A 144,179-nucleotide genomic window follows, 5' to 3' on the forward strand; every position below is an offset into this window, starting at 1 on the left:
GGGTGGATATGGCTAGTGGACAGTGGCAGTAGATGAGAGCTCCCATATAGAAGCATTTAATAGCAAAAAGGCAAAAAAAAAGAAAAAATGCAAACAGCCTTCTTCTGTAAGTTCCAGAACTGTGCCATCCAACAGTGTAGCTACTAGCCATATGTGGGAATTAAAATTGAAATTTAATAATTTGGTTCTTCAGTCACACTAGCCCAATTTCAAGTGCTCTGTGACTGCCTGTACTTAGTGGCTAGCTTATCACAGGACAGACAAAACATTTCCATCATTGCAGAAAAGTTATGTTGGACAGAGCTGCCCCCAGAAGGTCCCTATGCTGTGTCCTTTTGTGTATTTGTGTAGCACTCTGAACAAAAAGTTTCATCAGAGGCAGATAGATGGGACAATATCCTACCATCAGGATTTGGCTAACTTTCTTGTCAGGATCAGGTGACAATATTTCCTCCAAAGCATCTAGAAATAGGACTGCTGGCACTCTTCAGCTAAGGGCACCGTTTTGAGAGGTTTAGACAACTGGATTGGATAGATTCTTATTCCCACTTCAACATAAACAGAATCTATCTGTACAATACTTATAGCCCACCATGAACAGTATTTGATTGATGAAAAATCATTTATGGCAACCATTATACTAAATAACAACCCTCTGGTATACAGCAGATAATTAACTAGTGAGCTTTTTTTGTTTTTTTTTTTTTTAATTTTTCTCTTAAGGGGAGGGATAGAGAGGTAAGGGGTAGGAGGAGGAGCAGAGAGAGAATCCTAAGCAGGCTTCACACCCAGCATAGAGCCTGACGTGGGGCTCAGTTTCATGACCCTGAGTTCATGACTTGAGCCAAAATCCAGAGTCGGATGCTTAACTGACTGAGCCACCCAGGCGCTCGCTCCTACATGAGCTTTTGATTAGTGATTCAAATGGCAATTGCTCCAGAGTATAGGTTAAAAATAATAATCTCCTTTGTGTCTCAAGTGTCTAGGTTGAAGTATTGTGAAAAATAGCAGGCACTGTAATAGCCTGTGTATATTCTATCTCATTCAGTCCTTACAACAGCCCTTTTCATAGGCATTGCTAATAATTAACCTCATTTTGGGCTGACTTTAATTCCCCAGGGGCTTGTGGCCAGACTTTTGCATGATGGAAATGGTTGCTTCTTTATTTGAGAACTAAATGCAAATTATTTATACAGTTGCCAAACAGGCATATAACCTTTCCTGTTTTATTTCCTAATGTCAAGGCTTATTCCTACATTAGGCCAAGATTGGTGGTTCCTTACACAACACCAAATGTGGGGAACCTGTAATCTCCTAACTCTCTGTTAAAATACTTCATGTACTTTTGCCTTTTTTTTTTTTTTTAATTAACAACTATATGCCTACTAGTTGAGTGCCTATCAAGTTCCAGGCCACTTCTAGCAATAGCAAATCCATTGTTAACTTGGCCCTGCTTCATCTGTGAAATAGAGATAATAATGCTTTTCTTGTAGAGTTTTGGTAATGATTAGAGATCATATAAGTGGAATACATGGTAAATGGTTTATTTTCATTCCATAGTTAAGGACATTGAAACTGCTTCCTCTTTCGTTGACCACTACCCTGCTGGAGAAAATGTTTTTATTTAAAATTTCAAACATAAGGGTGCCTAGGTGGCACAGTTGGTTAAGTGTCTGCCTCTTGTTTTCGGCTCAGGTTATAATCCCAGGATCCTGGAGACTGGGGCTCCTTGACTGGCTCCTCGCTCAGCAAGGAGTGCGCTTGTCCCTCTCTCTCCCCTGCTCTGTCCCTAACCCTCACTGCTCATGCACACGATTCTCTTAAGGAAATAAATCTTTAAAAAAAAAAATTGCAAACAGATTTTTTCCCCACTCTGATTATGTATCAGAATCATGTGTGCATTCTATAATTATACTTGTGTTTGTGTGATTATCTATGTTCTTCACCTGGGCTGGAGCCTTCACAAGAGAAAGGCAGATCCATGTGGTTGTCAGGCAAGGCAGTTTCTACATCTACCAGCTTGGTGCCTGGTCTGTGAGCCCCTCCAGGATTCTGGCAGTCATCAGGAACCACCAGAGTTATCATGCTGTCTCAGTGTTGCACTTGGGAACTGCACTGGAGTTCCATCTCTAGTACATTCTCCAATAGGCATGGGAATGCCTGGAAAGGGATCATTTTGGGGCTAACCAGAGGTCTGGTGAAATGAATCCCATCCAATCTGGGCATTTAGTTCTTCCTTTGCTGTTATTCTGAATTGGGTAGACAGTCCTCTTAGTGGAGAGTTTTAGTTATCTCTGAGGAAACAAGAAACCACAGAGCCTAGCTGGCATTTTCCTACCTTTCCTTAAAGGACTAGCAATAAAATGTTCAAAATACAAAGGTTTTGTTCTAGTTCTCTAGGGCATTGCAAATGAAGGGGGGGTGCGGTGGAAATGAGGTCTAGAAATCTAACGAGATGTGCTCAAGGTTGATTATCCAGGAAGATCCCAAGAGTTTGTAGGTAGAAAGACTAGCATGCAGCTCCCAAACTAATGCAATGGGAGAAAATATGGGTAGGAGGTCACCTACACTGTTCTCCTTAAATTTTGGGAAATCATAAAGATGGTATGCAGGATCTGGAGAATGAATAAAGAGTGAATGTGAATAGAAACAGAAAGGGTGAATACCTGTTATAAATAATAATTAACTTCACTTTAATTAGAAGGGAATTAGAAGAAAAGCAGAATGGTACCTCAACTTTATGGTCAACTAATATTTGATAAAGGAGGAAAGACTATCCACCGGAAGAAAGACAGTCTCTTCAATAAATGGTGCTGGGAAAATTGGACATCCACATGCAGAAGAATGAAACTAGACCACTCTCTTGCACCAGACACAAAGATAAACTCAAAATGGATGAAAGATCTAAATGTGAGACAAGATTCCATCAAAATCCTAGAGAACACAGGCAACACCCTTTTTGAACTCGGCCACAGTAACTTCTTGCAAGATACATCCACGAAGGCAAAAGAAACAAAAGCAAAAATGAACTATTGGGACTTCATCAAGAGAAGAAGCTTTTGCACAGCAAAGGATACAGTCAACAAAACTAAAAGACAACCTACAGAATGGGAGAAGATATTTGCAAATGATATATCAGATAAAGGGCTAGTTTCCAAGATCTATAAAGAACTTACTAAACTCAACGGTGAAGAAACAAACAATCCAATCATGAAATGGGCAAAAGACATGAACAGAAATCTCACAGAGGAAGACATAGACATGGCCAACATGCATATGAGAAAATGCTCTGCATCACTTGCCATCAGGGAAATATAAATCAAAACCACAATGAGATACCACCTCACACCAGTGACAATGGGGAAAATTAACAAGGCAGGAAACCACAAATGTTGGAGAGGATGTGGAGAAAAGGGAACCCTCTTACACTGTTGGTGGGAATGTGAACTGGTGTAGCCACTCTGGAAAACTGTGTGGAGGTTCCTCAAAGAGTTAAAAATAGAGCTGCCCTACGACCCAGCAATTGCACTGTTGGGGATTTACCCCAAAGATACAGATGCAATGAAACGCCAGGACACCTGCACCCTGATGTTTATAGCAGCAATGGCCACGATAGCCAAACTGTGGAAGGAGCCTTGGTGTCCATCGAAAGATGAATGGATAAAGAAGATGTGGTTTATGTATACAATGGAATATTACTCAGCCATTAGAAATGACAAATACCCACCATTTGCTTCAACATGGATGGAACTGGAGGGTATTATGCTGAGTGAAGTAAGTCAGTCGGAGAAGGACAAACATTATATGTTCTCATTCAGTTGGAGAATATAAATAATAGTGAAAGGGAATAGAAGGGAAGGGAGAAGAAATGGGTAGGAAATATCAGAAAGGGAGAACATGAAGACTGCTAACTCTGGGAAATGAACTAGGGGTGGTGGAAGGGGAGGAGGGCGGGGGGTGGGGGTCACTGGGTGGCAGGCACTGAGGGGGGCACTTGAAGGGATGAGCACTGGGTGTTATTCTGTATGTTGGCAAATTGAACACCAATAAAAAATAAATTATTAAAAAAAAGAAAAGCAGAATGGGAATAGGTGAGCCCAGGGTGGGGTCCAGGGGGAGATGTGATTTGGATGTCTCTCTATATCTCTGGCCATTATTATCAGCTACTACCATCACAGAGTTCCACCGGAGGGCCAGAGCTTCCTGTCCTTGCTCCCCCTCCCACCCATAAATGCTTTTCACATTTCTGTCCAGCCTCTTCTTAGCACAGATAAAGCTTTCTCTCCACTTCCCTAAAGCTAAATAAAATTAAGCTACAGTAGGTTCCCCACCTCTGGCTCAGTTCTCCCACAGCATCTTTGAATAGAGCTGTTGTGTGTTTGTACAATGGTCTCCATTCAATTATGAGCCACTTGTGCATGCTTCCTTTAGAAGACGGTTGGTTACCCAGAATGCACTTAAGGTGGTCTACCAGCATTGGAACTGGTTAATGAAAACTATAGGAAATGATCAGGCAAGTCTTTTCTAGATCTTTTAAAGTTAAAAAGAACTATTTTTAGAACAACACAAGATGATTATGGAAAATGAGAAGATAGAAGACAAGAAAAGGAAATATTTTTTAGAGACTACCAAAAGAAAAGCTTCAGGGTAAGAAATCAGAACGGTGGGATGCCTGGGTGGCTCAGCGGCTGAGCGCCCACCTTCGGCCCAGGGTGAGATCCTGGGGTCCGGGGATCGGGTCCCGCATCGGGCTCCCTGTGTGAGGCCTGCTTCTCCCTCTGCCTGTGTCTCTGCCTCTCTCTGTGTCTCTCATGAGTAAATAAATCAAATCTTTAAAAAAAAAAAAAAATCAGAACAGTGGTTGTCAGGGGCTGGGGGTAGAGAAAATATCTGCTGCAAAGGGACGAGAAGGAGCTCTTTGGGTGATAGAAATAATCTCTTATAGCACCGTCCAAAAAAATATAGTTTGAGCTACAAATGCAAGTCAGTAACTTAATTTTCTAATAGGTAAACCAAAAAAGGAAAAAGAAACAGGTAAAATTAATTTTCCTGCATTAATATTTAACCCAGTATATGTAGAATATTATAATTTCAACATATATTAATAAGATCCTTTGCTTATTTTTTTTTGATCCTTTGCTTATTAAAAACAATCAAGTCTTTGAAGTCCACTGTGTATTTTATATTTACAGTACCTCTGATTTTTGGATGAGCCACATTTCACATTTCAAGGGCCCAGGAGTCACGTGTGGCAACTCTAATGGGCAGAACAGTTCAACACTTTTGGTGGTGATACACAACTGTGTATACATTTATCAAAAATTATCAAATTGTGTACCTAAAAAGGGTGACTTTTAGTATATATACATTATAACTCAATTAAAAAAAAACATTTTTGTATTGGCCAGAATGAGCCAGTACAGATTCCTTTCATGAGCACGTATTAAAATTTTTCTCTTAAAATGAATCTCAGAAATAGAATTTGGTAATTAAAAAAAAAAAAGTGAAGAGCATACATTAGAAACCACCCAAGGCAAGTACTTCTCATAGATTTCCGATGTGTGTGTGTATGTGCCAATTTTTCCATTACAAAGTTTAGAAAAAGTGAAAATTTAATTAGACAGTGCTGCAATCTTTAAAAACAGATTTGCATGTGTTTGACAAAGATGAGCACAAATTGTTTTGAGAAAGACTGGATGCTAATTCTAGGAAAGAGCTTGTTTTCCCGTCTGTTTCATAGCTCCTTCTCTTGCAGTGGTATTCAAAACTGCTTGTCCTTTCTGCTTCTGTTATATAATGTGCTTTGTAGTGACTATTTTGACTGGGGATCTGTCTGCAGGCATTTTTAGTGTGTGTGTGGGGGGGTGGTTGGAGTGGAGCTCATGTACCCACTTGACAGGAGGAAGTTGGGGGGCAGTGGGTTGTGGGGGAGCAAGTTTAACTTTCATAACTAAAGCCAGGAAATATTTTTGGCTGTGCGACAATGTGTCAGGAGTTATAAATAATTTCATTTGCTGTTTGGCAGCTATATTGGTGTTTTCTTTTTGCACCTAAAATTCCGTTTCATTTTTGTTGAAGCTAATGTAAACATCCACCATTTACAATTAAAGAAGTCTAAGAGAAATAGGTGGAAAGGATACCTTCCAAATGGGTGTGTGTAAAGCTGAAAAGATCTGGGCTGAAAAGAAAAAAGATAAAACTCATTGGGTTTGCAAAGCAAATTCTGTTAAGTATAGGCTGGGAAAGACATACTGATAGGAAATTATCCTGTAGTATATAGAGAGCACAAAGTACAGTGATGTTGCTTTAGAACTTTACAATCTGCAGAATACATTTAAGAAGTAGAGCACAGATCAGGAACCAAATAAGCCCTTCTCATTTTGTTTTGTCTTTGTTCAGGCTTAGGTCAGTGTCCTTTGCTCCATAAGCATTAATTTAAATCTATTATTATCAAGATAGCAGTTCATCTACAGCAGGACTGATCAAACCTCAGCATGCCTTGAAAATGCAGAGCCCTGTCCCCAGAAATTTCTAGTTTAAAAGACTACACATGGGGCTTAGTATCTGCACTCTTACTGTGTACTTGTGTAGACTCCACCTTGAGACACACTGATTAGACTTTTATTAGGTTTTCTCTGTATATTAGATGCTGTTGAATTCAAATAAAAGGCAGATCCCTATTGGGAACGTGCTACAGCTTGCAACGCGAGGCAGTACTCTAAGTGGTGCAGCTGGTATGAAGTGAAGAACTCAGAGCAGGAAGGCAATGCCACCCATTAACTCAGTGATATGGGCCAGATTCAGATTACAGGAGATGAAACTGGGTGTCCAGACATCTTGAAGGAGATAGTGTGGCTATCAAATGAGGAATGAAGTCACCTGGGAAAGGAGCTTTACTTAGAGACTGCAATTTTGGAGTTCCAAGGAAATTTTAACAAGAAAAAAAGATTACAGACATTAGGAAGCAACCATGAAGGAAATGTAATTGATAGTTGTCTGTCGTTCCTAAACTTGGGTGTGCATTAGAATCACCCAGAGGGCTTGTTAAAGCACTGAGTGCAGAGTCCCACCCTCAGAATTTCTGAATCAGAAGGTCTGGGGTAGGGCCTGAGAATTTTAATTTCTAACAGGTTCCCCTGCTCATGCTGCTTCCTCTGGGGACCATGCTCTGAAACTCACTGCTCTTAAATGAATTTGGTAACTTAATCTACCAAAAATTTATAGATGAGGATTAGAACACATTGTGGGAGCAAGATGGAGGACAAGATGCTGTCAGAGTGTTCTGTGACCTAGAACTTCTACTAGGTGGGGTCTCTTCTGAGATTTATTTACTTTCAGAGCAACTGGTCCAACCAGAAATACTCTAAAGTTGGGGAGAGGATTGTGATCATAGTGAATAATATGAGAACTATAGTCCTGTTATGTGTATCTAAAACTCTGATTAAAATTATATTTTTTAGATTTTATTAAAAAAGGATGGTGTATCATACTTTAGCACCAGTGTTTACTAGAAGGCATAGTAATCCATGGTTTTATGGAAGTCTGGATCTCAACACTGAACTCATGAGCTTAATCCCTCAAACTTGCTCCTACTCCAGTGTTCTTTACTAATGACATCATTGTCTGCCTAGTTTTTCATGGCCTGGGCTGGGACTCATCCTGGACATCATTCCTTCTCTTTCTCACTTTCAGCTCTGCATCCAGTCATTCACAAAGTCCTGGTGATTCCATCTCCTAGCATGTCTTGTCTATTCCATTGCCATCACTTTCTCTGTCAACCTGTACCTTCCACATCTTCTCTCGGTCCCTTCTGATGCGTTGTCTACATGGAAGTCAGAGAGAACTTTCTAAAACACAAACCACATCTGATCACCCCTGTGCTTAAGACCCTTCACTGACATCTCTCTGCATTTGGGATAATCTTTAATTTCTCAAAATGGCCCCTGTCAACATCTCCAGCCTTATTTTGAGCCATGCCCTCTTTGTTCTTTAAACTCTAGTCCTACGGACTATTTCACTTTCTGAATTAAACATGTTTAAAAGCATTGCCCTTTGCTGAGGTGATCATGGACCTATATCCCAAGGGTATCCATGGAGAAGAAGGTGAATGTAGTCCTAGTGCTGAGAGAGGTTTTGTACAATTAGAAAATGGTGGCCCTGCAGGCAAGATACAGCCTCTGGGCCAGAACAGACTGGCTGAAATCAATCGCCAACGGTAGGGCACTCCGTGTAGGATACAACCTGCATAGCCAGAATGACCCTGACTCAAGATGTCAGTTGGTTTGCCTCCAAATTAAAATAGGTCTGTTTGTCCTATTTAGAAGCAGAGTACTAGACAACTTCTAGAAGTCCCTTAAAGCCTAGTGGTTTAGTAATGATTGTAAATATGAAAAGGCTTTTATCATGAAGCTACAGAAATTGCGCTTTGCCTGATAACATATATGTGTCTTCCCAAGCCAACATGTCTACATCCGTGCTGCTTGTTCATAGCTGTGTCTCATAGTTGAAGATCAGGAGTTATTTACAATCTAGAATGCCTTATCTGGGAAGCCTAGGTGGCTCAGTGGTTGAGCATCTGCCTTTGGCCCAGGCTGTGATCCTAGAGTCCCGGGATCAAATGCCACATCAGGCTCCCCGCATGGAGTCTGCTTCTCCCTCTCCCTGTATCTCTGCCTCTCTCTCTGTGTCTCTCATGAATAAATAAATAAAAAAAATAAAAAAAATAGAATGCTTTATCTGCTAGCTGGAGAAGCACAACATTCTTTCATATGACATGTTTGCTCTTGTGAAAATGACTTGAAGTATTTGGGACCTGGCAGGAGAAGAAATGGGAGGGGACCTAATTCTTGCTAGGCGTGAGTCATCTTATAAATATCTAAATTGAACATTTTATTAACCAGTTTCATTGTCGGTACAAAACTATTCATCAATCCTAGATTGCTTTGATGTACATGTTATATATCCACATGTCCTCTGCCAGGATTCTAGCATAAATCTCTCTCTGAACAAACACTGGATAAATATCATTATGAAAAATTTGCCTTTGATTTGAGGGCAGTTTTGTTTCTTCTTTTTAAACTCTGCTGAATATTTATTTTTTTGTCTTTTTTTTCTTCCAGAATTATGGAAATGCCTAAGTATTATTGGTATTGGGAGGGCAGTAAAGTATGAAAAACAACCACATATATTCAGTACCTTGTCATTTCAAACATTGATGGGCTCTTTTTGAGAGAGGTCATTCCCAGGTCTCTCAGTAGGAATAGTATTTGAATCTAGGAGCAAATAATTGCTCTGTAAATGTTTGTTATGATATTGAAATTGCAAATATGCTGTATCCAATCGAATTAGCTTATCACATTCATTCCTGGGTCATAAAGGCAGTGGTTGACTGTTGTCACTGAAAAGAATATAATGTGGCCAGTACATTGTTGCCTAGAAAACTCATTCTTCAAGGTAGAGCTGCAGCGGGATTTTTCAGGCCATTTGCACTCTAAACTCCGCCTCATAGGTTGCCCTGTGCCTTTGTGACCCTGGGTCATCTCATCCCTGGCAGTTGGGTCAGTCTGCTGCTGCCACAGCCTAGTGGCTCTCTCTGGGCCTCAGCCTTTGTAATAGCTTGGTAGGGCTGCCAAACGAGGTACCACAAACTAGGTGGCCTAAACAACAGAAATCTATTCTCTCACAGTTCTGGAGGCCAAAAATTCAAAATCAAAGTGTTGGCAAAGTTGGAGCCTCCTGAGGGCTGTGCAGGAAGGAACCAATCCAAGCTTCTCTCCTGGCTGGTAGACAGCCATCTTCTTATGTTTTCCTATCCTCTTATGTCCCTGTGTGTCTGTGTGTTCAAATTTCCAATTTTTATGGGGGTACTAGTCGTATTGGAATAGGACTTGCCTTAATGATCCCATTTCAACTTTACCTTATCTCCAAATGAGGTCACATCCTGTGGTCTTGGGGGTTAGAACCTCAACATAAGAATTAGGGGGAGACACATTTCAACTCATCATGCTGCTTATAGTTGAGCCTCCATATAAATTAGCCTCAGAAATCTAGCTATATGTATTATGGCATCTTCTATAAATCACCAAAAGAAATCTATAAATCAGCTGAATTTGAACTCCTCTTTTTCCAGTCCAGCAGAGTGCCTTACTGTGGGTGGTGCTGGTTTTGCAGTTCACATTGCACTTCCTGTCGTTCATTTCATGAGACTTTAGATCAAAGTGGTGGGTAAAGGAAAACCAGCATGACAGCAGCATCATTAGCAAGAGGCCTTCAGCCACTCCCTTCCTACCAGAGCCGTGATCTATAGAATGTCCAACCCATTCCAAGTTCTGAGGATATAAGGTAGAACATGTTGATGTGTAGTGTGTTTTTGCTTGACACCTGTTTTAATTACATCATTTTTGCAGACCCTTTGTTTTCCACATAAGCTGGTTTGGCTGAGTGGTTTTGATCCTCACAGGTCTCCAATGCTTTAGACTGTTTATTCTGAGAGCTTGCAGCTGAATGTTCTGAAAATCGTTGTGATACAATCCAGTGTTTTCTTCAGAGATGGAGATTTTTGAGCTGAAAGATGTCTTCCTTTTCTCCTCTGGGCCTTTCCCAGTTTCTGGAAGATGGAGGCATTTGCCAGGCCTGTCTCTATAGATTGTCAACCCCTGTCATGCTTGTTTACTCCATCTATATTCCCCATTCCCAAGTGTGTCTTGTTAGTGTGACTGTTAGGTATCTACTTGGACTTTTGGGTGTCAAGTCATAAACCATAATTCATTTCTCCTGGCCTAAGAGACCGGGACGGATGGGAGTTTGTTTCCCCTTCCTACTAAATGAGGTAGATTTTGTCTCTCTGCAAGTCTATTCTAAAATATCAGCAATCTGTTAGTAAAATTACATATCTTGCAGAAAACAGAATTTAGGAGTGGTTGGATACTGCATGGTGTCTTCAATACTCATACTTCTGTAAGCCTGTAGCACTGTAGAAGCCACCAAGGTCAAAGGTCCTTTTGACTCTTTGTGAAAGCTCTGGTAATCTTTACTATTTAGATGAAGTAGAAAATTATTTTTTTAAAGATTGATTGATTTATTGATTTTAGAGAACGTGTGTGTGAACAATCACCTGGTGGTGGTGGTGGAAGGGTGTTGGGGCAGCAAAGGGAGAGAGAGAATCTCCAGCAGAATCCCTGCTGAGCGTGAAGCCTGACACAGGAACACATGGCTCCAGCTCTGTCTCATTACCCTGAGATCATGACCTGAGCCGAAATTAAGAGTCGGATGCTTAACCGACTGTGCCACCCAGGTGCCCCAAAGGTCAAAGTAGAAAAGTATAACATTTTTTTCTAAATACTGATACATCTATTTCCCTGAGATAAAAGGTCAGTTTTCTTTTCCTTCTTTACACAGCCAACGCTCCCTCTCTCCTTCCTGTGCTCCCCCTGTAGTGAATAACTTCTAAACTGGGAATTTCTCACAGGTGAAGGTTCTTGGTCAGCTTAGGGATTGCTCCTCTGCTTTTGCCAAATCTCTTTAGGAAAGGCATCTCTTGGGGAATTCTCATGTAGAATTGAAAAAACGTATGCATCTTTCCTCCACCTGACCTCTTGGTGTTAACAAAAGATCTAATGAATGAAAGTCATTTTCTCTGCCATCCTCATAAGGGATGGGTTGCTTGTCTGAAATAGGCTTTTCTGACGCTTGCTACCCCACCCCCATGCCATGGACCACATGTTTAAACCAAGAAGCAATATGAACCATCACAGCTAGCCTTAACACATTGATTTCTATTCTCGAAGTTTGTCTCTGACTGGTTTCTTTTTCTTCATGGAGCTTGAGCTGATGTCATACCCAGGCAAAGGAAGGCCTGGGACCTTGTCTCTCCAGAGGCAACCATGTAGCTCGAAAGGCAGTCCTAGATTTGGATCAGTCCAGTGCCAACAACCAGAACCTCTTCATGGCTACAATTGGATGCTTCCTGAGTGTGGTGCCTGGCTTCCCATTGGAGGAAATTCCAGAGGACAATAGAAACTCCCCAAGAAGCTCCAGTTTGAGCTCCAGCTCAAACTTTCCAGCATTCACCTGGTAACCTAATGTTTTGGCATTTGACCTCTTCAAAGAAGACAAGCCTAGGGGATACCATGTGAATTCCAGTTTCTCAATTGACTAAAGTATTTTCTCCAGGGAAGAGGATGTTTTAAAATATTTTACCTAGAGATCTGTAGTATCAGGTAGTAGTCCTTTGCCCTTGACATCGGCCCTATGGGCTAGTTTTCCGCTTTGGCTTATGGACTGTCCCTGAGTAGTTTTATCTCCCTCTGACCTCTTCTCTTTTTAGGGAACAGGGCAATGAAACAAACCCTCAGTTGCTTCCGTTGGGTAAATTACTACCCCTTCTTCTTTGCAAGCTTTGTTATAGCTGTTACTCAGACCTTACTTACTCCATAGATCTGAAACATTTCAAGTGGCCACTGAGGTTTCATTTCTCTTTCTATTCCCTGCAGAGATTTGTTTCTGGCATCTAATCTGTTTCCCTCTTGTCACTGTAGGAAGACTTCCTAACCTCTTTTAGCTTTTTTGCCTATACACTGGAGCTTCTAGGAAGTTAAAAACTGAGGAAGCTCCTGAACGGTGACACTCATCAGAGTCCTTGGCCACTAATGCTCCAGTGGTCACATTTGAGCAAGCATATAATAAAAGTTATTTTCTGCTTTCAGTTTTCCTTTTTTCCCCCTATTTTCCTCCTTCCTCTCTCCTTTTCATTCTTCCTTTCCTTTATATACTCTTATCTCCATTGTTTCCAAGTATAATGTGTAGGGTAGGAGATTTTTCATGGAGTGGACCTGTCATGAGAAAATATTAATGGAACCCACGAAGGGTGCTCATCTCTTTATAAAGATCAAGTCAGTAGAAGGGGCATACACAGGAGGTTCTCAGCTGATACCTGGCAGGGGCAGAAATCATAGTTACACATGCACTATTTATTGAATCCTTGAGATGGACTAGGCCCATACACAAGGCACTTCTCAACATCTTTGCAAATCATTTTCTAAACTGTAGAGACAGAGCTGCTGCTTTACACTGAAAAGATTGCAGGCATGTGTCCTGACCAGTGTAGTAGAAATTAAGGGAGGACATGGGACTTCTGTCACCTTTGACAGAAATAGGATTCTTTTATTTCATGAAATATGGTATTATTAGACCACCAGGGCTGGGTTTTTTCCTCCTTAGTTTAGTTGCAATGCACCCATATTCTATGGGATTTCTCTTATACTCTGATAAAGGTGGTTTTCCCCATCTTTGTTTTCAGAACCATTTGTTTTTCAACCTTTTTTTCCTTTTATTGAGGTATAATTGACCACAACATTATATTAGCTTCAGATGTACAACATAATAATTCAATATTTGTATATCTTGTGTGAAGTGATCATCTCTTAGCAACTTTCCAGTATGCAATACAGTATTATTAACTATAGTCACCATCCTGTTCATGAAAATGTAATGGACATTACATTTTCATGACTTACTTATTTCGTAACTGGAAATCTGTACCTTGACCCATTTCACATGCCCCTCAATCCCTTGCCTCTGGCAACCACCAATCTGTTCTCTGTATCTTTGAGCTTGGTTTCATTTTATTTTTTGGCTTTTGGTTTTTTGGGAGGGGTATTTCCACATATATGTGAGGTCATATGATATTTGTTTTACTCTGACTTATTTCACCTAGCATAATTTCCTCAAGGTGTATATACATCATGCTTGCTTTATACATGCATCTGTTAATAGACACTCAGGTAGTTACCCTGTCTTGGCTATTGCAAATAATGCTGCAGTGAACATGGGGGCACATGTGTCTTTTTGACTTAATGTTTTCAGTTTCATTGGATAAATACAGAAGTGGGATTGCTGGATGATATGGTAGTTCTATATTTCATTTTTTGACGAGCCTCCATTCTGTTTTCCATAGTGGCAGCACTAATTTACATTCACACCAAAGGTGTATAAGGGTTCCTTTTTCTCCACATTCTCACCAGAATTTGTTATTTCTTGTCTTTTTGACTCTAGCCATTCTGACAGGTGTAGGGAGGTCTCTCATTGTAGTTGTTTTGATTTGCATTTCCCTGATGATCAGGAATGTTGGGTTTCTTTTCAGGCACCTGTTGGCCATCTGTATGTCTTCTCTGGAAAAATTTCTGCCCATTTTTAAAATCATGTTTTATTTGTGTATGTTTTTTTGTTTTTTTTTTTTTGCTATTCAGCTGTATGACTATATATTTTAGATATTAACCTCTTATCAGATATATGACTTGTGAATATCTTCTCCTATTCCGTAGATTACTTTTTCATTTTGTTGATGATTTCCTTTGCTGTGTGGAAGCTTTTTGGTCTGATGTAGTCCCACTGGTTTAATTTTGCTTGCCTGTGGGATTTTTTTTTTTGAAATTATGAGATGAGTAGATGGCAGGCATCCTGGAGTGGGGAGAGGGTGAAGCAGTATGTGGGGACCATTCATTTCAAGGATGTAATTGTGAAGAGTCAGAGCTAGGTCTGTAACTTATGAAGGGTAAAGGGAAGGATCTGGGCATTTTTTGCTTGTTGGTTTTGTCTGGGATTTTTAAGTCCGGAAGATATTTGACATTTTATTAGTTGAGCAGGAGGGAATAGGTGAATGGAAGACACTGAAGATAGAAAAGAAGGAGGGAGTAGTTGTTTAAAAAGCTGGGATGAGATCAATAAAGGTGGCAAGTTTTCTCCCCTTCCTTTCCCTTTCACTTCCCCTTCCCCTTCCCCTTCCCCTTCCTTTTTTTTTTTTTTTTTTTAAGATTTTATGTATTGACTTGAGAGAGAGCCAGAGAGTGCACAAGCAGGGGAAGGGGAAGAGAAAGAGGTAGAAACAGGCTCCTCACTGAGCAGGGAGGCCAACGGTGCTGGATCCCAGGACCCTGAAATCATGACCAGAGCCAGAGGCAGATGCCTAAGTGACTGAGCCACCCAAGTGCCCCAAGGTGGCAAGTTCTCTTATGACAAAAGGCAGGAACAAGCAAGTAAGTACACACTCAGATAGAGGAAAGCTCCCTGGGATTCTCTGTATGTTAGGGTATGAAGTAATCTAACTGAGATTAAGCATGGGCAGGAATAAGTATAGATTAGGGGAGAATTTTGTAGGGATTCTTAGAGCTAGCCGCCATGAAGAATGCGATAGGGAGGGAACTGATGATGGGTACAAGGATTGCTGAATTAACAATAAGTGCCCAGTCAAGAATAGATACCAGGCATTGGAAGCAGAACCAGCCTGACTTTATCTAGCAGTACTTACTATGGCTGAATCACAACAAAGCCAGGAGTTTCATAAGAAAAAAGACATTCTGATACTATATTACTTTCTAGTAGAAGGTAGGACTTGAAGCATCCTGAGATTAGAATGATTTAAAGACATTCAGTATACATGGAATAAATAGCAAAAATGTAAAAACTGAGTATATTGTTTTTTTTGCCTTGTGTTTAATCTCGAGCAAGCACCATGTTGCCCAGTCATATAGAATGTCAACTTTGGGCTTGCCACTTAAAAATAAGACAGATGCTGTACCTGGCTAGGGAAAAAGGCTATGTCTCTGGCAAGTGGGCTCACTTAACCAGGTCTGTGAGATGGACTTTATTGGATAGCAAATGCAGAAATTGAGGGTGTTCATGTGAATGAAAATTTCTCAGTGCCTGGAACAGTTTCTGGCACATGGCGGGAATGTGATAAATATTCTTCGATTAAACATATATATGTGTGAATGAATATATGCATTTATCCATGTGATTTTTGAAACAGTAGCTCTACCAGATAGAGTAAAATATGAAAAATCCTGATTACATTGGTCATTTGGTAGCCCTGCCCTAGCCATTCAACGTATAGTTATTTCTCTCTTGATAGGTATGAGTTGCCAGAACTTTTATTAAAGTGAAAACAAAATCTAGATTGATGATCTAGGACACAAAAGAACTAAACAAGTTAATTAAGGTACCATTCTTTCCTATTGCAGTACGCTTTATAGCATTTTTGGTGGTGACTCATGAGTAATACTGTGTTGTTGGATATAAATGGTTATTCATTTATTTATCAAATCTTTACATGAGCAGGTGTGTCCTGAGCTAAACTTGGTAGAAATTATTGAGTGGCACCTTAGTTCTTAAAAAGTGCAGTCAAGTAGAGGTAACATTCCATGGACCTAGTTAAGTGAGCCTACCTGCCAAGTACAGCATCTAGTAGAGATAACCAGTGGTTTCCTATGGTAGCTGGTAATAGAGATATTTTTTCTTTAAAAAAAAGATGCTGTGGGAGTGTTTGATGTCATGATCATGAATTTTGCTTGGATAATCTGCCATGACATATAACTTTCATGTACAAGATCTGGGTGTTTCATCAGGCTTTAGTGTAAAGGACAATGAGCGAGAACTCTCCATGGGTGATCATTTTGTAGTTGTTGCTTTCTTCCTTTGGTGGATAGTGGAAATAGTTGTCATCCTTGGGGTTGGGAATGGCAGGATAGACACCTCTAAATGGCCACTCCATCCTTCTACGGAGTAGGCCACAGCCCTTGAGTCCTTTTTCCCAAACACTGTATCAAATTGTAGTAGCTTTTCCATCAAAACATATGCAAGGTGATAAAAGTGTTGATATCTTGTTGGAGGTGTATTACATAGGTGTGTGCATTCATCAGAACTCATCAAATTGTATAGTTAAGACCTATGCATTTTATTCTGTGGAAATTCCCCATCCCCTCCCCGCAATACAGACTACTGCAGCTTTCCCTCTTGGCCTTTGTACTAGTTGTTTGTTTCTACATGGGAGCTCTCCCTATATATCCATGTGACTTTCCTCTCACCTCTTACCAAGCTATGATCAGTATCACTTTATCATTGGGGTCTTCCCTGATTATCATATTAAAATTGTGACTCCCTGCCATTCCCTTCCCTCACAAAGAGCCATCACAATGGATAATTCAGAGCAAGGGCTCTGGCCAGGCTCAATTTTTTTTTTTTTAATTTTTATTTATTTATGATAGTCACAGAGAGAGAGAGAGGCACAGAGACATAGGCAGAGGGAGAAGCAGGCTCCATGCACCGGGAGCCTGATGTGGGATTCGATCCCGGGTCTCCAGGATCGCGCCCTGGGCCAAAGGCAGGCGCCAAACCGCTGCGCCACCCAGGGATCCCTAAATTTGTTTTTTTTTTTTTATTTTTATTTTATGATAGTCACACACAGAGAGAGAGAGAGAGGCTGAGACACAGGCAGAGGGAGAAGGCCAGGCTCAATTTTATCACTTATGAAATAGGGATAAATATTGTGTCAATGGGGTTATTGAGAGGATGCAATAAATTAATAGATGAAGAGCACTTAAAACAGTGCCTGGTGCGTGTGGTAAGTTAAAGTCAACTTAATTCTTCTTCCTATTTAAACTATTTGAAGGGCCCCTGGGTGGCTCAGTTGGTTAAGCATCTGCCTTCAGCTCAGGTCATGATCCTGGGGTCCTGGGATTGAGTCCTGTATTGGGCTCCCTGTTCAGCCATAAGTCTGTTTCTCCCTCTCCCTCAGCCCCTCTGCCTGCTTGTGTTCTCTCTCTCTCTCTCAAATAAATAAGTAAAATCTTAAAAAAACAAAACAAAACAAAAACAAACCTATTACTCTTAAGTTTATTAATAAATTTTTACTCTTTTTTTCTTTTTCCTTACTACTATATCCTCATCACTTATAATTGTACCTATAATTATATAGGTACTTAAATAGTGTTCAGTCAGCAAGTGAATGAGCAAATAGGAGAGGGTTCTGTGGACTTTCAGGAGGCTATGGGATTGGTTGGGGCAGGGGTTGGCAAACTTTTTCTGCAAAGGGCCAGATAGTAAATACTTCAGGCTTTGTGGGTTACAACTACTTAGATCTGCTGCTGAATGTGAAAGCAGCACAGATGATACATAAATGAATGAGTGTGATTCTAATGAAACTTGATTTACAGAAACAGGTAGGGAGCCAGAGTTGGCTTACAGGCTGTAGTTTCCCAGCTCTTGGGTTGGGAAATAATTTTTGGTCTTGCTTTCCTGATTCCATTTACCCTTCCCCTAAGACATCTCCCACTGCAACAGTTAGTGCTGGTCATTAGATCTGAAATGATCTAATGAAATAGAAGTAGTTTGCAAAGCATTGTATTACCTATTAATACTTGGCTCAGTATTCATTTATTGTACAAAATATCCATATGTCTTAAGATTTTTTTTTAAAGATTTTATTTATTTATTCATAGACACAGAGAGAGAGGCAGAGACACAGGCAGAGGGAGAAGCAGGCTCCATGCAGGGAGCCCGATGTGGGACTTGGTTCCGAGTCTCCAGGATCACACTCCAGGCTGCAGGTGGCACCAAACCGCTGCGCCACCGGGGCTGCCCATCTTTTTAAGATTTTATTTTTTTTTTCTTTTTAAGATTTTAATAGCGAATAACAATGTTAATATATTTTGTACTTTCAACTGTGTCATTTCAGGACTCTGGTTGTGATTTTTTTCTCCAACAGCTGAGGATATCTGTACTGCTAATAATGGCCAGAAACATATATGCTATTAATGAAAAAGTTGACATTCTACTTAGTAAACAGCCAACAGTGTAACTCTTAATTGAAATAGAAACCAACAGAAATGATCCACTAGACAGTTTAGTTTTTAAAATTATTATGGAGTCTTATTTCTTTACAAAACTGTTCCCTAGCCCACAATTTTTGCCACTCTTTCCAATCAGTGTGGTATGCTGGCAGGCGTCTACCATTTTTAAATACAGTATATTTTTAGCCATGTTGTATGAGTGACAAACTATGAAATTTTAGCATGAACTGTGTACGCCTTTATTGCTATAATTAAAACAGTGAATCAGAAATTATATGTGTTTGCTGCTATGGTGCATCATAATCAGAAATATAAGTTCAAGTATATGACTGCCATTGATATTACTGTTCTATAACCACAGTGTTTTTTGTTTTACTTCTGAATTTAACCTTATGTCAACATCAGGGCTAACAGCTTTCCACTTGCCATTTAATTATGTTCATCATGTGACATGTGTGCAGAGAGAACCCGAACCGTACTCCCCAGTTGTTAGGGTTCTCTTGCTCCTTGTGTTGTCTGTGCTCTGTGTCCGTGATCCACGGCTGTAGTTTCCAATCAAATTACTGTGTTCACACTCCCAGGATACCTGCTCATTGTGTTCTCCAGAGCAGTGCTTCTCCATCCAACCTTCTCTGGTAAAGGACCAGGTTTTTTCCCTGTATTTCCAATTCATCATGAATTGATTTTTTCTGCATGATTCAATTTTAAAAAATTGGATGGGCCAGCAAAATTATCACATAATGAAATAATCATAATGAGGCCAAGTTGCTATAAAATTTTCTAAATAATTTCAGTACTTAACTCCTAGTTGACCAGTAACAGTGAACCAGCTCACAGACCACATTTTAAATCACATTTATTTATATATATATTTTTTATTTTTAAATATTTATTCATGAGAGACACAGAGAGAAAGAGAGAGGCAGACACACAGGCAGAGAGAGAGAAGCAGGCTCCATGCAGGGAGCCCGATGTGGGACTCAATCCCAGGTCTCCAGAATCAGGCCCTGGTTCGAAGGCAGGTGCTAAACCACTGAGCCACCCAGGCTGCCCAATCACACTACTTTAGAGCAGTCTTTCTCAAAGGGTTTTGAACCAGTGTAAGATACACTTTCTTACATCAAGATACTATACATGTGCATGCCTGCCCCCTGCCAGCCCCCCTCCCCACCACACTGAAACCACAGGAATGTCAGAATGTCAGCTACCTAAAGGTTGAGGTATTTTTCTTTTTTTGCTTGTCTTTTTTACTGTTCTGTCTCCAGTGCCTGGCACATGGTTGGCCTTCAATCAGTATTTATTGCATGCAGATGTGTATAAATACAACTGAATCAAAAGTTTCACAGAACAATCCTTAACCTTTTCTTCTTATGAGACACTCTGATGTTTTCTATTTTGTTCAAATAAATGTTGATTGCAATCTGCTAAATTTATTTCATCACAGGGGTCAGGACCTACAGTTTATAAAACACTCCTTTGGAGGGTACTTGTATTAGACAATGTGTCCTTCCCTCCCTCTTAGAGCTTTGAGTAGCTATTACCCACCCCACACTCTGTAGGTGAGAGTCTGAGTCTGTCATATCCCAGAACTGCTCACTCAAAGCTAAAAGCTAGGTTGGTAGACCTGGAAGGGACCTAGGAGACAGATGAGTCCCCTAAGTTTGGGACCTAAGTTTGCAAACTCTTATAAATAACACCATCACAAAGGATTTGGTTTATCTGCATTTTGAGGAGTGTGAAAATTCATTTTGTAAGATTATAGGTGATAGCAACAATCAGTTTTATCCAAATTTATCTTAAAAGTCAGGGTGAGGAGACAGGTTCTTGACATATGCAGCTCAGAAGGTCACATTATTCTCTGAAACACATAGGAGAAAATGTTTACATATTCTATATTTAAACAATATATATAAGAATCTAGGAGCTAGAATTGTTCTGACAGAAGTGTGCCTGTTCGAGGAGCCACTAAAACACAGCTCCATGTTGCAAACATGCTGTCTACCACATGAGACACTGAGAATGCAGGCATCAGAAGTAGTCTCTGTTCTCCTGGAGCTCACAGCTTAGTCAAGGAGACGTATTACAAAATTAGGGCTCATGGACTCATGCCCAGGATGCTCTGAGAGGAGCACCAAGGCCTTGGCAGCAAAAATGCCTGAGCTGAGTCTTGAAAGTAAGTGTCCTGGGTAGGAGGAAGGGAAACTGGGTGATGTGTCAAGGAAGGCATGTGATGGAATGAGCATGGGTGTTAATATGCAACTTTTAAATCACTGAACTCTGCCTCTGAAACTAATGATATATACTATATGTTAATTAATTGAATTAAAATAAAATTATTTAAAAAAAGAAAAGAAAGTAAATGTCCCAGCGAGGGTGGTCCCAGCAGGGAAGCAGCAGCTTTCATGACCACACAGAGATAAGAGAGCAGGTGTATGTTCAGGTATGTTGTGCAGCATGACAGGAGCAAGTATGGGTGCCTTGGAGGTAGTATGTAATTTGGGTTAGAAGCTCATGAGAAGAGTCAAAGTTGGTAATCCTAGTCAGGGCTGACTGGCTATTTGAGTTATGGGCTCCAATCTTCTTGAGTGACAGAGGACAAATTCATAACTTCGTCTTGTAGTCATAATAGCTAATAATAGTAGATAAGGAGAAATAGGGCATTCTTTCACTTTCTCACAAGATCTTCAGATTTACTGATACTTAATATAATCAGTTTTTCAAATAGCAGCATTCCTTTATTGAAGAAGTGAAGGATCTTGGCTTATCCTATGCATGTTTTTATCAATTCCCTTGCAGTCATCATTCCTTAATATTAATAGCATTGAGCTGAGAAACTCATTTCCATTTATCTTGTCCTGTTTTTCCTTGCTGTTTCATTTCTCTGAATACTTACCAACTTTGCCCCATCACCTTTTGTGGCTCTTCATTTTAGTGAGCAAGAGAATTAATTTTCACTAAGGTACAGTCATTAATACTTCCTCTTTCATGCTCTGTTTTACAAATTCTCTGTGAGAGGCCATTCCATTTTCTGAGAGTGTGTTTTTGTTTATGCAGGTGCTTAAAATAAGTATTTTCTTATTTGCTTTGTAAATATTTGATGAGCCCTTGGTGTGCTTGAGGTCAGGATAGAAAAATAAAATATTTAAGACAATGTATCATGTTCAAGGGTGCTTGAAAATCCTATTGTCGGGCAGCCCCGGTGGCTCGGCGGTTTAGCGCTGCCTTTGGTCTAGGGCGTGATCCTGGAGACTCAGGATCGAGTCCCACGTCGGGCTCCCTGCGTGGAGCCTGCTTCTCCCTCTGCCTGTGTCTTTGCCTCTCAGACTCTCTGTCTCTCATGAATAAATAATTAAAATCTTAAAAAAAAAAAAAAAAAGAAAATCCTATTGTCTAAATATATGGATGAAAAACATATTTTATTATGGAAAATCTCAAATACATAAAAGTATACAAAGAATATTATAATGTTACCCCATGTACTTATCACCCACCTTCAACAATTATCAAATCATGGTTACTCTTGTTTCATCTATATCTTTACCCTTATTCCCTTCCCCTTTATTATTTTAAAGAAAATTCAAGATGTATCATTTTACCAGGTAATGTTTTGCTAATAATCTCTAAAATATTAAGAACTCTTACAAAATAACTCTTAAAATTTAAAAATTAAAATAATTCTCTAATATCATCAAATAGTGTTAAAACTGGGCAGCCCCGGTGGCGCAGTGGTTTAGGGCCGCCTGCAGCCCGGGGTTTGATCCTGGGGACCCTGGATCAAGTCCCACTTCTGGGCTCCCTGCATGGAGCCTGCTTTTCCCTCTGCCTGTGCCTCTGCCCCCCCCCCCCCCAGGTCTCTCTGAATAAATAAATAAAATCTTTAAAAAAATAGTGTTAAAACTTTCAATTATATCATCAATATTATACTTTACAGTTTGACAAATTTTAGTATGTATTTTGTAACAGTAGATATCACGCCTGCTGCCAACATCCCCAGTCTCTTGTTTTCAACAGTTCTCGTGACTTTGACCTCCAGTTCTTACCATGTTGCCTTTTCAAGTGATTCTGAATTAATTTTCTATGGATGCTAGAGCAGATTGGAGGTGAAAAGGATTTGAACTAATATAGTAGAGAGGAGAGAAAGTATGTGATGACAGCTACATAACAGAGAACCAGAAACTAAGGAGGATTGCATAAGAATCATAAAATGTTGCAGACATAAGGACTTAGTAGTTGAAGTTTAAAGGGAAGAGAGTTTTTGGGTTGAAACCTGAATTGCTTATTCAGAGCTGTTATTTTTGGATCAAAAGAAGCAGTGACTGGGGAGAGGCATTCTACCCTTGTTTACCTTGGTAGCCAGTTCCAACCTCATCTTGGGTGGAGCTTGTTCTAAAAGGAAAGATGGCCTCTTATGCTCTAGCACAGTGATTGAGTGTGCACCATGATTACCTGGACAGCTTGTAAAAACTCAGCTTGCTGGGCCCTGCCCCTAGAGTTTCTCATTCAGTAGATTTTGGGTGGGGCTCAAGGATTTGCATGTTAACTAGCTCCCAGGTGATGGTGCTGCTGGTCCAGGAACCATACCAAGAGAACCACTAATTAATTGTCCTAACTTCTCTCTTCTGGTCTTTCCATTTTTAAAAACATGTTATCTTTGCTAAGACTGTATTGCTGCATATATTGGGAATCATTGTATAATTGATTGATGTCCCTAGTGAGCATCTTGCAGGGAAAATTGATGAGAAATCTGTGGGTAATGTATGTGAAAATACATTGTTTTCATAATGGCCACATAATAATATGGCACTCTACCAGCCTAGTGGAATATTTTTAAACATTCTCTCGGTAAAGAGATTTCTTCTTCTAACTGCCTTCATCTCAGTGAGTTGTATCTGCCTGTGGGCAAGAAATTAGAAGTTCTCTTTCAAACCTAAACATTTTTAGCTAAGGAAAGCTGAGAAAGCTAGGACAATTGTCATTTTTTTTTACCCAAGTTTAGAACAAACTTAATAATTTTCTTAGTCTTTTTTCTTTTTTTAATTCACAGAGAGACTGGGCAGCTAGCCCGCCCTAAAGCATCAGTCAGTTAGCAACCCAGCAAAAAGTGTGATTTTTGGCCAACTCTTCAGCCACCACGCCCATTGCTAGAACTTTCCTTAATATTTTATCCCATTCAAATCTGCTCTAAATGGGTCCTGACCAAGCTGGAAATATACACAAAACATGCTTCTATTGGGTCGTCTTTTTTTGTCCTCTACTATAATACATAATACATGAATGTCATCCCCAGGAGATTGCTTTTCTAAGACTTCTCTCAACTTATTGTTATTGAGTCATTGAAATAGGAAACCACTAGACTGAGGACTCCTGCAAACAGAACTGATCTCTGTTTAAATTACCCAACAAATAGGGCTTTAAGTTTGAGCTATGACCTTAAACCCAAAACCCACTCCTTTGTTGTGGTAGTTGTATTTTCTGGTACTTTTTCCCCTTCAGTCATTCAAAGAAGTATATTATTGGCTATTTAGAATTCAGAAATGAATTTGCTATTGTATGAGAATTATTGGATGTTGAAGGTTTAATTTAAACCCAGAACCCACTCTTTTGTTGTGGTAGTTGTATTTTCTGGTACTTTTTCCCCTTCAGTCATTCAAAGAAGTATATTATTGGCTATTTAGAATTCAGAAATGAATTTGCTATTGTATGAGAATTATTGGATGTTGAAGGTTTAATTTTCTAAATGGTTTTGTGCCCACTTGTGCCCAGCAGGTTTCTGGGTAAGTGAAGACTTGGAGCAAAGGGAGTTGGATATTCTGAGTCTTTTATTTTGGACCTCAAGTATCTAATTGGATTATTCATTATCCTTGTTTTATGACCTCATTATAAGTCTATGCATTTCCTACTTAAATTAATCCATTTATTTAGCTCATTTGAAGACTACAATTTCACTTTTAGCTAATAACAATCTTTATTCCTAGTTTTTAAAATTTGAGATGAAATTTACATACAGTGAAATGCACACTTCTTAAGTGTACGGTTTGACGAGTTTTGACACATGTATAAAGTTGTGTAACCAACTATTTAGTCCGTTTATTGAACAGGAATTGCCTCAGGATCATTTGCCACTTCCTGCAAGTAACTATTTTACTATTTTCTATCATTATAGATTGCCTGTTCTGGATTCATATAGAAGGAATCAGTATAGTTGTTTATGTCTGGTTTCTTTTGCTTAGCATAATGTTGCATGTGTCAGTAGTACAGTCTTCTTTATTGTGGAGTAATGTTCCACTATATTTGGAATAATATTGTATTAAGTATGTAAGGATATCCAGGGAAATCTTCCTCTCAGAAATTTTTTTGGAGATATAGGAAATTCTTTTTAGAGCATAGGATTTTTCTGAAGCCTTTCCATTTAGCCTTTCTATTTTTAAAAATACTTTGACCCAGCCATGAAAGTTGACATAGTTTTATCAACACAGATGCTCATTACATTAGACTGCCTCTAAAATAAACTCAAGCCACCGGCAAGTCAGAATTTTAATAAATCTGGAAATTGTATTTTAATATTAGTACTTTACCACTTCAATTTGCTGTTCTTATTTTCTGCATAGTCCTTTGAAGTCCATTTGGAATATATTGTCCTTGCATATATGGACTATCCTGATGAATATAACACGTGGACTTGAAAAGAATATATATTCTGTATTTGGATGTTTTCTTATATAAATCAAATTGGGTCAGGATGGTTGATGATATTGTTCAAATCTTCTGTTATTAAGGGATTTTTTTCCTACCTTGTACCTACCTTTGCCATTCCAAAAGAGGATTGAAAATGATAGATGGGACAAAACAAAAAGGACAGGACCATATGCTTAAATTTAACCATATCAAAAATTACATCAAATATAGTGACTTAATTAATGTAATTCTCTTTTAATTGTGTTGGGTTTTGCCTTATATATTTGAAAGCTCTGTTATTAGTTGCCAAAATGTTTACATTTTTTATGACTTCCTGATTAACTGACTCATCATAAAATATCTTTCTTTCTAGTAATACTTCTCAATTGAAAACCATTTTTCTTACAAATATAGCCACTCTTGCTTTCTTAGGCTTTCTATATTATATGGTATTTCATTTTGCATCCTTTTTCTTTATGTTTAAAGCATATCTCTATTAACAGGGTATAGTTAGGTCTGTTTTTTTTTTTTTTTTTTTTTTTAAGCTAGTCTGACAATCTCTGGCTTTTAATGGTGTTTATTCTGTTTGTTTTTAATGTAATTATTTGTATGATTGAATTTAAATGTACCATCTTGCCATTTGATTTCTGTTTCTACCACCTGTCCATTGCTCCATTATTGCCCTCTTTTGGATTGAGGATTTTATTAGTATTCCATTTCATTAACCTAACTGATTTTTTACTGATCTTTTTGTCATTTTGGTGGATTACATTGTATATTCTTAACTTACCAGAGTCTACCGTGAATTAGTATTAAAAAACATTTTTGTGCATAAGGTAAGAAACTTACCGCCTCTCCTCTTTAAGCCAATAAAATTTTGATATTTCATGATCCTTGCTACTCTCCATACAATAGGTTAGGGAGTGCCCACGGGTAAAAAGATGTATAAACATGAATCAGACTACCCTATTGAATTTGCAAACCCTTCCAAACTTTTGACCCTCTCTTCCTGCTTCATTTTTCTTCCTTAGCACCTACCACTTTTGTGATTTTAAATACAGTTTTATTGACTGTTTTGCTGTCTGTCTTCCCCTTTCTGTTACATGCAGGCTGCTACGTGATAAGTACAGAGATTGAGATAAACATTTATAAACACTTATTGCAATTTAATATTCTAATTTATTAAATGAAGAATTGGAAATTAAAAAACAACTGGTTCTTCACCACTTTGAAAACCATGGTCTAGGTTCTCATGCTTCTATGTCATAGCATTTGAAAGGCTAACAGAGAAGAAATACATAACTACCTATCACACATGAAAAAGTGTTTCTGCTGTACACAAATACAATTGCTAACAAAGATGAATATTTATTTTTCTAATTTAATGAGGTGAGAATTTTTCTAATATGAGCATTATTTTGTTTTATTAGCCATCTTTATAGCTGAGCCTGGTTTGTATCTCTTTGTGTTATTTATATATTTATCATCATATCTAGAGCTCTTTGAAGTGCTACTTTTGAAATGAAAGGGAATGCAAGCCACTTAATTATATGAAATTCAGGGACTGCATGGCCTTTGGCTTAAGCCCTTATGTTCTCAGTTGTCACTGAGTTTTGAGTTTTCATCTTGAAATGTGACTATTAAATTTTCTCTGCACACCTCTCTGGACTGTGCAAGTAAATACTTGAGAACTACCTAAGTTCATAACCTTTTTTATTAACTCCCTAATTTCTCAGTGACTGTAAACACTTGCCTTGAGTATTTTTGTTCTGTAGTTTTCCCACTAAAATGGTTGTGATGTTTTACAACTTCTGAAGTTAAGTTCTGGGAAATCTTAGACAAAATCTCTAAAAACTACAAAATCAAAGTATTATATGGCATTTCATTAGAATGAATTTAGAGTAGAGAACTGATGCAAGAAGCTGTTTATCAGAACTGTAAATATATTTATAAAAGTAAAGTGGTGAGACCTGGCTGCTTGGAAACAGTGGGCAAAGTTTTCTTTTAAACAGCATACCCTTAATTTCCCAGATATTTGCTACACCACAGTATCTGCAAAGTATCTAGGGCCTTATTCTCCTTTTTGGGAAGAATTTACAGGGGTGCTTAGTCTGGTACTTGAAGCGCCTTAATTAATAGTCTTGACTTTTTTTTGTTCATAATTAAATATGAAGAATAATTTCAATACATTTTTTGATAAGTAAAAGAATGAGTAGATTATGTCATAATTTCAGCATAAACCTATTTTTCAGATAAGATCAGATAAACAAATTTAATGTGTATTATAGTAGAAGTCAAACAGACACAGGTTAAAACCTGATATTTGCTATTTATTTGCTGGGTTTCCATGTAAAAACCAACAAACATCTTTGACATCATCTATGTAATGAAGACAAATTTATTCACTTTATTGGGTTGTTGTCATGATTAGGGATTATGAATATTTATGTAAATGTATGGAGACCACTGTAGGCACTTGTACATGGTAGCTGTTGTTATATTATGAAATACCACTGGTTGTGTGTGTATGTGTTTAGTGTATATGCTAGTAAACTCTTTTCTTAGACAAGTCTTATGGTAAATTTTTTATACAGAAAAAAACTAAAAGCAAACTTGAAAGAACAGAAATTGGGTGGGTGCAGGAAGAAAAAAATCTCATCTACTGAGCATTCCTAATTTAGCTCTACTACTTCAGAAAGTCTCTATCCATATCTGACATCTAGGTGGGGTTGTAATTTAAAGTTGAGTTATCACACTTGTCAGGAAGCATGTGTGATTTAAAGGATATAATAGTAACATCATTGTTTTTTCAGATCTAGGTTGGAATTTACCCTTGACAAATAACAAAATGATGAGTGATGCAAGTGACATGTTGGCTGCGGCGTTGGAGCAGATGGATGGGATTATAGCAGGTAATCTGTGTCCTCTGAAAGATGGAACCATGATATTTACTCTGTGTTCTTGGCTTTTTCATTCCAACTCTTCATAAAAGAGTTACCCTTCCACTTTTTTATTTTCATTTATTGGCTGCTTCTAGATCCCCCATGGTTTCATCTTGGTCCCTCTTCATTTAAAAAAAAAAAAAATATATATATATATATATATATTTTTTTTTATTCATGAGAGACGGGGGCCAGAGGGAGAAGCAGACTCCATGCAGGAAGCCTGATGCGGGACTCAATCCCAGGACTCCAGGATCACGCCCGGGGCCGAAGGCAGGCGCCAAACCACTCAGCCACTGAGGGATCCCACTTCTTCTCCATTTTATACCAGTATTACTTACTCTCAAGCTTTATTTTAAAATGTCAAATTCCATTTCCACCCTAGGGTTCTGATTCAAGGATAAAGAAATTGCATCTCATGTGATTTAGGTGCAGCTAGTTTGCGGGCCACACTTTGAGGGATACTGCTGTACCCAGTAGCCACAGATGTTCTGATTTGTTCCCTTGAATTCAACATTCATGTTCCCACCAACCACTCTTACCTCTGTTTACCCTCTCAATTCTCTGCTAAGCTTTTGGTCCCTAATTGCCAATCATATATCTCCTTTGAAATAGTCTATATGCACATCCATGTCATCACATAAAGCTTTGAGCTCATTTTCTTTACTCAGAAGCCTCTCCTACTAGTCTTGTCTAATTTCATAACCTTCCATCCACGCAGTTTCTTAAATAGAAATTTAAGTCACTCTAAACCTTTGTCCCTCATAGTCCTGCTTAATCAAGTTCTATCACTTTTATGTCCCTTTAAATTCTACCATTCCCTTTTATCCCCTCTAAAATCTGTCCTTACCTCTGCCTCACTTTGTTCCAGTAACCCTCTCCCTTGGTGTTCTTGACAGTCTTGCTTTCCCACTCTAGTCCATCATTCTCTAGACCACCAGGATTTCCTTTCTAAAACACAGATTTGGTCGTATTACTCCCTTGTTAAGAATCTTGAGCAATTCTCTGTTATGGAAGTGGAGCAAAGAGATAGTATAGACCATGACCTCCTTTTTTCTCCTCATGACCAAAGGGACTGACCCATAGGTGAACTTTTCAGGTCCTTTTGGTTTCCCAAGGTCAGTGGCTGCCTAAGTTCTCCTAAGGTCTCATGTTATATTCTGTGTTTTGTCACAGGAGAAGTACCTTTATGTATTTAGAAACCCATAGTAATGAAGAGAGGATTGAATGGGCTAGTGGGTGAGGTTGTCATCCACTGGCTGGTCAGGGTCAAGATGCCCTTGGCCTCTACTGCTCCTCAATTCTAGCTCTCTTGGTCCCTGTTGCTTATCTCTTCTGGTCATAAATTTGGCCATACTCTGTCTTAGTGGTTCAAAGAAGCCACAGGTGTTTTCTTTGTCAGAGGTTCTTCTGTTGAGGGTTATGGCACGTCATAGTTTGGCCTCCTTTGTTACGCTTTATACCTCGAGACCAGATTTTAATTTGACCTCCTTCGTAGATTAGACATCTTGCATACTGTATTTAGTTCTTGGAATATCAGTTTTGAAGAAGTTATTGGCAAAACTTACCTAGAGGAGGTGAACACGAAGGCAGAGAGTTTAACAGCCACATCTGGTGAGGAAGGAACTGGTTAAGCTTAACCTGGAAAAGTATATTCTTGCTCAGGGCATGATAGATACTTTCACACAGTCTTAGGACTATTATATGGAAAACAGATTGGACTTACTGTGTTGCAGTTTTGGAAAATATAACTAAAGCCAGATCTAGGCTTTTATTAGATGTTATAACCTTAAATTCTTGGTGAAACTCTAGTCAAGAGAAGTATTTCTGGACAGTAGTTGAGGATTTACATTTTATAGACTCTGCTAGAGGAGTGTATTTGTTCTTTAGCCCTGGCAGTCAGGGCCAACATTAGAGTTATTTAGAAAACCAAGATTTCCCACCTCACGCTGAGTCGGTTGGTAGCTTTGTAGGTTGGACCCAGGTTTATGTTCTCCTATTAATATCAGTAGTTCTCCACTTAAGGTAGGAGGGAGATATGACTGGAAATATTTGAGGAGTTTTTCTAAATACTCATCTGTCCCCTCTCCTTCACCTTGTTTTGTGATGGAGACTTAGCGGGATGGAAGGTGACTGTGGACACATCTGTTTTTGTTTTTAAAGATTTTATTTATTTACTTATGAGAGACACAGAGAGAGGCAGAGACGCAGGCAGAAGGAGGAAAAGCAGGCTCCATGCAGGGAACCCAATGAGGGTCTCGATCCCGGGACTCCAGGATCAGGCCCTGAGCAGAAGGCAGACGCTCAACCACTCAGCCTCTCAGGGGTCCCCACATCTGTTTTTAATAGTATTATCAGGTGATCCTAATGCTTAAAATTGCCGGAATAGGACATTATAGGCTGTTTTGTTTTTAATGTTCTTCTGTTCCACCCTTTCCTTTACATAGCCTCCTCAATTTATATTTTTCTGGATTGTCCTCTCAGCGTTACATGGTTCCTGAGGGGATTGATTCAGAGCATTATGTGAAGCATTTAGCATTGGGCATAGCATATTAATGGTTACCATTATTATGGTTTTGCAGATTTTGGTCCAAATAATTTGGTCTAGTGTTAAGGAAGGTCAGTGGAATGGACTAACTGGAAGGAAATTCCTCTACCGATCATTGGAATTGATCAAGCTGTATTGCCAACCGATTTACACATTGGCTTGCAGTTTTCTTCCAGTTATAAGACCCTCAGAATAATGAGGTGATAGCCTCGATATCATAATTATTGACACCTAAATATAAAGTCAGTATGTATAACCAATAGTATGTATATATAACAGACCAGATAATAAAAATCAAAATGATGAAGAGGTATACATGAGTGCTATCAGAATGGGCTATAGATTAGTTACGTGGATTTAAGTTGTAGAATGCTTTCCCTTGTAAGTAATAGGGGAAAAATGGCTGTAAACTGTTTTTTAAAGTTAATATTAGCAAGAACATTTGATGCTAGACTGCAAACAAAATCAAGGGAGAGAATGTTTATATACATGTATACATATAATTCATTGAACTTCTTCAGAGATTAAATTCTGGTAAATTAACTGGGAGTTGGTTCTGTTACCCTTATGCTGAACAAATTTCCACCTCAACCTGAAACTTCTTTGCAGGGAATTTCGAGACTTTATGCTACCTAAATGTTTATTTTTGAGAATACTTGGTTCTGTCCAAACTGACCTGTTCCCTTCTTAGCCCTTATTTCCATGAGGCCAGCACATCCTTCACCAAAGCTCCTTCATTATATTCTTGTTGTACCACACAATTGGTCTCCCAATTGGTAGCCACAATTGGTTAGGTATTTGACAATTGATACTTACCATCAATTATATGGCTTTTATTTTTGCTCCAAATAACTATGACTTGGAGAGATTTCTATGATTGAAATATTTTCTTTTCCTTGTTGCTTGTTTTGAGTATTCCCAAATGAATACTTGGGAATGGTGACTGAACTTGCCACCCTCAACTTTGGTATATTATCTAATATAAATCCTGTTGTGCTCTCTGTGATTTCTATTTTTTTTAAACCTAGGATCTAAGGCCCTGGAATATTCCAATGGGATTTTTGATTGCCAGTCTCCCACCTCCCCATTCATGGGAAGCCTGCGAGCTCTGCACGTTGTAGAAGACCTGCGTGGGTTGTTAGAGATGATGGACACAGAGGAGAAGGAAGGTTTGAGATGCCAGATCCCAGATTCAACAGCAGAAACACTCATCGAATGGCTTCAGAGTCCAATGGTAGATGCCTGCATGTTACAAATCCCATGCTTTGAATCTTTGGTTGCTTGTTTCAAAATTTAAAGCATAGAATAGCTGATTAGCTCAAGGGAAAAAAAAGTACAGGGCAGCAGGTTTGCCTTGATTTTTATCCCTCAGTGGATCCCAATTCTTGTGAAGGAAAATTTTTTTTAAAGTGCTGGTAGTATGCATTTCATGGGTTCCAGCACATCACCTGTTTGTGGCTATAAAAGTGGACTAGTTTTAAAATTTTGCTTGGATGACCTGCTGTGACCCAAAAGCAAATAATCTTGTCAGGGAAAGAACCATGCATGTAATATGCTTTCTCAGTACCATTGGGAAGTTTACTGTAAAAGGACCCAATAACAATTCAAATAGGAAGTACAGTGAATAGATGCTCCCAAAAGCAGTGGAGGTGTACAGCATATTTGATATGAAGTGCCATCTAGTGGCTCGTGGTGATCATTTCAGTTCTAGTGTGCAAGTTAAATTGTAGAATTGTGCTTTAAATGTTCTTATTCATTGAACAATGGGGCCTCTTTCTAGGCATCCTTCTCAAAAATGGATGACATGGCAGATCTTCCTTTTACCTGAACACAATGGTAAATACCATGGGTTTAATATGTGTTGAACAAATAAAATCTAAAGAATACCACTAAAAACATTCAAAGGAGAAGATAGAAAAAGTGATTGTTTTGTAAGTCATGCCACTGAACAATAGACTTAAAAATGGTAAAAATTATCAAATTTGTGTATGTCTTTCACCACAACCAAAAGTAAGAATGTTCGTAGTGTGATAAGATTGGTCAGATTGTATCTTGTCATTAACAATGCAGGTGCTGGAGACAGCCGACCTAACTTTTGATTTTTGGTGCTGGCTCTTAGAAGCTTGTATGATTCAAGGGAAAAATTTTAGGCTGTTTGTCTTAGTTTCCTCATCTGTAAAATGGGGATGATAGTTGTGCCACACAGAATTCTAAGTCCCGTGAGTGGATTTATGAGCGCTTGTCAGTGAGCCTGGTAAATGAGGAGTCAAAAAGGTAATACTGAAGAGTAGATGGTAGAGAGTGGATAGAAAACCATGGGATCCCTTTGCAAAGAGGGAAAGAGAGTGTTGGCTCCAGTTACACATTACTCATACATAGTTCACTTTTTTGACAAGAGTACAGATGTTTTTCAGACTGTGGAGAAGCTTCCACAGTATTTTAGAAAGACATATTACTAGTTGCATAATTAAGATTTTGTTTAATCTATGTTTAATGATAGCCAATTTGGGAGTCCATGTTGCAGTTCTAATTATTATTTTGCCTGGGCCAGGGAGAGCCCCTGGTTTCCTGTAGGATGCCACTTAATCCTTCCTGACTAATTTCTGCTGCCCATTTTATTGTTTCATAGGATCAGAAGCTGGAAGAGAAAAAAAAGTCACACTAGTAGTTTGTTACTAGTGAAGGAATATTAAATCTAAAAGAATCAGTTTGTTTTAATAAGGTAGCTATAATTGTTAGCCTTCTAAACACGAACAAACTTAAGACTTAAGTTCATTTCCTGTGGTAAAAAAAAAATCTATTAAATATGTCATATTTGTTCAATTACTGAGGTGGAATTCTTTGTTTTGATTGTGAAATGTTATCATGTTAATACAAATATTAATGATGGGGAATTACATGCTTTATCAAGCTCCAAGTTTAAGAGAGCAAATAGAAAAATATGTTGAATTGTTTGAGCCAGGCAAGCAGTTTCTGTTTACTTTAGGTCTAACTCAGTGAGTTGCCTAGAACATTCATACAGTGCTTTTCCCAGTAGATGAAGTTGAGGATCATGACCTTGACCAGGTCACGAAATCTCACAAGTGTCCGATTATTTGGAGGTTTTAATCTGAGGCATTTCTCAAAATCAGCAGAAATCACAAAAAAATAGTTTTCAACAAAGTGAGTACAAATGCGACGATGTAAGTCCACTTGACAAGTAAAGTGAAGTGTGCTTCACTGGCTTCTGACCTGACAAATCACCATATAATGCATTTCTGCCTTCTTCCTACATTGAAAAAAACTGGTAATATTAGTTGCAAGTGTATCTTTTTATTTTTATGTTTTAAAGATTTTATTTATTCATGAGAGAGAGAGAGAGAGAGAGAGGGAGAGAGAGAGAGGCAGAGACACAGGCAGAGGTAGAAGCAGGCTCCATGTAGTAAGCCTGACATGGGACTCTAGCCCGGCACTCCAGGATCACGCCCTGGGCCTAAGGCAGGCACCAAACCGCTGAGCCACCCAGGGATCACCCGCAAGTGTATTTTTTAAAAAAGTTTTTAGAACAAGCTTCATAAAAATAAAAACACTCATAATTTAAAGAGTTCAGGTCGGGGGGGCATGTTCTCTCCAGGGCTGCTGGCTATTCTCCTAGGTCCCTGACTCTTAGCCACAGGACCCATTCCAGTCCCACCATCCTCAAACCAACCCCCCAGCACCTCACCCCACTGCTCTCTGACCAGCTTCTCTTTTCATGTGTGCCCCCAGGTAATATTTTTTCAAACCTTGGCAAAACAAGGTACACCTTAAGGTTGTATTCTGTACATGTTCACAATTATCTGAGTTATGCAGTATCTCCCTGAGACATCCTAGCTGAAGTGAAAGCTGCTTTCCCCTTCTGGTACCAGGCTTCTGGTAAACTCCCATGAAAAGTGTCCATATACAGAGGACAACAAATGGATCGAGGCAGCAGAATTCGTGGGTGAAGCTAGTGCAGTGTGATAAGTGAGAGATGTTTTTTTTTTTTTTTTTTGAGAGATGTACTTTTAATGAAATCCCTGGCTGCTGGTGTTTGTTAGGACTGAATGGAAAGAGATTTTGTCTGTTCCTTCATAAAACTGAATGAAGAAGGGATAAGTGGCAAGAAAAATAGGGACAGCATTTTTCCTTGCTCTCGTATTACCCTTCTCAAAGTAGAAGATTCTCTTGCTTTGTCTGCATCCTGTCACATAGCTGGCTTTCAGTAAACATTGCATAAATGAATGAATAATGGATGAGTGTATGAGTGTTGCAAGCTCCTCAAATAGGAGTGGGGTCTTAGCTTCTAAGGCTCTTCTGTTCTTCTTCCGTGTGTAACTCAGAGGGCTATGAAGTCTACCTGTGACCAGGATAATGTAGTCTCAACATGTATGCTTCTTGCCACTGCAGAAGCTTCAGGGAACATAGTGATGTGCATAAAAATAAAGTGAGGAAGGGCCAGAACCTGCCTTCCCCTCCTCAGGTAAGGTGTCTAAAAGAACCTTTCAGGAGACACTAAAGACATCTATCTAACTCACTCTGCTCTGGCCACGGATGCACAGATAAGGATATAATGGGGTGGCCACTGGATCTTGGCCATTGGTATTTTGGCACCAGATGCCCAAATACCTCCAGGGACGCTCCCTCAAGATATTTCTAACGAGACCAGCAGATGAAGCTCTTGGCATCTGCTGCTCTTGGAGACATTTGAGAGGCAGTTCCATTTTGGGAGTAGTGTGTCCTAGAAGGTGGCCTACTACTGTGATCCTTCTCACCCCAGAGCACTTGTTTTTGCTCTAGTTGGCTGTTAAGAAGATGCTTTCTGTTTCTGGAAAACATGCACTGAGAACATTAAAACCCAGAAGTAAAAGCCAAAGCCTGAGTGTGACCACATCTGCAATCTTGACTTGGAAAGTACAGAATAGAATATATTCAGGCTTAATCTGAGCTTTGGTCCTTGATGGACTTTCTGACAGCATTGCATAAACTTTCATCTTTTTTTTTTTTTTTTTTTTTTTTAAGATTTTATTTATTTACTTGAGAGCATGAATGCAAGCTAGAGAGAGCACTAGCAGGGGATGGGGGGGCGGACAGAGGGAGAAGCAGACTCCCCACTGAGCAGGGAGCCTGACGTGGGGCTCAGTCCCAGGACCCCAGGATCAAAGCCCAAGCTGAAGGCAGATGCTTGGCTGACTGAGCCACCTAGATGCCCCTAAACGACATCTTTTCTAGGAGAGGGTCACGATTGGGCTTTTTAGGTGTGATGAAGTATATATATGAGATTGATTTCTCCCTTTGGTTTTCTTTTTGAGCAGATATGATGAGATTTTGGAATAAATGGAGGCTTCATGAAAACATTGTCCTTGTTGCCCTGGTATTATATTTACTTTTTTAGAAATTTCAGAAGTTCATGAATAAATAAAAGCAATCCTAATATATCAAAAAAAATTTTTGGAGGGAAAAATAGATTGAATCAGAGGTGTGAAAGTACACAGGAGTGCCAGCCAACCATAAGGGATGCTCCAGTATCTCCAAATGGCAGTGATGTTGCCCTGAAATAATTATTTACAGCACAAGGATAAAGCCTCACCACCTTAATTCCATCACACTTGCTGAGAGGACTGAGAAGTGGAGTACTGCAGCCTGGTGGCTTGATTGCCAACATTGTTGATAATCACATTCTTTGATTCTTTGGACAATAGCATATGAGATTCCTTCTAGTGTTGTTGGACCCCAGTGAACTGTGACTGTGATGTTCATGGCTTTTGAGTTTTTCTCCATCTCCTCCTGTTGCCGTGTCTGGTAGAGTACAGGCAATAAATGTCTGCATGGAGTGCTAGAGATGTAATGTTGACTAGGATGCAAGAGCCCCTTGCATGAGATATTTCTTTTGGTAGCTGGAGATAACATTTAATTAAAAGAGCTTTAGTAGGCTGCACCTTCCTTTTTCTTTCTTGATATGAAATTTTGAAAAATGTAATCGTGAAATAAAAAACTGGACAGCAGTCTTTAAAACTAATTTTAAAAATAAGTGTATTGACTTCGGTGGATAGTATGTGTGTGGGGGGGTGGGGGATACTGGTATAACACCAGTATATTTCTTAACATTTGTTGTCCATATGAAATTGAACTGATTTTCTTTTACCCATTTTAATTTAGCTACTCACCCTTCTGATTAGGGAATGTTACATTCAAAGTGAGCTCTGTGTTACAACATAAGGAAGTATAATTGTGGCAAATCACTGCCTGTTTGTTGATTTTGGATTTAGGACAACAGAGCTCAGGAAAGAAGAATGAAGCAAAATGAAGGTTGGGGAGAGAGAGGAGACAACTGTAGACCAATGCAAACCAACAAAACTAAGAAAATTAAAGGAAAAGCATGACACTTTAAAAATAACTGGCAAAACGTTCCCTCCTACCTTGAAGTAATAACAGTTGATACTGTGTGATGGGTACATAAGGTCTCTACTTTTATATATAAACAGATAACGTTTATTACATCTTTATACTTGATTGTGTATGTACTTGATAATTAAAGGAAATTAATGTAAATAGAAGAACTTCTCTATTTAGATGACAAGGGGTGGGGTTTATTGTACCTTTGACATATGTAGCATCTGTCATGTGAATTCAGGCAATTCATATTCCCAGTGTGGTTTCTGGCTAAGTTTAGGATTCTATAATTCTGTGAGGACTAGAGCCTTTTTGGACATTTTCCCCTTGTCATGCCAGGAAAATTTGGCCAACACCATGAGTTTCTTAAAGTATCACTGCTACTGTCAAGCTGGATCCCTTGCCCTGCTTTTCCCTCCCTAGGGTCCCATACCCACCCTCCACACACACTGTTAGTTGGATACTGTAGTATTAAAATCCCCAAGTTGATGCCAATCTTGACTTCAACTTTCAGTTGAAACAAATGTGGTCAATAAAGGGTCACCTCATGAGTTAAAGTAAAAAGAGTTATTTTGAATACATCTCTGGAATTTTGATTAATTTGGGCTGGTTTCAGTGCTTTGGATGTCAAATCTCAACAAGAGTTTATACTAAATATGTCTTCAATTATATGCTCACGACTCTTGAGAGAATCAAAAGAAGTATAAGATAGTTTTACCTTGAGGGACCATTAAGAATAAGTGACCAACTCTTGTAAGATTAAGCTACCTATGGCAGAATATGATGAAAAACTAAATTGTGAAGGACAAGACAAGACACAGAAGGGAAGCCAGTATAGAGGGAGAAGAGAATATGGCACAAGGGAAGGCGGAGGAGGTGGGAACTGGCTATGAAAAATAGATCTTTAGAGGCAGAGAGGAATGGGGGGTGAGTATTAGAGGTGGACACAAAGCCTTGGAGCGGATGTTGGAGAGAGGAATGGAAGAAAGTTCATTAGGACGAAGACATTGAGAATGGTAAGGATAGAGGTGATAATTGTAAGTCTCAGGGAAGCAGGAAATCAAGGTCCCAAAGGTTATGTGGAATAATGAACTCTTAGAAGTAGTTAAACTTAGTTCCCCGAAGACTGGCAGGAGGAAAGAAAGGGAAGATGTCAGAGGCAATATATACTATGCTTTAGAGAAGAGAATCCATAAGGGAGTTCATGCAAGGTAGTCTCACTTATACTCCATTAAAAAGGCTCTGAGAACACCTCCTAAACATGATAGAAAGAGGGGAGCACAGGCTTGAAGTTGATGATGGAGTACATGCCAGGTTGTAGGGAAAGACATGAATAAGTCTTGCTGAGAAGCAAGAGGGCCAAGTTAAAACCAAGCAGTCATTCATCTTGCATTCACCCAATGTTTATTAAACACCTATTCTTGCGTATTCAGCAGTCATTTGGTTCAGACTCACTGTGTGTCAGATGCAAAGGCAAACCTACTTAAAAAGAATGTATTTTGTTGGAAGAGAGGAACATGTATATAGCCAAGTCTAACCTGGTCCATTCAGGGTGAGGCCTGCTGTGGTGAGGGTTCATCTGGAATCTGTAACTGGCATATGAGTAATTCAAGGAAGACTTCATAGACCAAGCCCTGATTGAGCTGGACTTTAAGGAATGAGGAAATGATGGGAAATACTGTCCATGCAGAAGAAATAGAATTTATGTGTGAGAGAGCAGGCCATGTTTGGTGAGGTTTTGAGAGGTCTGGTAGGTAAAGCATGATAACTGGAGAAAAACTAGAGGCGGTAGCATATTTGCTTAATACAATTTACCTCTCTCTAACATTTTTTAAGCCAATGGTAACAAAATTGGCATAAATATGTGAATAAATGTGTGACTAGATTAGACCTTTACCTACTTGAATAGGTCAAAACACTACTTTAAAATTATGTAACTACTCCATTGGTGGCCCTTTTGCTTTATTTTGCTATAGTGACTTTTAGTGTTTTTTTTTTTTTTTAAATTACTTAAACATTATGAGCTCTCATAAACATCACTAGTCTTGAGAAGTGTGAGTATGCTCATTGTGAGTCAATTTTTAGTATTTTGATTTCGAGATAGTTTTGTGATACTGATTTTGGAACATCTGATTTCCATATCATATGTAGTAGCTTCGTGAAACACTTCTAGAACTTGCTGTAGGAGCACTTCTAACCTTTCTATAATTTCCTTCAGTTAGAAGAAATAACTTTTGCTTTTTATCCTCAGTGGACAGAAACCTTTTTTTTTTCTTCTACCTAATGAAATGTGTCTGTTTATAAAACTTTGCTCACATGGGGTTTTAAAAGCAGATGTCTGCTATCGTTCATAGTCAGAGTGAAGAATTTAAAACTGTATACGGCTGATCTCAGCGCTTCCTTAGATTGAGAACATGTATTATACATCCTAGCTCATTTCCAAAACACTGTCCTCAAGAAGTTACATAAATTTCATTTTCATGGTTAGTCCCCAGGGTTGGAGGTCTTTTAGGCCACTCCATCCGACTCCTCCTAGTACTTGTAATTTAATTCTGGGTACTTCAGTTTACAATATGAACAGAATTATGCTGTGGTATTGCGCAGGTATGTGGTCAAGCAGCTGATGTTAAAAACTTCATCCACTCTGAATACACATTGCAGGGTTCCTAAATTAGCTTCTGATTCTTTTGTAGTCTCATGGGAAATCTATCTAGTGCATCTAAGTTTTTAGAAGCAACATCTAATTTTCTTTTTTTGTTAAAGCTGTGTGTGTGTGTGTGTGTGTGTGTGTGTGCGCGCGCTTGCTTGCACATACTTGCTTGCACATGCCTTTGTTCTCAGAATTTATATGGGAAACTGCATTATTTGGGAAGATAGAATAATAATATCAGTTACCTCTGGAAAATGATAGGTGTCACATCAGCTGTGTCCTGGGGGGTAATGCTGAGTTTGTGTTTCTCTGGTTTTAAATCTGAAGTTACTGCTTTTTTGATGGCCCCATCTAACCAATTTGAGCTCCACTGGCTTTTATTTCTGTTGTATTTGAATTGAGGAATCAGGAAATTCTATTGGGACTATATATTATATGATTTTGAACTATTTAAATGAGACAGGGGCCATATCACATATACTACTATGTTTCAAAATGGATGTTTTTATGTTGTCTGCTGTGAGCCTTTTCATGTGTCTCCTTAATGACTTTTATGTATGAGGCAACTGAGGAAAAAAAAAAGTGACCGACTTTCCCAATCTGTGCTTCCTTGGGCATTTATACCGTGCATAAACCTACAGGAACCTGATAAAAAGGGTGGGGGCCAGAGGGAGGGGAAGAAAGTGAGCTCTAGTCTGAGCAGAGCACCAGGTCAAGTGCTGTGGTCGCTGGATGATACCTGTTTACAGGCTCCCTGCAGGGCTTGGCATAACATTATACAGTCAAGCAAACTCACAAGAAATTAGTGAATTCAGGATGATTTCCATAAATGGCTCATGGGGACAGCTTGTCAGCGCTGCCAGGGGAAGTCACTGTGGCTGATGCCCAAGCTTTGAGGGGAAGAAAGAAAGGCTTCAGAGACAAAGGGGAGACTTGCCCTATGATTTGGACCTGAGTAGCAGGGAAGAAGCTGGTGCGAGCTGCGCGCCCCCCCCCCGCCCCCGCCTCCCATGTAAAGGCAGGCATTTGTAGTCCTGGTTTTGGACCTTTGGAAGAGAGGGGAGGGACGTAAGGTGTACCAGAACATTACCACCGTCCCCACCCAGAATTAGTAGCACTGAGCATTGCGGGTGGGGTGGGGATTGGGGATTTTGTGCCCGACCATACACTCAGAACTTTGCATAACCTGGGTGTGCATCCACTGCCAATGAATGTTAGTAACCACTCTTCCTTGTAGGTCATGATTTTCTGCTTGATGAGAAGTTGTCTCGTTTGATGATAACATGCCTAAATGCCTAACATGCCTGTTTACCTACTGTGAGGTCAATGAACCAAGTTGCAGTGTTGTGTTTTCTAATAGCTGTAGCAATAGCTGTGCTGAATTCTATGCAGCTTCCTTGGATTGAAAACGTCTGCGATTTTATTTGCCCACAGTAGTTCAGTTTTCGAGAGAGTCAAGCCTTACACATATCACTTCCTTTTTTTTTTTTTTTTTTTTTTTTTTTTCCTTTCAGACAAATGGACACCTGCCTGGGAATGGAGAGGTATATCAAGAAAGGCTAGCACGTTTAGAAAATGATAAAGAATCTCTTGTTCTTCAGGCAAGTGTTTTTAAAATGCTGTTCTTTTTTCATGACATATTTACAAAGACCATTTTAAATTGGGGTGGCATATTCAGATCCTTATAGGAGTTAGACTGCTAATGGAAATAAGTACATTGGCCATCTGCACACAATAGGGAGTGGTGGGGATGGTGGCAGAACAGGGGTATGCTTACCCAGTCTAGAGTGAGCAGCCCTGAATCAGCCTTGTCGCCTCTGATGACAGACTCAGTGTCATCTAAGCTGATTTTCTGATCTGATCTGTCATCTTATTTGATCTGATTTTTTAATATACAGCAGAAATTGCAATTTTATACCATATATATTCATAAATCTGAATATTTCTGAATCTGAATATATTTATTTTTTTAATTTTAAAAATGGTACCATTAGCCAAACAGAACCTAAAGAGAGTAGTGGAGTTTGATTTATTGGCTACAGTTGAGTTTTCTTCTTCTTTATAATGTTTGAAGTGCTTGACAAATATTTTTATTTTGGTATTTTAAACTAACTAAATTGCAGTATATTGACTAGACTGGTAATCATTGGGAAAGACTCATAGTTTTCAATAAGCACCAAAGACAAAAGACTGATCCAGTGTCTCCTTGTGGACCTTTGAGTTACATCCTGGATTTGAACACATTTGTGAACAATGCAATCATGAAAGATGGCATAGAATTTGAATTCTCTGGATCCTTTTCTTTATTCTTCCTGAAGTATCAAGCTTGAATAGTCCTTGACAACTTCTCTTTCAAACATTAACTCCATTTCCTCTCTTAATCTCCAATACTACCTCCCACTCCCCTTCCACCCCCAGCCAAAAAAGATGATGTGTATACATGCCTGTTCACATAAAATGGTTGAATTGATATTAACTATTAACTATAAGGTAATTGCATTTCCCCAATCAGCCCTAACCTCCTTAAAAATTGAAGTGCTCAGATCAACAAGCATCACTTAAATAAGACTGTAAAGGATTGCTGTCTTATTAATTCATAGAATTTTTTTCTTTACAACTCAATGGGTAGTGACATCAATCCAGTTTTTTTGCTATTTAGAGAAATAAAGTTTGCAGTGGGACCCAAATTCTTCCTAATCCATTGCACTATTTTGCTCTAATTTATAGGTAAGTGTGTTAACAGACCAGGTAGAGGCTCAGGGAGAAAAGATCCGAGATTTGGAGTTTTGTCTTGAAGAGCACAGGGAGAAGCTGAACGCCACAGAAGAAATGCTGCAGCAGGTATGTACAGAAGCCAGCACCAAGTTGGAATTTTCTTGCTGAACTCTTTGAAGTGCTACAGTTATATGTTCTGTTCACTCTACTGCAACAGTCAAGTTTATGATTCACCTAGATTGGCATATTTTAAGAAAAACCTAGAGTAGCAGGATCTCAAAACACATGCACACAATAGAAAGTGTTCATGTAATTTGAATCCAGAATAAAATATTGATAGGCTTGTAGGTAATATTAATGTTCTTTTTTATGCTCTCCTAACTCCTAAACATGAGCATATATTTTATGATTAAGAAAAAAGATAAGTGCCATGTGTGATTTTTACTGGAAAACAAAAAACAAAAACCCAAACTTGTAAAACTTGTAACACAAACACACACACACACACACACACACACACACACGTGAGAGGACCTGTAAGATTGTGGATAGGGTATGCACTGGAGGCAACTTTCTTTCTTTTTTTTTTTTTTAAAGATTTTATTTATTTATTCATGAGAGAGAGAGAGAGAGCGCGCATGCTAGGCAGAGACACAGGCAGAGGGAGAAGCAGGCTCCATGCAGGAAGCCTGATGTGGGACTCGATCCCGGGTCTCCAGGATCACACCCTGGGCCGAAGGCGGCGCTAAACCACTGAGCCACCCGGGCTTCCATGGAGGCAACTTTGAATTTGAGTCCTCACTCTGCTATTTCCTTGCTGAATGACTTTTGGCAAAATCCTAAGCTCTCTGTTCACCTTCCTCGTTTGTTGAACAAGGATGATCTTTGGGTTATCTTTAGGAGTTTCTACTTTTTTATAAGGTTGTTTTGAGGATTGAACCACTTAAAACATGTGACAACAGTACCTGGCACATGGTAAACATGTTGTCATCAGTGTTATCATCAGGCTTAGCAGCAATTAAGGTTTATATATATGCATCTATATACTTCTGTCTCCCCAGTAAGCAAGTATAAGTTTATTTCTGCTCAATGAACTAAAGCAAATAACTTTTTCAAAATTCGTCTATTTAGTGATAACTCTTCACCACATTCTCGACTTGATAGTTACTGCTTTGCAGCTGTGAGACACATCCATCTGTAGCTATTTATAATAAAATAACTCTTGAATGTATCTCTTAAATTCTAATAGGAGCTTCTGAGTAGGACATCCTTAGAAACTCAGAAGTTGGATCTGATGGCTGAAATATCTAACTTGAAGCTAAAACTGACAGCTGTAGAAAAGGACAGGTTGGATTATGAAGATAGGTTCAGAGACACAGAGGTAAGTGACACCCTCCCCTTATAAATATATGCATGTGCATGTATATATCTTTTATACGTATTTCCAGAGCAAGTTGAAATTCCTTGTAGGCATGAGGGGGAGGCAGTTAATTACTACATGCTGTCGTTCATCTAGGCTTCTTTTTGAGAATAAACTTTAATTACATTGGCTTTTTTTTTTTACATTGACTCTTTATCACTAAATGTTAATGGCAATATTTATTATGAGACTTTTGAAATATTGATCGTTTTACTAGTCTTTATTTATTTTTTTTAAAGATTTTTTATTTATTCATGAGAGAGGCAGAGGGAGAAGCAGGCTCCATGCAGGGAGCCTGACACGGGACTCGATCCTGGTTTCCAGGATCACGCCCTGGGCTGAAGGTGGTGCTAAACCACCGAGCCACCTGGACTGCTGCCTCTTTTATTAGTCTTTAGAAATACTTTCAACTTTATGACATTTGGAGTTCTGTCCATTCGTTTCTTTCTCCTTCTATCCAACCATATTGGTTTTTCTTCATTGTGGAAATAATGGGTTTAAGTGTATCACTGTACTAATAGTGATTTTTAAGTTATGCTAATTATTTACTATATAGTAGGTTGGTTTTAAAATATGTATAGAGAACATGGTTTCATTATATGATCATAAAAGTCAGATATTTAGAGTATATTTAGTTTGGCCTTCCAGTTTGGTCTATTCTACACTAAATCATTCCAATTAAATAAAGCTCACTATTCTGTGAAATTGGGGATAGATTCTACAACCTGAAGAACCCATTTTTGTGGTTAAACATGCTTTGTTCTTTGTACTTATTGTTAATCCAGGTCTTTTATTTGCCTGTTATTTGTTGTTGGGGAAAGAGAGCATATCCGTTTGAAATCTACTTATTTGGAAAGGAATAGCTGCAGGACTTCCTTATCTCCTAGGGCCATCTCTTCTTTTTTCTCTATTTTGTTTCCTCGGAGTATGGAGAGGTATCATACTAGATTAGAAAATGGGTACCAAGAAAGTAAGTATTAAGTATTTTCCCCCTTCTATTTTCATTTTAAACATTTATTTCAAACCAGCTATATACCATCATAATACAAGGTACAGTACGTGTGCTATCCACTGTGTGCAAGTCCTGCATAGATTGGATCTAGTGAGATTTACTCCGTTGCTATTTTCAAATTTAATTTTTCTGTCAAAGTTGAAACTGTAATGGAAAGTCTTGGCATATATATTACCTCCTCAGCAGCAAAAGGAAATCCCTGACTTAGTTCATGTTTTAATCTTCTAAATCTTCTAAAGCTCTCTGTCAGTCACATATATGAGTGTGTTTCTCACTTGAGTGAAACTGAGATTCTTAAAACAGAACTTGGAAAGTTACTTAATTTCCCTAAAATTGTTGCTTTTGTACTTTCTTTAAAAATCTGTTTGGAGGGATGCCTGGGTGGCTCAGTGGTTGAGTGTCTGCCTTTGGTTCAGGGCATCATCCCAGAGTCCCATATTGGGCTCCCTGCATGGAGCCTGCTTCTCCCTCTGCCTATGTCTCTGTCTCTCTGTCTCTCTCTCTCTGTCTCTCTCTCTCTCTCTCTCATGAATAGATAAATAAAATCTTAAAAAAAAATCTGTTGGATATTTTCCTCTTTTTCCTTTCTATCGCTCCCTGACCCCATGGCCTGCTGCATAAAACATAGAATTCAGTCAGCAGATGGACATCATGCAGTGGAGCTAAGTCTGGTGTGAGGAAAGAAGTTAGAGTATTTGGGGATCTAGAGTTGACCTTTTCCATTGTGTACATTAAGTTTAGGGGGAGTCTTAACCTGCATGACTGGTTAATATGGATCTGAAATGTTAACCAAACATTGGGACTAAATTGAAGTGGATGATGTGTTACGATTTTGTTTTAAGACTCCAGAGCTATTTATATCTCTTGAGTTTATCTCCTTCTTAAAAAAGATTTTATTTATTTATTTATTTATTTATTTGAGAAAGAGCACACGTGTGTGGGGGTGAGTTGGGGGAGGGACAGAGAGAGAGGGAGAGAGAGAATCTCCAGCCGACTTCACACTGAGTGCAGAGCCCAACCTGAGGCTCGATCTTACAACCCTGAGATCATGACCTGAGCCGAAATCAAATCAGATGCTTATCTGTCTGAGCCAACCAGGTGCTGTTGTCTGCATTTTTTTATAAAACTTTTTTTTTCCGGTGCTTCCTTGCTTCACTCATGCATTTTTGATCATAAGCGAAGTGACCTTGTCATCAAACTTGCAGTAACTCAGTCCTTAATAATTTTCTAATAAATGTTCTACACTCTTGGTAAACTATTGTGTGCATACCCAGAGATTATAAATTATAATTCAGTCAATTTTGTTACATATGACAACAAATAAAATAGTCCACAAAATTAAAACTGAATTGAATATGCTCATTTTTATATTATTGTTCCCTTAACAGAAATAAAATGTTCTGGGGCACCTGGCTTGCTCAGTTGGTAGAGCATGTGACTCTTGATCTCAGGGTCCTGAGTTCAAACTCTGTGGTGGATCTGGAGCCTTCTTAAAAAAAAAAAGTTTCCCTGGCTGTTTCATGAATCCACAATTCTTTGTCTTAAAAGTTCAGATTATTTGGAGATTAATTTCTAAGAAAATATTGGAGTGGGGAAGAAGAAATATAGGCAATTCCAAAAGACGAAGGGTTTAAGTCTTGAACCTTGGAATATTGAGGACCTGTTTCCAGAAAGGGCTGATAGAAGATGCTTAGCATTATTCAACAGTGCCCCCTTCTGGTAAGAGTCCAGATGTCAGAAATTGAATTTCTGTGGAGCCTGAAGAGTTTCTCTGAGAGGGAAAAAGGAATAGTAACAGGGATTTTCTTTTTAAAAATAACTGAAATTCTGATGAGAAATTAGTTGGAAATAATTTTAATTCCATTTTTTAAGGTTTTATGTTAAGGAGCTATTTCCAGATTTTTTTTAGCTTGAGTTATGGGGAAATAGGACTTCTTTCAGGTTGGAGATTCACATACATACTTACAGTGTTGCCAGAAAGGATATTTGGGTAGAGTTTTAAAAAAATAGAAAAATTATCTCAATTTATAATTCTAGTTTCTTCAATTCTTTTTCTTTGCTAATTGTCACTATTTCTTTTTTTTTTTTTTTAATTTTTATTTATTTACTTATGATAGAGAGAGAGAGAGAGAGAGGCAGAGACACAGGCAGAGGGAGAAGCAGGCTCCATGCATCGGGAGCCCGATATGGGATTCGATCCCGGGTCTCCAGGATCACGCCCTGGGCCAAAGGCAGGCGCCAAACCGCTGCGCCACCCAGGGATCCCAATTGTCACTATTTCTAAATGAAGTGGTAAAATAAAACAATACCAAATAGGCGTTCAAAGCTATTAAGCATGAGAAAGTGGAGATATATAAAAAAGACCAGACAGATGAAGGAACATCACTAAGAATTTATAGTATGCAAAGATGATTAATAAATGGGAGATAAATAAAAGAGAGAAACTAACTTTTCCCTTAGACTTAAATTCTGAACATGTTAAGGAATCACAACTAAAATGTTATTAAATGATGTCAGACAGTTCCTGACCTCATTCATGAAAGAGAAAATAGATGTCCTCTTACTGAAACATTGTGTTAATAATAATTAAAATAATCACTTCTCAGCCTTTTGGCTAAGATCAAGTGTAATAATAATTATAATAGAGGCTGCCTGGGTAGCCTAGTTGGTTAAGCTTATGACTCTTGATTTCAGCTCAGGTCAGGATCTCATCTAGCCTCCCCTCCTCATCCAGCCTCCCCATGGGGCTCCCTGCAGAGTGGGGAGTCAGGTTTGAAAATTCTCTCCTCTGCCCCTCTCCATGTGTGCATATGCACACACACACGGGTACCAGCTCTTTCTCTTTAGAAAAAAGAAAATAGGGATCCCTGGGTGGTGCAGCGGTTTGGCGCCTGCCATTGGCCCGGGGCGCGATCCTGGAGACCCGGGATCGAATCCCACGTCAGGCTCCCTGCATGGAGCCTGCTTCTCCCTCTGCCTGTGTCTCTGCCTCTCTGTCTCTCTCTGTGTGACTATCATGAATAAATAAATAAAATCTTAAAAAAAAAGAAAATAATAATTATAACGAGTAATTATTGTATAATTCTGCTGAGTAATTATGTAATTGGGAAAGGCTTCTCTTTCCCTATATGTGCATCATGCATAGAAGTTTAGTAAGAAAGTTACATTTCTTGTAAGCATTTATTTCTTAGTTCATTTTTGTATAATTCTGTCATCTGTTACTTTATGGCTCACGAATAAAGGACATGTAAAATGAGAAATAAAAATCTGTTAACCATTGGTGGGGTCTTCATGGCTTGTAGTAAAAAATAAATCCTCTCCACAGTAAATTAAGTTGGTATTGTGTGGCATTCTGATTCCCTTTTCCTACAGTCTGGGCTCTGAACAAAAATATGTCACTATTTCTCAGAACACTTCTGAGGTTTACAAGTAAATTTTTTTGTTTTGTTTCTTTTTCTTTTTTTTAAATTTTTATTTATTTATGATAGTCAGAGAGAGAGAGAGAGAGAGAGAGAGAGAGAGAGAGGCAGAGACACAGGCAGAGAGAGAAGCAGGCTCCATGCACCGGGAGCCCGATGTGGGACTCGATCCCGGGTCTCCAGGATCATGCCCTGGGCCAAAGGCAGGCACCAAACCGCTGCGCCACCCAGGGATCCCTGTTTTGTTTTGTTTTTAAGCAGAAGTAGAAAAAACATCTGACTGTATTTGTATTATGAAAACTTGAGGATTATTTTCTTTTTCCTATTCCAAATATAACATTGTATTATGACAGTATGTTTGTAAATGGCAGAGCCCTCATCCACCCTCAAATTGAGAATCTTTGGTTTAAAAGATTTACATTTCAAAAAGATGAAAAAAAGGATTTAAATTTCATTCCATTCTTCCATGCTCGGTTGATGAACAGTCTGCATTTTGGTAGACAAAGGAAGAAATTATTAAAATGTTTTTATAAGTAATCCACATATCACTGAAAAGGCACTAAAAGTAGATGGTTTGACTAAAGAGAATTTTTCTAGTTAATTTTTAAAGATGAAATCTATATGGTGGTTTTCCATCCAGAAATAGCTGATGATGGATAGTATGTGATTGGCTACCTTTCTTAATCAAAACTAAAAATCACGTTTTATTTCCATAATCCCATCATTGTAGGCCAGAGACATTGAGAATTTATTTTTTTTTAAAATTTTTTTTATTTAATTTATTTATTTATGATAGTCATCAGAGAGCGAGAGAGAGAGAGAGGCAGAGACACAGGCAGAGGGAGAAGCAGGCTCCATGCACCGGGAGCCCGACGTGGGATTCGATCCCGGGTCTCCAGGATCGCGCCCTGGGCCAAAGGCAGGCGCTAAACCGCTGCACCACCCAGGGATCCCGACATTGAGAATTTAAAGTAGTGTTTGAGCTAGAAAGATGCTTTGCTTCTCAGGGAGATACATTTATTTCCATTTGTCTGATCCAGTTCATACAATTTGAACCCAGAGGCTATTGAGTTAAGATTTCTAAGGTGCCATTCTGGTATAGGTAAGTGTGTTGCTGCTTTCCTAATGTATTTCACTGTGCCTTTTTTGACAGGGGCTAATGCAAGAGATCAATGATCTGAGGTTAAGAGTCAGTGAAATGGACAATGAAAGACTTCAGTATGAAAAAAAGCTGAAGTCAACCAAAGTAAGTTTTCCCAAGGGCAAGTCTGTCAACACATGACTCACTATCTATGATCAATAATATAAATGAGTGTTCAGTGAGTGTTCAATTCAGTATATGAGAAAGAAGGCATTTAACCAGTGAATGAAATCCCCCACCCCCCAAGCTGGAGCCCTTCTTGAATTTGAACATCACTATTCTGAATAAAATTGGGGCTTAACTAATCTAGTAAAACATAACCTGTTACTTCTTGTAGTTACCTAACCTTCTTTTATAAACCGATACTGTCTTCTTGGATACTTAGGCTTATCTTTTTCTACCTGTGGTTTCTTTCACACCTCTGTCTCTCTACCAGTCTTTAATGGCCAAACTTTCTAGCATGAAAATCAAGGTGGGTCAGATGCAGTATGAAAAGCAGCGGATGGAGCAAAAATGGGAGTCACTGAAGGTGTAGTAGACTTTGGGTAACGGGGTCTTGGGCCTGTTGCGTTCTGGCTTGTGCTGTTTTGCTGTGATAGTGTTTTTAGCAGCATGTGCATTCATCGTGTGTGTGTCATCTATTTTTTAAAAATATATTTAAAGCCGATGAAAGAAACGATGCGATCCCTAATCTTGTTTTCAGAAACGTATGAAATAGTTAATGAAAAACAATAAATAGGAGTAATAAAAGTATTCACTTACAAATTAAATATCACTGTCTTAGGGTATCTGAGACCCAAGCTTGGAAGAATAGTTGCAAAAATGCACCTGTGGGGGGAAAAATCCATATTTTATCAATTTATCAATAGCAGAGACTGCTTCTTCCTTTGGAACTTTCTTGAAGGTTAACTATATCGTGGCAGTGAGTTGAAATTACTGCTTGAAAGAAGCTTCTTGCCAGTGCTACTGAAAACTTGTATTTGGTGTGTCCACGCCTACCATAAGTAAAAAGTATAGGGCCAACTTCCTCACTTCACTGGAGATCCTCTCATAGTACTAAACATAATAAATACACCTAGAGATTGAAAGTAAAATGTCTATCAAATTTAAAAGTACATTTGTTAGCACTGCCCAGCTTTATTTTCTGTGCTAAATACAACCAGCAAAATTTCTTCTAAATTCTTCTTCTAAAGCTAATTCTTCACCAAAATTAAACTGAAAATTAAAACATCAGTAAATAGACTTTTTTTTGGACTTGGAATATTTAGTAGCTGTGTAGTGAAAAAGAAGGGAAGGATTTAAAAATCTGTTTAAATCTTTTTTCCATTGTTATAGGATAATTCTGTTCTTTAATTTTGGTGATGAGGATGAATTATTTAGTCCCATGATTTGGCTAACATTGTTCATCACCTGCTACCTTACCCATTAAATTAAGCTTTATCTTACCCAGGGAACGTGAGTGCCATTTTGAAATACTAAATAAATCTTAGTTGAGTCTTAATTTATATTTTCCAGTTTGCATTTTATTTTGCTTTTATGACACTAAATATCTAATTTGACACTAATATGACACTAAATATCTAATATCCTCGATTAACTTGGGGAGATTTCTTTCTTTAATGCAAGATTTAACCCTAGGGCTACCCTTGTCCTAATTATACTTTAAAATATTTTGTTTTAATTTGGTCACACAGAAGCTTGAAATACTTATACCAGAATTATTATACATTGACCTCCATTGATTGTCTTGCTTCCTGCTTCCCATTGCCACTGTCTGGTTTCTGAAGTCTACATCTAGATTTCTATCGTTTTTTGTATCATTCACAAAAAAACTAATTATTGATTTGAGAGTTGCCATACTCCCTGATATTCTCTGTTGGTCGTAATCTACTGTTTTAAAATGAACTTAATCATTTGTAGGATGAACTGGCATCTTTAAAAGAACAACTGGAAGAGAAAGAATCTGAAGTAAAGAGGCTACAAGAAAAATTGGTGTGCAAGATGAAAGGAGAAGGGATGGAAATCCTTGATCGAGGTAGATATATACACTTGACATTTGTTTTTTTACTTCGTTACTATCCTCCCCGTGCAACCCTCCCTCCCTCACTACGTCTGTAAAAGGAGCCAATGTTAGTGATGTGTCATTACAGGAAAGGCAAGTGTAGCAGAAACCATGGAAGCCCAGTTCCAGGACAGCAAGGAATCCTCTGAGACTCCTTCTTGTACCTGCAGATCTGTGATCTTCCTCTCCAGAGCAGTTGGAGAAGGGCAGCTCTTTATGTTATTGGGTGTTTATTTTATATTACTAAGTTGTAAATTCTCATGAGAGAGTTCTTGCTCAAATCGTGGTACAAGGTAGTGATAGAAAGCATTCAAAGGAATCATTATTATGTTCCAAGATTATTTCCCTCTGAACCAACTGTGAAACAGCAGAAAGAAATTTAGAAACCTTTCCTGCCCTTTTGAGAGAAGAGAGGAAAAGACTGTGTGTCTTTGGAAAATCAATGAAAATTTCTGATCATGGATTGGACCCTCAACCTGCTAGAGAGCAAAAATAGGCTAATTCTATTTTTGAAAAAATGTGTGAATTTATCAAAAACTTTTATCGTAATTGAGGTTTTTCTCAAATATTGTATGGACTGTAATTTTCAATGTACATTATACTTGATAGAAAATAACTTGGATGAAAGGTGTTTTTTATGTCATGTTTGAAATATAAATGCACGCCACACCTGACGACACTAGGTTTAATTTAATCTTTCTTTGCTATTATAAATGCTTGTGGCACTGCAAGGTACCAAAGCAACTTTGGACTCTTTTGAAACAAAAAATTACATTTAGTGTAGCTTTAGTACATTTTTATTATGTGAACATATGAATACATTTTATGTATTATGTATTGGTAACATCATTGTCTATACAATGAAGGTCTTGAATTAGGTTACATGTCATATCTTTCTTGGCTCTAGAATACCCTGGCTTTATATACCTATAGTTGCAATTCCCTATGGATCAGAAAACTCAATTCATCAAACATTGAGGGAAATGGATTTTTTTTCTCCTTGTATATTTTGGGCATATATAGAATTGTAGTTGTGTAGGGTTGGGTTTTTTATTTTTTAAGGATTTTATCTTTTTATTCATGAGAGACAAAGAGGCAGAGACACAGGCATAGGGAGAAGCAGGCTCCATGCAGGGAGCCTGACGTGGGACTTGATCTCGGATCTCCAGGATCACACCCTGGGCTGAAGGTGGCGCTAAACCGCTGAGCCACCAGGGCTGCCCATGTTTTGTTTTGTTTTTAAGTAAGCTCTACACTCAACGTGGAGCTTGAACTCACCACCCCTGAGATAAAAAATCACATACTGTGCTGACTGAGCCAGTCATGCATCCCTAGAATTTGGTGTTTTTATTTTATTTATTTATTTTTTAATTTTTAAAAAAGATTTTATTTATTTATTCATGAGAGACATAGAGGCAGAGACACAGGCAGAGGAAGAAGCAGGCCCCATGCAGGGAGCCCGACGTGGGACTCGATCCCAGGTCTCTAGGATCCTGCCCTGGGCTGAAGGCGGCGCTAAACCACCGAGCCACTGGGGCCGCCCAAATTTGGTGTTTTTAAAGGACACTCACAGGTCATGCTTTTAGGGTTTTAAAAATAAAATGGAATCATAGGACTTGTGGACTAGAGGATGTGTTAGAGTAGTGGTACCCAAAGACTGATACTGGTTTGCTAACTGCTTGTTACCAGTGCACAGCCAGGTAAATTCAAGGGTTGAGAACAATGTTTAGAAACTTCATGGTAAATAAATAAATAAATAAGTAAATAAGTAAGTAAATAAATAAATAAGAAACTTCATGGCAATCTACATGTTGGCATAACATCTAACTGCATGATGAGTGGACTCATTTCATTGCACAGGAGATAGACCATTTCAGTGTTGTAGAATTCAAGTGGAGGAGGGTTTACTGTGTCACAAGCAATGTACTGGGCACATTCAGGAGGGCCATGCATTGAATTGTAATGGAAATGTAAAAATATCAAAGCATCACTAATGGTTTTTTCACCACATAGAGTGTAAGGAGTGCTTGTATTCCATAGGCCTAATTTTAATACAAGAAAATCAAGGTTCACAAAGATGACGTGACAGATAGAGGAACTCAAATTTAGGTCTTTTGATTAATTATGTTCTCTTTGTAACCTTACACAGAGCATTATGTATTGTAGTACTATTACTAAAGTCACAAAATAGTGTTTAATATTCGGCTTTTATAGGGTTAGAGTCATTTTGTTTTAGGTAATAGGAGACTAAATAATAGTGCTTTTAAAATATTTATTGTTATAATGTATACTAACTTCCAATTCGATGGGTTTTCCTGCACAGATGAAAATTTTAAAAAGAAGCTCAAAGACAAAAGTAAGGTTTTTGGTGTATTTCCATCAGCCTTTACATTCACCAAAAGTACTACTTGGACTGTTCTTTGCATGTTTTTAAAACATTTCTCTCACCAAAGATGTAAAATTGCTTCATCGATAAGCTCTCCATTTCTTCAGAGTGCACAAAGTAGAGAGTAAATAAAAACGCAATAAAAACAAGGAGTAAAAGGTCATTTTGCTGATTTTTTTTTTTTCTGATTCAGCTCCTTTGCTCCACAGGATACAGCAGAGCACCCAGAGTAGTGAAGGTGAGAAAGTATTTTCTTTGTAGTTCAGGAGATACAGGGTTAGTGTTTTGTAGCCTGTTTTTTTTTCACTGAGATCTACATTTGGAGTTAAACATACCCTTTTGGTGCTAGAAAAGAAATTGAACCCAGACTGAGTAACAGAACCCAGATTATATAATGCAGCGTAAAGATAAATCCTTAATTAAAAGGCTTTTTCCTCCAGCTACTGAATTCTTAAGAGAATTTGGCATCAAAAAAACAAAACAAAAACAATTTCTACAGGATATACCTTAATTGAAAATGTTATATCAGCGGTGAATGATGCACCACTATTTAAAGTTTTTTTTTTTTTCTCAGAAGCAGGTAATCTTGGCTCAATTTTTCTTCTGTTTGAATTTTTTAAATTTATTTCATTTTAGGTTAACTTTTCATTTTAAAATATTGTTTCTTTTATTATTAAAGTAACATGCTTTTGTATTTAACTATCAAATTTTAAGGAAAATTGCATTTACCTTACTTTGGCTTTTACATTTTAAAATAGTGTTGGAAATGATGTTTATAGATGAAGCAAAGTACTTATTATCCTTCCATATGGAACCTACAAGCAGCTTCTTAGCATGACTATTCATATAAAAGCCACATTCCATCAGGCTCTTACCATTCATGTCTCCATCTTGGTTAAAACTGAGTATCATTTTCTCTGCTTTTGTCATCATGTACACTGTTCATTGCTTTCACTCACTGCTGTCTAGGTTTCTTTTTTTTGAAAATTCTGTGTTTTCATAGTTACAGCACTGACATTCCACCGTCAGTGTTATCATGAAGACTGTTGGTCTGAGAGAGGGCAGTTAGCTCTCACCTTTATTGTTTGGTTTCTGGAGTGATGACTACTCAGGTGACATAGAAAGTGTTCGTTTTTCAGATTTTCCCCAAAAAGAGGTTTTGGATGGTAACATTTCATTAAAACATTTCAGTCTGAAGAGTCAGCCTCTTGTTATTGTCACACTCGTTAACGAAACTGACTTCTGATGTGATGTTGTGATGTTTTCAGATATTGAAGTGCAAAAAATGAAAAAGGCTGTGGAGTCTTTGATGGCAGCAAATGAAGAAAAGGTATCTAGATGAAATTAAAGTATTTATGTGGGTGTGTACCATCATTTTGATCATTCCATGCATTTTCTTAAGGTATTTCCATTTGAAAAAATATATCCTACATACTACTATGTCGAGGGACGATTGTTCTCTCTGCCCCTGCATGCCTGCTCTCGGTGCTGGCAGTTATAATTGTGGCTGAGTGCGTGGAGTAGTGGCCAGCCAACAGTGGCTTCCCTGAGAATTCCCTCCCCCACCTCCCCATGAATCTGGAAAAATGTTCAAGCTTTCAGATCATTTCTTTATTTTCAGGTGGGAAATGAGAGAAAGGGTAAAGCTCATAATGCATCCTTTCTGTGGTCACTGGAAATTCTGGGCCAACATGAACTCTGGAAGGAGGTGGCCTAGGACAACTTGAGCTTCATGATGAAGTTGATTTTATTCATATTATTTCCTTCACACTCCTGGATTCTTTCACATCAGGAATTGTCTCTATTCTTCTGAGAGTTGAGATAGGAAAAAACAGAGGCAAGGGCACTGTGAAATCAAGCATGGCCCCAGGCACTGTTTTCGTAGTTTCATTGGCCAAATATCCAGATCTCCAGGGGTTCTTTTCTCCCAGTTGCTTCTCTCACTTCATCTTGCTGAAAGCAGAGAAACAGTGACCTCTAAAGCAAGATGTTTCTTCAAGGCCTACCTCAACAGCCATATATCCAGCTGGCAGCAATGGTTGGGTTCAGCTCCTTTCATTGGAACTACTCTTACCTCATCTTCCTGAATGAATAGAACCAAGAACGGAGTTAATTTATTATGTGGAAATAAATTCATTGTCCTATCCACCCACCCATATATAGGTTTCTTTTTGTTAGTCTTTCCCACTATTGAATAAAAAGGAAAGTCATTAGCAAGGTGCCCACGTAGCCTTTACTTTTTAAAAATAATCACTGAAATTCATTTAGTTTTAATTTCTAGCTCTCAAAAAGCATCAATAATAAACAAAACTCCCAATGTTGACTAAGGGCTTACTAGACACTCAAACTGCATTAGGAGCATCAAGGGTGACATAGGTTTTAGAAGTTCCAGAAGGCTTCAAAGAGGCCATGTTTGAGCAAAATCTGAGGAAAAGCAAGAGTTGTTCATCAGGAACTTGAACGCTTCTAGGGAAAGTGTCTGTGAGCCAAAACATGTCTCAAAAGTAAGGCTGGAACAGCTCAGTGCATGTTGAGAAAGTTCAGAATGAGACAAGGTGAGAAGGGGTATTTCAGGCTGTCATTTACACAAGTTGACAAGATTTTTTTTTTTTTTTAATTTTGGATTTGAGAATAAGTTTCTAGTTTGAGTAATGAGGTAAATGATAGGGCCCTCAAAGAGTTAAGGAAATTTAAGCTCAAGTACTAGGGGCAAACAATGAGCTTAATTTTGGAGACCTTCAATTTGATGTGCTCATGGGACATTTAAAAGGAGATTTCCCATAGGAAATTGGAAAGTGAATCTAAATTTTGGGATTAATGTATAATTATACATTGGGTAGGGAATGAACCCCATCAATTTTAGGAGACATACAGAATTGTATATTGTCGGAGACTAAACTATAGTTGATGTATCAGTTAGGTTTTGCTCCATGACAAATCACATTTATTATTTCTCATACTTCTGATGGTTGGCTAGGTGGTTCTTCTGGTCTGGGCTGGCTCTGCTGATGTCTACAGTTAGCTGCTGGGTGGGATGAGGCTGGATGATTAACAGACTTTTGTAGGTAGGTTCCATCTGGGATGTCTCTTCTCCAAATTGTCTGTCATCCTCCAGTAGACTAGCCTGTGCTTCTTCACATAGTACTCACAAGGTTCGCTAGAGTAGAGAGAGGGGGCAAGCCCTAATGTGCAAATACCTTTCAAGACTTTTCTTGCACCACATTTGTTGATATCTCTTTGGCCAAAGCAGGTCACATGGCCAGGCCCAAAATCAGGGAGGAGCTAGGGAACTCATTTTTACAATTTACCAAAGGCAGAGGAAAGGACAAAACCTTTAAAGCACTAACAGTTTATAGTCGGGGCTGGGTAGGTAGTGGGGATAGTAAAAATAGAATATCCATCTGGTCAAGGAATTAAGAAATCAAAATAGAAGAAAAGAAAAAGTGGAGGGAAATGTGAAAGAACTGGAGAGAGTGGGGTCAAGTACCAGAGGTCAAATTAGAAAAAGGATGAAACGTTATTTTTAGTAAACAGAAATTCTCTGCTGACCAGTTGATGCAACTTTGGCTGAGTGTTTTGAGAAGAGAAAAGCCAAATGGTGAATGATGATGGCTGATAAAGATAGCAGGTGTAGATCTTTCTTTCAAATCCTGACCTATAGGTTGGAGAGAATAATTAAAGTTGATTTTTTTCTTTTTCTTTTTTTCTTTTTTTTTGTATCTTATTACCTTGTTTTGTTTTTGTTTTTTAAAGATGGCAGCTGAAGGATAGGATCTCTAAATTTAGAGGTACTTTTTCTCTATCTCTGATGTATGTAGGAAAACCATTCTAGATATTACCAGTTTTACTAAAGTTTAGAAGTATTCTTTGAATAGTGTAAATAATTCATGTCTACGTATTCTTTGTGTCACAAATACTTTTACTATTTAAGGTCATGGCATTAAAGATGACAATTTATTTTATTAATAGGATCGGAAAATAGAAGATCTTCGACAGTGCCTGAACAGGTACAAGAAAATGCAAGATACAGTGGTGTTGGCCCAAGGTAAAAAAGGTAGTGTAGCTCTATAGGTTTTTCTACTTTACTTGATTTTAAGTGGCTACAGATTTTTACATTTGGCTTCATTTTCCTGGAATATCAATTATTCCAAATTGTTCGTTCGTTCATTCATTCATTCATTCATTCATTCATTCATTTCAACAGTATCATTAGGGATCTGTTCTCTATGCTTTCTTGGTATGTAGGCCAATGAGAATACTGTAGCTTGTTCAGTCATGGAGAGCTTCTATGTGGAGTTCATCAGAATTCCAAAGAGAGCACGAGAGAACAACAGCAACAGCGTGCTCAAGAGCCTATGCTGGAAAAAGGGCTTGGTGTATTTAAGGAAAAAAAAAGAAGACCATCATGACTGGAAGGGAGTGAGCAGAGAGAGAATGAGATGAGCTGAGCTGATAGAAGTGAGTGCTGGTCAGGTCAGGCAACACAAGACATTCAGCTCTTTGAGCCCAGAGGGATCCACTGAAGGGTTTTCACAAATCTGCAGCATTTTTGTAACAAATACTGAGAGGAGGGAGCAGTTTTGGAAGGAAGAGAAGCCAGTCAAGAGACCCTCATAGGATTCCAAATGGAAAGATATGATGGTACTGATTGGAAGTATATTTTGCTGTTAAAATCAACACAGTTGTGTGATAAATTAGATGAGAGTGAAGAAGAGGAAAGAATCAAGAAAAATTGATGTTTCTGACTAAAGCAACTACATGGATGATTCCATTTACCAAGATAGATTAGCCTAGTGAGGGAACATTGGAATGGTTAAGGGGGATTGTGTTCAGCTTTGAATGTGTTAAAAAACAAAACAAAACCATAAAACATGTAGGTAAAAATAGTCATGCTTTGATGGGGATTAAGGAGTATACTTGTCAGGATGAACACAAGGTGATGTTTGGAAGTGTTAACTCACTCTATTGTACACTTGAAACTACTATTACACCGTATGTTAACGAGAATTAAAAACTTAAAAAAATACTCATGCTCTTTTTATTGATTTATTCTTGAGAGACACACAGAGAGAGGCAGGGACATTGGCAGAGGGAAAAGCAGGATCCCTGTGGGGAACATTATGCAGGACTTAATCCCAGGACCCCAGGACTACAACCTGAGCCAAAGACAGATTGCTGAACCACTGAGCCACCCAGGCGCCCCTAGTCATGCCTTTTGATGTATTATTCTTTTACTTGTGCACGGTTCAGTTGGCTGTTCTCAAGTGTGGAAAATCTCTGAGGGCGGAGGGGTCATTTAGAACAAAAGTGTGTTAAGAACTTTAAAAGTTTTCTTTTTTTTTTTTTTAATTTTTTTTTAAATATTTATTTATGATAGTCACAGAGAGAGAAAGAGAGAGAGGCAGAGACACAGGCAGAGGGAGAAGGAGGCTCCATGCACCGGAAGCCCGATGTGGGATTCCATCCCGGGTCTCCAGGATCGCGCCCTGGGCCAAAGGCAGGCGCCAAACCCCTGCGCCACCCAGGGATCCCTAAAAGTTTTCTTGTTCATTAACAATGCATAGGTGGGATTATTTGCTCTAAAAGTAAGCACTGGCAGTAAATCCTTTTGAAAGTACTTGGGAAATACTGAGATTTTGGAGTTTCAATTTTGATGAGTTCAAAAAGAAAATCCTACTTTGGAACAGGATTTCTGGAAAAAAAAAAAAAGGGATCTTAATCTTTTTGTCCACATGACTTAGCATATATTTTTACATAGTCATAGCATTTAAAATAGTGTTTGAGGGACGCCTGTGTGGTTCAGTGGCTCATGGTTGAGGGTCTGCCCTCAGCTCAGGACATGATCCCGGGGTCCTGGGATCAAGTCCTGCATCGGCTCCCTAATGGGAGCCATCTTCTACCTCTGCCTGTGTGTCTGCCTCTCTCTCTCTGTGAGAAAAGGGGTAAATATTATTCCTAATCACCCTAGCATGTAAATTTCATGGGGTTTTGTTTTGTTTTTATTTTAAAGTAGACTCCATGCCCAGTGTGGAACTCAACATAGGGCTTGAACTCAAAACCCTGACATCAAGATGTGAGCTGAGATCAAGTCAGATATTTGAGGCACCTGGGTGATTCAGTTGGTTAAGTGTTCAGCTCTTGGTTTGGCTCAGGTCCTGATTTCATGGGTCTCGAGATGGAGCCCTGCCTCAGCTCCTGTGAGAAGTCTACTTGAAGATGCTCTCTCTCTGTCCCTTTTCTGCCCTGTGTACTCTCTCTCTCTCTTCTTTCCTCTCTCTCTCTCTCTCTCAAATAAATAAAGCTTAAAAAAATTTTCATGTGGTTTTTTTCATATTTAAAAAAATGCATATAAAATGTGAAAAGAGGTAGTTTTTAACCACCATTGAAAATTATATCCTATTCTGATGAAGAGTTTATAAACAGTGATTTTTCACTAGAACTTATATTTACTTAGTTAATCCATAGAGAATGCTAATAATACCTACATTAATGAAATTAGAATAAATAATAAAACAATTAAAAAGCTAAGTCTAGTTAATAGCTTTAAATGAGTATATGATTTGTTATTATGTATTCACAGAATAGTGTTTTAAGCATCATTCTTTGGTTTTAAAAAAGAATATTTGGCACAGTTGTTCACCTAATCCTTTTCATCACTGGAGATGTAAAAGAAATTCTCAAAGTTGGCTGCTTGGCTGGATATGTGGTTACATTTGTCCATAAGTCTATTCTTTCTGCATTAAAATAAATGGCACAGAAGGATTCTCTTAAGGAATCAAAAGATTGCCTTTTTTCTGCTTTCTTTTCCCCCCAAGAATACAGTAATGATGAATATTGAATTGTTTCCTGATAACTCTTGCTGTTCAGAATTAGTTTGTTGTACCACTGATAATTCTCCAGCTTGGTTATTTCTGAACTGAAATTTGTAAAACCCCCATTTCTGAAACAAAATTATGGGAGGACTGTTGGACTAAATTAGCCTCTGATTGCCATGCTGTGAGTCCATGATTGTATTAATACTATTCCTGGGCCTTAGGTGCTCATAGTTTAATATGTTTCCTACATGCTATGTTGTTATTTTTCTAAGGATTTCAGGAGAAGCTGACTCTTTGATTTTTGAAGATGAGGGAAAAAAATTTATTTTAAAGATTTTGTTTATTCATGAGAGACAGAGAGGAAGAGACCTAGGCAGAAGGAGAAGCAGGCTACTTGCAGGGAGCCTGATGTGGGACTTGAACCCAGGACTCCGGGATCATGACCTGAGCCAAAGGCAGATGCTCAACCACTGAGCTACCAGATGCCCCGGATGAGAAAAAATGTTTCTATTCAGTTGGTATCCTTCCTCCAAAAGTGAAATGTAAATGAAAAGCTGCTGTTGTCCTCCTTTTGCTTTGTGTTTTCCTAGGCCAAGATGGCGACTTTGAAGATCTGCTCACTTCCAGTTCCATCTCCACTTTGCTGGATGTGCAGGGTTTTAGTGACTTGGAGAAGAGTCTATCGCCTACACCAGTAATGGGATCTCCCAGTCGTGACCCATTTAACACAAGTGTTCCAGAAGAGGTATTTATAGACTGAATATTTTATTTTCTTCACATTGAACAGACTGTGTCACTGAAGGTTAAAATGCTGTTGACAGCATGAAAGACATGAGATCTTTTCTCAGTTCAACTACTGGCGGAGTCTTGGCAATTTTTGTGTCAAGACTCAGTCTCGCAGGACTTAATTTGAAAGGTGTGTTTTTCTCTGTCCCTTTAATAAGTAAATGCCTTGGACAATGTCAGAATTGCTTAAATAATTCAGGAAAAGCATGGGAGAGAGTGTCATCCTATATAGATTACAATCTACTTATTAGAGAATAAATAGGGAATAAATGAAGGCGGATAAAGTGAGATTATATAAAGAAGTTGATTTTAGTCACTTCTGATGGTGCCTCTGAAAAATGCTATACTAAAATTTCCCTTACTTCTTTAGACTTGGAAAAAGCAACTGGACAGGAATACTCAATCTTGAACTCATTACTTCTCTTTTATATCAAACCGGTGCCAAAATCTGTTTCCATTATCTATTGCAAACCACTCCAAAATTGGTGGGTTGAATGACATTTATTTTGCTAACAAATTTGTATATTTGGGCAAGGCTCAGCGGGAACATTTCTTCTTCACTCCACTGAGCATCAGTTGGAATGGCATGAAGGCTGGGGGCTTGAGTCATCTGGAGGCTACCCCTTTTGTATGTTGCATGATTGGGTCTACTGTTGGCCAGAACCTCAACTGAAGCCCTAGCTGGAAATACACATGACTGCTTGACTTTCTTGTAGCATAGTGTTTAGGTCCTACAGATGGGCATCCCAAGAAAAGATCTAGGCAAATTTCTATCACCTTTTATGATAGGACTCAGAAGTCATGTGGCATGGTCACAGGTCCACACACATTCACAGAGAGAAAACATAGACCCCCCCCCCCTCTCTTTTTAAGATTTTTATTTATTTGAGAGAGAGAGACAGAGAGCATAATCAAGGAGAAAAGGGAGAAGCAGGCTCCCTGCTCAGCAGGGGCTGTATCCCAGGACCCTGGGATCATGACCTGAGCCACAGGCAGACACTTAAGCAACCGACCCACCCAGGTGCTCGAACCCTACCTTTTGATGGACAAGTAAAAATATTACATTAGAAGAAGAACATGTGGGATAGCATATATACTGGTGCTACCATCTTTGAATAGTACAATATGTCCCTCTACTCTCTGGCTACATAGTTTACACCCTTCTCTCATGCAAATATATTCATTCCATCTTCAAAGACCTCTTGGTCTCATTCTAGTTAGGCATCAGCATCCCAGGATCTTGTCATTCAGACCAGGTCCACATGTTGTGAAACTCCTCAGGTAGGGGATCCCTGGGTGGCGCAGCGGTTTGGCGCCTGCCTTTGGCCCAGGGTGCGATCCTGGAGACCCGGGATCGAATCCCACATCGGGCTCCCGGTGCATGGAGCCTGCTTCTCCCTCTGCCTGTGTCTCTGCCTCTCTCTCTCTCTCTCTCTCTATCATAAATAAATAAAAATTTAAAAAAAATTAAAAAAAAAAGAAAAAGAAACTCCTCAGGTACAACTTCTTGGGCATGGCTTCTTGAGTACACTCCATTCCATTTAAAGAACCAGGATTGAGGCACAGTCAGTTAAGCGTCTGCCTTCGGCTTGGGTCATGATCCTGGGGTCTTGGGATATAGAGCCCGGTGTCAGGCTCCCTGCTCAGCAGGGAGTCTGCTTTCCCCTCTCCCTCTGCCGCTACCCCCTACCCCCGCTTGTGCTCTCTCTTTCTCTCTGAAGTAAATAAATAAAATCTTTAAAAAAAAACAAAAGAAAACAGGAAATTAAAGGTCAAGCTATCTGTCCCTTATACACCTGACATACGGTGGTGGAGTAGGCGTAACAACTGCTAGGCATTCTCATTAACAAAGGGGAAAATGGAAGACACACGGGTGTCATTAGTCGATAGCAGTTCCAAAATCCAGCCAGGCCCATGTTGCGAGCTCCTTTACAGGGGCCCAGTCCTCTGGGCTTTTGGTCATTCCTTTGGAGTCATCCTTCCATTTCCATGAGAAGGAACTTATAATTGCAGATGAGTTACATTCTGTAAAAGTGTCTGTACAGGTCCAAGGCCTTCTACCTTCTACTGTCTCTGTCCCTCTTGGTCTAATTTGATGTAATAATTTATTCACTTGGAATTTCTTATGAATCAATTTATAAGCCACTCCATCAGGTAAAGCATAACCACAAATATCTTAACAGTAAGCCTTTAAGTTTTCTGTAAGGCTGCTATGGAATATCCCTCTACTTTTAGAGTTTTTGATCTTTGTGAAGGTTTCAGTGAGATAGCCACCACAAGTCTTCCTGAGGTCTTAACAGAGGCACACCTAGGGCTTCTTGACAGCACCTACATCTTTGCCCTGAAACTATTTCTCAATTTTAATGGAATGTGCTGTCTAGAGAAACTAGGAGTAGGAAAGGTTGGGTCTTGTCTTTTTCTTTTTCTTTTTCTTTTTCTTTTTCTTTTTCTTTTTCTTTTTTTTTTCTTTTTCTTTTTCTTTTTCTTTTCTTTTTCTTTTCTTTTCTTTTCTCTTCTCTTCTTTTCTTTTCTTTTCTTCTTTTCTTCTCTAAACAATCTTGGCTCCCTTATGTTTAACAGTTCCTTTTTTTGGTCTTTCCTCTAACATTTGACTGTACATAGTGAGAAGAAACCAAATGGCATCTTTACTTTTCACATCTGTTCTTGCTAATTACATCATGAGAAAACAGTTTGAACTGAATGAAAATGAATTCAAGGAGGAAACAACATTTCTCTCTTCAGTAAGTGAGAGAGGGCTAAAAGGTGTCATTAACAAGGAAGTAATGGTAGGGAAATTGGAGGAAGATGGTCAAAAGGGTACAGACTTCCAGCTATAAGAGAAATGAATACTGGGGGTGTAACGTACAACATGATGACTATTGTTAACGCTGCTGTCTGGTATATTTGAAAGTTGCTTAGAGTAAATCCAAAAAGTTCTCATCACAAAGAAAAAAAGGTTTTCTCTTTTTCTTTATTTAAAAATGTATACAGTACTTTATGTCAGTGATATATCAATAAAATTGGAAAAGAGGCAAGGAATTAGTTAAGGAATAAGACATATATTAGAGGGAAAGAAAATCCCCTAATTGCTGACTATATATTTATCTTGAAGGGAAAAATAACATTTGACAGCCAATGATGTCCTTGCTTTATGAATCAAGCAACATCCAGTTTAGCAGATGGAAAGGAACTCTAAGGATCTGTACAAAATGAAAGGTTTTTTTAGGCAGAAGGAAGCAGGAGCAGGGAGTCATGCGAGGCATTTGCTGGCTGGTTAAAGTAGGAATACTTTCCTTATGTACAGTGAAGGGAAGTCTTGGAGTGGGGCCAGGTACCTTGTATAGAGCAGGCAAGTGCTGATGGGTTGATGTAGTCCTGCCTTTTCTGGAAGCACAATGCATAGTAACTAAGTTTCAATTCGTTGACATGGAGCTTAATACGAGTCCCTGCAACTTGGGCCCAATTCTTTTAACAGACTTCACATGTTATAGCCTCTTACGGTCTCAAGGGATGAGACCACCACTCAATAACTGGAACAAAAAAAAATCTCAAAGCTAAATTTATTTTTTGTTTAGTTGACTAAGTGATCTTTATTGGTCAAGGACAGTCTCTTTGATTATTTATGGGGCTTGGGGGGATGCTTAGAGCTCAGGGATTGATGGACTTTCAGAGACTGGAGTGAGTTGAATATCAGCTGTGCATGTATGGTTACAAAGGTGAGACTGTTTTTGGTTGATTGGTATCTAGAAGGGAGTTCAGTGGTGTGAGTCCCTACCTTCCTGGCTGACTTCAGAAGGGAAGAGCAGCAGTCAGTAATTGGTTGACTGGCAAAGTGAATTCACTGAGGTAAATTTTGTTTACTTTTTTATCACAATATTTTGTTTACTTTTTTATCACAATATTTCATTTATTAGTTTATGATGTGCTCGTAGTGTACTGTTCTATAGTCAGAAATTATTTAAAACTAGAGTGTAAGATTTCTTTCATAGATTCCATCCTTAGGATACACAAAGCATTTGTTGGGGAAAATGTATTAGACATTTTTGTTGTTGCTGCTGTAATATTGTTGCTAAGCAAAGTGGTTTAGTGGTATCCACACATTAACTGGTTTGAACCACATTCTGTGTTAGACTAGTGGTAGAAAATAAAGCGAAGAGGTGCCTGGGTGGCTCATTCGGCTAAGTGTCTGCCTTCAGCTCAGGTCATGATCCCAGGGTCCTGGGATTGAGCCCAGAGTTGGGCTCCCTCTTCAGCAGGGAGTCTACTCCCTCTCTCTCTCTCTGTCTCTTTCTCTGTCTCTCTCTCTCTCTGTGTGTCTTCCCCTGCTTGTGCTCGCTCTCTCTCTCAAATAACTAATTAAATAAATAAATATTTTTAAAAAAAGAAAGTGAAAACAGAGGTGTATTTACAAAGCACTTTATCCAAATCTCCTCTTAAATCATGACAACCCTGTAAAGGTAGGCATTGTCATTCTCATTTTATAGAGGATAAAAACTGATGCCCAGTTAAGTGACTTACCTAAGGTTAGAACCAAGATTTTAACTTGGGCTTAAAGTTGTCAGGATCAACTGTTGACTTACTTGTTGGTATTATGTTTATTGAAAACGAAGTCCCAAAATGACCTTCCTCCAGAATGTTTTCACTGATTAACACTTGTTGATGTTTATATCCTGAGACCATTTTATGAATATAAGAAGTATTTATTCTAAACAGAGTGTATGAAATTTCACTGATAGACCATTTAATTGTCTTTTTTTTTTTCTTTATGACTTATTCCTTGCATGACGGATTTTTGACTTTCTGTAATTACATTGCAGTTCCACAGCAGCATCTTGCAAGTTTCGATCCCATCATTATTGCCAGCAACTAAGAGCTTGGAAACTTCTGAAAAAGCAAAATTGCCTCCTCAACCAGACACATCCTTTGAAGAAAAGTATGTCATTTATGACCTAACATTGCAATATAAATGTTCCACAAAGTAGATCAAGGAAACACAAGGGTCCATTGTGTGTATTTACAGACACAGATTTTACCCAGAAAGGCAAGAAACAGTAAGGCATATGCCAAGGGACCTGCGCTCAGTTCTGTATTATTGAAATAAAAGGTGCGAAGCAAGAAGTCATAGGAGCTGAAGCTGGGGAGGTGTGGTAGTCAGGTTAGAGAAGGATTTTAGGGCACTTGAGTTGTATGTCCTAGATTATAGGGGACCATCAGTGGGTTGCAAGCCCCATAGTGACAGTCATGTACCTGAGGCTATTTGGAAGATGGCTCTGAAGATTCAGAAGAGGGATACAGTAATTTCTCCGTTGACAAGTAGAATTTTGAGGGATCATATTCTCATTACTTATAAACAAGCCAAATAAAAATATATATAATAGAATATTTTGGGATCCCTGGGTGGCGCAGCGGTTTGGCGCCTGCCTTTGGCCCAGGGCGCGATCCGGGAGATCCTGGATTGAATCCCACGTCGGGCTCCCGGTGCATGGAGCCTGCTTCTCCCTCTGCCTGTGTCTCTGCCTCTTTCTCTCTCTCTGTGTGACTATCATAAATAAATAAAAAGTTAAAAAAATAGAATATTTTAAAAGAGAGGAGCTCGTAGGAGGCTCATTCGGTTCAGCAGTTGACTCTTATCTCACCTCAGGTAGTGAGTTCAAGCCCCACACAGGGTGTGGAGCCTACATAAAAATTAAAAAAAAAATGTTTTAAAAGAGAGAGAAATTGCTTCCTTAGCAAAAAAAAATTTTTTTTTTTTGACAATCCTGTTCACTTAGAATCTATATAGTCTTTTATATGGTCTTTTACTTGTGAAGCACATAAATTCCTTTTTTTTTTCTTTTACATTTTAGTGATGGAAAAATAATCCTTAGTGCTGCTGTTGAAACCCAGCCTTGTGAGAGTCTTTCGTAAGTTATATTATTGGATATGAAAAATGTCCTTGATGCCTGGAAGGGAGGAGGCTTCTGTCACACTGATCATAATCACAATGAGAAGCGGGTGACTGAGGCCGGAGTACATTAATGCAGGTGTAATGGTTGGATGTGGGGGAGATGGGATGTTGTAAGTTAACAAAGAAATACTTGCTCACTAACCATTATTTATTATCTCATGCCAAGTTTTCCCACACCTTTACCTTCATCAGTTTTTACGTGAAGTTCAATGCTTTGAATTTCAGGTTTGCACTGGCTTGCATTTTGACACTAGGAGAGAACAGAGGGAATGATAGAATGGCTGGAAAGGCTGCAGTGTGGTTTGGTTTTTGTTTTGTTTTGTTTTGCACTCTGTGTAGTAAAACGGCCCAATATCTATGTTTATCCAAGTTAAAGTATGAATTAGATTAGGAAAATCCATTTTCAGAGCAGTACTCAAAGATGAAATCTTATCTTTTCTCATCATTATCTTTTACTTTATTTGGTAGTCGGAATGTCTAGCAACTTATGTATACAAAACATGAGAGTTGCCTTTTCAAAGTTTGTGTATTTATATTCTACTTCTTAGAGCAAAGATGTTGCTTTTTTCTCTCTCTAAACTGGTCACATATTCCTGCCTTCAGTTTTTGAGACCGGTTCTATATAATTGAAGGATAGTTATGTGAAAGAGAAAATCTATGGATGTTTCAACAGTGTCACTTTGCCTTTACTAGAATAGCAAGTGAATAACTATGGGCAGCAATAGGGATTTTTCTTTTATGCCTTGATCAGAACTATAAGATGAAGTACTTGGCCAGATTCAGAAAATGGATTCCTTTGTGAATTAAAAAATAACACCTTTGTTGTTTATTTTAATTACAAGGATTATATGTAAATAGTATGGGAGTATTTTAGAAGTTCCTGGTATATTAACTAAAATTTAAATAAAAATTAAAATTAAAAAGTTCCTGATCTAAATGTATGCATGAAAGGATGCACCACTAGTCCATGGAAAAAAGCTGGTTTATTTTCAACTATTGACATCACAAGGATGGTCCTAAGTGTTTTTCCAGCTATTCTAACATTTGCAGGACATTTAGAGTTATTGGCAAGACAGTTAACCACCTCTGCTTTTAAAATAACTAAATGTTATAATTTAGTTAAGCACATAAGTGACTGCCTGAATCCAGATTTTCTTTTATTACCCGGATTTAACCCACACACAATTTTAGTTTCTTTCCAAGATATTCTATTTAGAAACAGTGGCACCAGAGCCACTTATTATTAATCCTAATTACTATTATTCTTATTTTTAGAACTTCAAGTCTGCAAAAGTCTAGCAGCCTGGGTAATCTGAAGAAAGAGTCATCAGATGGGGTTGGTTCTGTGTTTTATTTATTTATTTTTTTGTCTGTTTCCCTGAGCCAAAAATATTTTAGGGATCTTCACATTTAGGGATTTTCCCATTTTGCTAATAAAACTGTTAAGAAGAGCTTTGTGGTTTCTCCAATGCAAATGTATTAGAAACCACTGTTAATGGTAAATATTAAGTATGAATATGAAGGGTTAAAAGTAGTGTATAAAATCAAAAGTAAAGACTTTTAATAAACCATTACTGGAAATAAATGAAACTGAGATTGTATAGCTTAGAAGAAGATGTAAATTTATTTTAATTTCTGGAATTGTATGTGATAGATTCTAAATATATAAAGGATTCCTTTAACAATCTGAAATATTGTTGTTTTGAACAGGAAAAAGAGTCTGTTCAGAAGCCTTCAGAGGTAATTTTTATGTCCAGATTACAATGTAAAAATGTTTAAGACTTCTAATACATGTGATTGCTTAAATATCTCAAAAAAAGAAAAAAAAGAAAAAAAACAAAACCAAACTCAGAACCTCCAAAACATGTTATGTGAAGGAAGCCAGCCACAAAAGATCACATATGACAGGATTCCATTTATGTGAAATATCCAGAATAGATAAGTCCATAGAGACAGAACACAGATTGGTGGTTGCCAGAGATGGAGAGGAATGGAGAGAAACTGCTTAATGGGTAAGGGGTTTTATTTAGAATGATGGAAGTGTTTTGGAACTAGGTAGAGGTGGTGGTTGCACAACACTCTGAGTATACTAAATGTCCTGAATTGTTCAATTTAAAATAGTTACTTTTTATGTTTCACCTCAAACTATTGAAAAAAAAAAAAACAAAACAAAACCTCAAATTCTAAATCAGGCTATTGATATTCTTAATGATCATATTTGGGCTTCCTAAGACCTCACAAAAAAAATCTCTAGATTGCCAGTCTTAGAACAACTATTTAATAAACACTGTCTGTATACAGCAAACATTTTTTTTTTTTTTAAGACCTCATCAACAAGGGCTCTAGTTCTTCTTTCCTCTAATTTTCAACCATTAACTTTCTAAAGGCTCCATTCTGGTAGGCAGGGTACTTCCAGATGTATTCCCTTGACCATTGGCTCTGAATGCCTTGAGTCGTAATGTAGGTATCGCTGATGAGGCACAGACAGTGCACACAGCTGTAATTACAGTCATCCTCTGTCCTTTTTGTCTTGCCAGTTCAATAAATGATTAAGTGATTTTGACATCTGTGTTGAGACTTAGGTAATAGTATCATTAAATTGTGACCTCTATAAACTTGTAGTTACCATGAGCAATGAATATGTAGAATAAAATAACCACCTTAAAAGCTGGTGTCCCCTCTCCCTTTTCTCCACCTCTGCAAAAAAAAAAAAAAAAAAAAAAAAAAGAGGGCTAGAGATGTTAGAGAAATTAGAGCATGCAAACAAAGGCATTGATGGATCATATTAAAATAATCATGTTACTATAATTGCAAATTCAAATAACGAGAAAGCTTAAAAAAAAAAAAACAGTACCTACAAGTATAACTTAATTAAAGTTCTTGACAATGACCTCACAGATAGCTAAAATGTCTTCTGAGTCAAGGAAGAAAAATTTAGTTATAGCAAGTTTAGTTTCCATTTGAAGTATATCTGAATGTATCATAGTCTTTGAAAATCGGTGATCCATGTTTGGTAACTTGCAGGATAATGAATATATCACAAAACACTCAAAAAAAAAAAAGTGTTTAACAGAAACTGGTTGTGTCCTCATTTTATTATTAATTCCTTGGGAAGAATATTTAAAATAACTGGAGTAGAATCTCTTTATGCTACTGTTGTAGAAACTTAGGGTTAATGCCTGCTTTGTGGAGTAATATATTATGTTGGGCTTCTCCTGATGCAGTTATATTACAGAGATTGCAAACTGTATTATAGCCCAATCTGTGTCCACAGGTCCTTGTTGGAGCATCAATGTAGAGGAATTGTTAGAAAAATAATAAGACCGCTGGTATTCTGGTTATGTAATTCTTATTTCCATGTCTTTGGGAGAATGAGGCAAATAAAATTAAAATAAAATTTGAGAATTTCTATATCCTAAATATTTCATGTCCTAGTAAGCACATGGGTTATAGACCAGTGATGAATATGTTTTTGTTGCTGCTGCTGTTGCTCCTTAAGGAACTTTCAGGATTGATTTTTTAAGCTTCTAATGTGGCATCCCACATTCATAATCAGCCTGAGTGCTTCAGTAGTTGAGCATCTGCCTTTGGCTCAGGTCGTGATCCTGGGGTCCTGGAATCGAGTCCTGCATCAGGCTTCCCCCAGGGAGCCTGCTTCTCCCTCTGCCTGTGTCTTTGCCATTCTCTCTAGGTCTCTCATAAATAAATAAATAAATAAAATATAAAAAAAAATCAGTTTGTTAGGTCCATGATTCTTTTAAATAAAATCACATGTGTAACATAGCAGGTGTTGCGCCTGGCATGTACTCATAATTATGCAAGTCAGTGCTGTGTTACATTTATTATTACTTCTTTCTCAGGATAAAGGTCCAGTAGAAAGCAGCCCATTTGGGAGCCTCCCTCCGAAAGCTCCAGGACACGATGCCTCGGTGGATGACAACCCTTTTGGCACTCGGAAAGCCAGATCTTCCTTTGGGCGTGGCTTTTTTAAAATAAAAAATAACAAGAGGACAGCAAGTGCACCAAACTTGGGTACGTATGGCCAAAATGCCTTTGCCTCAGTTCGCTCAGAATGAGGACAAGGTCAGTCTCTTCCTTTCCCTCGTTCATCCGTTTGTGCATGTCTATTTCTTGGAAATGAAGGTGAATGAGTTGGGGGACAAGTTAGCAAGAAAATGCTCCTGTGAGTTTAATTCAGTGTAAAGGTAGCTCCATGTAGGCTCTTCACCCTACTCTCCGTGTTGGAGCGTCAATGTAGAGGAAAGACCAATAAGCTCAGTACTCTCAGACTTCACTGTAAACAACTTCTCTTCTGTTTTGAAAGTGGATAAATTAACCCCATATTGACCATGCTAATGGAGTCTGCAATGTTGGAAGCACAGCGTAGTGCTTCCCTGTCTTCCCACTGTGTGTATTTTGTGAGTAAGAGTTTGATCTGTGTTTCATTTTGTCATTCTCCTGTGTTCTCTCCATTGGACTGCGTGTGATTGTGTGCGTTGTTGGGATATCTGAAGATCGTAAACGAAGTGCCAGTGCACCCACCTTAGGTATCGTACCCCTGCATGCCAGCCTTTGCCAGTGCTGTCCTCCATACTGAGCTAATCCTTGCTCTTGGCATCTGTGATCTCTAGAAAGCGAGCTGGCAGCAATCAGAAAACATTGTCCATTACTCCAGAGACCTCCTCCGCCTTCTGCTAAAATGGACTCTGTAGAGCCTTTGCTTTCAAGCCTAAATGCTGTTTTAACCCATGCTAATGACACCTTGCAAGTAGCTCTGGGAGGACCTGGAAGTGCACAGACCCCTCCGCATCCAGGGCAGGACTCTCCTGCATCGTAAATTCCAGCTTTTTCACCCTTCAAGTGCATACTGTCTCACACTAACTCCCAGGTCCTGGCAGTTCCTTCGCCATGGCTACTTTTTCCCCAGAGAGAAATATTTTTAGTCAAATAGAGAAGTCCGTAGAAGACACTGAAAATGATTATTTTAAACTTACTTTTCTTAAGGGAACATTCTCCTGACATTTATTTGCTTTGAAGATGGAGGTAACATTTAGTGACACCAGAGGAAGCTTCTTTATGTGATATCCAAGGAGTCGTTCCCAAAGTGATTTTAGGAGAAGGGAAGCTCAATTGTCCTCTTTAAAAATGTGGGGCACGGTAGGGAAAAAACATCCTCAAAACAAAAAAATAAAAATAGGATTTTAAAATGAGGGTGAGTTAAGCAACATTTTTTGGTACACCTGTACCCATGATGGCTTTGGGGTTGGATGGAAAGGTTCCTTTGGATTTTCCCTGTGGGTTTTATCATCTTATGTAGATACCCACGTACCTATTCATGTGGGTTGGCAAAGGTGACTTCTCTTTGTAGTCTTAGGTTTCTAGAATAAACATGGGATAAATAAAGCCCAGACAACTATTTTCAAATGTTTTTGCATCTTTCTTAGAAGAAATATATTGTCAATGCTAAGAGCCAAGTGCTGCTTATGATAACCTGTAATCACAGCTGTGCTTCATAGAAAAGTCAAGCTCTGCAACTTTTATATCTTGCTGAAACACTGTGTTTTTTGTACAACTTCTACTTTCCCTAAAAAGTGTACAGTCTCACATTGAGGCAATAGTACCCCTTGTGTTTGTTAGCATGGGATCGTGCGTTAAGGGACAGATAAAAGAATTAAGAGAGTTAACACGGGGAGATATGGGAATAGCAGATTTGGATGTTACTCTTCCAAGGCAGAATCAACAGGCACTGATTTTTATATCAGAAGAAAAATTTATCCAGTTCATTCCTTTCTCAGTAGGACACAGCAGGTTAGGATTAACTCTTGAAAAAAGAATTGCCAGAAATTGGCAACTGGGATTTGATGTAAATGCCAAAGGGGAGGAGGGAGTGAAAAGAAAATGACAAAGAGTTTGCACCGGAGTAACAGGAAGAAGATTAATTAGTATTAAGAGAATATTAAATAAGACAATTTTTAAAAAAAGAAAACTTGAGACGTCTCCAGAAAATTGGGTGGATTTGTTAAGTCCTGGACGTTCCCGGCACACCAAATTGGGAATATCTACTGACATTCAGATACTGAGTCTGAAGAGAGAGATAAGGTCCAGAGATTGGGATATCAGCTGCTTACCTATGAGGGAAGCCATCATCTAGTGCTGAGCATGAAGTGGATGAGCTTTTCCAGAGATCCTGCATGGGGAACCTAGAACAGAATCTCTGAGTGGAAGAGGAAGAGAAAAAGGTGCTACATAGCCAAGAAGAAACTTATCAGATGACAGATCTGGGAGAGCGTCACACCAAGAAGATGAAAGAGATGATGATTTTGAAGAATGTGGGAGGGAGTCAACAGTACCAAGCACTACAGGAAGATGGAGAATGATTTCATTACGAATTCAAATCACCCAAGGAAAGAATATGGCAATCCTATCACACCTTTGAATCTCAGAAAGGTTGTAATTTGTGAGTTAATGAATTTAGGCACAATAGCATACACAATATTATACGCACTGTTAATTTATACACAAGAAACTGAAGAGCAGAATGTGCATTTGTGTTCCATTTTTAATATTTGTAGGGTGCCCTTTGTAAATTGCTGATTTACAGACCAGCAGATGAAGAATTCATTAATAGTTGCTAAAACCAAGAAAGTTAGCATCTAGTCATGTTCATTCCGTATTTAAAACTCACCAAGTATGTATTCTGTTCTTGGAATAGCTGAAACAGAGAAGGAGACAGCTGAGCACCTAGATCTGGCTGGTATATCTTCCCGGCCAAAAGATTCGCACGGAAGCAGTTCCTTCCAGATATCTCCACCATCACCAGATTCCAAAAAGAAATCAAGAGGTATCATGAAACTCTTTGGAAAGTAAGTAACAGATCAGACAAATGGAGTGGTCTTTGTATCGTATGTTGCCCAAATGTAGGAATAAATGGAAAGTTGGCTGGAAATGAGTATGAAATTGTAAGGCTTTGGTGTTCCTTTATGGAAGGAATATTGTGATCTGGGATTTACTAACTCATTGGATCTCAGTTAAAGTTTAAATCCAAATATCTATTCTGACCATACATAAGCAATGTTCTGATTAACTTTAAAGTCCAGGGCCTTCTCAGGTCTCATATGAGGCAATGTGGTATTGTGTCTTCTGTTCAGACTTAGGAGAAGTCAATCAACTACATTCAACCCAGATGACATGTCTGAGCCTGAATTCAAAAGAGGAGGAACGAGGGCAACTGCAGGGCCGCGACTGGGTTGGTCTCGAGATTTAGGACAATCTAACAGGTGAGAACAGCCCAATGAATGGACTTTTACATCTCTGCCCAAGTGTCAAGGCCATGAGCAGCTGCAGTGTTGCTAGTATTGTCCCTGGGTTAGACAGTAGAACCCATTGCTTACTGCTGTGCCTAGTGGAAGAGTCCATTATTTTTAGAGCAGTGCAATTTTGCAATGGTTGGTGAAAACCATATAGAAGATGAGGGCTACGTGAGCTAGGGGAGGAACCAGAGCTAAAGTGTTAGCAGCATCTGTGCTAGAATGATTGATTCTTGGACTTAAGTTTGACTGAGAAAATAGTTACTGTAAGTACTCTAAAGGATAGCTCTAGAGAGATGGGATAACACAGTTGTTAAGAGTAGGTTCTAGAAACAGACTGCTTGGATCTGATTTCTGGCCTTGCCACTTCCTATAACCTAGGTGACCTTGAGCAACTATATCCATGTTCTGTGCCTCTGTTTCCCATAGTTTTAATTAGTCCATTCCCCAGAAGGTAATTGTGAAGATTAAAGGTGTTAATATGCATGAAGTATTTGGCAAATAGTAACTGTTCCAATGAACATTAATGATTAATGGAGTCTGTGAAAGCCCCTAAAGACATAAATTCTATCAGAATTCCTAAATTTATCAGGACTATATAATGTTTTATCTGTTAAGACTATGAACTTTTCCTATGCCCTTTATCACAATTTAGGGCTGGTTTGAAATTACTGTAGTGACCTACTAAGCATGAAAAGGGTGGAGTTGGCAAACATCTAGCACAAATCATGGACACTAAATCTTTTGAACATGGTCGCTCCCACCCTCGCAGAACACTGGGTACAAGTGCCATCAAGGAGGAAACTGGCTTTCTTCAAACACTGAAGAGTCTCATTTGCCATATGTTCTCTTTGTACACAGTAGAGGATCTCCTTGTGCTGTTAAAAAAAATTCTTTATACTTTTTTTTTTTTTTCCAAAAAGGAAGACTATTTATGTGTCGAAGTAGAAAACCAAAAGAACCCCAGAAACCTGCTGTGATTACATTTTCCTATACACAATGATGGCATGTTGCTCTCATTGATTACCTTTTGGAGAGAAATCATAATTCTGCTAAAGTTAATTCAAGTTAGATTTGATTTCTTTCCATCTAACCTGGTGTTTTATGTTTGGGAATTTAGTCTTCAAACAACATTGATTGAAACTGGTACAGTGACTTTTTTGTTCAACTTGCCTTTCTTCCATACAACACATTCTGGCTCAGTCACATTGAGTCTTTTGTGGTTCCATTTGAAATGCAAGCTGTGGTTTTATAAGGTAACTTTTCAATCAAGTGCCACTTCCTCCTCCAAATATGTACTGAAAAGTAAGCTTTCCATGGTCAAATTGTTATTACCAGGTAATTTCCATATCAATTCAGTATACAGTTGTTCAACCTTGATAAGCCATAGGGTTGGGTTTGAATTATTTTTCATGAAATTGTTTTCTTATAGTGACTTGGATATGCCATTTGCCAAATGGACCAAGGAGCAGGTTTGTAATTGGCTTGTGGAACAGGGCTTGGGATCCTACCTGAATTCTGGCAAGCACTGGATTGCATCTGGCCAAACACTTCTGCAGGCTTCTCAGCAAGATCTAGAGAAGGTGACTGCTTCTCTGTTTTGTTTAAACAATGGATTCTGAGAAAGAGAATATGAACGTAGGATTGTTTTATATTCCAGAAGGGTAGTGGGTGGAGCCAGTAAATACTCTTGAAAAACTTTGTGTTTTCTGCTTTGCATTTTTTTTTTTTTTTATCTCATGGACTTAACAAGAAGGACCTGGTCTTAATATTCCTTATAAAACATTAAGCCACTGGACGTTTTAATGAGAAATAATTGTATAGACATAAAAAACCTTAAGTTCATATTTCTCAAAATCATTGTGTGGCTTCAGCCTTGGCCCAACTTCTCAATGTAACGTATGCAATTTAACTTTACTTTGCAAAAAGAAAAAATAAGAGAAGAGCCCGACATTTTAGCTCTAATAATTTAACATTTCATCCTAATTATTTAAATTTTTGTACATTTTGCAAAGGAAGGAGCCTACTAGGGTATGGAGCATAGCATGAAACTAATTTGCAGTGGTGTTGGCTTTCTAGGGGCCTTTTGTTCAGCAACATTTTACTAGCCTGAGTTGATATGTTGATTTAATATGATTGTTGAGTCTTTAACACTAGCAACCTTTTGGGGGATTTTGCATCTTTGCCATTGGCATCCAGCTCATATTGACAGAATTGTAAAGCCAGTGTTTCTTTCTGTTTATTATTTCAGGAACTTGGAATTAAGCATTCACTTCATCGAAAGAAACTCCAGTTGGCACTGCAAGCCCTGGGATCTGAAGAAGAAACCAACCATGGAAAGCTGGATTTCAACTGGGTCACTAGTAAGAGGTTTTAGATTCACTTATTTGTTCATTCATTACAGGTGTTCTGTGGCTCACTAACAATACCAATTTCTCTCCTTTAGGATGGTTGGATGATATTGGTCTCCCTCAGTACAAGACCCAGTTTGACGAAGGACGGGTAGATGGTCGAATGCTCCATTATATGACTATTGTAAGTGATTCACTCCTGGGATTTGGAGGGGAGCAAAATTGGTTTTCTCTGAAAAACAGAAATAGTGAGCAAAATAGATTGTTTTCACAATGATTCCACCAGAGTTTAAAGGTGTTGCCTTAATTTGAGAAGAGCAGGCATATTTTCTGTTAAGCTAAAATTGGAGGATTTGATGATTGCAGTACCACTGAGAGATTTGAAACCCTGATTTAAGCTATGTGAAACCTAATCTAATCTAAGCTGTCCAGGAAGTTGGTTTTATATATACTCAACAATGTGGACACTAAAGTGCACACTTTGAATGAAAAAATTTTCTGGTATGTGAATTATATCTCCTAAAGATGCTTAAAAAATAGAATGTAGGGTTTTGAAGCCATGGAAGTTTCTGAGTTACACATTCCTATATGCAGTGACTGCTCAGAGGAGACCATCCTTTTGATCTGACATCCAGAGACCTGTCCTGTCTCCTCCCTTCCACTTTCAAGAATGTTACCTGAAACCTGCCTCCTTTCTCACTTCAGCTCCATTCCACTAGGGCAGAAGTCATGAGGGTGAAGAAGTAGGGTGAGGTAGACTCTGATTCCTTCATTATGCTTTCATATATTTTTTAAAGATTTTATGTATTTATTCATGAGAGAGAGAGAGGCAGAGACACAGGCAGAGAGAGAAGCAGGTTCCATGCAGGGAGCCCGACATGGGACTCGATCCCAGGTCTCCAGGATCAGGCCCTGGGCTGAAGGCGGTGCCAAACTGCTGAGCCACCCAGGCTGCCCTGCTTTTTCATATTTTTATCCTTCCACCCAGGAGTTAGAAGGAATTGATAAGAGTGGGGAGAGATGGATGCCAGGAGAACTTGTTCTAGATTCCATAGCACTGTTGGTGTCCTATGACATTAGATGCTTTTATTTAAACGACCTTCTGTGAGAGAGGCTCTGTAGCCAGCTACCATAAGTATCTTCTTTAAATAGTTGAAAATTTCAAACAGCTAATTTTTAAATGTCAAATAAATTTGGGGTTCATCTCATGGGATTTTTTTTTTTCTATCATTGAACCAAAGTTTGTATGTTGGTGGGCACATAATGTAAACCTGCCTGTAATAACACCAACACATGACACATTGCACATTTACTGTATGCCAGACACCTTTTTCAAGCTCCATACTCCTATTAGTACTCAAGTCTCAGCAAGCCTTGAGTTAGTACTCTTGTTGTCCTCAGTTTTCAAATGAGGGAATGAAAGAATTGAGAAACTGGGTAACTTTACCAAATTTCTGCATCTAGATCTAGCAGTCAAGAGTCACAGGGCATTTGAACTTAGGATGTGTCCAGATTCCTACCCTATAGCTCAGCCTGGAAGAAATTCAGTAAATACTTGCCTTCCTGTCTAGGTATAGGTATGGTTCTGCAGGAATGTGAGCAGATTCAGGCTTAAAATCACAAGAAAATTTGTGTATCAGTTTTGTGGCTACAAAGGAATAAATTATCTTAGAAAATTTGACCCCAGAAGTTCTCTAAGTCACAAAAAATCCATTTGGATGTGGTATCTTGAGTTGGATCCTGGAACAGAGAAAGGACTTAGTGGAAAAACTGGTGAAATTTGAGTTAAGTCTGTAGCTTAATTATCATTTTCTATTGTCTATGTTAATTCCTTAGTTTTGATGACTATATCATGGTTATATAAGATGTTAATGTGAGAGGAAGCTGAGTGCAGGGTATATGGGACTCTGTTCTATTTTGGGCAACTCTTTGGTAAATCTAAAATTACTTAAAAGATTTTTTAAAATCTAAAAAAGGTATCTTCTGATTTAAAGAAAATAGCCCCTACTTTTAAAATCTCTTAAGATAAAATAATTTGCAAGACATTGCAATCATTATGTATTTAGATTTAAAAAAATGTGATAGAGTTTAATTAGTTGAAAATAGCTCATGTGGAAATGTTTGGATGGGTGTCTCAATCTTAGATTAAGATATATTAAGTGTCTTATCACAAGGCACTGCCTTTAAGAAATGGATCCAGAAAAAATTCAGGAATTAATTTTGCTCAGTAGCTTTAAGAATTTAAGCTGATTGTCTAATATTTTTATTTAAAAACTGTTTCTGTAACAGATTAACCTCCCCCCCACCCTCCAGAAATGTGTTATCAATAAGGTGTGTCTAAAATGGATGTTTTTTTATTTTATTTGCTGGGTGTGTTTGGAAATAGACTGGTGCTTATCTTGACACTGCCCTCCAAATAACCTTCTGAAATAATTTGTTTTGGTGTGTTTGGTATGTTTGAAATGTTCCCAATAACCACAGACTGGAGAAATTACACCTTGAAGGAATCGATGGTGATACATGTTGTTACTTCTAACTTTTTCATTTCTCTTCTCTTTAATTCCCACCAAAACCTTTTTATTGATCGACACAATTTTCCCAAAATTGTTCACAGTGTCTGCTAGATAAAGCATAATAATCTACAACTAGAGATTTCTAGAGGTTGGGGAACAGTATAACAGAGATACTCTTCTGGTTTTCCCCAAAATGGTGATGTGCCTTAGCTCAGAAAACCCAGCTGTGATCATCAGTGAACATCACATGCTCTTAGCTTTCTGCTTTATCGCCTCAAATCAAAGAGGATCAATTTTGCAGCGACCCAGCATGTGCTTTTCAAACTGTGTTTTCAGAGCTGTGGGGTCCCATGATCCTATCTCAAAATGTCTAGAAGAGAAGAAACAAGTAAAAGTTGGCTTCTGTTGGTACAACATTAATTTTGTTTTTTTAAAAAAATATATTGGGGCTCTGGAGAGGATTTTGTTTGAAACAGGAAAAAGGGTTCTATTACCAAATAAAAGTTTGAAAACACGAGTGCTAGAGGCCTGTTGGTAGAGCGACTGCTCTACTTTTACTTGTGCTTTCTGTAATTTCCCTGAAAAAGGTCCTTCTGTTCTGGGCCAGCTCAGTGAGCTCCTCTTTTTGTTCTTTTTTTTTTTGGCAGGATGACTTACTGTCTTTGAAGGTCGTGAGCGTGCTCCACCATCTCAGTATCAAAAGAGCTATACAGGTCCTAAGGATCAATAACTTTGAACCGAACTGTCTGCGGAGGCGGCCGTCTGACGAGGTAGCGCCTGTAGTTGAGATTGACATAGCAGGCCCTTCCCGTGCATGTGACTGTGTGTGTGTGTAAAACATTCATTTCTTCGTGGGGTCCACAGGGAAAGCTTCTGGTTCCTCAGAGCCTCAAATCCAGCCTCGTACCTTCTTGGGCTTTACATTCCCATATTTCTCCCATTCCCCTCCATGATGATTCCACCTGTGTAACTAAAGCCAAAGGTTGTTTTTGAATTTCCCTTCCTCCTTTTCTTAGGTGGATTTCATTTTCCTGCCTCTTTGAGCCACAGAGTTAAATGTCACAATAAAGGCTTGGTTTCCTCAAGTGCTGCTTCACTAGTCTCTTAAAAAAGCTTGGAATGGTGACATAGATGCCTTAAAACAAAATTCAGATCAGTAAACACCTGTTCCCCTCTCTGTAAACACTTAGCGGGATGTCGAGTAACTGTGCTCTGTAAACAGACTTTTTATTACCTGCAGTTTTAACACTTGGAATCCCGTTGTCCCTGACTGAAGCTTTCGTTGGTTTTTTGTTCTCACAGAAGAGCATCACGCCATCTGAAGTTCAGCAGTGGACTAACCACCGGGTGATGGAGTGGCTGCGCTCTGTGGACTTAGCAGAATATGCCCCCAATCTCAGAGGCAGCGGCGTCCATGGTGGGCTCATGGTAAAACTGCATTTTAATTTAAAGACTGACTTCTGGACATCTGGTGGCTTAGGGCACGATCCCGGAGTCCCGGGATTGAGTCCCGCATCAGGCTCCTTGCGTGGGGCCTGCATCTCCCTCTGCCTGTGTTTCTGCCTCTCTCTCTCTCTCTCTCTCTCTCTCTCTCTATCTCTCATGAATAAAGAAATAAAATCTTATAAATAAATAAAAAATAAAAACTGACTTCTTACCATTTAGTTTCCATTAGTCTAATGAATAAGGTATTATCAGTCTGCTTGTCACAATCTTTTTCCTCTAACTGAATCCTCCTATACTGTTTCTAGTGAGTCTTTACTTGCCATGTTTTTTCATTTGTGTCATACGAGGCTGCAGCAGATTTAAACCCATTTCTCATTTACTGTATTTTATGTTGTGTTGCATCTGGCCACTGGCTCTCTTATGATCATGTTTTGAGACACCGGCAACACACAGATTATATTTCTGCACACTGATGTCTTGTAAGGAATTGGCTTGTCAAGGCGATCCTGAAGGCACCACTTCAGAGAGCCACAGGCCGTAACTTTATAGTGTGTGGATGTCAGGAACAGCTCTACTTCTCACTAGCTTAGGTAAAATATATATAGCTTAAAGATCGAAGTCCGTGCTCTGTCTCACTGGGCTGTTGGGTCATTGGTGATGACTAAATGAAGGAGCTTTGCAAATTATAAAGCACAATGCAGACATGTATGATATATGGTGCCTTAAGTAATTTTAATTTTTTTATAGGTTCTAGAACCTCGTTTTAATGTGGAAACAATGGCTCAGTTATTGAACATCCCACCAAGTAAGACCCTCTTGCGAAGACATTTGGCCACTCATTTCAACCTTCTGATTGGGGCCGAGGCCCAGCACCAAAAGCGTGATGCCATGGAGTTACCAGATTATGTACTTCTAACAGCCACTGCCAAAGTGAAGGTTGGTTCAAACTTGTGTCTTCTAATAATTGGTAAAGCAAAAACTAAAGCTAGGGCTTGATTTTGACCTGACTGTCCCTTTTTCTGGGGTTTATTAAGTCTTATGGATGGGTTAATGGTCTGTGCATCTTTAAGAGTAATTAAGAAAATGCATTTTTGAAAGTTTCTTTCTGGGGGAGTCTTTGTTCAAGTCATTTATGTTATTAGATTTAACAGTAATGAAGAGTACGATGTTGGCATGCAGTCGATATATTGCTAATGCAGAGTCCATGACTTGGGCTCAAATGCTAATTGCAGTTGTTCTATAGATAAATCTAGTGTAAGCGAGGATTTCTTCTCATACAGATTCAACTTGCTGGCTTACAATTAACCAGTCTGGCAAGTTAGAAAAAAATACTTAAGATTCGAGGTAAACCAGCAAAGAATGGCTATTTCCAGATTTACCCAGATTCATGGGTCATACCAAATTTAGATTACTTTTTTCTTCTTTTAAATCATTTCTCTGTGAACTCTTCTGAGTCTGTTATCTCAGCCAACTTAATGTGGAGATAGGGTTTATCAGCTCCTCCACAAATGTTACCAAGTTCTTTATATACATATATACATAAACATTTATTTTTTTGATTTTTAATTTTTTTTATCCCCTCTACCTGCCCAACATTTTTTCTTTGGCTCCCTTTCTCCCTTAAAGGAAGTTTCAGATTTGAAACTTCTGATAGCTTCTATTTAAATTCTCATCATTGCCTGATCACCATCCACTTAACAGAGAGTCTCAGGGAGTATTCAGTGACTAAGATGGAGTCTCTCTCCCAAGTCTCACTGGGAGTTCTCTCTCAAACAAGTGAGGATTCTTTTAGCAGCCACCAGTTCTGTTATGGAAGCATAGCAGGCATACAGGATAATCATAGCTTTACTCGAAAAGAAAACATAGGACCATTTTCTTTTACTGATCTTAGATGGAAAAATCTTACAAGATTGGACCCATCCCTGAGAAATCTCATTGCCTTAAGTCCTGTTTAATCGAAACTAATGCTCTTGGCATTTTTTTTGTTTGTTTATCACAGTGACTACCCAGCTAATTGGTGTGAATAAGGAGAAACAAGCTTAATCCTCCGAGATGCATAATAAGGATTGTTTATTACATTTGGGTGCATCAATCATACACTCAGGATGCTTTCATTTTTGTCACAGCAATTTAATTATCCAATTGCTTTTCTCTGTAGATGGAGTAATTAAATTATGCATGTGATGAGTCCTCTGTCATATGAATTTTATTGAATCCCTGGATGTTTGCTTTTCTTTTAAAGCCAAAGAAACTTACCTTTAGCAATTTTGGGAATCTGAGAAAGAAGAAACAGGAAGATGGGGAAGAATATGTTTGTCCAATGGAATTGGGACAGGCATCAGGAAGTACATCTAAGAAAGGATTTAAACCCGGTTTGGACATGCGCCTGTATGATGAAGATGATTTGGACCGGTTAGAGCAGGTAAATGCAATAATGTATACGTATTTTATTTAAAGTTCCTCCAGTAAAGAAATGCTAAATGGAAACATTGTGCACTGTGTCTACTAATCAGTTTTTCCTCAAATACCTGAAAATAAAGATAATAATAAAATAATAGTCAACAACTTCCATAAGTTGTTACTCATAAGTGCACTATCCTCACCACTTAACATAGGTCAACTTTCACGATGACCCTAAAACATACGGAGCATTGTTATCCTCCTTTTAAAGAGAAGGAAACTGAGGCCTGGCAAGGTTAAGTAACTTACCCAAGATAGAAGAGCTGCTAGAAGAACTGGGTGGGGTTGCAACTTGCCAGGCTAGCTTCAAAGCCTGGCTATTCACCTGTGCTATCCTGTCTCTGTATTAAGGAAATCTGTGTATCAAATCCAGTTGGAAATACACAGCTCATGTAGTCGTTTCAGTATGAAGTCATGGATTTGAAATTTGCCCTCTCTCATCAATCTTTTAATGTCATTGTCAGCATCAGAGCATTAGGTTAGATGTGCCAGTAAAGTCAGTAAAGTGTTGTTCCATCTTGTTTTTAACATCTAGTTGCTGTAAAGAAAGGAGGTATTGTCAGAAGTGTTCGGTCTTGCCTATCCCATTCAGTAGCACTTATCATTACTTCTCCTTAGACTTTTGCTCATTTTGCTATACTTTCTTTAAGAGCATTCAAACGCATAGGTCATGGGATGGTATGTTCTTTGCAGATGGAAGATTCAGAAGGGACAGTGAGACAGATAGGAGCATTCTCTGAAGGCATCAACAATCTCACAGTAAGTCTGTAAGATGAAGTCAAAATGTTACTCTGAAGGGCACCGAGCTGGCTCAGTCCACAGAGCATGCGACTCCTGGGATGGAGCCCCACATTCCTGCTCCTTGCTCAGCAGGGAGTCTGCTTCTCCCCCTCCCTCTGCGCATGCGTGCACGTGCTCATGCTCCCTCTCCCTCTCAAATCTTTAAAAAAAAAAAAGATGTTTAAAAATAACCCCAAAGGGCTGCGTGTTCAGTGGAGGATATGTAGATCTGAGCTCCTGGCTCCCAGGGTGTGTGACCCCCGTCTCCTTGTTTTCCAGCACATGCTGAAGGAGGATGACATGTTTAGAGATTTCGCTGCCCGTTCCCCCAGTGCCAGCATTACAGATGAAGACTCCAATGTTTAACCACAGCGCTTGGATGAGCATTAGGAGCCTCCCTCACCTATTCTCCATTTGATTTCTCAAACACTCACAGAATATATAACAAGCTGCAGATTGTATATTGTTTATCATCCCACCTTCTCAGAAGCGGAAATGGAAAGCAGGGAGTGTGTGCCTATTCCGAAGATGCCATGAAAAATGAGACACTGGTGAATGAGAGTATAATTGTCTTTCCTCTATTTAATGTAAAAATCTGTGATATATTATATTTAAAGTGTTGCATTTAATATGACTGTTTTACCATAGTGTTTCCATTCACATTCACAATATGCAGGATTTGGGAAGCAGGAAGCAGTGCATGAATGATTTTGTCATGTTCGTGTGACAGCACTGCAGCCATCAAAATGAGATATTACATGCTTTCAAAATCAGTATGTGGAATTTCTTCAAGCATTCAGTGTGCCCACTAAATGCCAGCCACATCTCCACTTGCCTCTTATTGTCCTATTTTATATATTTTTCTAAATATGTGTATATATTTAGTACATAGAATATAGAACTTTTATTTTGTGATGTAAGGAAGACAGTGAAAAGCAAAAAGAGTGCTCAAAATTGCCATACAGTAACTGGTTCTCCAAAAAGTCAGGATGATCGTCCTTCTCCACAATTGAATTTTAATGATATTAAAAATGATATTAATATCAATCATCCCAACTGAAATACTCCTTCTTTGATGACATATCACAAAACCATTGAAGAGTTAAAAAGTTTTAACCTTCACCTTGGATCCTTTCACCTCAAAAGGAAGAACTCCAGGGACGCTTAAAATACTATTAACTCAAATGGATTCAGAAGTTCCTCCCAAATTTGTAGAAATGATTCCTGAAGAAACAAAAACCTTTACAGTATTAAGCTGCTTATTTTCCTTTTTGCTAAATATATCATTACATCAAAATACTAACAATATACCTAATGTTATTAATTCTACATGTCTCAGGCTATCAGTGAATGGGATTTTTTTTAAGAAGCTGGATATTTGAACAGTTTGTCTCAGAGTTCAGTAATGCTGAGGCTGCAAAATGAGTTTCATAATGGCTATATTGTGATGAGAACATGTAGTTCATGTTTTTCTATAGCACAGGGCCCAAATAGCATTTATAAAGGAAATAGCTGTGGCAAAAACTTACTGTGTTTATCATTTTTTTTAGGGGTATTAGAAAAAATACCCTATTTTTTATTCACCACATCACTTCTCCTGATAGCCAACTTTGTAAAGACAGGTTTTCCAAAACTGGCATGGGGTGGGCAGTTTGATATATGCCAGCGGACTTGCTTATAAATCATATTTGAATGTCACTGGTATGATCTTACAAGCTATTAACAGGTTACCAAGCTTTTCAACAAAGGGCCTGTAATACTAAATTACAGTTTATTTGTAACTAAAATGATTTGATGCTAATAATCTTTTGCTCCCTTCCATTCATCGTTTGGTGACTGTATTGGACTCTTAAATATTAGTGTTTTGTTTTAATGTGAACATATGTCATTATTTGAAAAACAGTTTCTTATTCAAACCTGGTTAAAAAATACCAGGAGACTTATAGATGCCAAATATTCTTTATTCAGGGCAGTGTAACATAACTGATGGTATGTGATAAAGTTAAAATTTTTTTGATGATATATATTTTATTTACAAAACATTGTACACTGCTGGTATTACTGTATGAAAAGAAATAAAGTCAATTGATAATTGTCTCATGTTTTTATTGTCTGTTACTTTTCTCGTTCAGAATCCCCAGGAGGCTTTATTCCTGGAATACAGAACAGTGATACAAATGCTATATAGTTTGCAGACTCTCATAAATATATGAGGGGGAGGGTTCCAGCACATATCAACAGGTAGAAATATGAGGACTTTGAGGAATTTCTGTATGAAAGGAAACAGGCAGCTGGGCTGGGGGTAAGGAATCAAAGGCAGAGGAATTATTAAAAAGGCAAAGGGAAATGACTCACCAGCAAAGTTGAATAAGTTAGTTGTAGATGGTTCTTTAAAGCCCTAAATACTATTTTTATTGTAGTAAAATTTGAAAAGCAGAAACCTATCTTGGAAGAGATTGCCAAATATTAGATGTAGAGTGAATATAACTGGAAAAGAACAGGTGTTTTTGATGAAAGTTAATCATCTCTAACTTAATAAACCAGCAGGAAGCTGACTACAACACACCTCATTAGCAAACAGGGAGACCTGACATGTTTGTTTAGCTGTGTGTATATATGCTTAGCTACACCACATTGATGTAGTCGGAAAACTGGGACCGCAGTAACATATGTGACTTCGTTGTAAAACTTCTACTCTGAAAGAAGTCATTCTGAAGGAGCTTCACATGTTTAATCTTTGGAAGCAGCACTGATTGGATGCAGAGAAAATGGGGCAAAAATCATCGCAACAGTTACCCCTGAAGGACAGCAAAGAGGTTTCTGGCGTCTGTGAGGTGGTCACTGAAGCTATAGTCCATGCAGCTCAGAAACTGAAGGAGTATCTTGGATTTGAAGATCCTCTCAGCAATCTGTGGCCAGCTTCAAATACTCTGAATGAGATCTTCTTAATCCACTTTATTACTTATTGCCAAGAAAAGGGAGTTGATGAGTGGCTCACCACCACCAAGATGACCAAGCACCAAGCTGTTCTGTTTGGTGCAGACTGGATTTGGACCTTTTGGGGATCTGATAAACAAATCAGGCTTCAGCTGGCAGTGCAGACTCTGCAGATGTCTTCTCTTCCTGCTGTGGAATCTAAGCCTTACAACTTCTCAAATCTAGAATCCAAGGCAGAGGAGTCTTCCAGGAAGAGAAGTCGATTTGATAAGCTGGAAGAGTTCTGTAACTTGATAGGAGAGGATTGTCTGGGCCTGTTTATCATCTTTGGGGTGCCCGGAAAGCCCAAAGACATCAGAGGAGTTGTCCTGGACAGTGTCAAAAGTGAGACTGTGACGGGCCATCTGCCAGGAGGGAAGGCCGTGGCACAATTTGTCCTGGACACGGAAGATTGTGTCTCCATCAGAGAGCTGATTGGGAACTGTCTGAGTAAGGAAGATGGGCTGAGAGAGATGGGCAAGGTTTATATTAGCATCCTCTGAACTGAATGTGCACAATGAGACTGGCCTGTAAGGCAAAAAGAAAAAAATATTTCACTTTAGTAGACAAGCTCATCCTCTTGCATCATCCCAGCATGAGATTTAATAATCTATATTGTATGTATACACCATAATATATTTAAGCAATACTATTTTGATGGATATTTAGATTGCAAAGTCCATTCACATACCTGGATATTGTCTATCCTGCCTGTGAGTAGACACACTTTGTTCACTCACTTTTTAAAAAGTTCATTCTTACTAAAAGTAGCTCCCTGACAGAAGTCACTGGATTAATCCAGGTTTTAGATATAATAAAAGCCCATTCTAAAAAACCTTGTTATTTAAAATCATTCCACACAGCACTGGCTACATAACTTGTGGGGTCATAGTTTGATCTTAAAAGCTGAAGTAAAGATTATCACAAGCAAGCGGCTGCATTTTTAAGAACTTTTTCAGGAGCACCTGGCTGGCTCAGTGGTTGAGCATCTGCCTTCAGCACAGGTCGTGATCCCGAGGCCCTGGGATCGAGTTCCCACATCAGGATCCCCACAGGAAGCCTGCTTCTCCCTCTGCCTATGTCTCTGCTTCTCTCTGTGTGTCTCTCATGAATAAATAAAATCTTTAAAAAATTGTTTTTCCAATTGGAAATTATGTAATTCTTAGGTAACTTAATGTAACTCCTATGTACATACTTTACTCTTTACATTGCATGAAACATATTATTGCCTGTTGACAGCATTACAAATGAGTTAACTTTAATATGGAAAGAACCATATTGTACTTGATGCCTGGGAAAATAGTATTTCTCTAGCTCCTCTAATTCTGGTCATACCTGTCCACTAACGTCTTATGGAGACAGACAAAAAGCACAGGAAGGCAAGGTGAGGACCTAAGTCTCAACTTCTTTCTCAGAAATTGAGAAATATCTGAATATAAACTAATTCCAGAAGGATTCATACTCCTTTTGTCCCTAAATGTGTATGGTGTAGGACTTGTACTTCATCATACTAAAATATACAAACTAGAGAGAGCAAAAATAACTGCTGTATTGACCGTGAGCTTAATTCCAATGGCCACCATTTATATTCTGCATCCTGAAACATAATGACTTAATCACAACAGCCCTGAAGAAGATATTGTTCCCATTTTCCATGAAAGTAAAGCTCAGAGATGTTAGGTTGATTTTCCCCAGATCACAAAGAAACAGCCTGGATTCAAACCCCACATCCATCTGACTAAAAGGCTGTGCTTTTAATCTTAAAAAGGGTAGAACACCATGTGAAGACAGAAGCAGAGATTGGAGTCATGTGTCTACAAGCTACGGATTGTCTGCAAACCATCAGAAGCAAGGAGGGAGGCATAAACAGATTCTCAGAACTTCCAGAAGGAATTTTTTTTAAAAATTTTTTTTTTAATTTTTATTTATTTATGATAGTCACAGAGAGAGAGAGAGGCGCAGAGACACAGGCAGAGGGAGAAGCAGAGGGAGAAGCAGTCCCATGCAGGGAGCCTGACATGGGACTCCATCCCAGGTCCCCAGACCACGCCCTGGGCTGAAGGGGGCGCCAAACCGCTGGGCCACTGGGGCTGCCCCCAGAAGGAATTGTTAAAACTGTCAGTTATTTTAGAGCAAAAATGGGTTTACTAGGGATTAGCAGAGAATTGCCATTCAGGACATGCAAGCTATGGCAAATCCATTGGCAAGGCCAGAAAACAAAGGAGAGGACTGCTCTGTTAGAGAAGAGGGGAGTTGGGAGGGACTGTTACCCAGGCCAAGTCCAATGGAGTACTGGGAGTTGGAGGCATGGTGGCTTTTCATTGGCTGAATTGTGATGGTCTCTCATTGGGCTGCTGCAGGGGTAAGAGAACAACTTTTTTCTCCTGCTGGGCCTAGTAAAGTGGTATCCACGTGCAAAACTTTCAAGTGCCTTTACTGTCTTCCTGTTGGGTTCTGTTATTGATGACTTGTGGTAGAACATGGGAGCTCCCGCTTCTGGCCTCTAGACTTAATTTTATTTATTATTTAAAAGATTTTATTTATGTATTCAGGAGAGAGAGAGTCAGAGACACAAGCAAAGGGAGAAGCAGGCTCCATGCAGGGAGCCTGATGTGGGACTCGATCCCGATCTGGGACTCCAGGATCATGTCCTGAGCCTAAGGCAGACAGACGCTTACTGCTTAGCCACCCAGGCTCTAGACTTTATTATTTATTTATGACAGAGAGAGAGAGAGAGAGAGAGAGAGAGGCAGAAGCAGGCTCCATGCAGGGAGCCCGATGTGGGACTCGATCCTGAGTCTCCAGGATCAGGCCCTGGGCCGAAGGCAAGTGCTAAACCCCTGAGCCACCCAGGGAATCCCCTAGACTTAATTTTAAATGCGATTTCCTTTTACTCATTTTCACAGAACCAACCTTGCTAACACCTGGATTTTGGATTTTTAATGTCTAAAACTGTGAGAGAATAAATTTCTGTTGTTTTAAGTCACTCAGTTTGCGATACTTTGTTACAGCCTCCCCAGGAAGCTAGTACACCTAATATACTGTACTTCTGCTTTGGAACATTATGGCAGAGTGAAAGGCCAGAAAAGATGGGGGTGGTGATTATCGAAAATACTTGTCTTATCATGCCCGTTATCCCCCCCACCCCAACCCAATACTGATTGATGTCCATAGCACGCTGAATGCTTACACACACAGTACTCTGAGACCTGCATTCCTCTGCTCTACTTAGTATGCTTACCAAGAGTAAATCATGTTTGTTCCCGGTTATTCTTGTTATCATAATTTTGTACTCTGGTTAAATATTATAAGCACTTAGTTAAAAAAAAATAGAGGATAATTTTATTAAGGTTGTATGTTAATCCATCCTAGGGTATAGAGATAATCAAAACAGGTTCCAATCAAAGATATCTTGAGGAGGAAGACCTCCACAGATACAGATTGATACCTGTTTGTAGAAATAAGGTAGGGTAAAAAAATAAAGAGATCTCATCTAAAGCATGACCATTATTTTCTAGGTCCTGAGGAGTTCTGACTTTTTGTAAACTTTTTAAAAAAAGATTTTATTTATTTACTCACGAGACAGAGAGGGAAAGCAGGTTCCATGCAGGGAGCCCCACGTGTCCGGGATCAGGCCCCAGGCTGAAGGTGGTGCTAAACCGCTTAGCCACCCGGGCTGCCCTGACTTTTTGTAATTCTAACCTGATCTACAAAGGAGCTAACCACATCATTGATGACAGTTACAGCCTATGCACAGGGTGTAACTGCATGCTAATATGTCACCCAGAACTTTATATTAACTTGATTAGTTAGGATCAACTCAGCCAAGAAAAAAAAAAAATCAATTTTTAAACTCAAGAAGCCTGGGTAAAGAGGCCATCCGTTGAACTACTCTCAGCTACTGTCTCCTCCTTTGAGTATGTATATCACTTGCACCAGCTCAAGACTTCTTTAAACCAAGAAAGTGTGGAAAAGCAGCAGTCGCAAAGGAGCTAGACCCCTGGGCCATCTGGAATCCCACCCAGACCACATTTGCTCTCTGTAAGCCACATTTCCCCCACCCCTTATGGTCCTCTTCGGACTTGCTGCTTAGACTTTTTTTTTTTTAACCTTTTTGTTTTCTTTTCATTCCTTTTTCTGCTCTGAGGTTACCTCCTTGCACCCGTGACCCGGGGGCTGCCTTCGCAAACGCACCTGTTTTCCGTTTCCCCGCCCTGAGGGCGGGGCGAGGCGGGGCGAACCTGCGCGGAAGCGGCCGCAGACCCGCCCCTCGACGCCCGACGGCGTTTGTCCCGCGCGGCTTGCCGTCCTCGCCGGCATGGCGGCCGCCACGCTCCCCGCGGGGCTGGTCCTGCAGCCGGGGGCCAGGACCCTGCGTGCCTTCTGCACCTCCGTGACTCCGGCCGCTCGCTCTGCGATACCAAGCCCGCGTGAGTGTCAGTCGCGTCGCCTCCGGGCTCTGAGGGAGGTGAGAGGGCGGGATACGGAATCCATGATGGCCGCCGCGGTGGCGGAGTCCTCACGGTCTTGGGGGGAGCCCGTACGTCCTCCGCCGGCCTGTCGCTGGCCCTCCCAGTAGGAAAGCCGAAGTAGGCGTGGGTCTCTTCTCTGTGCCGGTGTCACTGGGCTCCTAGCCGCCGGTTCGTGCTCCTAGGTGCTCTGGCCGAAGCGAGCCTGCCCCTCCCCCCGTCCCCGCACGTCCCCTCACGTCCCCTCACGTCCTCAGAGACCTGCGCTTTCCCGTGCTCCCTTGCGCGGCCACCGGCCCAGGGTCACTGTAGTTACTGGTCCCCGCGGAGGTTTGGGGGGCGGGGGGCAGTGCTGACCCATGGGTTTGCTCGACTGTTTAAAGAGGAGCATGCAGCTGGCCTGGAACAAACTGCGGCTCTGCATTCCAGCCCCAGCTCTGCCATCAATGGCGTGACCTTCACTCAACCAGGCACTCGACAGCCTCATTCAGGCTACCGTTCTTGCCTTGGAAGAGTCCATGGAAAAGGGAGGTTTGTTAACGGAGTCCTATTGTATGCAATGCGAGGGGTTGTAATGGAAGCGTGCACACAGCAACGCAGGGGCATGAGGAGGAGCGCACGGGAGTGCGGGAAAGCTAAGTCAAGGAGGGGGCTCGTCCAGTCCTTCACCAGGTGCTGTCCATGCTGCCGTCTATAACTAGCGTCTCTAACCTTTGTAGTATCCACGGTTCACCATCTTTCTCTCACTTCGACAGTAGTTTTCTTTACTGGTCCCGGTTTGTACTCCTGGTCTCCTACGTTGAAGTCTCACAGCCGGAGTGAAGTATTCAGAAGGCCAGTCTTTAACCTTGCCACCCCCGTGTTCAAAATCTGCAAACGGTTTCTCACTGCTCTAAGATAGGATAAATTCCTTAACTCGTCAGAGCGGCTCTTGATAGTTTTAATGCTTGTGTCCTTTAAATTTTTTTTTTTTTTTTAATTCGTTCTATAGATGCCTAACTCCTGTTGTGTGCTTGGTAGTGTTTTAGGTACTGGGATATAGCAAGATCTCTCAACTCATGAAGTTTACATTCTTTTGGGAAAGTCAGACTGTAAACAAAACAATGTCAGTGTGATGTCAGGTGGTGATTAGTGCTTTGAAGGAAAATAAAGCAGGGTATTGAGAATGATGGATTAGAGGGATACTGGCTATAGAGTAGGAAGAGATTGGGTAATCAGGAAAGACCTCCTTGAGTTGACATTTGAGCAAAGTATATACCATGCTGAGATGCAGGGAAAGAGCATTGTTGGCAGAGGGATCTGCAAGTGCAAAGGCGCAGAAGTGAGAACAAGCTTAGAGGTGTGATCAAGGAACAGAAGAAAGTCAACTTGTAGGTGAGTGACTTGTAGAGTGGTAGTCTAAGATGTTGGAAAGATAAGTAATGATCTGGTCTCACAATGGCTTTTATGCATTTGGTTTGGGTTTTATTATGAGTTTGGGATTATATTGGAAGGTTTTGAACATGGAAATGATTTATACTTTAATTAAATTTAATTAATTAATTTGAGCAGGGGCAGGGGGAGAGCAGAGGGAGAGGGACAAGCAGACTCTGTGCTGAGCATGGAGCCTGACGTGGGGATCAGTCCCATGATTCTGAGATGATGACTTGAGCTGCAGTTGAGAGTCACATGCTTAACCAACTGAGCTACCCAGGTGCCTCTGATTTATACTTTTATTTTATTTATTTATTTTTTAAAGATTTATTTATTTATTTTTGATAGACATAGAGAGACAGAGACACAGGAGGAGGGAGAAGCAGGCTCCATGCCGGGAGCCTGATGTGGGACTCGATCCCGGGACTCCAGGATTGAGCCCTGGACCAAAGGCAGGTGCTAAACCGCTGAGCCACCCAGGGATCCCCTGATTTATACTTTTAAAAGATCGCTGACTACTGTGTGGAAAACAAATTTTGGTGGGGATAAGAGTGAAATCCAGGAGATCAGTTTGGAAGCTTTTGCAGTAGTCCAAATGAAATGATGGGGAGTTAGATTGAGGTGTAATAGCAGAGAAGGTGGTGTGGTTGGATATGGGATATATTTTGAAGGTACAGTGAGGAGGACTTACTGATGGATTTGTTATGGGGGCATGAGGAAAAGTCTCAGGAAGCCTGTTAGATTTTTATCCTGAGCAATTGGACAAAGAGCAGTATCATTTACAGGGATCAGTAAGGCTGGAAGAACAAAATAAAGAACTCTTGTCAGTGATGTGTTATAAGTTGAGGTGCTTATTAAATATTTCCAACCTCTTTTCCCAGTGTTCTTTCTGTTCTAGTCTTAAGTTTCAGCCATATTGAACTTTTTCCATTGATTTTCCATCTCCTTTTCTCCATAGAACACTTTTCTCACTTGCCTGTTCCCAGGGCTACCTCCTGTTCATCCTTAAGGTTTTAGCTTAACATCCAGTTCTTTAGGGAGATTTTCTCCAACTAATTGACTACGTTTTGTCCCCTGCTATATGTTGCCATATGCAGTATGTTAATTAGTGATCTTATTTGACACACTACATTCTGTGAAAGCAGGGTCTTTCTCTTGTTCATTGCTGCCTTCTCCGTTTCTGGTACACGATATCACTCAGATGATTTTTGAATGAATAAATGAGTTACTATCAAGGGGTTAGTAAGATTTGTCAGATAAAGAAATGAGGTGGGGAGGCAGAGGGGGAGAGAAGCCAGACAGATGGAAGGGAGGCACATTCCCCACAGAAAGAATGGTAAGTTTGGAGAAAGTCCAAAGGGGTCTGGTACTGGAAATTTAGTGTAGCTGTGGGACCTTGTGAAGGGAGATGAAGCTAGAGATAGAAGTGGTTCAGAGTGTAAAGAGTCTTGTAGGAGATACCATTGTCATCCTTACTCTTTGATCCTTAGTTTTCTTGGCTCTAAATGACCTCTAAATAAGGATAATAATAGTACTTACAGTTACTGTGAACAGTAAAATTAAGTGAGCTAATAGTAAAAAGCATGTAGTTGAGTATCTGGTATATGAAAATGCTGAATAATTATAGCTATTATTAGTGTAATGTAGCAAAACAGGCGTAAGGTAATATTTTGAAAGGTATATACTGTATGTAAATACTTTACTCTTTTCTATAGTTATATGATTTATTAGGAATGGCCATGATTTTTGTTATTGGCATTATTGTAGCATTGGCAGTTCAAATATGTAATACAGAAGGAAAATGGTTTTGTTTTTTTTTTTTTTTTTGGTGGAACCAAATAGTTCCAAATATGAGCAAGTATGTTTATAATTAAACATACTTCTAACTAGATATTTTAACTTGGGAAAGGGAGTTTGACTATGAACCTTGAAAATTTATTGAAAATATTTCTTTAGATGATGGGTTTACTGTATCATCAATCACAATGCACTTTCTATTTAAGTAACTCTGGACTTAATTATTTCTTAAGATGATCTAGTCCTAGAGAAAATGGATTATTGTTTCATTTTTGTTATGGGATCATGATCAGTTTGAATGACTGTACATTATTCAGTTTTCCATAATTATGGTGTTGTCTTTTTAGGTACAGCAAACAGAACATCCAGACATGAAAGACCACTGAGAAGGAAGGTAAAACAATTAATGTACTCCACTGTATACTATCTTAATGGTTTCTCAAGTTCTAAAGTGAGGCAGATATTCATGATGAGGCAGGAAAGTGCTGCCCAAGAAGGCTTATAAGGGATGGGGACTTGGTAACTGCCAGAGCGTTGGCTGTAGTCTTTGTTTTTTGTTAATACCCTGAGACTTCTCTGGAACTAGGAGACATAATTTCTCATTACATATTTATTCAATTAGTTTGATCTTTTCCTGGGCTAGCATTACGGGGTGTGAAACTTTCACAGTGCTGGGCAATGGCTATTAGCCATAGCTCCCAGCCGGCCACATAGTCATGAAGATAAATAACCAATAGACTTAACAACCATTCTGTACCCATAAAACCATTTTTTTTTTTTTTTTTTTACTTTCTGTACAGTATTCAATAAATTATATGGCATATTCAACACTTTATAAAATAGGCTTTGTGTTAGATGATTTTGCCCAAATGTAGGCTAATATAAGCATTCTGAGCACATTTTAGGCAAGCTAGGCTAAGCTATGCTGTTCAATAGGTTAGATGTATTTAAAAGCATTTTCAACTTATGATTGGGACACTGAGTATGCCAATAAACTCATGGTAAGTTGAAGAAGATCAGTATTTCAGAATACATTGTTACTGTTCCACAAAATGTGAAAAATTTGTTAAAAGTCTAAATCCATTAAGAGAAATTTTTAGTGAAGGAAATGTGCTATTAAAGGGGATTCTTAAAAAAGGGGGGGCAGATTCTTACCAGAGGGTTTGCAGAAATGGTGCAAAAATATTACGTAGGTTTGGTGTTTTTTCATTTGAATAGCAGCAGCTTTATAAGAGGTCAGATTTTATATAGGTTGCAATTCTGCTAATGTTTCTTTTAATTGTAGCTTTTTTGCTTTAAAATTAAAGATGTTCATATTTAAAGCATTTAACTATTTTATATTCCTTAGGCGCTACCTCCTAGGACGGAGAAAATGACTGTTGACCAAGACTGGCCTAGTGTTTATCCTGTTGCAGCACCGTTTAAACCCTCTGCTGTACCTCTTCCCATTCGAATGGGTTATCCAGTAAAAAGGGGGGTCCCCATGGCAAAGGAGGGAAATCTAGAACTTCTAAAGGTAAGATAAATTGCTGATTCATTGGCTAAGACTTACATCGAAATAAATGCTGATCCTCTTCCCACTCCTACCCTGCCTTGTACTTCAAAGTTTGCTATGTAGCCACAGCTTACTATATTTTAGTTTAAAAATTTTTTTTTCAGGGATGCGTGGGTGGCTCAGGGGTTGTGCGTCCGCTTTTGGCTCAAGGCATGATCCCAGAGTCCCGGGATCGAGTCCCGTATCGGGCTTCCTGCATGGAGCCTGCTTCTCCCTCTGCCTATGTCTTTGCTTGTCTCTTCCTCTGTGTATTTCATGAATAAATAAATAAAATCTTTAAAAAAAATGTTATTTCAGGTAATAATGGATATTGTATTCTGACTGCCCATGGTAAAGAAGACTCAAAGAACCTTGGGCATTTCAGAATGTAATCAGTTGGTCCTGTGGCTTCCCTTTTGGCTTCTTCTTTTCTATTGGCATTTTTCTTATCTTTTAAGTGGAACTAAGAAAAGTGAAATAACCTAATTTGAGCTTGAGAATTAGGGGCTGAAATCTATGTTATTTTTATTTATTTATTTATTTATTTATTTATTTATTTATTTATTTATTTATTTATTTATTTATTTATTTATTTAAGAGAGAGTGAACATAAGCAGGGGGAGTGGCAGAGGTAGAGAGGGAGAAGCAGGCTTCTCGCTGAACAGGGATCCCATTGCAAGACTCCATCCCAGAACTTGGATCATGACCCGAGCTGAAGGCAGATCCATAACTGACAGAGCCACCCAGGCGGCCTTGAAATCTACTTCTAAAAGAGATTTTAAAACTTTCTATCCAGAAAGGTAGAATATTATTTAATATTGTTATAGTCCTTAAACGTCTTTATTTCTTGAAGGAAAATACATCATATTAAATGCTTTAGTTGGTAGCATCTATAATAATTTGTGAACTATAAACTTTTTAAAGAAAATATGAATACACTTAGCCTGAGAATACATATCTTAGATGTTTAATGTTATATACAAGTACAGTTGTCAATATATGAACTGTGTTTTCTACTATATGAGAATCTTTTTCTTTTCTTTTTATTGAAGTATAGTTGACAAAGCAATTTTACATTAGTTTGAGGTGTACAATGTTGTGATTCCACAAATTTGTGTGTTATACTATGCTCACCACAAATGTAGCTACTACCTGTCATATATAGCACTATTAAAATACCATTAACTTATTTTCTATGCTCTATCTTTTATCCCTATGACTTATTTATTCCATAACTGGAACCCTGTATCCAGTTTTTTGTGGTGGGAAGAGGACTATATCTCTCATTCCTCTTCACCAATTTCTCTCATCCCTCCATGCCCCTTCCCTCTGACAACCATCAGTTTGTTCTCTTTATTTATGGCTCTGTTTCTGCTTTTTGTTTATTTTGTCTTTTGGGTTACACATGTAAGTGAAATCATATGGTATTTGTCTTTTTCTGATTTATTTCATTTAGCATATATTTGAAAGTCTTGAAAAACAAAAAAAATTGCTAAAAGATGATGGTAAAAAATGAGTTGGTAACATGGAAAAGGAGTTGTCTGCTGCTAGAGACAGGGGTAGATGAAATTTGGAGTTGTGAATGTTTCAAGAGATAGAAGAAAACAAATGTTAAAGAAACTAATCTTTTCTTCAAATGAAAGAAGAGAACTTAGTTTAGGGGCACCTGGGTGGCATAGTTGGTTGAGCATCTGATTTCTGGTTTTGGCTCAGGTCATGATTTCAGGGTTGTGAGATTGAGCCCCACAGTGGGCTCCACGCTCAGCAGGACAAGTCTGTTTGAGATTCTCTCTCTTGCTCTGCCCCTCTCACCTGTGTTCTCTCTCTCTCAAATAAACAAATCTTTAAAATTTTTAAAAAAACAGTTTCCATTTATGTAAAATTGTATACATGTATATATTTTTTTATAGAGATGATTAGATGTTAACCAAAATGTTAAGACTGTCGGAGCCTGAATAGTTATTTTTGTATACTAGGGGAATTAGGATGATTAAACAATCTGTGTCCTTTAGTGCTTTCAGCATTATAAGGGAAATATGTAGACCTGTAGATTTGTGGTGGGAAGAGGACTACAAGAACAGCATTTATTTTTTTTTTTTCCACTATCATCATCATAAGATACATCATGAATCTCTATTTCAAGGAATTCATTTATTGAATTCACAATACATGTGACATAGAATTAATATTGTAAAAACTAGATTTTATTTATTATAAAGGTTGCGTTTAGGACTTACTTTTATGAAAACTAAACTTTATGTTTTTGAGACATTAGGCTAATTTATGCTTTATTTCCCTCTATTTTAGATCCCTAATTTTCTACATTTGACTCCTGTAGCAATTAAAAAGCACTGTGAAGCTCTTAAAGGTAAGTGGTTATTTTAATATATGAACTTAATATTGACTTTGAAAATAAGAATTTCATTTCTGATGATAAAGGGGTCAGTTTATCAAGAGGGCATAACATTTGTAAATGTTCATGCACCTAAGATAGGAACACCTAAATATGTAAAGCAGATATTCACAGAACTGAAGAGAGAAACAGCAGTAGAGCAGTAGGAGACTTCAGTATGCCATTTTCAACAATAGATAGATCATACAGACAGAAAATCAGTAAGGAAACACTGGATGTAAACAGTATGTTTGACCAGATGGTTTAACAGATGTTTACAGAACGTTCTGTCCAAAAGAAGCAGAATGCGTATTCTTCTCAAGCACATATGAAACATTCTCCAGGACAGATCATATGTTAGGCTAAAAGACAAGTCTTAACAAATTTTAAAATATTGAAATCTATCAGGCACTTTTTCTGATCACAGTGGTATAAAAGTAGAAATCTGTTATAAGAAAAAAACTAGAAAACTCACAAGTATGTGGAGATTGAACAACATATCCCTGAATAACCATTGGTTCAATGAAAAAAAAATCAAAAGAAAAATTTGAAAAATCTTGAGACAAATAAAAATGGAAACAATATACTAAAACTTACAGGATGCAACTAAAGCAATTCTAAGAGGGAAGTGGATAGTGTACATTAAGAAAAAAGAGATCTCAAATAAACAGCTTACGTATACCTCAAGGAACTAGATAAAGAACTAAACCCAAGGTTGGTAGAAGGAAGGAAGGAACAAAGATTAAAGTGAAAATATAGACTAAAAAGACGAGAAAAGATCGATGAAACTAAGAGCTGATTTTTTTGAAGAGATAAACAGTATACACAGATCTTTTTGAAAGATAAACAATAGACAACAAGAGAAAAGAGATGACTCAAAATTGTAAATAAAAGGAGTCATTACAGTTGATTCCTCAGAAATATAAAGGATCATAAGAGACTACTATGAATAATTACATGCCAACTAATTTGACAAGCTAGAAGAAATGGATAAAGTTCTGGGAACATAGAACTTACCAAGACTGAATCATGAAGAAATAGGAAATCTGAACAGACCAGTTGCTAATAAGGAAATTAAATCAGTAATTGAGAACCTCCCAACAAAAAAAAAAAAAATCCAGACTCAGATGGCTTTTTCTAATCATTTAAAGAGATATTACCAATATTTCTCAAATTCTTCCCAAAAAGGAGGTACCAAGGTGACTCAGTTGGTTAAGCTCTGCCTTCAGCTCAGGTTGTGATCCTGGGGTCCTGGTGTCTAGCCCTGCATTGGGCTCCCAGCTGAGTGGAGAGTCTGCTTATTCCTTTCCCTTTGCCCTCTCCACTCATGCTGTCTCTCTTTTTCTCTCAAATCAATAAATAAAATCTTTTTTATAAATTTTTCCAAAAAAGTGGAGGGCACACTTCCAAACTCATTTTATGAGGCCAGCATTACCCTGATGACCAAAACCAGATGAGGATACTATAAGAAAAGTATTATAGGCCAATGTCCTTGATTAACGTAGATATGAAAATCCTCAACAAAAAAGTACCAAACCAAATTCAACAGTACATTTAGAGGATCATGTTAGATCAAGTGGGATTTATTTCACAGATGCAAGGATGATCTAACATGAAAATTTAGTCTATGTGATACATCACATTAACAAAATAAAACTAGAAGAAAACAAGCAATAAATTCCTTGACATGGGTCTTGGCAGTGATTTTTGGATTTGATACCAATAGCAAAGGCAGGAAAAGCAAAAATAAACAAGAACCACATCAAACTAAAAAGCTATTGCACAGCAAAGACAACCATTGACAAAATAAAAAGTCTACAGAATGGGAGAAAATATTTGTAAACCTTGGGTCAGAGGTTAATATACAGCCTAAGAATTCATAAAGCTCCAGACAATCCAATTAAATAGAGGATTAGAAGAATTAATATTGTTAAAATGTTCAGACTACCCAAAACAAATTACAGATTGAATATAATCCCTCTCAAAATACCAACAGCATTTTTCACAGAATTAGAAGGAAGAATCCTAAAATTTGTATGCAACCACAAAAGCCCCTGAATAGTCCAAGCAGTCTTGAGAAAGACCAAAGCTAGAGGTATCACAGCCTTGGATTTTAAGATACACTACAAGCTGCATAATCAAAGCAATAATGATAATCAGCACAAAAATTAAATACATAGATCAGTGGAGCAGGATAAAGAGCCCCAAAATAAGCTCATACTTACATGGTCAATTCAACCTTGACAAAGGAGGCAAGAATATGCAATGGGGAAAAGACAGTCTCTTCAGTAAATGGTGCTGGGAAAATGGGACAGCTACATGCAAAAGAATAAAACTGGAAAAGAATATCACTTTCTTATGCCATACACAAAAATAAACTCAGACTGGATTGAAGACATAAATGTGAACCTAAAACCATAAAACTGCTTAAAAACATAGGCAGTTATTTCTTTGACATTGGCCTTAGGAGTATTTTTCTAGATCTGTCTCCTTGGGAAAAGAAATAAAAGCAAAAATAAACTTCTGAGACCACTAGAATGAAAAGCTTTTGTACAGTGAAGGAAGCCATCAACGAAATGAAAACCTACTGAATGGGGAAAGATATTTCCAATTGTGTGTGTGTGTAAATATTATTTAGTTACAAGAAGGAAGGACATCCTGCCATTTGTGACAACATGGATGGGACTTGAAGACATTACACTAAATGAAATAAGAGAGAAAGACAATTAGTGTCTGATTTCACATACATGTGAAATCTAAAAAAGCTGAACTCAGAATAGTAGGGGCTGAGAGGTTGTGGGGGAAGGAAGATGTTGGCCAAAGAATACAAACTTCTAGTTTTCTGATAAGTTCTGGGTATCTAATGTACAGAAAAGTGATTATAGTTATTAATGCTGTATTATATAACAAAGTTGCTAGGAGAATAGATCTTAAATGTTCTTACCGCAAAAAGAAATGGTAATTACAGGATATTGGTGTTAGCTAGTGTTATGATTGTAATCATTTTGCAACATATAGAAGTGAATCTAATCAACATATTGTATTATTGTATACCTTAAACATACACAATGTTTTATATCAATTATATCTCAATAAAGATGGAGAAAATAACCGCATTTTTAATATATTAAATCATCTTACATTCTCAGTTACTGCTAGTTTCTCCTTTTTTTTGGAAAAATTTTCAAGTTGTTTTCAGTGAATTGTTAAGATGACAAATCTGCAATTTTTTTTTTTTTTTTTTTTTCAGACTACTCTACAAGTGGCTATGAATAATAAATAGAACCAGAAATCATAGTCCTTGTTCAGGTAGGTTAGGGACTTACCATTACATTATAGATAGCACATACATAAAAAGACTGAAGAAAATATTATAGAGTGTTGCCGATAGATACAAACGAATATAATCCAAACTGAAGATAATGTAGAAAGGTGTTGAGTAGAATAGTCAGTGGAGTCAGTAATGGAATACTTTGTAGAGAGAGTTATCTTGAAATTGTTTAAAATAACTTCAGTGATATGTAGGTGTGGCAACAACAAGTAGTAGAAAAACTGTTGATGAAAAGCAATAGTCTTCTATTTCTCCTTTCTCACTTGGCCCCTCATTTCAGAAGTGTTGTCTTTTCATCATTGTTTAGGTCTCATAATTACTTTCTGAGAGTGTATTTATTTTTCTATATAATATTCTTTATGTATTCTCTCTACATATATTGTATATATATAGTTACATTAGTATATTTGTATTTTTCATATGCATATGTAACATGGAAGTAATCACCAGCCCCCGATTATATCTTCAGCTCTAAATTTATTGAATTTGAATAATATTTGATTCCTAGATATAAACAGATTTCACTCACTTCTTTTTCTTTGTTAAAGATTGATTGATTGATTGATTGATTGATTGATTTGGAATGCAAGGGAGGAGGGATTGGGGGAGAGGGAAAGAGAAACTCAAGTAGACTGTCCTGAGAGCAGAGTCCCATGCAGGGCTTGATATCACAACCCTGAGATCATGATCTGAGAGGAAACCAAGAGTACGATGCTTAACTGACTGTGCTATTCAGGTGCCCCTCACTCACTTATTCTTTTCTTCCCACATGCATGGAGGTAAAGGCAAAGAACTTTTTTTTCATAGTTTTTTGCATGTTTTCATACATATATGTGTTCTGACTCAATTCCAGATCTAATTTGCATTGGACTATATACAGAATAAGGACGTTGGAATTGTTTTAGGTTCACAGCTGTTATTGATTGGTTGTGTAATTTAATTCAAGGATTAGTACCTTTGGATGAATTCCTAAGCTCATGCTAATTAAGAAGGAGATGTATAAATGCTTAATACACTTGTTAAGGCTTCTCAGGAAAGAAAATGAAATCTAGACACTCTTCACAGGCAGCTTGATCATGCTGGAAGGAGAAATAGCATAGTGATCATGATTATGATGAAATTTGAGCTTTTGGAAGAGCCTTTTATTTAAAAATATAAGGAAGAGGTAAAGAAATCTTAAAAAGTAGGAATAATGACCTTACTCTTAAAATTAGAAAAGAAAAATCTCTCCTATCTCTTTTCATGTATGTGGTCCTCTGTTTGGGAATAGTAGGATGCGTTTTTATCCTTTTAGACTGACACTGATCATTCTTCAAAATTTCTGCCCCATTCAGCACAAACCATGTATTACTTTTTGATCCTTTGTGAAGCCAGTTAAGGAATGTATTATACTGTAATAAATCTCATTTTTCTCCTTTTAAACATTATTTTTAAATATGCATTTATAATCTAGAGACTGGCTTCTTTTAATGAGGTATTTGTAAAATACTTCATAATTCTTAAATGAAAGGCTTTCTTTTTTTTTTTTTTTTTTGAAAGGCTTTCTTATAGCACATTCAGAAGAGTAGCATTATATTTTAAGTAAGTAAGTGCTTTAATCTTTCTTTAATTTTGCCTTTACACTTTTGCCAGCCTCTAGATTTAGATTGTATCTTCCAAATAACTCAAAGGCTTTTAAAATATTTCTTCTCAATTTTCTTTCAAAGTAGGTCAGTTCAGATTTTATATCTAACTTGCAAGTGGAAAATCTGAAGCACAGGAAAGTTAGGTAATTTACCAAAACTTTAATAATCAGTGGCAGAAGTTAAGTAAAAACCAAGGTCTTCCGAAGTCTAGTCTATTGCTCTACCTATCAGATGAATAGGGGTCTATTATGTACTTTCCAGTTGGCTGTGTTTTTTAGACATATAATCCAGTAATTTAAAAGTTGTAATTATCATTTGGTTATTGAAATGACTTACTCAAAGTTATAAAAAATAAAAGACTCAGTACAAACCCAAGAACTCATAAAATTCTCCAAACTAGTCTCTCTTATAAAGTGCTTGGCAGTGTTGCATCTTATAGTGCAGATATTGGAATGAGTCCATATGGGAATGAAATTTAACTTTAGTAATCATGCTTATTTTATTTAAATGTCAGAATATTCTTAATTGCAAAGATACTTCTCTCTCTAAATGTGTGAGTATTGCTCTCTTAAGCAGGGTGTTTAGGGAACGGTGTGAGCTATATGTAATTTGCTAACATATAGTTAGTTGCAGATCTTGAAGAGTCTCTGTGACATTTTTCTGACTGATACTAAACCCTAAATGGAAGCTAAATATAGAAAATTGTTAACTCTAGGAAATGTTATTGACAAAGTACCTCTCACTGTCTCTTAAATCATGTGGAAGAGTTCCTACATATGCCTGTGACTAGCCTCTTCTGCAGTCATGCTTTTTGGAGAAAGCACCGACCCTATGAGGTTTAATGTGTTTGATCTAAGAAACTGATTACTTTTAGACATTCTTAGAACGAGGTTGTTTAAGGAGTGAAATTTCCATTGAGGGAAACCTGATAGTGCCAAAAGTTTTCATTTCAAGCTGAGGTGAAATAGGAATAGGGCAAAATGAAATCAACTACTTATGAAGTCCCTCAATACAGATAGCTGTAGGATACGCTGGGAGTTCCTTTCAACTCCCCTCCCCCCTGACTTGAGGCCTGAGTTTCTGTCTCTGTGCTGTGGAAATGATGGTGTGCTGTATTCTTGTTCGCAGTGCTTGGAACTTCCTGTTATGGCCCAGTTCTCGGAGCCAGTCCCACCTCCCCTTAGGCTGGTTGTCTTTAGGCTAAAAATGAAGATGTCTTTTCCTCTTTTCTTTTAGCCCCGTTGGCACAGAAGTCATATTAGAGGAAACGTGAATTACTCTAAGGATCTCTTTAAGAATGTCCTAGGCATTTGTACTGGTTCAGTCTGAGGCCCTATTCAACTCCGTTTCTGAGAATTTAGACCATATCTCATTTTCTTCTAAGAGCTTTTTCAGAGCTTCTTTCAGTTCCCTTCAGTAGACCTTTAGTAACTTTTATTTGGAAACGAATTACTGTTAACTGTTGATTTTTCAAAAACAGTAACACTCTGAACTGTTTGCTTTTAGCTGGTGAGGAGGAGTGAAACTGTACCATAACAGGTATATGCAAAGCTATAATAAGCCTCCATCAAGTCATTAGTTCCCTTTTAACTAAACTTACTGCTCCCCACCAAACCCAAGCTATCTAAATCATTCATGTAATTACATTCCCTAATTAGGATTCATCTAAGGAAAAAAAGGGATGTAGGGTGATGTGTTTAAAGTACAAAATTGAGAATTTGTTCTTTGATTTCATGTAACTCGAGCGTCATCTCCCTCAATAATTTGATTTTGTCTGTTAGCACATATTGCGATGAGAATTTCCTTGGCAGAACTATACTTGAGATAATTTTTTTTAATTCTTAGATTTCTGCACTGAGTGGCCAGCTGCGCTGGACAGTGATGAGAAATGCGAGAAGCATTTTCCCATTGAAATTGACACAGCTGATTATGTTTCAGCAGGACCATCTATTCGAAACCCCAAAGCACGAGTAGTAACCTTAAGGGTAAGAAATATTTTTAAAAAAATAAGAATTGGGGTGCCTGGGTGGCTCAGTGGTTGAGCATCTGCCTTTGGCTCAGGGCATGATCCCAGGTCTGGAGATCGAGTCCCACATCAGGCTCCCTGCGAGGAGCCTGTTTCTCCTTCTGCCTATGTCTCTGCCCCTCTGTGTCTCTCATGAATAAATAAATAAAATCTTAAAAAATAATAATAATAAAAGAATTATTATAAAACATTATTTAAAAATAGCATTTTGTATGTGTGAATATAAAAGTCATTATAGAAAATTTGGGAAATATGAAAGTTTTAAGGTATAAAATATAATTGCCTATAATTTTGCCACTCACAAATAAGCACTGTTGACTCCTGAAGTTCATTTTAGTACATATATAGACAGCCTATTAATATAGGATGATACTGTATTTGATTAGTTATCTTTTTTATTTAACAATGTGGATTAAAATTTTCCAAAGTTATTAAACATTTTTAAATTTTTTTATTGAATATAATTGACATACATTACCATATTAGTCTGAGGGGTACAATCTAGTGACAATTATGTATGTTACAGAATATTCACTATATAAGTGTAGTTATCATCTGTCACTATACAGTTGTCACTCCTTAATATTGTTTTTGTTACTATTTTTAAGTAATCTCCATATCCAACATAGGATTTGAACTCACAGCCCCAAGACCAAGAATCACATGTTCTACTGACTGAGCTAGCCTGGTGCCCCTATTTAATATTTTTAATGGCTGCATAGAAAAACATGTAAATCAGGGTCTGTTCTGTACGAAGGCAGTGTTTGAGGAGGGGTGGATATTGATATATAAGAAACCAAGATCTGAAAGCTATGGCTTTTAGTTCACTCTTTCAGAGATTTCCTAGGAAATAAATGATAAATAATAGTGGTTATAATTCCTCTTTTTAAATATCTATAGCTTGTTTATTTCTTTTAGTATTTTACATTAGATGAAGTTTCTAAAACAATGTTTATGTAGTCTCTTTAGCTGTTTTGTATGTCAGTGGGTGTGCGTCTGGTTTTTAGCCTCTAAGTATAAATTGGATTTCAGTATGAGATAATAGCATCTATTATGTTAATGATGTGTCTTATTCTTATAGCATTTTTGAAATGATCGCCTTTGACTTATTGTAATAAATTATATTGTTAGGTTTTCAAATATTGAAGCATTTCTGAACCTTGATTATTTTGTAGTACATAACTTTTTTACTTTACTGTGGATTTGCTTTGTTAGCATTTTATTTAGGATCGTTTGTCCTAATCTCATGCTGCTTTGGAGAAACATTAAATCCCTGCTCTTACTCATTAGGACCATACTACTACATACCACTGCACTTGCTCTGATAGCTTCTATGTATTTGAAACCACTGTTAGTTTCCTCTGGTAAGAGTTTTGATCCATATGGCATGTCTTTCTCATACAGCAGTCATGGAGCAGTTGATGGTTTTTTGTTTTTTTTTTTAACTAAAAAAGTTGTAGATTTACAAAAAAGTTTCAAGGATAGTTCCCAGAATCCCCCTATTTTTCACACTACATTTTTTTGTTGTTAACATCTTATTGTGATACATTTATTACAACTAATGAGTCAATATTGATACATTAGTTATTAAAGTTCATTCTTTATTCAGATTTCTTTTTTTAAAGATTTTATTTATTTGAGAGAAGAATGTGCAGTAAAGAAAGTGAGTTAGGGGGAGCAGAGGGAGATGGAGGATAATAGGCTCCCCGTGGAGAAAGAATCTGTTGACACCAGGTTCTATCCCAGGGTCCTAGGTTCATGATCTGAGCCAAAGGCAGCCACTTAACTCACTGAGGCACCCAGGTACCCCTATTCAGATTTCTTTAGGCACCTCTTGCCTGTGGGGTTTCTCAGAATTTGCTTGCTTTTGCTGACCTTGACAGTTTTGAGAAGTACTAATTACATATTTTATGAAATGTACTGCATTTTAGATTTATTTGATGTTCGTCTCATGTTTAGACTGGTATGTATTTTTGGGAGGAAAACCACACCAGTAAAGTGCCATTTTCATCACGTCATAACAAGGGTAGAGGCTCCTAATATGATGTTACTAATAATGAAGGTTTGATCATCAAATAATACTTTGAGGTACTATTTGCAAGTTTTCTTCACTATAAATGGACTCTTGTTATTTCTCTTTTCTTTTCTTTTCTTTTCTTTTCTTTTCTTTTCTTTTCCTTTTCTTTTCTTTTCTTTTCTTTTCTTTTCTTTTCTTTTCTTTTCTTTTCTTTTCTTTTCTTTCTTTTCTTTCTTTCTTTTCTTTTCTTTTCTTTTCTTTTCTTTTCTTTTCTTTTCTTTTCTTTTCTTCTTTTCTTTTCTTTTCTTTTCTTTTCTTCTTTTCTTTTCTTTTCTTTTCTTTCTTTTCTTTTCTTTTCTTTTTTCTTTTCTTTCTTTTTTCTTTTTTCTTTCACCCTTTAGAAGGAAGTCATTATGCATAGCCCATACTTAATGGAGTTAGTAGTTATATTCTACCTCCCTGAGGGAGAAATGTCACATAAATTGTTTGTAATTCTTCTATATGGGTGATTAGTCTATTCTCTTCCATTTATTTATTCAACTATTTGTTTATATCATTGTGGACTCATGGATTATTTATATTAGCATTTGGATTATAATCCAACAATAATACATTGTTACTTTTGTTGCTCAAATTGTTCCAGCTTTGGCCATTGGTAACTCTTCTAGTTGGCTACCATGCTCCATCATTTGTTTTTTTAGATAGTTTTTTATTTTTTGGCAAAACAAAATGCTCCAGGCTTATAATACACATAACTTACCCCAATCTTAGAATCAGCTGTTCTCCGGGGAGCCCTGACTAATGTATTTTTGATTCATCTATTCTGGAATATGACTGCCCACCTTTTTGAGATACCTTCCAGGACCCTCAGAAAATTAGTTTTTGTACTCCACGTAGTCTGTATTTTAAATCAGTACACTCCATGTGGACTGGAAAAATATGTTGACAATCTCTGTAACCATTTTTATACTATAAGGTAACAAACTTTAATTTCTAGAAATTTTTCAGGGATATATCAGTGTTTGATTTGTAATTTCTTTTCTTTGCTGGGTTTTGGTATTAGGATTGTGCCTTCTTTATGAAATAAATTTATGAAGCTTGTCAGCTTTTTTTTTATTTCCTAGAATAAATATAGCAATATGTTTATGTGTTTAGAGATTGAAAAGATTTTAAATCACAAAGACCATACATTTAATATTTAAGTATACCACAAGATACCACTTACTGTATCAGGCTACCATCCTCTCTTGTCTCTTTTTTATCTTGCCGTATCAGTTCTTTGTGTTCTTTTCCCCTGACTCATGTCTGCCTTTCTTGGACTCTTCACTCTACCTACTGACTGTTAAAGCTCAGTGGTAGTGCCCTGAATGGTGTCAGGTAGTTAAAGGGTAGAAGCAGGTAAAACAGTGGGACTAAAGCATGTGCATTCTGGCATGAGTTATTTTTTATTTTTATTTATTTTAAGGGGTAGGAGGCAGAGGGGGAGAGAGAGAAGAAGAAGAGAGAAAATCCCAAGCAGGCTCCATGCCCAATGCAGAGCCCAAAATGGGGCTAAATCTCATGACCCTGATATCATGAGCTGAGCCAAAATCAAGGGTCAGATACTTAACCACCCAGGCACCTTCTGGCCGAGTTTAAAGTGATACTTAAGCTAGTCAAATATTATAAAGTATTATATAAGGAGATACTCAAATTTTTAAATTTAGAGAAGGAAGATACCATATTTTTCTTGATAATCATAAAAGTAGATCAGAGTTAAAAAAACAACTTCAGGGGATCCCTGGGTGGCGCAGCGGTTTGGCGCCTGCCTTTGGCCCAGGGCGTGATCCTGGAGACCCGGGATCGAATCCCACATCAGGCTCCCAGTGCATGGAGCCTGCTTCTCCCTTTGCCTGTGTCTCTGCCTCTCTCTCTCTCTGTGACTATCATAAAAAAAAAAAAAAAAAAAAAAAAAAAAAAAAAACCAACTTCATATTTGTGTAAGAATTTAAAAAGGCTTTCTTCTGTTTATTCTCATTTATTTCTGACAAAAATCTTGTGAGTCGATTCTATTTTATAATGAGGAAACAGTAAGATCAAATGATTTGCTTAAAGTCACTTAGCAAAAAAAAAAAGTAGAAAATCTATAAATGAAACTGAGGTCTTATCTTTTGTATACAACTACAAGTTCTTTAACTGCACTGCACTTCTAAACAGAGAAGATATTTCACACAATAAGACATTTCTCAATTTATATAGTTCTTAAATATGGGCATTTGAAAATACACACATATAACCATGACCTCCTATGATTTGAAATGTCAGTATTGCTTTGGGGATAATGTTAGTAATGCAATATTGATTCCTTAAAATGTAGCAACTTGAAAATAGAAAAATCCAAGGATTCTTTTGAATTTTGAAAAAAAAAAAGAATGATAGTGAATGCCACTCAGCTTCAGAGTCAGGCTACTGAGTCCAGGTTAGACTACAATTTTGCAGTGCCTTTGAGTGCTAGCAGGTGGCGTGAGTGTACCACATAGCTCTTTCTAGAATATGTATGAGTTTCTGGCATAAGCTCTATATAATTTTTGAACATTAAAATGTTAATGTGAATGTACGTTTTAAAGCAGTTAGAATAATCAGCATTGCTGCTTTTTTTTTTTTTACTACTTACATAAAGCTAGAACACTTAAATTTTTTAAATGGTAAATTTTTGAATTTATTGTTGAACATGATGAAGGGAGTTTTAAAAGGAAAAAATCATTCCATTCTCACTATTCTAATGTAAAAACTATTCTTTCTCTATCTGTATGGATGCATATATACAAATATTTTTATAATTATAATCATAATGTAGATTCATTTTATGATTTTCTTGTACATAATTCTTATTGTTAACAATCAGAATTATTGTAGAATTTCTTTATTTTATCCCTTAAGCTAATAACCTGGTTGTTGACACGTTTTTTTCCAGAGGACTGTGGTAATTTGCACTGCCTGCACCTAGGACCATTCTGTTAGGTTGATACTTAATAGTCAATATTTTTCTGCATATGTTCTTTAAAGGTGTATTTTATTTATTCATTTGCTATATTTTCTGTAGTTCAAATAAAAATTCACAAGGCTTAAAAAAATAATGTATCCTTTCTTTTCTCATTTATGTGTTCATTCAACAAATACATGTTACATGCTCTTTAAGTGCCAAACCATCACCAAAAATAGGACAGATACCATTCTTATCCTCAAAGGTTTGCAGTCTAATGGATAAAATGAAAAATAAATAAGCTCTTATGCTATGTCTTGAGGGAAGTGCAGAGTTATTGAAGCTAGAAAGAAGTAGAAGTGATTTTAAAATCTTATTTAGCCTCTTTTTTTCTTCATACAATTATGGATCTTTCTTATTTTTAATGCTGTCCATAGGAAAACAGCCTGTGGTTTACCGTATTTAACTGTTCTAGTATCTGACCTATTTTCCTGTGTCAAGCCTAGTTATCTTTTAGATACTTTCAGCCCATGCCATAATTCTCTACAAATTAAAAAGTGTGATCATGTAATCCAGTATTCCCCAAAATATATTTTAAGGAAGACTAATTCCATGAACTTTGAAAAGTAGAATATGGGGGGGAAAAAAGGTAGAATATGAGGTCAAATAAATTTGGGAATTGTTACATGAGAATCCTGCATCCTGAAATTTCAGAATGCTCGTAGCATATTAGCTCTTCCAAGAAATCCTTCTATAAAAACCAATTTAACTCTGCATTTCCTGAATGTATTCAACAGAAATAGACTTTTTAGAGAAATAATTCTTCTTAGCAGTCTCTGAGACAAGTATTAACATTTTGAGAAATGTAGAGCTGAATTATTTCAAATGTTTTGATCTTCATGAATGCTATATTCTAGCCTCCATGAGATATCAGTACCTTTTAAAATAAATATCCCTGAACTAGTTGCAATGATATGGGTCTCATAATTGCATGGTGGAAAATATCTTTAAGCCTTTTTGTTTTATCATTTATTCCTATATTCCAGCATTACTAATACTAATTGAGTTTAATACTGTTTGTATTACTCATAAGCTGTAATTTCATGTATTTAAGAGACTTGTTATTGGTTCTTTCAGAAAGGTGCTAATGCCCAGAACTTTCAAAGAACTTGAAACAGTTCACTCCCCCTCTCTTTTTTTCCATGGATAAGATCAGGCTTCATAATGCATGCCAGTTACTAACTATATATAGACAAGAGTGCAGGGTTGCAAGTTTCTTTTTGGTTTGTTTAATGTTAACATAAATAATATTGGTACTGGGGGTTTTTTCTCACTAAACAAAGTATCTGAAGTAAGTTTTCTCCAATAACTTTTTATTTTTAAGGTTAAACTTTCTAGTTTGAATTTAGATGATCATGCAAAGAAGAAACTTATTAAACTTGTGGGAGAGCGATACTGCAAGACAACAGATGTGCTTACCATCACAACAGACAGGTAAAGAAAGGTTCAGCAGATTGGTCATTGTGTTGTTTTATTGTTTTCTAATCCCCTGACAGTCCTTTTCTTAAGAAATGATATTAAAAAGTCAAGGTAGCCTTTTACATCAAATTATATTAACATATTAGGTCAGTGAAGTTGCCCAATTCATGTGTTTAATATGGTGACACTAGTCTACTGTTACTGTCCTCTTTATGGACATGGAGAGAAGCTAACTGCCTTGTTAAATTATTGTTATTTAAAAAAAATAAAATTATTGTTATTTTTCAGTATTGATATCCATGTGTAATTAGACTTAGGGAAGATGTTAGAAGAAAACAAAAGTATGATTTGCCAGTGATTAAGGTTTAAACAGGTTTTTACAAAGTCAAAGATCTTAGAGTTCAAAGTTTAGTGATTAAATACAGAAATTTAATTTACTTAGGCAATTTTGTAAATAAGCAGAATTTTAGTGAATTTACTTCATAAAGGCAGTATTTTTTTATTTTTTTATTAGAGTTCCAATTTGCCAACATATAGCTTAACACCCAGTGCTCATCCCACCAAGTGCCCCCCTCAGTGCCCATCACCCAGTCATAAAGGCAGTATTAAATTTACCTCATGAATTTATAAATTAGGTCATTTGAGGTAAAAAGGAGTGATTGGTACATTTTTACAAAAGGGTTATTTTATTTCTTTTTATAGAGGGGAGAGAGGGGCAGAGAGAAAGGGGGAGAGAGAATCTTAAGCAGGCCTCAAGCCCAACATGGAGTCTCACAAAGGACTCGATCTCACAGCTCTGAGATTATGACCTGAGCTGAAATCAAGAGTTGGACACTTAATCGACTGAGCCACCCAGGTGCCATGGGTTTTGTTTTGTTTTTTTTTAAATTTCTATTTTATCTTTGGTTGTTTCTAAATTATGTCAAAATACAAAGACCTACCTTTAGGTGGGCAGATAAAGCAAGTGGGCAGATAACTTTTCTCCCTTCCTATTCCAGTTTTAAAACATTTGGAGATATCAATATCGATTTGGTTTTATATTCTGCTTCTTAGCGGTGGGAAGAAGTAGCATGACATACGTAAGTGATGGCAACAATGTGAGGGTGGAAAAAGTTTGGGAACCTTGGTTTCAGATTATTACTGTATGGAGGAAAAATAGATTTGAAATATATTAGTATTATTCTTTTTTATTGTCTTTAGAAAATATAATAGTTTTTAGCTTGTACAACTTTAAAAATACCTTTAAAATGTTTGCTCTTTGAAATTCTGTAAGTATCTGACAACGATTTTTTTCCCTAAGTTTTCAAGTGTCAGTGTGTGTATGTATTATGGCAGCAACTATTTAAAGGACTACTAAACTTAAGTATAGAATAAGCAGAGTACCGTTAAAGTCATTTGTCATATTGATGGTTTTATTTTATATTCAGAGAAATTGGAAATAATGATTTCTATATGATTTTATTAATCTAAAAGCTAAACTTGCTGTCTCATATTTACGTAGAAGTTTCACCCAATATTAGATTAATAATTCCATTTTAAATATAACAACAGCAATACAACATTGAATAGTGTAGCTCATTTTTTTTAAAACTTGGCTCTGGAGAAATCAAGATGAACATTTAGATTAAATCAATCATTAATCTATCCCTGTTTTTAAAATGAATCCCATAGATAATGCTCACAGTGTCCAGCAGACTCTTAACCCTGAGACTGTGAAAGGCACGTTGATTGGACAAAGTCATATTAAAAATAGTGTAAAACTGTTATCAGATACAAACAACGCCATTAGTGATGAAAGTGAAGAGAAGTAAAAATAAATACATACAAAATAAAGTGACACCAGTTTTCAGTAACCTTAAGTAGTGACTGACATAGACTATTCTTATTCCAAGAACAGAATTTTCCTAAAGGTAGGATATTCCCTGTTGAGAGGTAATATCTGAATATAAGTTATCCCTTGTATTTAATATTTGTGTATTTTGCATATTATTTTATATACTGAATTTTTGAAATTTTGACTTCCTCCCTCTCTTTCTGTTACAGATGCCCTTTAAAGAGACAGAATTATGATTATGCAATGTATCTGCTAACAGTTTTATACCATGAGTCTTGGGTAAGTGATTGTGTGTGAATGTTTAATAATTTTGTCAGTGTAATTTAGATGGTGTTAACATTTCAAAATAGCCTGTGGCAAGTACTCAATTGGTTTAATGAACCACTGAACTAAGGATTTATGAAATGTTAAAAATAACTTCTAGTGACATTGAAAGTGAGAACCTTCAAATAGATTACGCAGTACATCTCAGGACCTTACAGAAATCAGATGACTAAATGCCTTTAAAATTCAGAGTTTCTGTCTTTAGTTGGAAGATTTAAAATTTTTATTTTTTCTTTTGTTTGACTTTGGCTGAAAGTTATCAAAGTTATGGAAGGGAAATCATATGTATAACTTGAGAATTTATAACTCATCCTACTGTTGAAATAAACTACATAACAAAGCCCCAAAATTTTATAGAAAGGCATTTTAAATATTTATTAAAGTTTTTAGTTAATGCATAGCCTTTTGTATGAATATTTCACTGGCATACACTAGGGACAGGTAGGGGCAATTAATTATTTAAATAGTATTAAAAATAGTCTTTTTTTTTTTTTAAGATTTTATTTATTTATTCATGATAGACACAGAGAGAGAGGCAGAAACACAGGCAGAGCCGGGGAGCCTGTTGTGGGACTTGATCCCGGCACCCCGGGATCACGCTCCGAGCCAAAGGCAGACACTCAACCCCTGAGCCACTTCGGTGTCCCGATAGTATTAAAAATAGCCTTGTATCTGACTGTATTTATTGAGTTTATAATTAATGTAAGCATATACATTTATTTGTAAGGAAGTTTTTCTTATGCTTGAGCATCACCTTACCTAATTTAAGGTTAGTATCTAATATGTTTGGGTAACTCGCTCGGGTTTTAAGTATTTTTGTTAAAAATTAAAGTAACTTTAAATATGCATACAAATTAAATTTTTTTGCAGCTTGCCTAATAGACATGGGATTCAATAGCATTTTCTATTAGGAACATTTGAAGGAATGGAGACAGCTGGAGAGAGTCACTCTTTAGATACTCGAAAGACGTCATGTGAAAGAATGAAAGAAGGGTTGAATTTGTTTTTCATGTCTTTTAGGGATACAACAAGGTAGAAACAATAGGGAAACAGACTTTTTCACTGAGTACAAACTTTCTAAGAAAGTCATTTAAAGATGGAGTGGGCTACTTTTAATAGGTAAAAAATATTCCATCCGTTGGCTACTTAGTGGGGATATAGTGGTGAAAGTTTCACTCTCCTTAGATAGATAGTTGGATTAGATACTCTTGGGAATCTTCTGCCATCCCTGAGATATTGTAATTCTGTGAACACATGTAACCATTTTCTGAACTGCTTACAGCATTTCCTTCATAGTAACAATAAAACCATAGCATAAGAACATAAGTGAAAAAGAAAATAAAAGAAAATTTTGTTGCCAAGTTAGTAAAGAACAAAAAGTACCTGATAGCTTTTCTCTTCTTCCGAGGTGTTCTAATTATCATAATTCATCTGGATTTTCTAGTTCCTGGCTTCAGGAACAATATCATAATAGCAATTAATCTCTCTTTCCTGTCAGTTGATTTTATAAATACCTTTGGCTTAATGTAATTAAGTTTTCTTTTGAACCGGCAACATGGCTGAATTAGCTACAGCCGTATTGTTGATCGTTAAAGAGTTAATACCAAACAATAAAAGCCAACCAGTTTTGAATCTCTCTTGCCAGCAGCCTGTAAAATGAATTTGCCCCAAAGGAAATGACAGGCATAAATAAATTCAGTGAAAGTTGACTTACTGGATTCTTTCTGTGGTTCCATGACATAGAATCCAAACATTTTGTATTCTGTATTCATGCTAGTAGCGTTTGATCTTTAATGCTAATTACTTTGATGCCAGAATAAGTAGCCACATACATCTGTCCTGAACAGATATAATTAAAGAATTTCTATATTAAACTTGGCACTTGATTCTTTGTAAATAAGTACCATCAGTGAAGAAGCTTTAAGAGAATGCAGATGAGCTGTGAAATTTTGCAAAGCTGGTGGAACAGAATTTTTATTGAAGTTCTTTTTTCCTTCATCAGCATGGAATTCAGACTTGAAATTGATGCTACCACCTGGTATTTAATCAAATATTTAGAAAACCCCCTTTTAATCCATTCCTTTATTTTTTAACTAGTTTCAGAACATTTAAAACCTGAAAGGTAAGCTGCTCTTAATTTTCTGGCTTTTTAATGTTTCTGTGAAGGTTACCTCCAAGTATTGAGGGGGAAATAGTTGGTAGTTTTATGTAGCACACAGTTCGGAAACTTGTATGAAAACTTGTTCCTCTAAACCTCAGAATAAGGAAATTACTATTGTATGCTGTTCAAAACAGTTTAACTTTGGAAGTATCAAAGTAGACTTCAAAAAGCATAGATTTCACATACCATGGACTTCAAGCATGGAGGCTTAGCAGTGAGTTGAGGAAAGGTTATGGCACTGCGAGGAGGTGGTAAGAGACCAGAGGATTAAACCATTTACCTTTGGCAGTTCAAAGAAGCAAAGAGTTGTAGAAATTTGTTTTAGTATTTCAGTATGACACATTGTTAGCATGGGAGTGAGTTAAGTTTTATCCTTTGGAACTATACAGACCTGGATTTGAATTCTGTTACTTCTTACTTGTGTAGCCTTGGCCAGCCATTTGGCCCCTGAGGTTCGGGTTTCTTCTAAGGGTTTTTGGATAGATAGGGAGAACTTGCATGATATGTCTGGTAGGTAGTGGGGTCTCAGTAAATATTGGCTATTAATATTGTTAATACTAAAAGGAAGATGATTTATCTTAGGACTTGAAATTTATTTGCAATTCTGTATATAGCTTACATTTAACTTGACAGATTTTATATAGGTAATCAGATCTGTGCCCTCTTTTATTTGAATTTTTAGAACAGATATCCTCAACATTCTGACATGACTGATAATAACAAAACTTCCTAAATGTTAACTTTATTGCATGATGTTCTTTAAATATTCCACAAGCAATTTGGTTAAGAAATGATCATATGAAATATTTTGCAAAGTGATTTGCACAAAAGATAGACACTGGGGGAAGAACAAAAGCACTTACTTTAGAAAATGAAATTCCAAGGGTTCTTGAATGATTTTGATATTTAATTAGTAATAGTTATTTTTTAAATCCGAATTTTTGACTGTCTTATTTGGATTTCATGATAGTCTTATTGCCAGTCAAAAGTACATCTGGCTTTGTAATAAATTGGTTCTGAAAAGTCATGTAGCAAAAACCTCTAAGTTGGATCATTTCACACTCAGTAAAAATTCAGTTTTAAAGGGGACCGAATCACAAACATATCTGATAAAAATGAAGAGTCCTTTTGCAGCTCCATGATCGCTGTTCATTGTGATTGTGTGGGCTCATGTACACATACATTTCTAGATTATAAAGGAGAACACTTGAATGATGTTTGTAATGTTTACTCTTTCCTCTGTTCAACAACGGTTTTGTTCTTGTGTACAAAGTACAGTATTAGGTATTGATCAGACTGTGAAAATGAAAGAGGCTTTGCCTTGAGGGACCTTTATTTCTGGAGAGAACCAATGGTCCTAATATAGTCTGTTTCACTCGCTAGTAGAGGTAGGAACACAGTGCTGTGAGAGGCACTGGCAAGGAGTAATTTCTCACAAGAAACGGTGACTGGTTTTGGAAGATAAGTAGAAGTGTGCAGTAGAGACATGGGTGAAGGACTCTGTGGCCTTGTGGTTGTAGAGGGCAGGCAGAGGTTTGGTGTGGCCAGGGAAGAAGACTCCGGGCAGAGGTAAGGAGGTGAGACTAGAAAAATAAGCCAGAGCCAGACTGTAAACAGGTTGTATAGCTGTACAGAGTGGAGATGTGTATCCCGTGGGCAAAATTGAGCTGCGGTAGCATTTTGCCATTTGTTTGAAAAGGTGCCTCTTTTTAAAAAAGTTTAATGTTTATGGAATAGTCCATATGGCAAATGTCAAGTGTGCTTTTGTTAAAACGAACTCTTTATTGACGGATGAATGTTTACTGGTTGCCTGTCACTCGCTTGGTGGTATTGCATATGGGGATCAACATATAAGGAGGAAAACTTTGTCTTTTCCATTGAGAAACACTAGTAGAAGCAAGTAAGGTTTAATAATAAATATTACAAAAGTGTTGTATAGTTTACAATTTAATTTTGTCTATTTATTTCTTATATGTCCTTCAAGGCTTTAATTGATACCTGCTTTGAGTCTATTTTTTGTGGTATAGTTGATGCATAACATTATATTAGTTTCGGGTATGCAGCATAATGCTTCAGTGTATATGTATATATACTGAAATGATCACAATGTGTCTAGTTAAATCACTACACAGAATTACACAATTTTTTTTCTTGTGATGAGAACTTGTGAAATTTATTCTCCTAGCAGCTTTCAAATATATAGTACAGTATTATTGACTAGTCACCATGCTGTATATGACATTCCCATGATTCACTATATAATGGGAAGTTTGTACCTTTTGACCATCTTCACTCATTTTGCCCACCCCCAGCTTCTGCTTACCACCCATTTGTTCTCTATTTCTATGAGTTGAAGGTTTTTAGATTCCACATATAAGTGAGATCATATGGTACTTAATCTTTCTCTGACTTTTTTCACTTAGCATAATGCCTTCAAGGTTCATTCATGTTGTCACAGATGGCAAGAATTCCCTCTTTTTTATGGCTGAAAAATATGCTGTAGTGTATGTGTATGTATGTTTAAGCATGCGCACGTGCGCACATACACACACGTAACTCTTTATCCATTTATCCATCAGCGCACACCTTGGTTGTTTCTGTGTCTTGGCTGTTGTAAATAATGTTGCATTGAACCTGAGGGTGCAGATATCTTTTCAAATTAATGTTTCGTTTTCTTTGGATAAATACCCAGAAGTAGAATTGCTGGATCTTATGATAGTTCTATTTTTAATTTCTTGAGGAGCTTCCATACTGTTTTCCACAGTGGCTGTACCAATTTACATTCCCACCAACAGTGCAGGATGGTTCCCTTTTCTCAATATCTTTACTCATACTTGTTGTTTTTTGTCTTTTTGATGATAACTATTTTAACAAGTGTGAGGTGTTCTCTCATGGTGCTTTTGATTTACATTTCCCTGATGACTGATATGGAGCATCTTTTCTTTTCATGTGTCTGTTGACCATCTATCTGTATGTCTTTGGAAAAATGGCTATTCAGATTTTCTCAATTTTAAATTGTATTTTTTTTACTTGAATTGTTATGAGTTCTTTATATATTTTGGATATTAACTCATCAGATGTATTTGAGCCTCTTATTCTTTGTGTAACTCCTTTGCATATGTAGCAAGTTACACTGTCTTATCTTCTATATTGGTTACTAGGGCCCTTGACTACAGACAGTTGTGCCATGGACTGTTTTCCATGTATGTTTCTGTTGCTCCATGTATGTTTTGTCTAACTAATCCTAAGGTCCTTAATAGCATGTATCCAGTCTTACTGTATTTTGTTCTTCAGAGTATCTAGGTCAATGCTAGGTAAGAACACTAAGTATTTAATAACAGCTCTCCATTCTTTTAGATTTCCATAGAGTTTTGAAGTAGGTTTTCATCTTCAAAAGTAAGACAAAGTAACAAACCCCCTTTTTAGTAATATAAAATGTAGGATACTTGTTGGATGTTAGCAATAATTAGCTTACTGGTGTAGATTAATAATGATTCATTAATAAAACTTAATGAATATCATAATTGTGCCCAATTTATAAGAAATATCTTTGCAACAGTTTGAATACTTAATTTTCATGGATGTATGATTTGAGTTATGTATATATTAGGTTTTTCATTTGGTTATGTTTTATCAAATACTTAAAAAGTATTCTTAATCTTAATTGTTTTGGAAATTCTCTACAAAGTTTGCTTCTATGAGTTTATTTCGATGCTAATTTATATTTCACAATGTTAATATCCTCTATATTCTAGAAAAATAATGGCTGCTCCTAACAGGGTACATCTCTTTAATGTGAAATGTATTCATGCATAAACTACTATGTAATCTAATTATGCATAAACTAATTTTAAAGTGTTTATTAAAGAAAAAATAAACACTTTAATTGAATTTCCATGATAAGTTTGAGCATTTGTAGTAGACCAGTAACAGTAACATGTGCTCACTTGCTACCTTTTCCTTGATTACAGGCAAATAGCTGGCTTTTGTCTTGTTTTATTATTACTATTTTTTTTTTAGAGAGGCAGTGGAGAGGCAGAGGGAGAGAGAGGTAAGCAGGCTCCATGTCCAGTGCCAAGCCACAGGTGGGGCTTGATCTTACAACCCTGAGATCGTGACCTGAGCAGAAATAAAGAGTAGGATGCTTAACTGACTGAACCAGCCACGCTTGGCCTTTGTTTTAAAGTAAGTGTTTAGTGTTGCCCTGAAAGTCACATGTGTCTCTTTGTTTTTTTACCTCTGTGCTGTACTTGAAAAGGGAATGAGGGGTGAGAGGAGCTCCCATTTTTAAAAAGTGCTTTAAAATACTATCTTTTTTCTTAACACAAAAGCATTTAGTGAGTCCACTCATTTTAAATTAGTGCTAACTTTGAAGATCAGGAGTCAAATTTAACTGTTAGAACCTCTTCATGACATAAGTTTAGAAATTAAGATTTAGAGGAGAGATATGTACTTTGCTCAAGGTTACCGAGTTTTTTAGCAGAGGGACTCAAGACTTGAACTGCAGCTTCAAAGTTTCATATTTCTCCTGTGGTATCATATTATTTAATGTTCAACTTTTGAATTACATTAAAAAGATTATGAAATAAGAGATGAAATCAAGGGGTGCCTGGATGGCTCATTCGGTTAAGCATCTGCTTTTTGGCTCAGGTCATGATCCCATAATCCTGGAACCCAGCCCTGAATTGCATCGGACTCCCTGCTCTGTGGGGAGCCTGCTTCTCCCTCCCTCCCTTGCCTCTATGCTGCTTGCACTCTCTGTCTCTCCCTCCCTCCTTCCCTCCCTCCCTCCCTCCCTCCCTCTCTCTCTCTCTCATAAATAAATTCATTCATTCATTCATTAAAAAAGAGAGATGAAATCAAACCCGAACTTTAGCTGCTAGTTTACTGTCTTCTCAGACTGAACAGTTGACAATTGAAAATTTATCTTAATAACCTGTTTTCGGCTGAGGGTTGCATTAGACTCACCTGGAAGCTTTTTTAAACTACAGATGTAAGAACTCTACAAAATTAAAATCTGTAGTGGTGAGACTCAAGAAGGTTTCGTTTTAAAGGCTTCACAAGTGAGTCTGATGTAAGTTCTGATTGTGAATAAATTTTCCAATCTTTGAGTCCTATTAATAAACTAATTAGAAGGCTGGTATATCTCTTTTAAGATGATTTTTGTATATGTATCTAGTATCAGAGCTAAGGTGTAGGATGAGAATTAGAATGAGAGGGGCAAGAAAATCCATGATACACAGACTTTTTTTGACTTGATGTATTATTAGGCAGTAGGTACCTGTTCTAGATTCTTGGGTGGAATGATGGTACGATGAAGGTGACACTTCCTTTATCTCTTTGCCTTCAGGCACGATGTCCTATTACATCTATTAAAACTATTTTCTCCTCTTGATCCCTACTGCTGCCACCCTAATATGAGTCTTCATCATCTTTTAACTGTAATAAAAGTTTACTTTGATTTTCCCATCTCATCTATCTTCCAGATTGCTGTTAGAGTAATTGTTTCTAAAAAGCAAGTCTGTTGTGTCATAGTCCTTTATAAAGTCCTTCAGTGAGTGGTTCCCTATTACCCAGGATAAAATCTAAACTACTGAGTCTATTCACAGCAGTTTGCCACCTCATTACCAGTTACTCAGGAAATGTAGGTTATATATTCTCTCAGCCATAATGAACATAAAGTATTCTTTTATAACTTTGCATATGCTGTTCTTTCAACTTTTAATCCCTTTTTTAAAATTGATTAGCTTTGCAAATTCATATGAATCTTTTAAAATTTTATTTATTTATTTGACAGAGAGAGAGAGTGAGAGGGAGAGCAGGAGGGATAGGGAGAAGCAGGTTCCCTTCTGAGCAGGGAGCCTGATGTGAGGCTCCATACCAGGAACCTGGTATCGTGACCTCAGCTGGAGGCAGATGCTTAACCGACTGAGCCACCCAGGCACCCCTCATATGAATCTTTTAATACACTTCAGATGTAACCTGTCTTAGAAGTTATCTGTGCATTCTTTTCCCCTCCTTCTATTAGCATTCCTCTTATTACTTTTATGGTAATGGCCCATGTACATGTCTGGCTGAACCCATTATATTGTGAGATCACTGAGGACTGCTCATTTCATTTATCTTTGTATTCCCAACCCCTACTACAATGTCTGGCAAAACAACAGTAAATTTTTAAAAACCAATCTGAATTAAATTGAGTTCTTTGACATATTCAGTTAAACATTTGGTTGTGATAACTAAAAGAATTGACAGTTTTTTTTTATCCATTATGGATATTTACCTCTTATTTTTTATGATTTTCCAATAACTTGGATTTTTTTCTAATGGTTAAACTGTTTTCCCTCATGCACAATGCCTTACTTGTAATCATGGGAAGTGGAATATTACTATGATTCATGTTCTAGGCAAAGGGAGCTGTAAATAAGATGGTAGAAGGTGGCAACTTTGTGTGTTCAGTGGAACAGATATTTCTTTGCCTTCTGCTACTTCAGAATACACTAAACATTGCATGAATGCAGTGTTTTTCTTTGTATTGTATTTATGCTTACAAAGGGAAAAAGGTGATAGATTCAATTAAATTATTTTGTTCATTATATTCTTTTTTGCCATGTTTCTGTGTTCCTTGGAACATGTTCTACTACTAAAAAGTAATATGATTTGGGAAAATTATTTAACTGCTCTGGGCTTCAGTTTTTTTGGCCTGTAAAACAGATAGTGATAGTACTACCTCATAGAGTTGTGGAAGTTAAGTGAATTAATGTAAGTAAGGCGTTGACATAAAAAAGTATTCTAAAGTAAGTATTCTAATAGCTGTACAGACTCATCCATGCTGCTTTCCTCACCTTGGCCTTCATTCAGTTTCCCTAATGTACTGGGCTCCTTCCTACCTCCAGCCTCTGTGGATGCTATTTTCTCTGCTGGGATCACAGTCTTCCATCTGACTGGCTCCTACTCAACTCTAGGTTGCCTACTAGACTAGCAGTTCCGGAACAGCACAGTGCGTGCCTGGCACAGTAGTTGTGCAATAAACATTTATTGAGTGAATGAACAATTGAGCCACTTGTGGAAAAGAGAACAGATCATGTGGAATGGAAGAGTGCTTCCTCTAGGGTTGTAGTCAGAACGGGTTCTTTTATTGTAGGCAGGGAGGAAAAGAGAGCTCAGATATTTATATATTATAGATGTATATATATTTATATATTATATACATACATTTACAAATTAAATGGTAAAATTATAAATGTTTACTGGCTGAAGTATTAAAATAGGAATCTATAGGTTAATCAGACTCTTTGCCTAAATGGTCATCAATTTGAGCTTAGTGGTATTTTTAATTACTATCCAGTAATTTGAATTTGCTGTTATTTATACTTTAAAATTAATACATTCTAGCTACACTTCAAAAAAAGAAACTCTGAAACACCTGTGTACTTCAATTCTGGGTATGATTTTAGAAGCTAAACTTCATCAGCAAATTATAAGATAGGGTGCAAAGTTGTAAGTAAAATTTAATCATAACAGCGTTTTTAAAAATAGATCTAGGACATGTACCAAGTGTCACCAGTATTGATTAGTTTCTTGTTTTTTTGTTTGATGTAATTTTGTAGAATTATAGATGATTTTTTCCTTTGAATATTCCATCAGAATTCAATTCTTGATTATTATCCCTCTGGTATTAACCTTATATTTTTAGAGGCCCTTTAATATAACATTGAACTTCTTGCATAAAGACATTGAAGTTAAAAATATTTGTTTTTTTTTTAAACCTATTCCCAAAAGGCCATCTAAAGTCACATAAATGTAAAAATCTTATTTCAGAATTGCTATTTTTAGGTATAACATAAGGATACTGCATATTTATTAAAAAAAAATACTGAGCCACTTTAACTCTAAAATTTCTAACTGTAACGTGTCATGTTATTGGAAACATCTGTTCTATGTTTCAGTCTAAATCAGTTAAATATAATTGTTTCCCAAATTTTGTCCTTGCCTTCTTTTTTCTTCACATTTTTCCGAATGATGTAAATTACCTTGTTTGTATATGCCGACAACTCTAAACTTATCCTCAGGCCTCTCTCCTAAGCACCCTGTATTATTTGAAACCCGTTGTTGAAAGTCCTAGAAACTTACTCAGGCTAGCCTGAGCAGAAGATACAAGGGCAAGGAATGCTAAAAGATTTCAGGAATGGGCAGGAACAGAAACGAGGACAGTGTGAAGGCTGTCTTTTATGTTTGGACTCTTATTCTTTTCTCTCTGAAGACTGATTTCCTCTCCTCCAGTCTATATGTCAGAAAGCATGACCTTGACTATTTCAGAATTTATAGTACTAGTCATCCCCAGGGAGAGGGAACAAAACTAATAAAACTAAACTAAATTTAATTCTCTTTGTATGCAAGCTATAAGGAAGGGGCTCTGCTTCTCAGTGGAAACATTGTCAGGAGCCAATAATCTGCACATAAGGAATTGCCCATTGATAGAGTGGGTGAATTGAATGAACGAATGAACTGACCTAGATCAGACACTCATGAATCAAAGCATCATGATAATATTACTGTGGTTATGAGTTTTTAAAAAACCCCTTTTTAAAAAAAAAAAAAAAGAAAAATACCAATGTATTATGGATAAAATGATACAAAGTCTGGAATTACCTCCATAATAATTCAGTGATGGCATGGTAAGGGCGCAGTGGATGGAGACCTATATGGAACCTAGATTGCTGTGACTTGGTTGTTGAAACCAGTTGGTGGGTTCATGAGAGTTTACATAGTGCTGTTATCTTTACTTTTGTATGTGTTTGAAATTTTCTGTAATAGACTCCTTTAAATCACAAAAACAAAATGTATTTAGCCTCATAAAAGATGATTAGCTTAGGAGTGCCTGGGTAGCTTTGTCAGTTGAACATCAGATTTTCACTCAGGTCATGATCTTGGGTCATATGATCCAGCCCCTAGTTAGGTTCTGTGCTCGGCACTGAGAATTTTCTTTAAAAATGATTACTTATTAATAACAAAATTGGATTTTGTTCCGATGTCAGTATTATTGCATTTGAATAATGTGTTTTGTTTTGTTTTGTTTTGTTTTGCCAGCCCTGTCCTTTATTTCACCTGACTGGGAGTTTCAGCAGATGCCTAATATGAGCAAGCATATGTACCATTTTTCTAAAATACTTGGGTATCAAACCGGGTTTTAGCAAGGGTGCTAGAGACATCCTGCTTCTCCTAGTACTGCCTAGTACATAGTAGGCTCTCAGTAAATGTTTTTTGAAAGAGTGCCTGGGGGAAGTCACAAACCAAAACGGAGCTTTCTTTTCTAGTGAGCTCTTTTCTTGCAGTTTATTTGTTGAATAAATACTTTTTTTTTTTGTTTTTTCGTTTGCTGTCGGCTTTCCCATCACTTGAATTTTACTGATTATATCACCATATTGTAATTTTTTAAATTGATAGTTGGATCTAGAGGCTTAATCAAATTCTATTTTGATTTTTTTAACTACTGCATAATTAGTATTGTATTCTTCTACCAGGAAGTACATGGTATCTACTTATTTCTCTTGTGAATTTAGCACCATAGGTTTTTTAAGTTAGAAGTTATAGAAAAATTGTTTTTGGTAGTGAAAATTATAGGTTTTTAAATAAATAAGCTTATTTAAGAAACACTGATCCAGACTAAATTTCCCAAAATCTGTTGTTGCAAACTTAAAAGTTTTAATTTTTATTTGTATGAGACATTGTCTTATTCCATTTAGGCTGCTATAACACAGTACCATGGACTGGTCTGTTTATAAACAACAGAAATTTGTTTCTTGCTTTTCTGAAGGCTGAGATATCTGAGATCAGGGCATTGGCCAATTTGGGGTCTAATGAGGGCTTACTTCCTGTTCATAAACAACTGTCTTGCTGTGTCCTCATGTGGTAGAAGGGGCAAGGGCTTTCTCTGGAATCCCTTTTATAAGGGTATTAATCTCATTCATGAAGGCTCCACCTCATGACCTAAATATCTCCCAAAGACCTACCTCCAATACCACCACTTTGGGAGTTCATTCCAACAAGAATGTGGGGTAGAAGGGGATACAAGCATTCAGTCTGTAAAAAAAAAATATGTAAGAGTTGTCCTCCCAGTTTTAGATTTGTTGAAACTGTTAAGTAGAATCTCTGGGGATCTTGGAGTTAATTAGTAAAATATAAAAAGGATTTCAGAAGCTCATAGTTACAATCCCATAGTACAGATCTGATATATATAACAATATAGTTTTGTGTTCTGTTTTTGCATTCACTAATTGTGATATCTGCTGTATCTAGACTGCTTTTAACTCCATTTAATTATTAATTGTAGCTATTGTGTTTTTCAGTTCAAGATGTTCACTTAATTGCTGATTCCTTATTGTTACCAATTCTTGTTGAAATTCTTTGTTAATTCATGTTGGTTATCTTTTCCTCTTTTTTTTTTTTAACACATTTATTCTTAGTTATTGTAAAGTTCTTGTCTGCTAACTCCATTATGTGGATCATCAGGAGTTCTGCTTCTATTGTTTGTTTTCTCTTGGTTATTAATTACATTTTTCTTCTCTTTAAATGTTTCAAATGTCTAGGAACTTCCTTGCATGCTAGATATTATGTATAAAAGACTCATTGAAGCTTTAATTACTATCATCCATCAGAAAGAATTTCCTTTTTTCTCTTAGGTAGAGAGGATCAGGAATTTAACATTTTAATCCAATCATGATTTATATAGACCAGGGCTGGGCTGCAGTTTTTGTAAGATTTAGTCCAGCTCTGATTTGCCCCTTTTCCTTAGGCATAACCTTATCTTCGAGGCTTTTGATTGAGAACTTGGTGAGCAGCTTCCACATTCTGCTGAAGAGTCATTTGTACTCTTCAGAGATTTTGAGCTTAGCTTGGTAACCTTTAACCTTGCAGCAAAATCTGACAAGAGTTTTAAAAGGGAGATTAGTTGTGTGTTTAGAGCACAACTTCTTCCCTCTAGTGGGACTTTGTCTCCTAAACATTATGAGATTATGGGAGATTTCATTCAGCTATTTAGGAGCCTGATTCTGACTCCCCAACTTCCCATAAGGAGCCTCAGAACTAAAACCAGTCATGTTTGGCGCTCTTCAGTTCTAGTCTGTCATATTAAAGCCCTGGATAACAGCTCAAACCTCACTTGTTCCTCTTTTCCCAAGAAGAATCATGCATGAGCTAAGTGCCAGTCTTGTATAGAATTGGAAAATACCCTCCATAAAGAAAATGTTTGGAGATTTTCAGAAGGATCCTTTTCATATCCTTGCAGCCTAGAATTTACATTCATCTAGTCATCATTGATTCTGTAACTCTCTGATATGTATCTTTTCTTTGTTTTTTCTAAGATTTATTTATTTTATAGAGAGAGTACAAGCAGGGAGGTGGGTGCAGGCAGAGGGAGAGGGACAGAGAAAATCCTAATCCTCCCCTGCTGAATGGGGAGCCCGAGTCGGGACTCCATCCCAGGACCCTGAGATCCTGACCTGAGCCAAAACCAAGAGTTGGACACTTAACCAACTGAGCCACCCAGGCATCCCGGAAACTGTCTGATATCTTTAAGATTTAGAGAGGTAATCAATTACATTTGACCCTTGAACAGTGCAGGGGTTAGAGGCATCAACCCATTAGTCGAAAATCTGTGTGTGGGCAGCCCCGGTTGCTCAGCGGTTTAGCGCCACCTTCAGCCCGGGGTGTGATCCTGGAGACCTGGGATCGAGTCCCACGTCGGGCTCCATGCGTGGAGCCTGCTTCTCCCTCTGCCTGTGTCTCTCTGCCTCTCTCTCTCTCTGTGTCTCTCATGAATAAATAAAATCTTAAAAAAAAAAAAAAAAGAAAGAAAGAAAGAAAAGAAAAGAAAATCTGTGTGTAACCTTTGACTCCCCCAGCATTTAACTACTAATATCCTACTGTTGATCAGAAGCCTTACTGATAACAAATGGTTGATTAACACATATTTTGTATGCTATATGTATTATATACTATATTTTTATAATAAAGTAACCTAGAGAAAAGAAAATGTTATTAAGAAAATCATAAGGAAGAGAAAATACAGTACTGGACTGTATCCAAAAAATATATGTATATATGTATAAGTGGGCCCACACAGTTGAAATCTGTGTTTAGGGGTCACCTGTTCTTGCCTTTATTTTAGTTCTAGCTAGAGCGGAGACATGACTTATTGCATCCTGTTTGAAAGTAGAAATCTTATTGTAAAAATAATTTTGAGGGTTTTTTTTCCCCCCTAAGGATTTGATTTTATTTATTTTGGAGAGAGAGCATGAGCAGGAGGAAGGAGAAAGAATCTCCAGCAGACTCCATGCTAAGCATGGAGCCCTGATCAGGGCCTGATCTCAGGACCCTGATTATGACCTGAGCTGAAACCAAGAGTTGGACGCTTAACTGACTGAGCCATCCAGGCGCCCAAGCATTTTATATTTATAACTCTCAGAAATGAGAGATATTCTAAAGTGACAAGCATTATGGAAAGTATTATTGCTTTTATATCATTGACAAAGATTAGGAGATGTTTTAGAATAGCTTCTTAATATGTCATTTATAGACTAGCATCTCTTTCTGTTAGCTCTGTTCTCTCTCCACTGACAAGCTCTATTTGGTTGCCACTCCTCTGTGAAAACATATATTAATGACTAGAAAAGATTTCCCTCAAAAAGTAAATCAGCTTTTATTTTTCCTGCTTCAAAAACGGAGACATTCTAAAGATGTTGCAAAAATCTTATGTTTATCATAGGACTTCAAAAAAGTAGATTTCTTTTCCTTGACATGAATGCTGTTTTTTGTGTGTGTATGTGTGTTTTCTAATTACATCTGATTAGACATAAAAGGCCTATACCCAAAGGAGACTTCAGGAAACTGGAGATAATATAGTTATTTTTAAGAACAATTAATGGAGAAAATTAAATCTAATCAATGATAAGAAATAAAGATCTCTTGTTTCTGTAACTATTTTATACAAATGTTATAAAAATCAGTGATACAATTTTGTGAGTGGGAATACTGTAGAACATTTAGACAAGTGTGTGTTTATATTTACCTTGAAAGTTTCAGTTTACTGTTTGATAGGGGTAGTGATGCCCTTGACAAACATTTTGCAGGTAGGCTAACAAGAATTTGAATCCCACTGTCCTTCGTTTATCTTAATAAGCTGTGTTATTAGTAGCAAGCATTTATTTAGTGTTTACTATGAGCCAGGTAATGGCTATTCCATATCTCTTTTAATCCACAGAACAGCACAGAGTCACTTCTAGAAACGCAAGCCTATCACAGTAGTAAGTGATGAAGCTAGGATCTAAACTGAGTTCAATAAAACACCAAAGCCCATATTAATTATTGTATGATACCACCTCACTCTGTGATCTTGAGCAGATCATAGATATATATCCCCTAACTCTGAAACCCAGAAAGCTTTGGAAATTGCTAGTCTTTTCATAACTTATTTGGTGGCAAAATGAGACTTGAATGGATGAAAAGCTATTTATAGCCTTTGTTTATCTCATTTAGTGTGACTGCATACACGTTGCTACAGAAATGTTAATGTATTTGATTTTTGGAGTGCTGCCAATAGATCTTCTCTGGAAATGTTCTACAATATATTGTATATGCCCTGCATTAACTATCTAATATACAAAAAATTCTGAAATCTTAAACGTTCCCAGGTGGCTGTGGCCCTCTATTTAACTTCCACAATACTAGTTTTCTTTCTGGAGAGATGTTAACATCTAACCCAGTAGGTTTCAATAAGAATTATATGAAATAATTAACATATGTAAACATTTAAGGTCCATGGCATATAATAAATGTTTAATTTATTGGTATTGTTATTATCTTGGAATTTAGCAGAATTTGGATCCTAAAGTTAGGATTATTGAAAACATGAGTTTTGTTTAGTTTAGCTTGGAGCTAAGACTTAACACTGCTTTGTGTCTGGGATTAGTAGGAATCCATGCCTTCTACAGAATGTACTTTCACTTACCATTGACTGTTTAAAATAGAAGTGATTTTCTCCAGTAAATGTACATTATTCCTTAGTGCAGGATTTCCTAAGCGCTTTTATGTTACGACACACATAGAAAATTCTTTACTGAGATAACTGGAGGAGGGTGCCCCTGCTACTCCAGGCTCCTGGCCACCTGAGGCCTAAGGGGATCAATACCATGGCACAGGGCAGCCCCGGTGGCGCAGCAGTTTGGCACCGCCTGCAGCCTGGGGTGTGATCCTGGGGACCCGGGATCGAGTCCCACATCGGGCTCCCTGCATGGAGCCTGCTTCTCCCTCTCCCTCTGCCTGTGTCTCTGCCTCTTTCTCTGTGTCTATGAATCAATAAATAAAATATTTAAAAAAAAATACCATGGCACACATATAACACTTTAGCAAAGCAGTGTAGCATTATATAGACCAAGTATAAGGGGAAGATAAATGAAATGTTAGAAACTACTAATGGATTTACTTTGGTTACTTCTTCTGTTTAAGCATCTATTTCAAAGCAGTTAAGAAAATCCAGAAACCTAGGTGAAAGTTATAATTAAAAAAAAAAAATCTCTTAATTACTTGTCTTAATTGTCTTCTAGCAGTTAAGAATGAGGTAGATTAGGAATTTTAAAAAGTATGAGGTAGATTTTATAAAAGGGTTTGTTGGCATCTTGAAGATACTTGATTTGTAAGTTAGAATTATGAAGAAACTATGACACTGGGTTAGCATTTAAAGCACTTCCAAGTGTAGATAGGACCAATGATACATTTAATTTAGAGCTTTTTTTTAAGGGGCTGACATTTATTTCTTCTCCAAATATTACAGTAAAAATTATATGGGGTAGGATAATTTGGTCAATTTTCTTTTTAATGTAAAATTTAGAGTATGGCTGTTAGAAATTATTTGCTTGTACACACAGGGCACAAGAAATTGTTGCACATTATCTACCCACCCTACCCCTCGGCTAAGTCTGTAGCCTCAGGACTAGATACAAAATGGGCATAGAGTTGATTCTCAACCAGATAATATATTTCTAGAACATTAGTTAAGACATTATCCTCAGCCATAAATTCAGGATAGGGAGGTGGGGCAAACAGTATATAGGGAGCTGTGAGTATAGATACCTCACTTTGGCTGAAGAATTTGAGGGTCAGGGGAAACAGTCTACATCCTATTGGTTTCTCTTGAAGGAAAAGGTACTGAGTTTGAAGGATTAAATGAATATTTCTTTTTCTTATGGTTCTTTGTGGTGGAGGAGATTCTTTCATGGCCTTCAGTGATCTGAATGGGGTTAGCGAATGGGGGTTATTGGAGCTGGAGCGGAGTCTAGTGGCCTGTTTGCAGTTGGCAGGGCTCCGCTTAACCCTTTGAGGGACAAACTTCCAGTGCTTTTCATGAACTCTTAATAGTGAGGTTGAGAACAGGAAGGAGGCAGAAATGGCAGCTGTCTCCTCGGCACTCACTTAATTCTGAGAAGACTTGGAGTTCTCTGCTCAAGTTGGGGTTTTTTTTGAAGAGGAGTTTTCAGATTTCTGACAGCCTTACAAATGTTTCTTTTAATACTTAAAAAATGTTTTAATTTGAGGAGTTTACCACCTTCAAAAGTTATAAGAATATTGGGTGATTCCATAATAGCAAATAGCTCAGAGTATGTTATGTGTTAATTTAGAAAGAATGTGGCTGGCATTCAGCACTTCTTTGAACCAGGGCATATTACTTATTAGCTGTATTCCTTGATTTTTCATAGAATGTTACATCTTCATCTAAATCATAAATCCGAATTATATTACTATAAAACCTCTTCTAGCATATTTTATGCTAGAATAGAATAGTAGTAATTTTTTAAGAGAAAACAAGTAGTAACAGATATGGTTTCCATTCTAGGAACAGGAAATAAAGATAATAACAAAACAAAATTCCAGAATATATGAAGTCATTATTATTAAAAATCATGTATTACACGTGTATTTTATATTTTTATTTTATTTTAATAATTGGTATTCCTTGTCATCCACAGGCATCTTACAAAGATAAATACAGTCTCTTCTCAACTCATTATTCTTAACCTCAGAAATGTGAAATATTGATATGTTAGAGTTTAGGGATTAGATAGATAGAAAGCTGCAAAAAATGAGTTTCCTGTATCTTTTTGGGAAAGAGTATCGCTTTATGAGTGAACTTTTTTGCAAGGCAGATAAGTGTAAACTATGTGGGTAGAGTTAGTGTGTGGTAGTGCAATAGTCATGTAACAGTGTGTGGTCCTGAGACAGTTGGTACAGGGGGATAGCAGTGCTTTAAGAGAGGTAAGTTGGAGGTGACATACAAAGTGCTGACAGGGACTCTCCACATTTCTGCAAATTCCCTTTCCCTAAAACAAAACAAAACTTTGTTTTTGGGTAGTATTTCTCAGATTTCAGAACTCACTTTTTCCTTTCAGAAAACTGAAGAATGGGAGAAAGATAAGACTGAAGCAGACATGGAAGAGTATATATGGGAAAATAGCTCCTCTGAAAAAAATATCCTACAAACACTTCTCCAAATGAAAGCTGCTGAGAAAAATCTGGAAATAAATGAAGAAGAGCTCCTTGGTACAAAGGAAGTTGAAGATTACAAAAAGTCTGTTGTTAGCCTTAAGAACAAGGGGGACAATGAAAATACACTTTCTCAGTACAAAGAATCAGTGAAGAAACTATTAAATCTAATGTGATTTATGTAGAAAAATCTACTTGATGTATTAATTTTATGATATATCTGTGATCATTATCTCATTTGATATAAATTTGAAAATGCTAAAAAAAACCGACATCAGATTTTTTTATTTCAGACGTTGAATTTAGTGATTCAGCAGTTACGTAAAAGACCCAGTGCTATTACATCAAGTGCCCTCCTTAATGCCCATCACCTGTTACCCATCCCCCCACCCTACAGCAATCCTCAGTTTATTTCCTAGAATTCAGCGTCTCTTATGGTTTGCCATGCCTCAATTTTCACCTTATTTTAGTTTTCCTTTCCTTCCCCAATGTTCATCTGTTTTGTTTCTTAAATTCCACATATGAGTGAAATCATATGGATTTGTCTTTTTCCAACTGCCTTATTTCACTTAGCATAATATCCTCTAGTTCCCATCTATGTTGTTGCAAATGGTAAGATTTCCTTCTTTTTGATGGCTGAGTAATATTTATATGTGTGTGTGTGTGTATATATATATTACATACTTGTGCTATATATATATATATATATATCACATCTTTTTTATCCATTCATCTGTCAGTGGACTTCTGGGCTCCTTCTGAATTTTGACAATTGTGGACATTGCTGCTGTAAACATTGTGGTGCATGTGCCCCTTTGAATCACCATTTTTATACCCTTTGGATATACCTAGTAATGCAATTGCTGGATCATAGGATAGCTCTATTTGTAACTTTTTTGAGGAACCTCCATTACTGTTTTCCAGAGTGGTTGCACCAGTTTGCATTCCCACCAGCAGTGTAAGAGGGTTTCCCTTTCTCTGCATCCTTACTGACATCTATTGTTTCCTGAGTTAACTTAGCCATTCTGACTAGTATGAGGTAATATCTCATTGTGGTTTTGATTTGTATTTTCCTGATGCTAAGTGATGTTGAACATTTTTTTAATGTATCTGTTGGCCATTTGTATGCCTTTGGAGAAGTGTGTATTCATTTTTTCTGCCCATTTCTTGACTGGATTTTTTTTTGGGGGGGGGGAGTGTTGAGTTTGATAGGTTCTTTACAGATTTTGGATACTAGCCTTTATCTGATAGCACATTTGCAAATATCTTCTCTCCCTCTGTAGGTTGCCTTTTAGTTTTGTCTACTATTTCCTTTGCTGTGCAAAAGCTTTTTATCTTGATAAAGTCCTAATAGTTCTTTTTTTTTTTTAATTTTTATTTATTTATTATAGTCACAGAGAGAGAGAGAGAGAGGCAGAGACATAGGCAGAGGGAGAAGCAGGCTCCATGCACCGGGAGCCCGATGTGGGACTCTATCCCGGGTCTCCAGGATCGCGCCCTGGGCCAAAGGCAGGCGCTAAACCGCTGTGCCATCCAGGGATCCCCATTTTTTACTTTTGTTTCTTTTTCCTTTGGAGATTTGTCTAGCAAAAGATTGTTGTGGCTGAAGTCAGAGAGGTTTCTGCCTGTGTTTTCTAGGATTTTGATGGATTCTTGTCTCACATTTAGATTTTTCACCCATTTTGACTTCATTTTTTGTGTATGATATAAGAAAGTGGTCATTTCATTCTTTGCATGTCGCTGTCCACTTTTCCCAACACTATTTTTGAAGAGATTGCCTTTTTTCCAGTGGATATTCTTTCCTGCTTTGTTGAAGATTAGTTGCTCATAGAGTTGAGGGTCCATTTTTGGGTTCTCTATTCTGTTCCATTGATCTGTGTGTCTGTTTTTTGTGCCAGTACCATACATACCGTACTGATGCTTACAGCTTTGTAACAGAGTTTGAAGTCTGGAATTGTGATGCCTCCAGCTTTGGTTTTCTTTTTCGAGATTGCTTTGGGTATTCGGGGTCATTTCTGGTTCTATGCAAATTTTAGGATTGTTTGTTCCAGATCTATGAAAAATGTTGATGGTATTTTGATAGGGATGCATTGAATGTATAGATTGCTTTGGGTACTATAGACATTTTAACAGTATTTGTTCTTCAATCCATGAGCATGGAATGTTTTTCCATTTCTTTGTCTTCCTCATTTCTTTTATAAGAAAATTCTTTTAATCGTTTTCAGAGTACAAATCCTTTACCTCTTCGGTTAGGTTTATTCCTAGGTATCTCATGGTTCTGGGTGCAATTGTAAATGGGATGGAATCCTTGATTTCTCTTTCTTCGGCCTCATTGTGTATAGAAATGCAACTGATTTTTGTGCATTGATTTTATGTCCTGCCACTTTGCTGAATTCCTGTATGAGATTAGCAATTTTGGGATGGAGTCTTTTGGGTTTCCCACCTAGAGAATCATGTTATCTGAAAAGAATGAGAATTTCACTTTTTTGCTGATTTGGATGCCTTTTATTTCTTTTTGTTGTCTGATTGCTGAGGCCAGGACTTCTAATACTATGTTGAACAGTAGTGGTGAGAGTGGACATCCCTATCATGTTCCTGACCTTAGAGGAAAAGCTCTGTTTTTCCCTTTTGAGGATTATATTTGCTGTCAGTTTCTTGTAAATGGCTTTTATAATATTGAGGTATGTTCCTCCTGTTCCTACACAACAGAGTTTTTATCAATGCTTTATTTTGTCAAATGCTTTTTCTACACCTATTGAGAATGTCATATGGTTCTTATCCTTTCTTTTATTAATGTGTATCACATTGGTTGATTTGTGGATGTTGAACCACCCTTCCAGCCCAGGAATAAATCCTACTTGGTCGTGGTGAATACTCCTTTTTAATATACCGTTGGATCCTATTAGCTAGTGTTTTAGTGAGACTTTTTGCATCCATGTTCGTCAGGGATACTGGTCTGTAATTCTCCTTTTTGGTGGGGCCTTTGTCTGGTTTTGGGATCAAGGTCATGCTAGCCTCTAATGAGTTTGGAGGTTTTCCACCATCTGTTTCTAATTTTTGAAACAGCTTCAGAAGAATAGGTATTAATTCTTCTTGAAATGCTTGGTAGAATTCTGCTGGGAGGCCATTTTGCCCTCTATTCTTGTTTGTTGGGAGATTTTTGATTATTGCTTCAATTTCTTTGCTGGTAATGGATCTGTTCAGGTTTTGTATTCGTTCCTGTTTCAGTTTTGGTATTTAATATGTTTCTAGGAATGCATCTATTTCTTCCAGATTACTTACTTACTTTGTTGGTATATAATTGCTCATAATATTCTCTTATAATTGTTTGTATTTCTTTGGTGTTGGTTGTAATCTCTCCTCTTTCATTCATGATTTTATGTGGGTCTTTTTGTTAAATCTAAGGGTTTATTGATCTTATTAATTCTTTCAGAGAACCAGCTCCTAGTTTCGTTGATGTGTTATACTCTTCTTTTGGTTTCTATTTCATTGTTTTCTAATCTTTATTGACTCACTTCTGCTGAGTTTAGACTTTATTTTTGGTTGTTTTTCCAGCTCCTTTAGGTGTAAGGCTAGGTTGTGTATTCTAGACTTTTCTTATTTCTTAAGAAAGGCTTTTATTGCTTATATACACTTCCCTCTTAGAAGCGACTTTGCTGCATCCCAAAGGTTCTGAACTGTCATGTTTTCATTTTCATTTGTTTCTATGTATTTTTTAAATTCTTCTTTAATTCCCTGGTTGATCCATTATTTCTTTAGTAGAATGCTCTTTTTTTTTCCATGTATTTGTTTTATCAAAATTTTCTCTTGTGATTGAGTTCAAGTTTTAAAGCATTGTGATCTGAAAATATGCTTGATACGATCCCGGTCTTTCTGTACTGATTGAGACCTGATTTTTTACCCACTATGTAATCTATTCTGGAGAATGTACCATGTGTACTTGAGAAGAATGTGTAATGGCCTATTTTATACTGAGATGTTGAATGTCTCATATAATTTATTGAATACTGTACTGAAAGTGAAAGACAGAATGGTTGTATGGGTATGAAGTGGTTGTCAGTGTACTGGTTGTTTATTCTTGTGATCACATGGCTGAATAGGAGCTGTGGCTGCCACCGCCCAGCATCACAAAAACATATCATCACATATCACTAGTCTGGGAAAAGATCAAAATTCAACATTTGAAGTGTGGTTTCCACAGAATGTGTTATTGCTTTCACAGCATTGTAAAATCGAAAAATCATAAGTTGAGTCATAAGTCGGGACCAGCTGAAATGATTTTGGTTATTTGGAGAGCTAGGCCCAGAACCCAGGCCCCTGAATATAGTTCAGTGCTTTTTTGCATAACTGTCTACCCAATGCATTTTTCATAGATGCCATTTCTGATTAGAAACAGCTCCTTGGAAGTATTTTCTAACCTGGAAAGTTTGTCCCATTCCTCTCCTTTGGGCTTACTTCAGCTCTGTTTAGCATCCTCCTTTCTGTTTTCTGGGGTCAGTTCTTCAAGCCCAAGCTTACAGAAAAGTGGGAATGGAGGTTAACTGGTATTGGTCTCTCTAGATCCCCAGTTTGAGCTTCTACAGCTCAGAAAAGAGATAAGGGATAAAAGGACCTAGAAATTAATTGGAGTAAACTATAAGAACTACTCTATGAAACATTCCATTCAATTTAGCTGTCAATTCAGTATTTTTAAATATATCTGTTACTTCTTACCATTTCCAAAGTTGTGATTAAGTTAAAATAGAGGAATTACTGAGTTTGTTGTTTGTCTAAGACTTACTTTGCCTAACAGAATTAGAGAACATAAATGAAAGCCAAAAAGAATTTCAAAACAATTATCCAAAGGATTTATATGAAATGAAGGTATGATACACTATTAACAAGGCCAGGAATCTATGTTGTTGAGGACACTAAAATGAACTTAATTGCAAAAAGGAGAGATGAGTTGTAATCCAGTGTTTGGAAATAATAAATGAAAAGCAATGTTAGGTAACACAACTTTTAGGTCAGTTTAAAACATACTTTAAATATATTGAAATGGTATATTTCTTAGAGATTCATGGAGTTTAGAGAAATTCAGATGCAGAAACAGGATTGAAGAAGGAAACATTTGAAAACAGGTTGAGGAGAAATGATCATTTGAGAACATGTAAAGAGGTGGTTGATTAGGGTCATCTGTCCTGTAGTAATAATACAGTGCAGATGAAAGCAGTAATGATATGTGATAAAGAATTTGACCTGGCCCAAAGAGAGGTTTTGACCTTTGCCTGCAGCTTTTAGAAGGTCATCTATGTCATACCTTATAGGAGTATCTTTGTTTAGGGTGAGAGCCAGTCACAATGGATTTTAGAGTGGGGCTGGCCACACCTGACAGTCTCAGCCATGCCAGAAAACCAATGATTTAGTGAGGGGCATTGAGTCAGCTGGGATCAGTCCACCTGGCAGCAGAGATTAACCACCCAGGTAATCTCTGTAATCCCCATGTAATAGGGCCTCTATAAAAATTTTGAGCACTGAAGTTCAGGCAGGTTTCTCGAGTTGGCAAAACTCTAGGCATATTATACACTGGTACAGGAACAGGAAAAGTAGCACATCTTGCTTCCAGGGGAAGAGGACACACACAACACAGAGAACCCTGTATGACTTCTTCCTACATGCTTCTTCCCTTGGCTGATTTTAATCCATATCCTTTCCCTGTAATAAACCATAACCGTGAGTATAACAACTTTCCTTGAGTGCTGTGAATCATTCTAGTCAATCAGTCAAACTTGAGGTATTCTTAAGCCAGATCTCCCCACTCCAGACTGATACTTGGTGTCTTGTAGAGCATTGTACCCTCTAGTCTTTGCAGTTTGGTTATCTCCAGGCAACTGGCCTGAAGACAGGCTGTAACATTGACACCTAATGGCATAATCTTACAGTTGTAAGATTAATACAGAACTGCCTCAAATGGAAAGCAGTTACTGTTACTGTAATTTTAGCAATGATTAAACAACACTGTTATTAGTCGGATCTTTGTCCTTTATTAATTGAGCCAATATGAACATAACAATGAACATAATCATATTTATCCTTATAACGAATCTAAGGGATATTTGCTGCATTAATATACAGTTACTGCTGACTTCAAACTTTAAAGTTACGTAACTCAGAGGTTGCTTGAACATGTAGGCAACTAAGAAATAGGACAAATCTGTTTCCTTAATTGTAGCATACTTCAGTTCTTATGTTGCATAGATTCTTCCCAACACTGGTAAGTATTTCATAATACTGGCCAGTTACAGACTTGTAAAAGAGGTCTGGCTAGTTACAGTGTTGGACAAATTTCAGTATCATGGTTACTTTGCAACTGAGTGTAACAATTGGTTACACTTGGCCTTGGTTTTTGACTGGGCCTTGAGAATCTTTGTTTCTTAGGAAAGTTTCAAATTCTATTCAGTTCTCTTTTGGTCCTTGTGGTTTCCAGGAAGGACATAGTTTCTAGGCCTGCAGTTTTTGCTTCCTGGCTGACTCTGGTCTGGTCATACCTACAGCCTAATAAATTTACTCAGTTTATCTGATGGTCTAAGGTAGTGGCTGAAGAAGGGAAGGGATATGAGTTTATTTTCTTACAAAGGTAAATATGTTTTCTCAAATTATGATCATTTCTATAAAACTATCAATTTTAGGAAATGAGCAAATTCTCTGAAACACCAAGGTGGGGGGGGGGACTTTTAGTAGCCCTAGTTTTTGGGAAACCTTTAAACAACTTGTATATATTTTAAAGAAATCTTTTCAAAGATTATATATACAAATAATTTTTAAAGACTGCTTGCTTCCTGAATTATTTATTTATAATTTTAGGATAGTTTAAATCTTTATGTCCTCCCTACATAGTATGGGCATGATATTTTATAATGACTAGCAAATAAGGATAAATTAATGAAATTTTTTAATTCAGACTTTCATTTGTGGCTAATATTCCACTGATAGAGATTTTGTATATTTCTTTACAGACATCGACTCCGCACGCCCCCCCCCCCCACCACCCAAGGGAAAGAAACAAACACCTCTTAATCCACTGGATAATTTAACATAAGAGAAAACAGTACTATTTTATTACTCCTGTAATAGTATTTTTTTCTTATCTATTCTTCATGCTTATTAGCTATCTTTTAATATCTATTCTCACATTTCAAAAGGGTTTCAAGTATTAGATTAAGGGCCTAAAGTTTCAAATCATTGGAGACTTGAATTAAAGTGCCTGCACTTTGAGGGGGCTGTGTAGATCTGGTGTAAGATTGGGACAGAGCTGAAATACCTGCAGGTAATATTTGCACCTGGAAAAAGAATGCATACAAGTGAAGGATGTAAACTAAAACTCCCAAGCTTTATTCAACAGAGATCAACACAAAACTCAGATTCCAGTACCAAAGTTATTTAAAGGCATGTCAGCTTTTAAAAATGAAGATAGTTTAGGATTAAGAAGAATTCATCAATTGAACATTAAAACTATAACAGCATTTGCACATAGGTTAGTAACTCTAATAATAATGCTTTTCTGTCCAAACCACTAAAAGAGTTTATTAACATCCATGACAATAATTTGACCTTGACAGACAAATGATGTTACAGTATTTTCCTCTCTGTATCTTTTTTCCATGCTTTTTGGGAAAATGGAGGCCTTTAATCTAATAGTGATTTCAAGTATGAACTTTTGAACCAGATTACCTATTAAGTCCTGGCTTCACTATACAACCTGTGTGACTTTAGGCAGGATGTTTAGCCTCTCTTCCCATTTTCCTTATCTGTAAAATATAATAATACTATAATGGTTAATAAAAATATGCTAACTCATAAAGTTATATCAATGAGTGAAGACATGTACAGCACATAGAAGCATATCTCTCTTGCAGTGCTCAATAACTAGGGGTCAGGATTTTGGATCTTTAGTACACTGCTCGAGAAAATGGAAGTAATAAAAAAAAGTTAAGTTTATCAAGCATTGGCCTTTTTCAAAGATTGGTAGGAGTGAGCATCCTGTGCAATTTTTTTTTTTTTTACACACTGCCCTTGTCCTATAGAAAACTAAAAATGATACTCTTAAAAGCTTACAATCTCCCTGTAACTTTGGCTATTAAAAGTTCTCCTTTAGAATGTTAATTTTTTTAATTTGTCTGGATCCTGACTTTCTCTGCCCTGGTTTATACTGGCCTTGCTGCTTTCTACAGCATCCAGATGCCAAGATGATTATACAACAGCAAAGAAAGATGACAGAGGTACAGAGGGCCACTGGAACCAGCCATATCTTTGATATCACAGATGTCCCATCAGGTGTCATGTCTTCATTCTCAGATGTGTGGTTTCTGCTGTTGGACCCCTTGGTTTTGTTTAGTAATTGCTTGCTACTGTTGAGTCGGGATGGAATAGGCCTATGAAAAAGTTTTGTGTCTATGGGAACAAAGAAAGGAGAAACAGTCTTGTTATCTGGATTGTTGATAAAATCAGTACTGTGTGACACCGTATTTATCTCTGTGGTAATGGAGTCATTTAGGGAAATGAATCTTGCCCAAGAACCTGTGGTTAATTCCTTGTAATACCTGGTATTGTTTGTGTTGACAACCAAATCTTGATGTGTGGTTAATGATGGCACCATTGACGGTAGCATTTGGTTTATCATGGTGGTTTGTTGTTTATCTAAATTCATAGCTTTTAGAATCCTTAGTTTGTCCCATGGGCTAGATGAAGAACGAGTATTTAGGTATGTGGGAGGTGACTGTTCAAAAATCAGCAAATCTGGATCTATACCTGAAAGATAAATAAGGCATCATTCATTTTATTTTTTATTTCAAGGAGAGAACCTCAAACCACAGTTTGGAGAAGTCTTGCGTTTGCCATTGAGTTAGTGAACTAAGTTTAAGTTCAAGTTCTATTACATTCCTCCTAAAGACTTAGAAACATTTGAATTTATCTTAACTTTTGACAACGCTTCCCATTATGAACAAATTTGGCTACATCGTGGAGGAATCTTTGCGTCTGCCAGGGTTTTTGGGTAACAATAGCCAAGTTAGTGCAAGAACTGGAAAACAAAAAACAAAAACAAAAAACAAACCAACAACCGTTTGAGATATAGAGCATTTTCAAACAAAGTTTTTAAAAATTGAGCCTGAGAAGGGTAACTGTATTCAAAATCATGAGCAAAGCCTCTGTCTCCTCCCTTCCTGTTCCCTGAGGATCCTGACTTTGTCTTTGGTATTTTCTCTCTTGTAAAGGAACTCCTTTCACTCTGACTTCAGACCTGGCAAATATTGCTTCATCTATAAAGGGGGAAAAAAACCTCAACAGCTTTCCAATCATCTCTCCTATCAGTTTCTGTCTCTCCCTCCCTCTCTCTCTCCCCCTCTAGACATACCAACATCCCTTTCTTTACTTTGTTGTTTACCTTCTGCCATCTTATTCCATCCTCACTATTCTGTCAGAATTATTCTTCTGAGGTAATCAGTAGTTTCCATATTTCCTGATCAGTTTCATTGCTTTGACTTTTATTCCCGATACTGCCATCCTTTCCTTTTTTTAAAAAAAAAAAAAATTATTTATTTATTAATGACAGACAGAGAGAGGCAGAGAGACACAGGCAGAGGGAGAAGCAGGCTCCATGCAGGGAGCCCGACGTGGGACTCGATCCTGGGTCTCCAGGATCACACCCCAAGCTGAAGGTGGCGCTAAACCGCTGGGCCACCGGAGCTGCCCGTGCCATCCTTTCCTTAAAATTGTCCTCCCAGGACTCCCCAGAGCAGACACTTTCTTGGTACTTTACCTCAGCCTGCCTGCTTCTCACTTTTTCTTTCTTTAGCTGGTTTTCTCCTTGGTCTTAACCAGTTGTGTGCTTTCCACAATCTTTCATCCTTTGTCTTCTGCTGAATTTTCTCTGCATCTCCCCCTTCACCACATACAAGATTATCCTCGTCAACTGACCACTACGTCAGTGGCACCGAAATCCACATCACCAGTTAAATAATTTCCTCTTTCTTGGTCTCTGGTCTCATTTCTCTTATACTCTACTGAAGGTTCCCGCCTAGACATCTCAAGTCATCACTGAACATTCCCAAAGCCAGAATCCTTTGCCTGGCTCTTCTCTATCTCTTTCAGTAACCTCATCAATGTTCCATCACCGATGCTGGAAGATATCTGTACTGTGGAACAATTTTTGACTCCTCTCACTTCTTTTCCTTCATCCAAAAAGTAGCTAAGGTCATATCCAGTTACCTCCCAATGTACTGATAATCATCCCTCCTCTTTGGAGGAGTTATGGTCCCCTACTCCAGATCTAATGCCTCCCTGACTAGATACTCTAATTTGCATCCTGCATATAATTTTCTTAAAGACCATCACACTCATCACTTTGATGATGGCATTTTCTCATTAAATACCTTTGCTGATTCTCTATTGGTGACGAAGTCAAAACAAAACACTACTCTATCCAAAGCCCTTTGGTAATCTGGCCTACTCTATCTTACCCATATTTTCATTGCAACCCCAAATGTGCCCTATTTGTAGCCAGACCTGTTTTCATACCTTCCCATGATGTGATAAAGAACTCCTTATCTTGCCTCTGCCTGGCCTCTCTCACGAAGCTGCCTCTGAATTTAGCTTTCTTTAGTCTCCTCTTCTTTTGAGTGTTAGTACTTGAGGCAGTATCACACATTTTTAAAATTCACCTACACTTTTTACACTAATTGTGAGACTGGTCATATCAACTAGACGGTAAGTAACTTGAGGGCAGAGATATGGCTGCCATCTTCTGCAATGCTGCTCACAGCCTGCAGGATTATATGTTCAGTAAGTACCAATCGATGACGAAATTTATCTCGTTTGTATATTGATGGCAAAAATCCATTCTCTCATATTTACCAGTTTGCACCTTGAGTTTACATAC

General features: G+C 37.6%; 4 protein-coding genes across 7 annotated transcripts in view; 3 read left to right on the forward strand and 1 right to left on the reverse strand.

Annotated features, from left to right (window-relative positions):
* Nucleotides 1–28,136: 28,136 nt before the first annotated feature.
* PPFIBP1 (PPFIA binding protein 1) lies at nucleotides 28,137–84,754 on the forward strand. Its single transcript, NM_001197312.1, is given in 28 exon segments — nucleotides 28,137–28,210; nucleotides 31,817–32,022; nucleotides 41,343–41,429; nucleotides 42,556–42,669; nucleotides 43,793–43,924; nucleotides 49,548–49,640; nucleotides 51,456–51,570; nucleotides 53,921–53,953; nucleotides 55,252–55,313; nucleotides 57,953–58,037; nucleotides 61,389–61,543; nucleotides 66,402–66,517; nucleotides 67,431–67,487; nucleotides 68,807–68,867; nucleotides 69,242–69,271; nucleotides 71,392–71,563; nucleotides 72,046–72,078; nucleotides 74,244–74,394; nucleotides 74,680–74,808; nucleotides 76,271–76,421; nucleotides 77,090–77,201; nucleotides 77,285–77,373; nucleotides 80,350–80,472; nucleotides 81,005–81,130; nucleotides 81,896–82,084; nucleotides 83,391–83,570; nucleotides 84,302–84,367; nucleotides 84,668–84,754. Coding segments are annotated over 28 exon segments (3,018 nt in total). The 5' UTR covers nucleotides 28,137–28,146.
* Nucleotides 84,755–87,013: 2,259 nt separating this feature from the next.
* REP15 (RAB15 effector protein) lies at nucleotides 87,014–88,296 on the forward strand. The gene has a single exon (XM_038577140.1). The coding sequence runs from the start codon at nucleotides 87,157–87,159 to the stop codon at nucleotides 87,865–87,867; it is 711 nt and encodes a 236-aa protein (XP_038433068.1). The 5' UTR covers nucleotides 87,014–87,156; the 3' UTR covers nucleotides 87,868–88,296.
* A 3,381-nt stretch (nucleotides 88,297–91,677) lies between these two features.
* MRPS35 (mitochondrial ribosomal protein S35) lies at nucleotides 91,678–133,455 on the forward strand. The gene is made up of 8 exons (NM_001284487.1): nucleotides 91,678–91,794; nucleotides 95,391–95,437; nucleotides 96,392–96,559; nucleotides 98,885–98,945; nucleotides 105,771–105,910; nucleotides 112,315–112,424; nucleotides 114,453–114,522; nucleotides 133,171–133,455. Exons 1-8 carry the CDS (start codon nucleotides 91,683–91,685, stop codon nucleotides 133,438–133,440), a joined length of 978 nt encoding a protein of 325 aa, NP_001271416.1. The 5' UTR covers nucleotides 91,678–91,682; the 3' UTR covers nucleotides 133,441–133,455.
* Nucleotides 133,456–140,614: 7,159 nt separating this feature from the next.
* MANSC4 (MANSC domain containing 4) overlaps nucleotides 140,615–144,179 on the reverse strand; it is an 8,939-nt gene continuing 5,374 nt past the window's right edge. For all 4 annotated transcript variants that reach the window (XM_038577141.1, XM_038577142.1, XM_038577144.1 and 1 more), the window contains 2 exons: nucleotides 141,844–142,051; nucleotides 140,615–141,694 (listed from right to left, as the gene is read on the reverse strand). In XM_038577141.1, the coding sequence (XP_038433069.1) occupies nucleotides 141,676–141,694; nucleotides 141,844–142,051 (227 nt within the window). In that variant the 3' untranslated portion in view covers nucleotides 140,615–141,675. The remainder of the gene's footprint in view (nucleotides 141,695–141,843; nucleotides 142,052–144,179) is intronic.

Source organism: Canis lupus, chromosome 27, assembly GCF_011100685.1.
Source record: "Canis lupus familiaris isolate Mischka breed German Shepherd chromosome 27, alternate assembly UU_Cfam_GSD_1.0, whole genome shotgun sequence".
In the NCBI taxonomy this organism is placed as follows: domain Eukaryota; kingdom Metazoa; phylum Chordata; class Mammalia; order Carnivora; family Canidae; genus Canis; species Canis lupus.

Coding starts and splice junctions, on each gene's coding strand:
- REP15 (XM_038577140.1), top strand. CDS start 87,157: ATGGGGCAAAAATCATCGCAACAGTTACCCCTGAAGGACAGCAAAGAG.
- MRPS35 (NM_001284487.1), top strand. CDS start 91,683: ATGGCGGCCGCCACGCTCCCCGCGGGGCTGGTCCTGCAGCCGGGGGCC. Junction 91,795..95,390: donor CTCTGCGATACCAAGCCCGC/GTGAGTGTCAGT, acceptor TTGTCTTTTTAG/GTACAGCAAACAGAACATCC. Junction 98,946..105,770: donor GCACTGTGAAGCTCTTAAAG/GTAAGTGGTTAT, acceptor TTTAATTCTTAG/ATTTCTGCACTGAGTGGCCA.